Genomic DNA, 118,609 nt, shown 5'->3' on the forward strand with positions numbered 1-118,609 from the left:
CTAAGCCCGTGCGCCACAACTACTGAGTCTGCACTCTAGAGCCCGTGAGCCACAGCTACTGAGCCCACGTGCCACAACTACTGAAGCCCATGCGCCTAGAGCCCAGGCTCAGCAACGAGAAGCCATTGCAATGAGAAGCCCGTGCACCGCAACGAAGAGTAGCCCCTGCTCGCCACAACTAGAGAAAGCCCACGCACAGCAACGAAGACCCAACGCAGCCAAAAATAAATAAATTAAAAAAAAAAGAACCTTCCACTTTATGGACACCCCTGCAAGGACATCTCCACGAACACATGAAACCATTCCCCAAAGCCTCTTCCCCAAAGAGGATTCTTTAGCAGCAAAACTCAAGTTTATTAAAACAGCTATGACAAGTATAACAAAATTTACATCTGCCTGTGCTAGGCCAGTGTATTTCTGTACAAACAACAAGATAATGCTAGATAATGGCAGTTAACACTTTGAAAGCATAGCATACAAAACAACATTATCTTCATCAAAAAAATAAAACCTTCATAAAAGTGGGAAAAAAAATTCTCCCCCCCCCCCACCCACCAAAGGAGGTCTTCACAGGCTGGCCAGCTCCATCCCAACTCTGAGGTATCAAAGGAGTTCCAAGTGCAAACTGAAGGGATGAACAAGCAACTCCCCCACTCTCACATCCATTAAATGCACAATCCAGCTGATATTGTGGCAGAGTGCCTCTGCATGGAATGATTCAACAATCAGAGGTTACTACATGCAAGTGGATATTGTATCAAATACTGGATTCCTGTGCTCCCCTTTATCAAACATGGTGAAGAGAAACCAAAGTAATAGAAATGGAGCACGGATTCTTCTACGGCTCCCTCCAATGGTGCTGAAGGGCCCATGGTGTCCTTGGCGAGCATTTTCTATTTTTGTAGCTCTCCCCATTCCATGGGCCCAATTTCAAGTTGATTGAGTCATCATCTCATTCAGAATATGTATGAAAAGACATTTACCTCTGACTTGTAAACAGCTGTCATGCCAGGGCTAACAGGTGCTGAGCTATCTAGGAACAGGAATTAGTCCAGAGAGGCCAGAAGCATCAAGTAGATTTTGAAGAAAAGGCACAACACAGTGAGAAAAGCAGCACAAGATCAGGGTGTGTTGACTATTCTTTATTTCCTTTTTCAGAAATGTGACTGGTTTTATATTCTCTCTGAGTGTTATTATGCCTTGGCTGAGACCCAAAGAAAGGACCAGATAGTCATACACTTGGGGAAATCAAGACCACACTAAGAGTTCATGTTTATTTGGCAGAATGGTAGAGAGGCAGAAACTTCCCCAAGAAATGCCAGAACCATGCCTTTGATCCAAATTTACACTGATAATCTTTCATTTAGAATTTACTAGAATACTAGAACTGGAAGGAAATCAAACTAAGACACCGAAAGTGTCCTTGACTTTTGGCCCAGTGCTCTTCACAATGAAAGCTTGTGGGCTCTGACCCTGGAAATTTGGCAGTGACTCATTTGTGGGCTTGGGTGAGGGCTGGCTAGTTTGGCCTCACGGCACTCACAGAATGCCCTGACTTGTATTTGTGAGAAGACAAAAAAGAGTCTGGCACTTTTTCATATCTTCTTGAAAACCTAGAAATATTTGTACAATTTTCTGAATTTAAAGGAATGGAAGAAAGAAGAAAGCCAGATTCTCGTTTGTGAGTGCAGAATAAACTAGAAAAGAAGACAAATTAATAACCCCATTTTCCCTCCCTGTCACTATGCAGTGGTCTGAGGAAGAAGGGCCTGGTGGGCTGGGTACGTGCATGGTAAGAAGCTAGGACATCTGAGGCACAGATTCCTATATGTGAAGCTGAGAAGCTATTTTTTGGTTTCTCCTGGAATGCAGAGGATGGTGGTTTATTCTAGTTTCATATAATCTTCAATTTTCACATCCTAATGAATGGTATTCAGAATATGAGAAGATAGTTTCAGAATATACACATGTTCCTGAAACAGCCTGGCTCTCAAAAAGTTGTCAGCCAGACAGCACATCTTGGTCTCAAATTTAGTGCTGTGCCAATAGCTTTCCTTCTAAGCATGCACAAAGGCAACAGCCCACAAAGGAACCCATCCCACCAGTGAGGAGACAAGAGCCTTCTCTGCCCAAGTCTCTTGCAGAGATAGAAAATGATTCTATCTCGTCTGTCGATTCCGTTTCAGTTCAGCAGCCATTTTCCACACACAGACACAATTGGAAAGCAGTATCTCTTCCGGGAACTGAGATTCCATTTCGGGAAGAATTTCACTCTCTTTAGTCTCCATGTAACTCACCAGTGTGTCTCTCAGGCTGAAAAACCAAGGAACAAGAGACAGCGTTAAACAGTCATGTGACATAAGGAGACCATCACTGGTTGCTTTTTCAGGTCGTCAGAGAACCAAAGTGCTCATGAAGGCCAGAAATAACGAGAGTCAACCAACTGCTGAGTTACTGACCTGGCACTAGAATCCTGGGTTCAAGGTTTTAGTACATCCCTGCTGCTCCCCACACTGCAGTGCACATACCCTATGGGATGGAGCGCCCCTTGATAGGGGGCCCCGTCAGATGGTTCTAAGCACTCTAGTAATACACCTGCTTTACAAAAAAAGCCTCGCCATTCAAAAAAAGCTTATATTCCAGTTCATTTGTATTAACAAAGATCGTAAATTCTCTAGAAAAGGGATCTTCTTTCCCTACACTAAAAGTCCAGGATAGTAAAGACTTCTTGAATAAATTCAAAGAATACAAATGTAAATAGGCATATGCCATATACATAATGGAGGAAAATAGCAATTACGAAGTGTGTCGGTGAGGAAAACTGGAGTTTCACTATCTATCTATTTAGAAAAACAGTAAAGCTAAATCCCTACCTCAGGCCACACATAAAAATAATTGGTTAACAAAACAAATGTAATATATAAAACTATAAAAGCACAGGAAAAAACATGGGAGAATATTTTATAACCTTGGGATAAGACTCTTATAGGCATATTTTTCCTGAAGAGTCCTTGGAAACTTCTGTAGGAAAATTCTGCCAGATTTGGCTTCATAAAATTAAAGATAGAGCATTTGTAACAAAACAGATAAAAGATTAAGAAAAAGACAAATAGCCCAAAAGAAAAATAATCATAAGATATCAAGAGGCAATTTGGAGGAAGATATACAAATGGCTGATAAATATTTTCAGCCTCACCAGTAAGTAGGAAAATACAAGCAAAAATGAGATACCATTTTTGGGCCATTAGATTGGTAAAAATGTAAAAGACGAATAATATCCAATGTTGGGTATTCTTATACACTATACATTGGCGTAGCTTTTTCTATCAAATTTAAAATGCACATCTCTCTGACGTAGGAAGTCCACTTGTTATAATGAGAATATATGACTTTTTTGCAATTGGTAATGGTACATCAGCAGGAAACCAATTTCTGCAGTAACGTAAGAATGATTTTCACGTCTGTGGAAGATCTCGGGAGACGCGGCAGAATGTTGTGTGTGTGCCTCGCTCAGCAGGCTTACAAGCCTGTACCTCCACTCAGGGTTGAAATTCTCCGCGGTCTTGGGGTTCTTTAGCTTCAAGACCATCATTTCGTGAAGTTCCAGGAGGAAGGCATCCAGGCCAATCTGATTCAGGAAGGTGTTGAGCAGCTTAGCATTTTCAGGGCTGAGATCAACTTTGTATCTTGGACTGATTTCCCCAAATGGCTCCTGGAATGAAATAAGAACACATGACACACGGAAGCCCGGGAAGGGAGCGTGCGGCTCCTTTCGTCCAGGTGGACAGGAAGAGGCCAGACTCACTTTTCTCAGTCGAAGCAGATGTTCAGACTTGTGGGCAGAGAGGAACTGCCAGAGGGAGATGGTGTGTTTTAACTGGCATCTGTTTAAGGCCTGAAAGAGAACAGAACTCCTGAATAGGAGGTGCTCTTTTCACTTGGCCCTGCACTGATTCCACCTCCCTCACCACAGAGGCACCTCTGCTTCGTCCACTAATTCCCTGCCTCATCTCCAGAACGTCTCTGAAAGCCCTCTCCCCGCGGCAACATCTCGGGGTCCACCAGCAGCGTGCAGTATGCAGGCACGCCTCCGCATATTTGTGGCACTGAGTCTAGATCTTTAAGTTCCAAGCACATCTCCGCCTTTCCCATCAGTGTGTTCTGATTACACTGTGGGCTGGCTGCGGGAGGGGGTGTTCTTGCCTCCCCTCCTTTTCAGGGGCTGCTTAGATCAGTACTCCCTGGGTGGTGGTATCCCAGTAGGAAGTGGGGAGATGATGGAGGGGGACAATGCTGATTTCCTTTGGAGAGAGGCTGACATGAGACCCACCTTTGAAACCTGTGAGGCCTGATCACCCATCCGCAGCATGTCTTGGATATACACATTTAAGTGCATGTTTGGATCCCCCCCAGCTGTGCTCAGAAACCCCAACGTGACTTCTATGGCAGACAGAGCTTCACAGGCATCGCTGTAGGACTGCAGTTGTCCTCTGATGGCACTGATGGCCACATTGGGGAGGGGGCTCTAGGAAGTCAAAAGCAGGATAGAGTTCATGGTTGGGGCTTCCTGTGCACTGCTACTTGATAAGAGTGCTTACCTTCTTCACTGCTAAGGCCACAAAATGGGACAGACTCTCTAATTTAAACAGCAGTAAGACTTCCCTGGTGGCGCAGTGGTTAAGAATCCACCTGCCAACGCAGGGGACACGGGTTCAATCCCTGGTCTGGGAAGATCCCGCATGCCGTGGAGCAACTAAGCCCGTGCGCCACAACTACTGAGCCTGCGCACCGCAACTACTGAAGCCTACGTGCTTAGAGCCCGTGCTCCACAACAAGAGAAGCCACCGCAATGAGAAGCCCACGCACCGCAATGAAGAGTAGCCCCTGCTCACTGCAACTACAGTAAGCCTGCGCGCAGCAACAAAGACCCAAAGCAGCCAAAAAAAACAACCCCCCCCCAAAAACAGCAGTAGTTAACACTTGGTGCTTGTTAAGTGTCAGCAGTATTTAGGTATGTTACAGAAAGAGAGATGAACTCACTGAATCCTCAAATCAACTTGGTGAAGATATGCATATGGACATATACATACATACAAACCACACACATATACATCACACACACACACCCCACACACATAACACACATAAACCAGAAAAGCAGGAATAAATAAATTCTCTGAACCTTTTGCATCAGCATACACAGTCATGACATCATTGCTAAAAAACTACAAGCACAAGATTTCAATCTGTTTATACTCAACAAGAAAACTTCTGTTGATCTGCTGTCCTGCTTGCCGTCTGGCAAGAGCACTGGGCTCTGAACGTAGGGAGGCCCTGAAACTCTTTGGTGCTCATGGCAAATGCCAGGAGTGAGGGTGGAAGAGTCCTAACATGGATGGAAACACTCTGATAAGACAGGGGCACACGCAAATAAGATCGATCCTCATCACCTGTGGCATTTTGTTCTTGATGTCCATGAAGAGATGTTCATAGTTCCAGTCACGTCTGTACACCAGAGTGGGTATTCCCTAAAGTGAGAAAGAAAAAAGTCTTTGGAAATGGAATCCACTGTGGAGGTTTCCATCAAATGACAATATATGCTTGAGCAGAAACTCAAATGTAGTCCCAGGCGATTCAGTGCATCACCAGGCAAAGCAGGCAGCTCCTCGTTGCCACGTGGTGTCCGTGTTTAACCCGTAATCTATGGAAACAGTGACGTGAGGAACCCAGCCTGGCCTTTGTGGCCAAGCAGATACTGTCACATAGAATACTGTGGCCTGCAGGCCGCCGGGGGAAGTAGGTCCTGAGGACCTCCCAATGGGACACTGAGAACAGACTGAATGAGGGGGCACTCTGCTAACAGGGAGAGCAGAGTGAATTAAAAGCAGCCTTGAGCTCAAAACAGTTCACAGTTTAACTGCGGGCAGGGAAGGAGCATAAATATACTGAAGTACCATACCCTTGACTGGACCTGGAAGGAGCAAGTACAGCCCAGGTAAAGAACAGATGTGGAAGTGCAGGGTGCATTCAGGGGAGGGTGAGTGATCCAGTATGTGAGGTTATGGGGTTCAATGTGGGGAACTGGCTGGAGACAGGGTCAGGGCAAGGCCACGGGGCCTTTTGTGCCACATGTGCATCAAGGTTATCCAACAGGGTGGTGGGATGCAGATCTGGAGGTAAGAAATGTGGGCTAAAGAGCCTGAAGGCAGGGACCAGTTGGGAGCTACCGCAGCAGTGGAACTTAAGGACAGATGCTTTGAACTAGAGCAGCGGGCTCTGGTGGTGAAACGGGGGTGCCTGATGGCTATGGTGGTGAAACGGGGGCGCCAGATGACAGACTGTGTGTGCAGACTAAAGGAAAAGGGGGAAAACAATGAGGTTTTGGTGGTGCCATTAATTACGGCATAGAAATCCGGACGATGAGTCCATTGGGACCGGCAGACACCCTTGGGGTAATGAAGTGTGGATCCAGATGCATAGACAGCTCCGGAGAGCCGTCAGCCCCAGTGGCAGGGGTGGTCATGGACACTGGGGGTGTGGAAGAAGGGTCCGTTGGTCCCTCCTCACTTTGAAACCACTGTGATCAAAGCCACACTCAGGGCAACTTTTGCAAAACAGACACACCGACCACATAAATACAGCAGGTCAGCCTTGCCTTAAGGGTTAGCCTGGGCTTGCCCTGCAGGAAGCGGCTGATGATCTGGCGCTGGATCTTCTCCAGGTCAAACTCCTGCAAGGTCTCCCCGCCCTGCTCCACGTGGTACTGGCAGTTGGAGAGAATTAGTGGAATCAAGTCCCGCTCCACTTCGTAGCTGATGACGTGCAGGTCGGCGACCTCGGAGGCATCGACGGAGTAGCTGGGGGACAGATAGATAGAGCTCAGCACTCCAGCCATGGCCTGGTGATATGGAGTCAGCTCCTGTCTGATGTTGCCATGGGCTGTGCAGATGAAGGGACATGCAAATCTGTGACACTTGTGAGGGTGGCCGAAGGGTATCTGTTCGAGAAGGACCTGAAGCCTGGCTCGCTGTCCCCAGGCCTGGGGACCCTGCTTCCCTGCTTGTGCCGCCTCAGAAACGACTTCCTGGGCTGAAAGGGCGTCCCCTGCTGCGGGCCTGCACGCTCACCTGTTGTCTTCCTTGGAGAACTTGTCTACTGCGTAGACAATTTCGTTGTGCAAGTTAAGCAAGTAGCTGACTAAGGCGGTGGAGCAGAGGCCCCGGCCCTGGCGGCGCGGCAGGATGACTTCAAAGTCAGTGTCCAGATCAAGGTTGCAGCTGCAGTAGTCTTTAGGTAGTTTGATCTCACCTTTAAATGACAGAGGGGCAGTCACCTCCCTGCTGTTTCTTTCACAGCATCAGGACTGGGAGCCTACCACGGTGGGAGTGGGAGCAACGCAGAAGCCACCTCAACAGAACAGAAAAGAGCTGGGAACCAGGCGTGCTTTTGCTTCCCATCTCTATTTTATGTGCTGATAAGTTTCAAATGTTCTCAACTCCTTTTTGATACCGTATTTATAGACTCAAGAAGACTGAGGGTTTGCTCTTCCTGATATGTTATGCACTCATCTCAGACACCCCAGCAAGAGTCCTCAGATCCAGCATTAGATGCACACAGCATGGCACTGTGCAGACGTGGAACAAGAAGAGTTAGGCTGGAGAGAAAGGGCCTTCAGAGAGGTGCTCCTATAATGCTTAGTGTTAAAGGGGATTTGACACTTTACCATTGGTCTCCAGCGATCGCCTCAGCTTGTTCCACGTTGACAGAAAGATAATGATTCTGTTGTAGGATAACTGCTTCAGCCCATCTGTCAAACAAAACACTTGTTAGAACTCCAAGATAACACCTACCCCGTCTAGGTCAAACCAACAGACTTACTTGTTCTTTGACCCCTACCTTCATGCCATCACCAACACGTTCTAAATGCTGTTTAAACTAAAGCTGAGTTTGAGGAACCAGAGAGGGAGGTGTTTGTCTGTTACGGCAAAAGCCTCTAATGTGTCCCAGGGACTCACAGCACCTACTGCCTTATGCTACAAGCTTAGGGTACAGAGCACACATTAGCCCTGAACTGGAGTCTCCGAGTTGGACTGATCCTTTTGAACCACAACATGGATCGTCCTGATCCCCGATGAGAGCAGAGACCTACCTGAATTGTGACTGCTAATGAAACTTCTGATGGATCTGTATTCAACTTCTGAAACATTCTGGAATCGTTTCACTAGATTCCTTTGCAGGGCCAGAATCTCAGGCAAGAATTTCACCAGTCTCAGTTCTGCTTCCTAGAGAAGGGAAGACCGCCAGGAACACTTTTTAATGTACTGGGGAAACAGACTTCAAGGCTGGCTCAGGATGTGTATTTGTAGTTTAATCTGGTCAACGTGCCATTTTACATGATGACACATAATGATACTTGAGAATGGGGAACAGGCCACACCATTCTTTCAGCAAGTACCTAGTGACTGCTTACAACGTGTTGGCCAGTGTTCTTCTACCCTCTAGAGGTTGGGGAACAAACCCGTAGGGCCGACACATCGAATGTGTTTGCCAGAAGCTGATGAAAGAAAGCAGCCTCTTGAGCCCATGAGATGGGCTAGGTGTGGAGAGGAGCTGCTGAGACCAAGAAGACCAAGCTTTTAGGCAATGAGGCTTGGCGCTCTTCCGGTGTCATTCTGAAGACCTAGGACCTAAGCTTCTTCAGTTTAATGGACCTGTGCATATCAGTGACAGATCACAGTATTAACACAATGGCCTTCCCACTGGGAATTCATTTTCATTAACTGACCCACAGAAGTTTCTGAGTCATCTTACTTCTTCCTAGACTGCATATATTGGTCCATGGAGGGAAATGATTAGAAAATCTATTGTAGAGAATAAAAGTTCACATGGATTAAAGTTTGGAACCGTGTGTAATTCTGGTTCTAAAAGATATGACACACACTTTACTGCTCTCCTCCCCACAATCCCACCACCACCCTCACTCCGAATGGTTCAGGAACAGGGAAGATTCCTTGTTTGTTTGATTTTGGCTGTGCATTCTCAACGCGAGTTATTTTATTCAACAGACACTCATTGGTGACTAACTGCTCCAGGCACTGGGGGCAGGGGTGAAGATGAAAAGACAAAGGAAACATTTTCATTGTATTCTTTCTTGCTGAGTGATTGGGAGAGACCCTCCTGGCCCTCAAGTTCTTTACAGATACCTGCTAATTCCAACTCGTGTACATATTTCACCTGTGACTTTATGTTTCAAACAACTCATATAGATTGATGTGTCTAGAGATCTCTGCTCTATCCCTGAGTCTTCTGCCAGAGACATTCTATTCAAAAATCAAAGTAGTCTGATGGCTGTCCCATCCTCAGGACTAATCGGACTATAAATGAGAGTGGGGCCTTCACGTCTCCAAGGGACATGTAGGCAGCATTCACGGCGAGGCAGCCTCACCTTCTGTAGGAACTTCCAAAGGACGGGCACTGTTTCTTTGCCATTCTTCTGCTCCACAATGTGCTGGAGGTTCTCAATGGTGATCCTTTTCCTGCAGCTCCACATCTTAGAGCAGTGAACCACGCTATTCTGGGGCAGGTGGGGCAGGAAGGCCACCGGATCACCGTACACGATTTTGGCCACAGGGTTGGAGCTGATGCGCTCATCTTGGCTGATCCGAGTGTTCACCGCCAGGAGGGTTTTATCTAGATGCTAGGTAAGGAAAGCGACATGGGATCTGGAAATGAGATGCTACTGCAGACAGGCTGGACACCTAGTGACCTTACCAGTGGGCAGATTCAGAGACCCACCCTCCTCGTTTTAGCCCGTAATCAAATATTCATCTTTGCCATCTTTTATTATAATTTATGTGATCCTTATTTGTAGGTTTTTATCTTCCCAAACAGAACAAGTCTCACAGACCTATATTTAATTAATTAATTCATTCATTCATTCATTTATTGATTTTGCCACACAGCATGTGGGATCTTAGTTCCCCGACCAGGGATCACACCTGTGCCCCCTGCAGTGGAAGGCAAGGTCTTAACCACTGGACCGCCAGGGAAGTCCTCAGAGACCTTTATTTTATTACCATTATTTTACTTGATGACTTCTATTTCCTGATGGGCCTAGTTACTCTCAGTAACATTCTTATCTGACAGGATTTATTTCTTTGCCTCTTGCTCTCACATTCTGCTGTAAAAAGTAACGGAGAGAAAACTACTGCCTGCACTTTCCCAGTAATTCCTCAACCTGACACACTGACCAGCCTTGGGAGGGGATAGGATGGGGTGGGGGCAACAGGAGGGTGGGGTGACCGGATAGAGAAACCTAAATCTGGGGCTTAGCCTAGGGCTTCAATAAGGGACACTTCCAGAAGGGACAACAGACCGAGCACTCAGTAGAGGCCCAGGAAACACGCTCCCACACTTTCCCAAAGTAGCCCTGTAGCTATGCATCACTTACCTTTAGTTCCGGCAGAATAATAGTCTCAACAAGCTTTTCCCAGCTGTTCCTCTTTTCTCTGGTTGACAATTCTGCGTCAAAATTTAAAGACCCTACAAAGAAAAATGTGTCTGTTACCAAGAAACAAACGCAGTCTGCATAAACACTAAATAAATGTTAAATTGAAATAATGCTCCTTTTGGGGTTGGGGGCGGGTATATCTTCCTAAATTAATCTCAGCATTTAAAAATGGTTCCTGCTGCTGCCACCAACCCCATGATCTTCATGAAGAAACTTAGAACTCTAAAAACTCTAACCCACATAATTATCATCTTAAAACCATTCTGAACAAAATTACTGAAAGGACAATACTTTAAATCAGAGGCCCAGGGGCAAAATAATGGTGGCCAGTGGTAGCACCAGCTGCCTCAGCTGCAGCCACCTGGGCTTGAGAATGGAGGCGGGACCCTGTGGATGCCCGCGTGATGCAGAGTGCTGTGGAAACTGTTGGCATGCTTCTAGAATTTGATCACTTTGTCAGTATGATACTGGGTGAGCTTACCTAGTTTGTAACTGCATTAGAATGAGAGGCTTAAAATAAAATAAAGTTTTGCTAAATGGAAAATATATACTGATGTTGGCTTCTGGCAAAAAAGCTCCTGAAGTGGGAATGGATTTTCTTGTAAAGTAGCAGAACTTTTTATTGCTATTGTTATTATTTTAAATAACATTGTCGTTACAGTGGTAATTTTAAAAGATTTTTGCAGATAAGCAAAAAGAAAACAAAACTGTTCTTAATTCCACCACTCAGAGATAACCCTCTTACTAACTTGTCTTACAGACCTTTTCTTTCTGTGTGGATTTTAAATTTTAAAATAGAAAAATTAGCTTAGCGAACATAATAGATAGCCTGCTTTTTCATGTAACAAACTATGGACACGTACATATATTAAGTCAGCCCACAACGGCAGTATTTTTTAGGAAAAGCAGATGCTGCCCCCGCAAAACAGGACAGATGTACAAAGAGACCAAGCTCCAAGCGCTTATCAAACATTAGTCTCTCTGATGGTGATGTTTCTTTAACACACATCACCTGTTTGGGATGACAACAATATGTTCCCTATACAGTGGGTAAACTACAACGGAGGCTGACTTTTGAAACTTAAGCCTCCCCAATACACCGGCATTTAACACTCTGAGCACACCCAGCAGGGGATCAATGGAAAGGCCCTCCCCTCCCCCACTCTCTGGAAGGTGCATGTCTTCCCGCTTCCCCTTCCTCTCGCTCTGGGGTCAGGACGAGTGCGCTGCTTCCTCTGCTGGCCATGCCCCACGCCCCTCGGCCCCATGCCCGGCTCCTCACTGTGGCCATGCTCTCTGAGGAGGTGGCTGAGGACAAGATGCACCACGCTGGTGGTCTCATCTGCACTCCTCCCCAGCATCTTCATTAACTGCTCCAGGTCTCTCTGGATATGCTGCAGCAGAAACCCTTTTGGATCCCTCACTGGAGGCTTAATGATGTTCATCAAAGCCTGTGGGGGCAAGGGGACAAAATGTCAAGCCAGATCTTGTTTGTGGAGGAGATGGCAGGTTCAGGAGAGGTCAGGAGGGGTGAAGAACCAGCCCCGAGCCAGAGGAGAGTCTCTAGGAGGGATGTCAGTGTGATTCAAACAGCAGTGGCGAGAGAAGGCTCAGGAGCAGAAATGACCACAGGTCTGAAAACAAGTGGCTTCTATATCCTCAGTGTGAAGTAAAGAATTTTCAAAGCCTGAACTTTTTGCTATCGTGGTTAATTAACTTAGAGGAAATGCAGCCTGCTCTCTTTCTTTCCCAGAGCTGCAGCAAAGACAGGTAAAATCATGGTTATTTTAGCCTCTCCATTCCCAGGTGTGGACCGGAGACATAGAGCCGTTCATTAAAAATTGATTTTACATAATCTGACAAGTAGTTCCCCCTTACCACCATAGACCACAGTGAGAAAAATTAGGATATGTGAATTTTATATTATGTTTTGCATTAGGTAACAATGACATATTTGAAATCCACAAGAAGTGGCTAGAACTTTTTATTTTTTCAACTGTTTTAAATAATTTATTAAACATTTTAAATGTTTATTAAAATTTAAAAGTCAAAGTACAAATTATAGGAATGACAATTAAAAATTCAGACCAAAATAGTTTAAATAATGCTAAATTTTTAATTTCAATTTTGATTTTAATTAAACTTTCTGAAATATCTTCAGGGCTTCCCCAGTGGCGGAGTGGATAAGAATCTACCTGCCAATGCAGGGGACACAGGTTCGAGCCCTGGTCTGGGAAGATCCCATATGCTGCGGAGCAACTAAGCCCGTGCACCACAACTACCGAGCCTGCACTCTAGAGCCTGTGAGCCACAACTAGTGAGCCCACGCACCACAACTACTGAAGCCCACGTGCCTAGAGCCCGTGCTCCGCAACAAGAGAAGCCACCGCAATGAGAAGCCCGCGCACCACAATGGAGAGTAGCCCCCGCTCGCCGCAACTAGAGAAAGCCCTTGTGCAGCAATGAAGACCCAACACAGCCAAAAATAAATAAATAAATAAAAATTTAATAATAAATAAATAAATAATAAAGTATTTTCATATTCAGTGTTTTAATTCTAATGTTCGATATCCATCTAATTGTCAAAGTAAAGAATTGGTATCATATACAGTTAGCTTGAGGTCATATTAATATCACCCTGCTGGTTACCTTTTACAATTATTTCCTTTTTTAAACTTTCAACAAGTTACTTTTAGAATAAACCTTATGCCTTCTATGGAAAAAAGAAAAGAATTCATACCAGGCTTCAACATGTTTCATCTGGACCTACATGCACTAATAAATGTAAGCTAATAAGATTTGTTTTATATTGTAAAGCATTCCTTGTGTGTTACTATTGCCAATAATATTCTAATGAATGAGAACACCTAGAACCACAGATTGGACCTTCAAAGAGGAGTAAGAAAACAGTTACTTATTTCTACCAAGTATCCTAGCTAAGGATACTTAGTTATCAGAGAAGCAGTACATTCATACTCTCTGAAAGGACGGAGTGGACCAATTCATTAATCTCTTTTCCCTCACCCAAGCACTCTGCCACTCAGATCTTCCCCATACTTCCTAAATAGTTTCTGCCTCTGATGTCAGTAAGGGCACAACACACAAACCTCACAGCATTCAAACCTAGGAAGTAGTCTTGTGTTTCAAGGGGCAAAATCAGAGAACTCTGGAGCGGGAAAGGGGTTAGTCACAATGAAACCAAGCAGGACCCGGCAGGGCCTTCCCAAGAACTGGCTAGGACTTTTTAGACAAAAGGATTCACTGTGAAAAAAATTACTGTAGAAACTAAACACATGGTTGGGCAGTACAATGCTCTACCTGGGGACTTTGGGTGGCTCCCCAAAGCATAGCCAAGTGAGTGAGTAGCCGGATGAGAAGGAAGACCACTGGGGACAGCTCTCGGTCAGATACCATGGCCTCGCCTCTCAGTGGTGGGTTTCCCAGCACGTGGCCAGTCTGAGTTCTGTCCATCTTGTTTCTGGAAAGGACAAGAGAAGACAGGGTGAAGGCTGAAGATCACCATTTCTTCTCAGCTCTGGGGGCACACTTCCCATTCTTAGGACCTGGAGACCAGGTTCAGAGTTTTGAAGAAAACAATGTTAAATTACATATTCTACTAAGCCTAGACTACTTTCCTATATTAGAAGATTTTTTTTTCTGCGGGGGGCCACACCATGCGGCATGTGGAACTTCCCTGACAAGGGATTGAACCCATGCCCCCTGCAGTGGAAACATGGCATCTTAACCACTCGAACACAAGAGAAGTCCTAGACCACTGTCCTAAGAGTCTTCTTCTTTACAGACTGACCTTTCTGGCTGACTAAAAGCCCACAACAGTGTAAAGTGGCTGTTTGTGAAACTAGTGGTTGCCAGTGGGGAGAGGGAAGGGAGGAGGGGCAGTATAACAGTAGGGCGTCAAGAGGTACAAACTATTATGTATAAAATAAGCTACAAGGATATATTGTACAATACAGAGAAGATAGCCAATATTTTATAATAACTATAAATGGAGTATAACCTTTAAAATTGTGAATCACTAGATTGAACATCTATAACTTATATAATATTGTACATCAACTATACTTCAATTAAAAAATAATAACTTTGAAGGACTTCCCTGGTGGTGCAGTGGTTAAGAATCCGCCTGCCAATGCAGGGTACATGGGCTCAATCCCTGGTCTGGGAAGATCCCACATGCCGCGGAGCAACTAAGCCTGTGCGTCACAAATACTGAGCCCGCGCATCACAACTACTGAAGCCCGCGCACCTGGAGCCCGTGCTCCACAACAAGAGAAGCCACCGCCATGAGAAGCCCGCGCACCGCAACGAAGAGTAGCCCCCACAAGGGGGCTTCCCTGGTGGCGCAGTGGTTGAGAGTCCGCCTGCCGATGCAGGGTACATGGATTCATGCCCCAGTCCGGGAGGATCCCACATGCCGCGGAGCGGCTGGGCCCGTGAGCCGTGGCCGCTGAGCCTGCGCGTCCGGAGCCCGTGCTCCGCAACGGGAGAGGCCGCAACAGTGAGAGGCCCGCGTACCGCAAAAAAAAAAAGAGCAGCCCCCGCTCGCCACAATTAGAGAAAGTCCGCGTGCAGCAACGAAGACCCAACACAGCCCCACAAAAAAAAAAAAAAAATTTGAAAGCATAAAAAAATGGCTGTTGTGCTAGTCCTGGGGCCATGTGTCAGGATGGAGGTCTGGACCCGCTTCTTCCACTGAATCATTGTGGGGGATCGGGGGAGCAGGCGGGCAAAGGACAGTCAGAGTTTGGAATAGCTGACATTACCATGGGAATATGTACACACTGTTCTCCTTTTCCCAAATCAAAAACTGGGATCCAAGGTCTGGCAAAGGATTTGGCATCACACCCAGATGGGAGGTATAGTGTGATGGGTACATTCAGTTGCAAAGCTACTGAAGATTCTAAGACATTCTGATAGTTTATGGAGATAACAGATTAGCATATTTTAAACTGCAACAGCACTAAAAGAGCTAGAATATATGATGAACGTAGAGAGGTCACACCTCCTATTAAGGGAGCATGTATAACCATACTCATCTCATGAGCAAGTGTGGGATTATGAGATCAGATTTTTAGCTGGATTCTGAAGTATTTGATAAGATTGACTATGTCTCCTCTATCTTTCTGGGAAAAAAAAGAGTAAGCTAAGAGAGTTTATAAGTGACAGACTTAAATGTGCCTCTGAAATTGGTCACCTGTTTATGTCAAGCAATTTCTACAGGGGTTGTGCCCAAGATTCAGATGGAAGACATCTGAATTAGCAAGTATTAATAAGTATTAACGCGTGGTCTGCTTTGCATTAAGAGCCCAGTTAGCCAATGACAGATCAAATGCCTCACTACTGAATGACCACAGGGACCTTGGCGTTGATATCAACAAGACCCAGGTCCAAATGTACAATAGTAATTGATACTATATTTAGTATTGATTTATCAGCTGGAACAGAAACAGCCCCAAAGCCCATGGTTTGACTATTTAGAAAGGACATAAAATCTTACATACTCAATAACGTGAAATCCATCCTTTGGTTTGTGATTAATCCCTCCAACTGGAACACCACAGTCAATACAAATGCTCTGTTCCATCGGCAAGCCACACTAGGATAAACACAAATGCAACCCCAGCTCAGTTTGGACAAATGCCATTGTGCAAATGAGCACATACTTACCACAGGAGGCAGCGGACGCCACTACGATTGCTTCCTTTAGCATATGTGTGTGTCAGGTGGGGCTACAGGAGCCCTGGGAGACAGAGCAGGCACTCCATGCCAACTATGTTGTATGTGGGCAAATACAGACTTTTAAAAAATAGAGACAATTTAAGTTTTATTCCTAAATAGTCACTTTATAGACAAATATATAAAACTCAATCCTCCTTTCTCATATTCATCACTGTTTTCCATTCATTCCCCCACCTATCACACTGGCCTTACTGCTTCGCTATCTAACACCAGGAAAACTATAGCAGCTTCCAAACTGATTTCCCTGACGCCATTTGGACTTTTTTATTTAAAAAAAATGTAACCATATGATTCACTACTTCCAAAGGCTCATTTTTCAAAATCAGATTGTGTGCTACTATATACATTGAATAACAGTCTATCACAAACCAAACCAGTCTCAGGTTCCCAGACCACAGAATTTCAGGAGCAGTTTTAGGAAGAATCTATTTTAATCCTGTTTCACAGACAAGTAAGTGAGAAGCTCAGAAAGATAAAGTAAAATGCATATATCAGGTTTATCCTCCAGGTCACTTATTTATTTATTAAATAACATTTATCTGTGTCAATTCAATAGCCCGTTCTGAGCAAGTATGGATGACACTATGAAGGGCCCTGGCTGATGCTTTGGGATTCAGAGATGAACAATACACAGATCTTCCCCCAACGGGCGTACAAGATATGTGTCTTGTTTTCCTATCCTTTGGTATCTAGACCCTATCTCCTCCCTGGGGTAGTAATCCAGCCTACGGTCTAGTCAACACTTTGTTGTCACATAAAGACCCGTGTCACTGATCTTGTGCTGCAGTGGCCAGGAAGGATGGCCATCAGTGGTTCCTGTCCTGTAGTTTTGTCTTTCAAGGGACATTTGGCAATGTATGGAGGCAGTTTTGTTTGTCACACTGTGTGAGATGGGATACTACTGCCATCTGGTGAGTTGAAGCCAGGAATGCTTCTAAACCTCCAACGATGCCCAGGCCAGCCCCACAATAAGGCGTTATGTCCACAGGGCTGAGACTGAGAAACCCTGGCTGGAAAACCTTAGTACCATTTGGATGTTTAGTCGTAATACCTAGAATAGCCGGCAAGATGAGTCTATGTTCTCCCAAAAGGTCCAGACCCTCATTATCCATCCTCCTCCTCCACAGCTCCCCTCCTCAGACCTGGAGGAACACACATTTTGAACCCCCCAAACCCTACCCTGAATACCAAGACTCACCTCGCCTACAGAGCACGCGTGACCATTGGGACATGCTGTTAAAAGAACAAGACACATGTTGGCTGATGAGGATTCACCTAATGACCCACGGTTAAAAGGGAAAGCTAACTCCCTCTTCTCTGGTCTAACCAAATGCTGACGTGGACCTGATTTCCCAAGCACATTACCAGAAATCTTGAACTTTGCTAGATATTAGAACTCATTAGATATTTGACACATACCAGGAGCTCAACCGGTATCACTGAAAAATAATGTCTGTGTTTAATTTCACAAAGCAAAGAGAAACTAGATTACAGGTTCATACCAGGGTTTACTTTTGGAGGCAGGGTGGATAGTATTTTATACCCTCCTATTCACTCTCTTTGATTTTTTTCTTTTTGCTATGAGCAGGTTTTATAACAATTTTTAAAACTAGTTTTAAAAGATCATCTACTCAAGGCAACAGCAAAATTTACATAAAGTCATGGGTTATATTATTTTCTCCTTCAGTTCTATATTTCTAAAAGAACTATCTTTGGGTCAAGAACGCGGCTGTATTGTGAGCTGGCCCTTGACTGAGCCTCTCATGTGGTTCCCTGCACCCCCTTCTCCCCAAAGGGCATATTCCAGGGAACAGAAGTGCACCCTAAAAGACCCTCTCCCTGTGACTAAGAAAAAAATAATCTGGCTCATCCACAGTCAGCAGGGTACCAGTTCCTGCAAGCTGTTCATGTTCTGCAAAGGCAGCCACGGCAGAAGAAGGTAGGCACATAAGGACCTTCAGGGACAAACCCGTGGACCCCAATTCTATAACAATGTCTCATGTGGTTTTAGGATGCTCTTCAAAGCTCAGGAGTGGGATTCCACCTCAGGCCAACACTTACTGTACCAGTGGACTCCTTCCAGACCCCTCCACTTCCTAGCTTGAGCAAGCAAGTCTTCAGGCATCGTTGGAAGAAAGGCATTCTGAAAAGTCAAAAGAGCGGGGCTGGCTTTAGCTAAGTGAGCATATCGACGGGCTGTCACTGATCAGCAAGAGGCCTCGAGTAAGAATGTGACCTTGATTTTCTTTCTTCTTGACCTAAAAAACTCTCTATGAAGAACACAGAACAGCTCCCTGTGAGATAACAAAGGGCAAGGCAAGTTTTTCACCATCATTGTGGACTAAAGGGTCAAGTGAGACAGAGGCAGATGGAGAATCTAGAAGATAAACAGGTTCAACAGTTTCTGAGGTACCGGCTGGGTCTCTAAAGTTTTTCCTGTGAACGCGGATGCAATCATATCCCAATCTTACCGCCATGAGTTCTGGGGAGAAGGCCAAATTCTTTAGGGGTTCCAAGACTTTGCTTTGTCCACAGAGAAGGATGGTTGCAACATGAATAGCCATTTCTATTACTGTCCCTTCAAGGCTGTTGTCCCCAGGACCCGTCCTCAGCAGGGGTAGTTCATTGTTCACAAGGGATATTGCAAAACGTCTCATATCAGGAGACAAGGTCTTTCTTTCCTCAATGAATTTCTCCATAGCCTCACATTGCTGACAGGAAAGAAATTAAAATACAACAAAGCAGAATATCATGTGAACAGTGAGAGAAAACCAGAGGTTTGCTCTTATGTCACTCATACATTTTTGATAGCAAATACCTATCAAATATCAAGGTTAAGGGGAATTCCCTGGTGGTCCAGTGGATAGAACTTCATGCTGTCACTGCTGAGGGCGCAGGTTCAATCCCTGATTGGGGAACTAAGATCCCCGCAAGGCGAGTGGGGCAGCCAAAAATAAACAGATAAAGTTTTTTGCATTAAAATAACTTTGTTTTTTTTTTTTTAAATCAAGGTTAGAATGGCTAAATGGTTGCTGTTTGAAGGGAAATTATCTGGAGAAGAGAATTCTCCTCTACAAACACAGAAACCACATACCCAAGCAGTAGTTTTCATAATTTTGGAAAACGTTATCTTATGTTCTTGACTGTGTTTTAACTGTTACTCTAAAAGCTTTGGATGAAACAGAAAGTAGTTGCTCCACATAAGAAGGCTGGAAACCCCAATCCTAGAATTTTAAAAATTTGGGGCATAACTGGTCTTTGTGACTTTTACCTCTATTCAAAAAGTCCCTCCAAATTATGAGACTATGAACACAGCCCTGAAGGCTGATACTCACCTGTGGCTTAGGATGGAGGTTTGCACTGTGGGATCTGTACAAAGTCGTGACCTCTCTAAAAAGTGCTAACATTAGGTGGGCAGCCTGCTGAGTTGTGGGGCTCCTGCAGGCCTGAAAAAGTAAAGATATCAAGTGAGACTTAAAAAAATCTAGCTCAGGGCCAGAATCCCATGTGATTCGTATATGAATATGAAATGAGATCAGCCCTTAGGGCTTGGAGAGGTTGAGGGAGCCTTTCCCAAGACCCTGGGCCCCTGGGACCCTGCACCTCAAGGACCATCTTCTGGAAAAACAACTGTTCATAAACATTCTCATATTAAACTCAATGCATATTCATCAGACAGCTTACAACAGAAGTAACAGAGATCACCATCTGTTCTCTTTCTGACTACTGCACTGGTCCTAGAAACTTTTCCTGAGCAGAGATAAGATACTTATTTCCTCTTTTCCCAGCAAAATGCCAGGGTGAACAAGGAAACATGACCAGAACAATTGAAAGATTAGATTCTAAAAACCCTGTATCTATTAAAATAAACACATGCATACGCCTCTATGGGAATTATGAGGCTACACAGATACAGGTTTTGCTTCCTGTGCCATCACATGTCAGAGCAGAAGAATCTTGGAGGAAGTGACTTTTTAGCAGGGTCTCAAAGAAAGTAATGGACATAAACGAATCAGAAAGGAGGTGCCAGTGGCCTCGTGCAAACCCACCACCCCAAATCAACCACTGATGCTCCCCTGTTTGCCAGGCGAGCCCGTGAGGCCGTGAGCATAAGACTTCTGATGCAGCATGTCACCCTGTGCGGCCTCTTTCGCTGCATCATTTGACACCAACAAGACAAGACTTAGGCTCTGAGGGGCCACTGTGTACGCAGAGCAGTCCCCCAGTCCAACATACCTCCAGAGCAGTCTCAATGGCCAGGGGCTTGCACTCCAGAATGGCTTTGCCCAGTGCATCGCGGAGAGCCTTGTAGCTGTCCCCATGCACCAGATACTGATCCATCTGGCCTGTATGATCCTTCTGCAACCCCAGGAACACAGGGGTTAATCATGGTGGGGACAGTGTGAGGAATGCTTAGGAAAGAACCTTCTTGATAGGTAAAGGAACCAGGCAATCATAAGAGGTTTAAAGGCAGCTGAACCCAGTTTCCGGGTCCAGACTGAGGCATGACATCCCACTGCTGTTTGGGAAGCACCTCCTCAATAGATGAAGAGCGAGGAGTGGGTGAAAATCTGGGGGAGGTGATCTTGTGGCTGCCTTCCTTCTGCACTCAGAGTAGAGCACCAAAGGACTTCAATACGTTAGCCCTAAGCTCCAATTGGGAGCAAACAAAAAGCCAGGATCTTTAGTGCCATCTTTGTAACTCCAGGACAGTAAAAATTCATTCATTTCTGAGCACTAGGAAAGGACACTGAGCAGCCCTGAAGCCAAAATGGCTGCAACTCTGTCATCCTTAGTCCTTTCCTATCTCGCCTGCCAAGGATAAAAAGGGCTTATTCTGAAAGCTGAAGGATTTTTTAAAAAAATATTTATTTATTTATCTGGTTGTGCCGGGTCTTAGCTGTGGCATGCAGATTCTTAGTTGCGGCATGCAGACTCTCAGTTGTGGCATGCATGTAGGATCTAGTTCCCTGACTAGGGATCGAATCCGAGCCCCCTGCATTGGGAGCAGGGAGTCCTCACCACTGCATCACCAGGGAAATCCCTGGCTGAATGACTTTTAATCTGCTAAAAGCCAAAGCCACAGAATCATTCTTTTGCTTTGCCTGTGTCAAACTCTATCAGAAGTGATGCCTACATATGCTGTGCAGGTAGGTGACAAACACATCACACATACACACGTATCTTTCCCCTAGGCAGGCAGGCTAAATGTGATCACGAGCTGGGTCAATCAACTGAAGCACAGAGACAGAGGAGAAGACCAGAACAGATGCACGCATTTTCCGTGATGGGTGTGGGAGAAGGTCAGGGAGGAATGGAGAAGCAGCAGCCCTGCTCCTGGGGTTGGGGGGCGGGCAGCGGAGCTGAGACAGCACAGGGGCTGCTGGGACCACCCTTCTTACCTGCTGTGCAATGACTCCCCTGGGAAACACCCAGTGGGCCGGATGGCCCTGTCTGGAGAGGCTCTGCACAAACTCCATCCCTTGCTGGCTAGTGAGCTTCCTCACCAGGTATACTCGGTACCAGTCATTCTGGACCCGGGCACAGAAGTGCTCCACCTGCCGCAGGTAGTGACGCTTCTCCTCCGCCATCTCTGCAGAGCCAACGAGAAAGGCTGAGTGACGGCTGAGGGTACTTGTTAGTTAACTGTCTGGAACAGAGGCTAGTAAGAGCTCTGGGGCCTCCCCTTTAGGAATTCACAGTGAAAGAACTAATCTAGAAGAAAGGGGACATGGTACAGACCAGCATTACTCCAAGAACCAGCTTCCCACACTTCCTGAATTTCTAGATCATGGGGGCTCCCGGCCTGTGGTCAAGAAAGTTTGGGAAGAAGACCTGCCTGAGCCGTCCTGAAGCTCAGAGAGGATCTCAGAAGCTTTGTCAAGACAGAGGCGGATGCGGGCCATCTCCTGCAGGTACTCCACCGAGGCCTCGCCAGCGGGCTCTTGGCTGCATCCCACTGGTTGGTACGTCTTAAGGAACTGGCCTTCCTCTCTTAGGTATTTCAATTCATCCCTTATGAAGAAAGTATTATTCTTCTCATGTATTGAATCCTAGGGAACATAGAACCAGAAAGAAAGGATATTATTCTTTTTTATTTGCGAGTCTCCAACCTTCGAAATTTCCACAGTGTGGTCGTGGAGAATGCAGGAAGGATAAAGAATAGTGTTGTGGGTTTGAGTGTAAATTTTTTGAATCATGGAAAACTAATACCCCTTTTTATTTTAGGGGCAAGAAGGAGGGGAAAAAGAAAAGCTATGATGAAAAATTTTATTATCTAATATTATTTTTTCATATGCATTGTAAGATTTTTGGAAGTAACAAAAATATGAAGAGAATAAAAATTAAAAGTATTCACAATCTCACCACCTGGAGACAACTCTGGTGGCATATTCTTCTATGCTTCTTTTTTCCCCCTCATGCACACGCGCATAAATGCTAATATATACAACTGCTGAGGGCAGAAGCAACGTTTTTGAAACTTTTTTTCCCCTGCATGGAGCAGAGCATCTGTTAATGTTACCACCTAATTTATATTCTGTAAATTTTCAGAAAAACACTATTCCATAACATAAACCACATGGTTTGGAGAGTCTGAAAAAGAAATGCAGGGAGGTGATAATCAGCTTACCTCCAGGCAGCTGCTAAAGAGCACATACAATTCAGCTTTATCTTCAGCCAGGAACGGTTTCTTTTCTAACTGGGACAAATAAGCCTGAATATAATCCTTCACGTCACGGAAGCTTTGGAAGGAGAAATATTATACCTGGTTAGTTCAGGTCTGGAAACTCATTTTGCCAAAAAAAAAGAAAAAAGGTATGTATGTATGTATCGATTTGCCTGTTATCCATCCCCCCTTCCTGTATAATTATATATATATATATATATATATATATATATATATATATATATACACATACATACATGTGTATGTATAGTTTGTAACACGATTTTATGAAAAATATTCTAGCACCAACTTGGAGGAATATAAAATTCCCTATTTTAGACTAGCTGTTCTCAAACTTTTTGGCTCCAAGATTCCTTTACAGACTTAAAAATTATTGAGAACCTCAGAGAGCTTTTGTTTCTGTGGATTACATCTACTGATATTTACAGTATTCGAAATTAAAACTGAAAAAATTTGAAAATATTTATCAATTCATTAAAAATAACCATACTAAACTCATTACATATTAACATAAATAATATTTTTAAAAAGCTTTTCCAAAACAAAAATTCATTAGTAAGAAGAGGGGTACTGTTTTTCATTCCTGCAAATCTCTTTAACACCTGGCTTAACAGAAGTTCATTAGATTCTCAAATCTGCTTCTGTTTCTAATTGGTTGCACTATATTGAGTTAAATGAGGAAAAATCTGGTCTCACACATTATGTAGCTGGAAAAGGGAGAAATATTTTAGTAGCCTTTTCAGGTAACTGTGAATATTCTCCTTTGACACTACACCAAAACTTGATAAATGATAATTTCTAAAGGTTAGTTGCAATGTGCAATCTGAAACCCTATCAATGCACGTTTCATAGTCAATTACATTAAAATCAAATGGTCTGCCTTGCACTTCAAATGGATCTCTTTTTGATCAATGCAAAATTCTCTGACATCAAGCAACAGTCACTTCAAAAATACCGGTTCACTGAGCTGTGCAGATCTGGCAAATGTTGACACGTTTTAATTTTATGATATGTTTAAAAAAACCTCACATTCATTATCATCAAAAGGTCTGTAAGTATTAGAAAGCTGATAGGCTCCCAGTGGAGGATACAGGTTTTCCAAATTTTTATTTTAATTTTTTAAAAATGTATTTATTTTTTTGGCCACACTGCATGGCTTGCAGGATCTTAGTTCCCCAAGCAGGGATTGAACCCAGGCCCTTGGCAATGAAAGCGTGGAGCCCTAACCACTGGGCCACCAGGGAATTCCCGCCAAAATTTTATATTTGCTTAAAAGCTTGAATTTTATCTTTAGCAACAAAACCATCAGTTCTCTTCCTTGATGTGACAGGCTCACATCCCTTGGTTTCAAGAAAACACCTGCCAAATGCCCAAGTCTGAATAAGTGTTGTTTGTCAGTCATTCTTTCAAGTACAAGTGGTATTCCACAAAAAAAACGGCCAAGTTAGCATGTAACTCAAAAACGGCATGAGTGATTTTCCTTGAGATAATCCTGTACCTTGGTGTGCAGCTGGAGTGCTTTGTGTGTATCTCTCATTTCAACAGAATATTAAAAAGTCATATCCTCGAAGGTGGAGATTTAGTAAAATTAAGAATTTTTATAGCTTCGTCAAGGACATTAAGTGAAATTGGCATTTTAAAAAACTATATGTGGTTGGTGGTGACGGAAACAATGGCCAATACCGGGGTTTTCCTCATGCTAAGATGCTACCACATTCACCCTTCATTACTTTAGTAACATCAGTGCAAATATCAACATGTTGAAAAAGCCAGATAATATCTTAGTGTTATTTGCAGTCTCATCAATGTTGTCCCCCACACAGGTCTGCCTAAAGAATGGATGCCTACATTTCCACAAAGTATGTCTAAGTCTGGTCTGAGTCATTCTTTTTTCTTTTTGGCTGCGTTGGGTCTTCATTGCTGCACACGGGCTTTCTCCAGTTGCGGTGAGCGGGCTTCTCATTGCAGGGGCTTCTCTTGTTGCGGAGCACGGGCTCTAGGTGCGTGGGCTCAGTAGTTGTGGCTCGCAGGCTCTAGAGCCCAGGCTCAGTAGTTATTGCACACGGGCTTAGTTGCTCCGTGGCATGTGGGATCTTCCCGGACCAGGGATCGAACCCATGCCCCCTGCACTGGCAGGCGGATTCTTAACCACTGCACCACCAGGGAAGCCCCTGACTGATTCTTAATACATGAAAATACTCGAATCACAAAAGCAACGACACAAGTATTTCTCAACCCAGGGAATGACAATGCAGATTTTTAAATTGTGTTTTATGTCTCAAGATTTTTATTTCAAAATCAGTTCTGTAAATTTTACTCTCTAAATATTTCAAAACAAAGTGTTTACCTTTAAGCATTGTTTGTACTCATGTTAATGTCAAGAGGTATGCATGTTGATGATACTGTTCCCTTTCTCTAAGCAAAGAGATTCAAATGAATACAGATTTCACACATTTACCAAAATTAATAAAAATCACAGAGTATCAGAAGAGGCTCTTCTCACATCTCAAGTCAACTCTTTCCATGTATGCCTTAAAAGCCATTTTCAGGTACAGTAAGATACTAGTTCTGTAAGAAAATGTATTTTAAGAGTATTTTATTGGAAAATCCTCCAGGAATCCTGTTTGAAAAAACTATTTCACAAATAATGGGGGGAAAAAATAGAAGCAAAATAAAATGCCCGTGGACAAGGCTGCAGCAGATCCATGCTTAAATGTAAATCTAATCTCCATCCTGAGTCACCTTTCAGACATTTAAGTTAGAAACAGTTGTTTCTATTGGAACTTTTCTTACAGCATCTTGATTTTGCCATCACCTCAAGGTGTACTCTATCAAGTCAGAACACAGGCTAAGGATACTGAGTATCTTCCAAAAGAGCCTCTAAATACAGATCAGCTTTCTTTCTCTCTCTCTCTCTCTTTCTTTCAGTTTTGGCTGCGTTGGGTCTCTGTTGCTGGGCATGGGCTTTCTCTAGTTGTGGCGAGCAGGGGCTACTCTTTTTTTTTTTTTTTTTTTTTAGGGGCTACTCTTTGTTGCGGTGCGCAGGCTTCTCATTGCAGTGGCTTCTTTTGTTGTGGAGCACGGGCTCTAGGCACACGGGCTTCAGTAGTTGTGGCCCGTGGGCTCAGTGGTTGTGGCTCGCGGGCTCTAGAGCACAGGCTCAAGTAGTTGTGGTGCACGGGCTTAGCTGTTCTGCAGCATGTGGGATCTTCCTGGACCAGGGCTTGAACCCGTGTCCCCTGCACTGGCAGGCGGACTCTTAACCACTGTGCCACCAGGGAAGCCCCCTACAGATCAGCTTCCTAAGAATTTTCTAAAATAGCATAATTTGACAAGACCATTGAGCTGAAGCACCATATGGGCTTCTCTGTCCATTTATAGAATCAGAGAAACTTAAGAGCTGAAGCAAAACTTAGACAACATCAAGGGCAAGCAGGGTGAGGGGAGAGTCTAACTTACCATCCAAAAAACCACAAAACTTTGTAGCTGTGGAACTGAGATGAGAACCGCAGATTCCTGACTCCCGACTTCCCGCACGTGTTACAACACCTTGCACCCTTCCCCCAAATCTGTCTTCTTCCTAACCACGTGCTTATAGGCATGCTGAACTCATAGCCAGTATGTGAATATGTCAAGGACACAACCCATACAGATAAAGGAACAAGGGCGTCTCTTGCTGAAAAAGCTTCCCCAAATCATGAACTAGCTACAGGTTCTGCAAAGAATGCTTGGCAGCAAAGAAAAAGCCACGAGGAGAATTAAAAGTCAAGGCGTGCTAGAGGCAACTCCACGTTCGTGGTGCTCACCTGTACTTCAAAAGCAGTTTCAGTACCACTGAGCGGATGACAGGGGTCTTATCCACAACGTCATCAAAAGGAGAAAGAGATTTTGTGTGTTCACGGCGTCCTTAAACCAGAAGGAGAAAGGTAGATCATCGTTCACATCAGACAAAGAGTGAGATGAAGAACTGAATTTTTAAGTCTATAGGAAGAAATCCACTCACTTTGGGAAGCCTCTCGAAAGAGCTCCTTCTCTACAAAGAGTAAAGACAGCAGAACATTGACCACATCCTTCTGAGGTGGAGAATTGTCTTTGAAGCACATGGTAGAAACTAGGTCCACAAAGAAACTATTGCACATCTGCCGGAAGCGAGCATGTTTCTTGATGACCTCCCTTAGGAATCGTTGAAAACCACGGTCAAAAGGCTTATAGAATGTGTTCCAGAATACCTCCTTACAGAGTGCTTTGGGATTTGGACAGCATTTTTTTTTTTTTAATTAAAAGATGCAAGTATCTCCTTACATTGATTAGAACCAATCTCCAAAACTGCAGACAGCACATACACTTGGCTCTTTTGAGAAATACTTTGATCATTTGGGCCATCTAGCAATAGCCTTCATATCCCAAGAGCTTCTCAAAGATCCCATCCACTGGGCTTGCCTTGTGCTCCGCTTTCAGGAGGCATCAGAATGGAGGAAAACGGGAAGGAAAACCAACCACATAGGCTAATTTTAACTACTGCCCTGAAAGGCACTTAGCCAGATTAAGAGCTAGCTTTATCCTCAGGACATAGAACATGGATGGAATTTACATATCAAGAGGACAAACCAGTTGCATCTAAATTCTTTGGGTCTCTTGTGATGGCTTTATTTACTTTACGACTTTCTGGTTTATTTCCTCTAATTTTTCTATCTCCCTAATCTGTATACATGTATGTCTTGAGGAGAGGATAATTTTCAGACACCAGGTGTTTATAAAGGTACATAAGTAGTTAGTTGTCTTTCTTAGAACACTTCTCTGTCAGGCTTTCTAAGATTAATAATTATATTTCTGAATACTGTATTTGCAAAAAAGGAAGAAAGAAGAGGAAGCTTTCTCAAGAGGAAGGGTGTTTTACCGGTGCTCCTGGGAAACAGAAGGAGAGAAGCTGTCTGGCAAGTCAGTTAAACAATAGGGGCATCCCATCTGCCCTTGGGTGAGGTGAACTTTGACGCAGCGCTGGCAGAATACATGGTCACAGGGCAGGCAGACAGGATCCTGTGCATCTCCCAGGCAGATGGGGCACGGCTTCACCCCAAACCTAGAAGCCAAGAAGGGTGACCAATTCTGAAGCAGAGAAGCTGGCCGTGAGAAGCAAAAAATACAAAAGGTTCTGAATTCTCTCCCTTGCAGATCCCAAACCCAAGATCTCACCTGGTGAGGCTCTTGCTGACCTGGTCCTTACATTTACAAAGAGTGGTCATCACTGCGACGAAAGGCCTGTGAGTCTTGATGTCAGAGTCCTCTTGCAGGCACTGAAGGAGAAAGGCAGCGGGAGGAGGAGGGAAGCTAATTAGCAGTGAGGAAGGGCAGGAGTCAGCCGGGCAACAAAGGCAACAAAACACAACATCCCCTCTGCAGCTGGCAAAGCTGGGCAGTTAGGGCTCTGGTGTCTGCAGTGCAAGGCTTTTTTTTTTTTAGCAGTTTCTTTAACTTTGAATGCCCTTTGTGACTATGCTGCTTTGGGGAGAAGGTTGATATTCTCGGCTTCTGATTTTCCCCTCTTCCTTTTTTTCTTTTAAGGTCTATCCCCCTCCTCCCGTTATGAGGTATTTCAAGCTATAAAAGGTAATATAATGACCATCTGCGTATCCACCAAACTTTAAGTAATCATAGCATTTTTTTGGAATATGTGCTTTATCAGTTTCTAAAGAAACAAAACATTACAGGTGCAGCTTCAACTCCAAGTGTATCCTTTTCTGATCATATTTCCATCCCCCACCCCCCACCCAGCCCCAGAGAAGCACATTCCTAAATTCCCACTTCCACTAGATTTGGATGCATGCATAAAAATCTTGTTGCTTTGAATGTTGTAAACTTTCTATCAGGGGCATCACACTGTACCTAAGCTTCTGCAACTTGCTTTTTGTGTTGATACAAGTAGGTTCAGATCATTCATGTTAACTGCTGTATGGTACTTGTTGATACTGGTCACCTGTTTTCCCATTAATGGACATTTAGAACGTTCCCAATTTCCTGCAATTACAAACATTTCTGCACCCAACATTCTTCCATGTGTCTGAGTACAAATGGGAAAATTCTCTAGGATATATATTTAGACGTGGAAACACTGTTTTTTAGGAAATGCACATCTTTAATGATATAAGATAGTGAGTTTAATGGGTGTGCTTAGGGAATTTTCTGGTTAGGTATAATGTTTGCTATAGATGTTTTTCTATTAGGTATACCCCTTGGGCATTATCCGCTGAAGGAGAGTTCCTTTCTATTCCTAATTTGGCAAGAGTATCTTTGTACCAAATTATAAATTTTATCAAATGCTTTATCTGCACCTTTGGAAATAATCGTTTGGAGTTTTTCTTTTAATTTGTTATGTAACTGATGACACATCGATTTTATGCTTTTGAGCTATCCTTGAATTCCCAGGATTAATCTTACTTGGCAATGATATTAGTTTTTAATACCCTGCTAAATTTGATCTGTTAATCAAAAGATTGAAAAAAGGCCAAAGGACTTGAATAGACATTTGCCAAAGAAGATATACAAATAGGCAATAAGCACATGAAAAAATGCTCAACATCACTAGTCATTAGGGAAATACAAATCAAAAACCACAATGAGATATCACTTCATACCCATTAGGAGGGCTATTATTAAAAAATAAGGAAAATAACAAGTGTTGGCAGGGATGTGGAGAAATTGGAGCCCTGGGGCATTGCTGGTGGGGAAGTAAAATGGTGTGGCAACTGTGGAAAACAGTATGGTAAAATGTCAAACATAGAATTACCATATGAGTCAGCAATTCCACTCTTAAGTACACACCCCAAAAAATTAAAAGTAGTGACTCAAACAGATACTTGTACACCCAGGTTCAGAGCAGCATTATTTACAATCACCAAAAGGTGGAAATAACCCAAATGTCCATTAACGGACGGATGGATAAACAGAATGTGCTCTATCCATACAGTGGAATCTTATTCAGCTTTAAAAAGGAAGGAAATTCTGACACCTGCTACAATGTGGATAAACCTTGAGAACATGCTGCTTAGTGAAATAAGCCAGTCACAAAAGGACATTTCAAAGGCTGTACAGCAAAGCTGCTGGCAGCGCTTGTGTGAGGTTCCCAGTGGGCAGACACCGTCTTCCCTGAGTGGCCACTGATGCTGAAAGGACAGTCACTTTTTCTACAGAGTACTATCCTGTGTGTCACCAATTTCATAAAGGGTGTAGAGGGGCAGAGACATGGGCTTCCTGACCCCCTGGTCCCACCGACAGCACTGTGTTTGGAAGTCCACAGGCCCAGCAGCATTCTCCTACACCCCCGTCTTCCTGACCGTGGCCGTGGGAAGCAGCTCCCTCCGCGGGCCAGGCTGCTGGTCTGGTCTGGGGCCACTGGAGGCCTGGCTGGAGCCCACCTTCAGTCCTCCCAAAGGTTTCCCAAGTGTACTTGCTGCATGAATAGTTCCTTTTCCTGCAAGGAACCCTAAATGACACACCCTGACTTAACACTCAGGAGAGGGTAAATATTAAAATATTAAACACCAAAATTTTAATGGCCTATGTGATGAAATATAACTCACATAAAACTCTCAGAGCAGAAAGGGGATATACCACCAAGATGATAAAAGTCAGGTCACATTTCAATTGTCCTTTGTCTCACAAAGAGGCAGACCAGTGCTTGACAGGCCAAGCCTTCGCGCTCACCTTGTTCAGCAAGAAGACATACTCTGTCACCAGCTTGCGCAGCTCGGGAATATAGCTCTCGGTCCCCAGGAGCACATGCTCCACAAAGAGCGCGATGGAGAAAATGCGATTCCACTGGGTTCTGTCGAGAGAGGGGGTCCCTCACTCAGCTCTGACAAAAGCGCCTGAGACGAATGAAGAGGGGCAGGGAGGCAGTTCCAAGGCACAGGGATTGAAAGATAAGAAAAGGACCGGGCGTGAAGGTGGGTGAAAGAATTAGGTAGAAGCCCTTTGTGATGTGCTCCCTGACCTCCACACGCTTTGTCTCTTTCCGCCCCTCCCCTCAGACTCTCAGCTGGGACATCTCAAGTTCTACGCCTCTGCCTGTGTCCGGTGAGTCCCACCTCGCCCTTAAAGGCCAGCAGCACAGGACTTGTCCCCTGGAAAGTCTACCCTGTGTGTTCCCTCTCTGCTGCCCTGCTGGGGTCCTCTGCAGCTGCTTCTTCTCCCTCAGGATCACCATAACCTGCTCGCCTTTTTATCACCTCCATCACTCCACGCACTCCCTGAATGTACACCTCTCTAAGGTCATCATGATGCCTGGCGTTTAGTAAGGATCCAAGAGACGTTAAAGAATGAATGAGGATAGGCCCACTTCCCGTGGCAGGAGCATCTGCTCTCTCTCTCATGTGCCCGGGACTCCTGGATCTCACCTGACATCCCGGATGACGGTTACCATCCCGCTGCCCTGCAGGTACCCATCTGAGCAGAGGAGCTCCAGCGGCATGCAAAGATTCTTCACCATCTGTAACCAAGCTTGGGGACTGGGCTTCAGGAGGTTTTCTGTCAGCATTTCAGCACAGGCCACTGCTGCGAACACATCCAGACTCTGGGGGGCAGAGAACAGGCCTGTGACTGAGCAGCCTGTCCCCTGACCCCCACTGGGCTGCTCTAACCATTAAGTCGGAGGCCCTGGCTGTTAGCCCAGTGTGTTCTTGTGTTCCAGGCTTGTAGCTTCACCTTTCATTGTCTTGGGATCTAGGAAGCATGAGTTAGATGCGTTCTAACTGAGGAGCCACACTGACATGTGTGCCCCATGAAGATGTTTCCCATTTGGAATGTGGTCCATAAGCTTTCCCTTCCCAGGGCGGCAGTAGGAGCAACCGCCCAGTCGCCTGAGGAAGCCAAGCCTGGCTGCAGGCACGTGATGTCCCTAAGAGGGGCCATACCATCTCACGTCCGGCCCAGCTGTGGTTCCAGGTGCCTTTTGTAAGGCTCTGTAGAACTGGGGGGTAGATGGTCAAGATCCTGGAGAAGTTCTGCAGCCGGCTCCTGAAATGCTGGTAGGCAAGGTGCACGGACGGTAAGGAGATCTCTTCCGCTGGCCTTCCTGCCTTCAGCTGATTGATGCAGGACCCCAGAGCCATCTGCAGAACCTGGGATGAGAAACAAGCTTTTACTATATACTTGTAAATTATCCTTTTAAAAAAAGATACACCTTCCTTGTGGGAAACCAGAACTATTCGAAAATGACAAAAAAGAAAATTAAAAACCACGCATACTATTAGTATCCCTCGTTTACTTTTTGGTGTCGTCCCTTCTAGACGTTTGTGATCCACACCTCTTCTCCCTGTGGTCCCCAAATCAGGGTCACAGAGCATTCCTGATTTTTTTCCACTTTACATTACAAGCATTTCTCTATCACGAGCATGCTCGAAGACATCGTTTTTAACCAGTCAAAGGGCTGTACAAATATTTGTCCAACCTTATTTTAAGACAATTACATTGTTTCTAATTTTCTGTTTTTAGAAATAAAACTGCAAAGAACATTCCCGTGAATAAAATATTTGTCCACGTCTCCGACAACGTTCTCAGGACAGGATCGCCAGTTCAGATTTTGTGAAGTTTTTCATTCATCCCGACAGACGGTTTTCCAGAAGCACCACGCCGTTCACACCGCCACTGGCAGTGGAGGAACTCCTGGCTGTTTTAAAAACCAGTTTTGCCACAAGAGCAAGTAAAGATCGTGTCTAAAAGTTGTTCATGCCTTGTTGATTTACTAGTGAGGCTGAGCACTTTTTCCAGTGTTTTCTGGACATCTGTATAATTATTCTGTTAATAATTTCTAACTTTCACTCATTTTTAAAAATTAGGAGATTTTCTTATTGTATCCTAAGAATACTTTATTAACCCTTAATCATGTTGGCTGTTAAGTATGTTTTCCTCAAATCTGTCAGTTTCCTTCTTTAGGTACTGAAGTTTGAAATCTTCAGTATTTCCATTGAAATTTTAGTTAATATCATTATTATTACACCTTGCTGTGATCAGTTAAATATTTACCTAAGTTTCTTCAAGAAAAACTAAACATTTAAAAAGAAGGTGTCACAGGAAATCGGAGGTCTTCTTCCTGTTAATAAAAGCTCCATGTTTTAGGGGCGCTGGTCAGTGAGCTAAGCATCCAGCCCCGAGAGTTCTGAGGGTGTCAGTGGCATTTTCTCATACCACTGTCCTCTTGGACCACATTCTGTTCCACGAACACTACAGCTCCAGGAGTTGAGGAAAAGTTCCCATGCTGGCATCTTGTCCACGTTATACCAGCCTCACCCTGCCCCCTAGTCAGTACTCACGTTTAACTGTTCCCAAGTGGACACTCTCATGGTCAAGAGAAGGAAGTCCTTCAGGTAGCACTGAAGAAGTTCTTGCCGCTGGTCTACAGTGAGCTGAGCAAGAAACCTGCCCAGTGCGGTCTGCTGAAAGAGCTCCACTAACTTCTCTGCCAGTCCTGCCGGGGGTGGGTGAGGGGGGAGATGGAGAACGGCTTGGGGTGAGGATGTTGACCATGACTCCCCTTACCCGCTGAATGCAGGGACATGGACATGGTTCTAATAAGGCTGCCTTTTTAATCATCATTTTTTATCATCATTTCTGGACACTTTAGATATCTTCTCAGTGGAATAACAGAAACAAAGTCAGAAGGAATGTTCCATTCCGGTCATAAAAGCCTAGCCAGCCCCAAAGAGAACACAACCTGGGATAGATCAAGTTTATTTCTACCAAGTCATAACGTGCTTTGGGAACCCCGGACCCAAGCGAACCAGGAATGAGTGGGTTGCCCTCCAGGGGCTGGGATCATATTCTGCTCAAATCAAAAAGATCTGCCGTCTCGTGGATGGGATGCTGGCCCTCAAGTCACATGCTATTATAGAAAAGTAGGGTCAGTTAGGATATGGTATGAGAAAGAGAAATACTCTCTCTTCAGGAGAGAGACTGCTTCAGGTTTGTTCAGAAAGAGTGGCAGAATGCTTACCTAGAAAAATAAGTTCATCTTCAAGTATTTTGACCAGTATTTTTTTAAGAAATCTTTCCTTTTTTAAAAAAAATTGAAATATAGTTGATGTATCATATTATGTTAGTTTCAGTGATGTGACATCTGCCTACCTTATGAAATGATTACAAGTCTAGTAACCATCTTTGTCCTGTATTTTTAAAAAGCAGTACTATACATAAACTGTGAAAAGATTACTTCATGTATGAAAGATGACTTTCCCAAAAGTGCTATGTGACCACTGGTTTTCCTGGAATGTCTGTGGCCAGACTACTTGGCACGTGACAACAGAGCAAGGTGCCCTGTGACTCAGGAGGACACTGATGGAGGACACTCAGGAGGACACTTGGCTCAGTCTGGCCAAAGGTATTACTCTACTCTGGTCACTGGCAGTTGCTGAGAAGGGCCCAGCTGGGGACATCTTGAGTCCTGGTGCCTTAGTTGCCCAGGGAACTCAGAATGGGGGTGACCACCTATGACGGGCAGCAGGGTCTCCTCCTGCCAGAACACGTCCCCTCCCACCATCGCTGGGCTCACCTTCATCTCCCGTGATGTATTGAGTGTGGACCCACAGCTCCTCCAGATAGTCCTTGATTCTCCAGCTAAACGGGACACTGTTGGAAGTGTCCTCTGAGAGGTTCATGTAGTTCTGCACTATGATGTAGGACATCTCCCCTTTAGACCTGCAATCGGCCAAACAAGGACCAAGAATGTGGTTAGTGAGACGCTGCTCAAGACACAAGACGAGATCCACTCCTGATGCCAATTCCTCTCCATCCTTAAGAATTGGGAGGCTTAGTGGGCTACAAAGACAGTTCCCTGGTCTATTGAACAGCTCACCTTTATGTTATAAAGGAACTCAAGGATGATCTTACGTTACCTCTTGGTTTTACAGACAAAACAAAAACAAACCACGGCTGGAGGGGGTTAAGTAGGTTGCTTGAAGTCTTGGGCAGAACCAGTCTGGTGGTGTCTGAACCCACCCTTACCCTATACCTAGGCAAAGAGAATCGAAGCCCCCTGAAATCCAAACAGGAAGGTTCTGGCAGGCCAGCTGAGCTTGAGTTACACAAGATCGGGTCTAGGGATAGGCTCTGTGGTTCCCGCCATTGGCAGGAGGAGCAGGAAAATCAACACAAACGCTCTCCTACGTGCAGCTTCGCCAGTGTAGACGAGGTGGAAGCTGGCCATTTTAACTGCAAAGGGTGCTCTGAGAACAGGGAAATGAGGAAAGCCGAGAATGAAACAAGTATTTCTCAGAACTCGCGTCAACTCTTTTGTTAGTGTAATGCCATAACCCTTCAGGCTACAAAAATAGCCAACTTAAATGTGATTCTAAAACCCATAACTATATCTCATCGAACACCTGGGAGAGCCTATTAAGTTTGTTGCTATGTTATGGGTTTTTTTCCCTTCCCATGAAAAGAAAGTCTTCTATTCACCTTGTATCATTTGCCACAAGAGGAATGTTCAGAAGCTTAACGTCACTGAAAATAAACATCCAAAGATCTCTCGCCCAGGACGGAGAATGTGGGTTGGTCAGCAGCTCGAGGTTGCCATCTCTGTCCATGAAAGATATCATGCTCGCCAGGAGGGGAGTCACAGCACCCTGGACCCGCTTCCAGATGGTCTGCCTATGTTTGGGAGAGAAGCAGGCCTGCTCAGGTTTGAGGGACCACAGATCACACTGGGATGCCTGCATCCTTTTCACATTTTGTGCCTTCTTGGCAGTAACAAAACATCTGCTCTACTACTCCTACACCGTAGCTGTGTTTTTCATGTTTTTTTACATCATTTTTAAGTACTAGAAGAAAGACTTACAAATCGAAATAAGATTAGAGGCAGAATTGGAAAGGTCCTTAATTCTACCTCTAATAAACTGGAATCAGTTCATTGAAAAGGCCAAGTAGTATTTGTTTTATTTTGTTATATAGCTGTTTTCCAGAACAAGTCATCCAGGCTCTATAAATAAAGAAAAGAATAACCAAATTCATTTGAAAAAAATGTTATTTTAAGAAAAAAGAAATCAGTTGGGAATAGAATATAATAAAGAGACCAAAGTAAATTCATTCCAGGTACGTTAAACAAGAAAGCGTATCTTTATCTAGAACTTAGTTTTCATTGTTGATGGTTTTGTACATTAGATCTGAATATTTATATATACGTATATACACACATATATAAACTTGACTGCTTATATTAACTCATACACGTACAATTATATTTAGTAATAAAATATACTTTATATATTTTATTTTATAAAAATAAACTTAAGTCATTTAAAAATTCTTATGGTAAGGCCAAAGAAATCTACTACTAGGTAATTAATACTGGGGAGAAAAATGCATGTTCCATTTTGAAAAGAAAAAGAAATACTTTTTAAAAATATTGAACCAGAAATGTGCAGAAAACTGAGAGAGTGAAAGGTAAAAGCTGGCTGCAGGGAGAAACGGGGGAAGCTGTACCTGGTCACATATGCAGACTTTGGGTGCTGGAAAAACCCTAGTAAAGTCATCCCTCCATACCCATAAGGGGTTGGTTCCAGGACCCTGACAGATACAAAATCTGAGGATGCTCAAGTCCCTTATATAAAATGGTGTAGTATTTGCATATAACCTACGTACATCCTCCTTTACACTTTAAATCATCCTTAGATTACTTATAACACCTAATACAAAGTCAACACTACGTAAACTGTTGTAAATACAAGGTAAATGCTATGCAGATAGTTGCCAGCATGTGGCAAATTCAAGTTTCGCTTTTTGGAACTTTCTGGATTTTTTTTTTTCCCGAATATTTTCGGCCCGCAGTTGGTTGAATCTGTGAATTTGGAACCTGAGGATATGGAGGGCTGACTGTGTAAAGACTATCCCAATTTGGATTATTTAATGCCAAGAGGGCAAATAACTGAAATCCAAAACACATGGAGGGTGAGCAGTTAGCTTCCAAAGCCTTGTGAGAACGGGCCAGTAGGCCCCAGAGCTCCACCTGGACTCAGATGCTGGTCGGATCCCATGGCGGCCCCTGAGTGCAAGGAGACCAGTCCTCATGCAGAGCAAACAGCAGAGCAGTGACAAGTGGGGCCACCCTTGCCACTATGAACACCCTCTGAACACTGGCAAATGTGGGAAGTTCAGTAAGTGAAGGGGTGGTGTCAAGGGTACATTGAAAACACAGATTTTAAGAAGCATTTATGTAAAAACAAGCATTTAGTAAAATCCATACAGAGGAACCTAGGGAAATGAAAATAATTCTAGGTCCAAATCTAATCTTATAAAGTTCCTTCAGAAGGTACAATTAGGAAAGAAATGAAGGCTAACTACAGAAAAACAGAGAAGCAGAAAAACCCTACAGTCACAAACCCAGCATCAATAAGCTCACATGGTCCATTTAACCCTGGATGTTCCCACGTGTCCCCCCTGCCAATGGCATGAAGGCGACACACCCCTGCTGAATCCAAGCCTCCGGATGACTTAACCTTTCTCTCAGAGATGAAGAAACTGAGGGCCAGGGTGGTGAAGTCACAGGTCTAAGACGACCCTGCCGACAGGGGCGGGTGGAATCTTCCATTTGGGATCCAGAGCAAATGCCCCCTGCCTCAGCCACAAAGGTTGTCATGGGCTAGTCTTGAAAACAATGTCAAGTTTTGCAGAAAAAGGACCAGGGACAACAAATGAATACTCTGGGTCTTTTTTTTGTAGTTATCAAATAAGTTCACGCAGGAGGCCTGGGAAAACAACTTCGCTTCCCTCCCTTAATTTACTAACCTAAAAAGGCACCCATTTCTATGGTAATGGACATGCTGGTACAAGTTTACATCCAACAAGAACAAATGTTCTGGGTTGTTTTGTTTTGTTTTGTGTTATGAAAAAATTTAAACTCACACAAAAGTAGAGAAAAGAGTCTGACAAACCCCATGTAACTGCCACCCAGACCATCTTGTGCTCTGGGGAAAAAATATTGACAGCTCTGAATTTCTCAGAGGTTTGGAAAGAAGCGTCTCCTCGGCTGGAAGAGCCATGCATCCACCCCCCAGCCAGCCCTGGTTTCCCTTCACGGCAGTACCTGAACGTGCCGGCTTCCTGCAGAGCGTCCTGATTGGAGGCTTCCCTTACCACCCAGTCTTTCACATTGTAGATGTAGTTCTCTTCTTGCTTCTTTAAAAGGACAGAGAGGCGCATCTTGGTGACCCGTAAGAAAGCGGCTATGGAAAAGCAGAGCAGATGGGTACTCAGCACATCCCCGGGCACCGAGTGGTAGGCTCTGCATCCCTGACCTGCCCCAGCAGGAGGGTAAGCCCGTTTCCTTTGGGCAGGCCAGGTCTACAGAAATCCCGGAGGTGCACTTAGATTCCCAGGGGGCCAGCTGCTTCTGGGAGCCACAGAAAGCGGCAGCAGGGGGATGATTCATGGTCCAAAGAAGGAGCCCAGGCTGGGGTGCAGGCAAGAGGGGCCCCACACCTCTGTACTTGCCATCTTCATCTAGGAGGCTGAGGAGAATGGACACCCTCCGCATGCTGCGCTGACAACCCTCGTTCTGGTCTCTGAGCATGCCCACGGCGCCCTGGATACAGCTTCTCAGCAGCCTGGTGGTGTCCAGGATCTGCGTCTGTCGACAGAGACAATCAAACCTTCCGTTTCTGTCACTTACAAGTCAGGAGAAGCCAGGCGACACATGGGAGACGAGGTCTAAGCGCCTATGTGCAGGGGGCACAGTGTTCCTCCTGCCCAAGCTCCCGCCACGTGCCCTTGCCAAGTTCCCCTTAGAACCACTGTGTGGGAATTCCCTGGCGGTCCGGTGGTTAAGGCTCCGGCACTTTCACTGCTGTGGGCCTGGGTTCAATCCCTAGTCAGGGAACTAACATCCTACAACCCACGTGGTACAGCCATAAAAAGAAAAAAAAAGGAAACCACTGCAACACGATCCCGTGTGCCTGGGGACCCCGTCAGTGGTCAAGGATCGAGCAAAACTGACCAGGGGACACCAGGAAAAGCCAAGGTCAGATCTGGTACTGGTAATTCACCTGCACTTGCAGTGGCAGGTGGAGGAGTGTTGGGCTAAGCCCTGGACAGCTGAGTCCACTCCTCAGACAAGTCTAAGGAAGGGCAGCCCAACAGCACGGAGGCTCAGAGGACTAGAAAGAGCAAGAACTCACATCACTTCCTGGTCCAGGGGTCGGGTTGTCCATTGCCTCAGAACTTGCTGTCTCCATTTCCACCTCTGCCACTTCCCCTGATGTAGCCACCTCAGTTTCCATCACCTCCTCACCATCATCTTGGGCCCTGTGTTCCACCTCCACTGCATAGAAGCAAAACAATGGAGTTACTGTTCAGAGGTGGAAGGGGAGCGCTGGCAACAGCCTCTACGTGGCGTGCTGGGGCTCTAACCACCGGGATTTCCCTGGCAACAGCTCGGGGGAGGGTCCCCAAAGGACAGGCCGTCAGTCATGCAGATCAGCCTCTGTTCGCCCACTGGATGTGGTCCATCAGTGCAACCCGAACCTCCGTCCTGGGCTCGGATGGCTGATCCGGGAGCCAGGGCAGACAGAGTCTGACATGTTCCACAGGCACCTGCAAAGACCTACCTTTCCTGTGGAAATACTGTCTTCTCCTGGCCTTGGAAAGCAGTAGACAGTACCCTCGATTCATCATCACTCAGTTCAGCAAACATGTCCCGAGCTCTTGCCGAGGGGCAGGTGTTGGACCCAAGGGAATGGCAGCCTAAGGTCCCATCCTCGCAGCGCCGTACACACCTCCCTGCAGCCACTCCCACCATCCTGTCTCCCCGAGGACCCTTCCTCCACACTCACACTCAGGCTGATCTTCTGGTTTAAACAGCTGGCTGATGGCCACGTCCTGCAGTTTAGTCACGTCCGAAACCATGACTGTGGATCTCCGGAGGTCGTCGATGTGTACAGACTGCCACAGCCCTGGGAAAACAAGCCCCAGAAGCTTCCCTGTCTCCTCTGGTTTCTTCCTGTCAGTCATAAGCAGGGATACACTACCAACCCTATGTTTCAACGCACTGCGGAATGAACAATTTGTATCCTGAAGTCTAATTCCTTCAATATACACAGGAACCATATAGATGTCATGCTACAGCTGTTAGCAACTTTAGCATAAAAATCAGTTTTAAGAACTGAAATGATTACCTTGTAAAAAGGTGTTTGAAGAAGGCTTGTGATTCTTTTATAAATTTGTTATTAAACTTGCTGTATCATAATTAGTAGAGGAGTGTGAGACAATGGCAAGCTTTGCCCCCCCATTAACTATGAAATTATTAAAGTAAACTGTTGCCTATTTCTAGAATACTAATTTTCTCATACAGGGGATTCCTTGGAGATACTTTGGGATCAGGTCCAGACCATCATGAAAAAACAAATATTAAAATAAATCGAATCACACAATTTTTTTGGTTTCCCAGTGCCTATAAAAGTTATGTTTACATTATACTGTATTTTATTAAGTGTGCAATAGCATTATGTCTCAAAAAACAATGTACATGCCTTAATTAAAAAATACTGCATTGCTAAAAAATGCTAACCCTCATTGAGCCCTCAGCTAGTCGTAGTAGTAACATCAAAGGTCACTGATCCCACGTCACCGTAGAACATATGATAATGAAAATGTCTGAAATATTGCGAGAATTACCAAAATATGACACAGAGACATGAAGTGAGCAAATGCTTTCGGAAAAATGGCACCGACAGACTTGGCACAAACCTTCAATTTGTAAAAAACGCAGTATCCGTCAAGTGTAATAAAGCAAAGTGCAATTAAACGAGGTGTGCCTGTGTAATAAATATTTGGTGGCTAATTCCTCAGGGAAAAAAAGAGAGAGAGATTTAAGATAGCATTTCCCCACCCCAGAAGCAGGCATAAAGTATCCATGCATTCATAACACTGTTAGCTGGAGCTATCTCTCTGCATTATCCATATAGTAAAAGGTGAGGAACCAGAGATTAATCAAGTGTTTATCGACAAGTGATGAAAGAAGTGCTATATGTTGGAACAGCCAGTCCAAAGATGAGTGTTTTTTGCATTAATCAGCAGTAAGAAATCTCAATTGTATCTGAAAAAAATATTGTTGAGATTAATATTAATGTTCCAATGTCAGACTCTGTACATCATGGGACCAAATTAGAAACAACTTAAACATCATTAAACAAACATATTCACTAATATTTTGGTCCTACCTCCATGGGATCCTACATAGGACGTTCCACTTCCCATCCGGGACAGTTTTGTGATGAAATAGACTAAGACATAGTCCTTATTTCCTTGTATCTTGTTGATTTCATTTATAGCAGAATACCTATTTTAAAAACAAACAAGCAAAGACAAAATAAATCAAAACAAAACCCAAGAAAATAAACAAAATGGCCGTTGTAAAATGCCTGAAGGGTGTCCTCGGAGCGGTCAAGTTCCATCTCACATTTTTTCAGCTTTAAATAGATTTCATACCCGCAAGCTTGCTATCCTCTCTTACAAGAGAATGGGAGCAAGACCTCTCTAAGTAGGCTCATCTCTTTCCCCCATTCTTGCATCCCTCTGCTTTGAAATGGCTTTTTTTTTTTATTGGTCAGGAACCCTTATCTTACAATCCTTGATGGGCTTGCTCTGATGCTACTAAGGTAAGGCTGGCGGACCTTTCCATTTCAAGAAACAGAGTTCTGTGAACAATCAATGGCCAAAGACAACCAAGATATGAAATATGGTTTCCAATGCTTTAGAAGGTCCAGAAATTACTTTTACTTAAACATCAAGTAATAAGGGAACGTAGTTAATTCTAAAAGTATCAAATTTCCCCTACAAACAATATAAAGCTGCCCAACAAATACAACTGAAAGCATTTAAATACCATGACGGCCCTTAAACTTGCAATAAATTCATATCATGTAGTTTAAAATGAATAATGACCAAATTATGTCTGCTAACATATGTTCCAAGGATACTCTTTTATATCCTGCTAATATTCTGTTATTTACACTTGTTGCATTTGGCTATTTTTGTGTTGTTATGAGCCTTTTCTCTCTTTGTTTCTCTAGTCCACATTTAGAGGAATAAAAAGGGAGAATAATTTTTATTCTTATTCTTATGTTCATTCTGATACTATACAGTTTTCAGGGAAGAAATTCTTTAGGAGCTCCTGAATAAATTTGGAGTTTCCTACGTAGTTTCCGAGAAAAATAACAAAAACATACTTTGCTGAAGCGATGAGCTGAGCACTGTGAATTCCATCTTCAAAATCTGTTTGAATAATGAGGATTTTATAACTGGCTTTGTGAGCTAAGCAGTTTCTGAAAGAAAAAGGAAATTATCCAAGTGAGTTTTCTGTCCTAAAAATTGGTGATAATATTCTCCAAAGTGATGGGAAATAGAAGGGGTATATAGAAAAACTATTCAGGTGGGATTTTCCTCTGCAAGTAAGGTGGGTAGACAATCCAGTGGAGAAAGAAAAAAAGCCCCAATAAATGCCTCCCAATGAGGCATAAGGATGCTGGATTCAGAGAGGGCTGTTTTTGCAGAGGATAACAGAGATGAGAAGGACACCTGGAGAATTTAACGACATCCTTTTCAGAGTCACATGTCCTCAAGGTTCACTAACCAAAAGTGGTGAGAACACCAGTGGTTACCATAGCCATACGTATGAAATACAAAGTGATGGATCCTGAGGAGGGAAAGAAACGGGAGGGGAAGGCAGAGACCCTCACCGAACTTCCCTGAGGAAGGAGTACTCGGTGTCAAACTGCTGCAGTGACAGGATGGTGAGTTTCAGAGCCCTGTCCATTACTTCTGATTCTAAAAGTTCACAGTCATGACTGGTTAGCAGTCTGGAGAACGTTGTGATCTGCAAAGGCAGGAAATGCAAATAATTCGCTGGAATGCAAGAAAGGGTTGCACGTCCGCTAGGTTTAGATCCCAGAAACATGAGGATGTTCAGCAAATATCTTCCATGGGCTCCTCGATGTGCAGTTGGTACACAGATAGAAAAGAATACAAACCCAGTGGAGTTTTCCAAAACGAGGCAGTGCTGAGGTAAACAGAACCTACAGGATCAAACGTACTGGAGAGAAGAGTCACCCTGTCCCTAAGATGCCTTCAAGTCTTCTTCCTAGACTCCAGTGTCTTTTCCTACTTTGGATCCTACTGACGGTTCTGATGATACCTTAGGGCTCAGAACAAATGCCACTTCTCCTTTGCAATCTTACTTCATACTTTCAGATCGAGTCGGCCATTCATGTCCCCTCCCACAGCTGTTAGCAATTCTCCCCTGCCACTGGATCACACCGCACAGTGCAACAAATACACTCCTTAAGGGCATGCTGATATCCTAGGTCCTGAATTATTATCTCCGGGCTGGCCTTACCACTGAGTTTCCTATTCCTATATCCAACTGCATGATAGTCTACCTAGATGTTACAGGAACGTCAAAGCCCATCCCAAATGGAATTCACCACTGCCTCTGCCAAACTTGCTGCTCATACCTAGATTGCGATTAACCAAACTTTTGGTCATCCAAGGAAGAATCCAGGGAGTCATGTCTAGCCTCCTCCATCTCCCAGAGCCCCTATAAGGAATCAATCATTACCTCTGCCAGTCTGCATCCCTACTATGTCTCAATTCCACCCATCCATCCTCCACTTTGACTGAACTGGTACTGCAGCCTCCCTACTGGTCTATCTTTTCTGTGAGTCTTTTATCGGACTTTTTTCCTCCCTCTCTCCACACACATTTCTCCATCACTCCCCTCTATACAAGGAAGACAAAGCTCCTTGGTGCTACTGACAAGACCCTCCGTGAAGTCTCTCCGGTTATATCTCATCCCCATCTCTCAGCACTCGCAGCCTTGAACTTTAAGCTTCATCAGCCTTTAACTCCTGGTTTCCTGCACAGACTGTGTTGTTTTAAACCTTGACATCCTTGCTCAAATAAGGTCCTCTGCCTATAATGCCTTCCCAACCATACTTCACAATTAGCTTGACGGTCACCTCTTATTAAAGATGGGTTCATGCGACCTCGTATCCTGATCTGTGTTGCTCCTCTTTGCCCCTGTGGATAGCACTATCATAGGATATCAACAGTACCCGTTCATGAGTGTCCTTCCAGCTTCCACTGTATGTAGACCAAGGCCAAGCCCTGTGTTAATTCATCTTTATATCCCCAGTGTACTCGAACCTCATTTGTTGAAGTGAACACTGTGCACAGCACTGCACAAAAATGGGCACTCAAAACTTGGTTAAACTAACATGTATAAATACATAGGTCTCCTTGCACTTGCCAAGGAGAGGAACCAGAAGTCTCAACACGTTCACTTACGGTTCCTATATACTGACTTGCAAAGAATCTCGAATTCCTGATGCTAGCGAGTCAAGGACCTTGAGGTAAAAGAGAAAAAGGGTAAAATATAGAAAGATAATCACCTCTGTGAAGACGGCACGGCGCTCCGCATCCATCGTGCAAAGGTGAGCCTGGAAGAAGTCTGCAAAGGAGTTATGCTGCTGCCTGTAATAGTATACTTGCGACAGGGACTGTGCGGTGAACAGGCCTAGTGAGGAAGCGTTCAGCCGAACTACAGCATCAGGTGTGGCACAATCCAGCAGCACCAGTTTGGCCTGCTCAGATACCTTCTGGTAAAGCTCATCAGTCAAGACCTTGTGCCCCAGCCGCTCTATGACCTGGAGCACCACAGAGGCACACGTGTCTGAGTGGTAGCCCACGAAGACATCGGAAGGGCTGTACTTGGGTCTGGCTAGAAACTGCTCTGCTTTCACATCTATGAACTTCTCCACCCAGACCTTAAGCTCCTCCACGATATTCTTCTGCCATTTCTCCAAAACAGTGTTGATGTCCAGATAGTGCTTCTCTAGCCGGTTGATGAGGGGGATGGGAAAATGTTTGTAGACGACATCTTTCTCCTCAATGACTATCAAGCGGAAGTCTGGGTGAACCCGACATTTGACCCGATGGGTCCCCAGACCGAGGTCCACGTACTTCTGGCCACCGAGGTAGACGTAGTACTGATTGAGCGCATCATAGAGGCTCTCGTAGAGGTTCTGTAGATTGAGCAGCACCACCATCTTGCCGGTTTCCATGCATATCTTCACTCGGTTAATATTTCTGCAGATCTGGGTGTACTCTTGGTCCTTGGGAAAACTGGATCCAAAAATAATCTCTGGCTGGTCTGCACTGAAGAACGCCTGCTGCAGGATCTGCAGGGCCACGTAGTTTCTGGTCAGCACGAGCAGGTAGCGGGATTCGGAGCCGTCCAGCTCTCTGCCAGATGCCTTCTGAAGATCACCGTATATGTTCTGCTGGATCAAATGCATGGTGCTGATTTCTTCTGTGCACTTTGCCTCAGGTAAATTGGATGAAAAAATATCCAGGGCGTGGATGTCGTCTTTGCCACTGAAGTTCCGAAGGACAGCTTGTGCAATGTCTTGAGGGGAAGGCTCTTTATTAGAGGCTTTTGCCGCGGCAAACACCATCTTGATGAGGCTGTAGTAGTCACGAAGCCCAAAGAACTCCTTGTCCTGCCTCTTACATACTGTTTCATAGGCTTTGGCAAAGGATGCAAAGTATCCTCGGATTCTTTCTTGGACGAGGGGCTCTGAAGAGCAAATTCCGCTGGCGCTCTCAATGAGCTCTCTCTTGTTGGGGCTGCCACGTGACACAAAAATACCCCGGTTCATCTTGGCGGGGTCCAGGGCCCAGTTGGAAATGCCTATGAAGCCAACTTTTTTGTGGGGGGCGGGATCGTCTTCAATGCATCCATCTTCCAGCAGTGGGTGCAGAGCCTTCAGGGGCATTTTGGGCGAGTCTTCTGCCAGTCCAACCTCATCTAACACCACCACGGAGACGTACTGCTCCAGGTCTTTCCCCTGCTGGAAGCGGGCACACTGCTTGAAGGTGCCTATAATGCCCTGTGGGGTGGAATGAGGGCTACACTGGAACGACACCAGATGGACCTGCTTCAGGCTCCGGAATAGGTCCGAGTGCGCAGCCTGGCCTTGCATGGCATCTGCCACGATGGTCTTGGCGAGAGATTTGGAGCTGCCGGGCTTGCCCACCAGGAAGAGAGGAATCTTGAGCTCGATGCAGATGACCATCATGAAGACATTCTCCTTCAAAGCCAAGTTCTTAGCGATGGTTTTCCTCAGAGGTATGTCATTCAGAAAAAGATCCTGGGTTTGTGTTATCTCATGCAGGATAATCTTGCTATCATTATACGGTTCTGGAAAGAACCTGCAAATGGCTTTCCGATAATATTCCTTCTTCTCTAAAGAGGCGTGGTAACATACCCCGATGGCCAGCACCAAGGACCAGAGGATGGGATCTCTCTCAAAGTCATTTTGGATGACATCAGACTCGCAGAGAAAGGAATCCAGCTTAGACAAGAGCATCTTACTGTGGTCGTAAAACCATTTGAAAACTTTCACACAGCGTTCCACATCCCTGAGGCTGACAAAACTGCATTCATTTTGTCTTTTCCTCATGAAACCCTGAGAGGCAGAAAGCACTTCGGTGATCACACGAGTCTCCCTCTGCACCATCACGATGGAGTTCACCAGTCTCTGGACAATCTGCTGGATGTAGAGCTTTTCTGCTGAGTCATTCAACTGTCCGAAGTCCCACACCAGGGGGATCAGGCTCGGCGGCAGAGCGTGAACGCGGTACACCAGCTGCCTCAGGGGGATGGAGCCAAGCCTCTCCGCTGTCTCTTCTGCACTAACCCTGTATCCCAATCCAGCTGACTCCAGACGGCAGATCATCTCCTGGGTGTGCTTCCGGTAAGGGTTGCAGGCTGCTATGATATGCAAGCCAGAATCCTTAACCAGGGGCTTGCCACCCACTGTGCGGTCACACAGGATCTCTTTGATGCAGCTTATGGCCTCTGTGGTGTTGGCTTCATCAAAGAACAAGATGGTGTCTAGCTGAAATTGGTCCTTATTGAAGCAGGCGAGTGCTTCGGCCTCCCTGACCTTGGAGTAGATCATGTTGGCAGTTGTTCCTCCGTGAACCTTGACCAACTTCATGGTGTCAGCGTCAGCACCCCCACGCCGCAGGTCACTGAGGAATTTAATGAGTCTTGTTTTCCCGCAGCCGGTTTCTCCCATGATGATGACAGGGATGCCACACCGGAAACGCATCTCGATGGCAAGGATCTTAAGCATATTGTCCGTTGTAAGCTCGTATGTTTCATCAGGGTCGATGGGCCACTGGATCCCCAAGGCCAGGCACAGCTTTTCAAGTTTCTCATGTCTGGGCAGCTGGTCAAAGTCCACATTGAAGGGCACCCTCTGAAGCAACAGGCCCTTATACAGTTGCACTGTCATAACGTCCTTCTTGATTACTTCCCCACTCAAGCGGTCAATGGCGTCAACACCGCCTTTCTGATTGGGCTGGAAATGGAAGCCTATGAACGTCATGGATGTGTGGTCACTGTTGAAGAACACGTACGGGTGGGGCTCTGACTCCCACCTCTTCCGGAGAGTGAAAGGGGCAAGATCTTTTTCCTTGACCCCGTCCATGGTGACTGTGTACTTCCCTGGGCTTTGGTCGGATGTGTGAAGTGTAGGCGTGGCGAAATCTCGTGCCATGAAGATCATGAAGGTGACCACAAAGTTCTTGAAACCCACCAGAGTGTCTCCAACAAAGCTGGGATCGCAGAAGAGAGAAGCCTCACAATCTCGGAGCTGGTAGTTCAAGAACCGAGCAAAGTTCCAAAGCTCTGACCAGGATGGGTTTATCACCCCACAGTAAATCAGGAGATGTTGGATGCATTCACTGGGGCTGCCCTCAACAGAGTCTTTTTGGTACTGAAATGTGTCTAGGTTTTCTTTCTGATGGAACCGCCTTAGATATTGGTAAGGTCTCTGGAATGTTTCACTGCAGAACGTTCTCTGATCCATTCCTGGCTCTTCATAGCTCCACTGAGGATCCAGCTCCATGCTGATCACTTCTTTGGGAGGCCTGCACGTGACTTTGGGGAAGATGTCTAGAAAATTGAACTGGGGGACAAGTGTACTCTGGAAAGAAGAGACACAAATGAAATGAGTTATGGCTGAATTGCCTAAAAAATGCTTTTGTGTTTTAATCCTCCACATGGTCTAGACTGCATGGACCTTTACGAAAAGTCACTTTCCATGAAGGGATTTCTGTAGATTCCTCTTTGCATGGGGTGTTACCTTTTGCACATTCAGGCATTGTATGAGCTGCACTGTCGATCACAAAGCCCTTTCCTACCCAACCTCTTGGAACTAAATCTCTCCATCAAGTACATACGCGTGCACGTGTGTGTGTGTGTCCGCATAAAACTCCCTTTTGTTAAGAAACTGAGATGATGAAAGTCTCCTTTCCCTGTCAGCTACCATTAAGAAAGATGGTGCTCCTCCTGGCAAATGAGTTTTCTGCATTCCCAGCACCACTAGCATTTAACCCAGACATACAGCATCCATCCCGATGAGAACAAATCTAAGATACTGCTAACTAATAAAAGAATCTTTTTATTCCAGGCATTATTTAAAAATAAGTTTAAAGATCTGTCTTTACTAACACTGCACTCAGCTACTTTGCTAAGGCAAAAGTGGAGAATCACAAAAACGTATCGAAGCCCCCACCCCAACAGTAACATGAAAGTGCCCCGATACACACCAGCTTCAAAGGCCTCCGTGGCAGCGAACTCCCTTCCAGGATTTCAACGATATATAAGTGGCATGGGTTCCGAAGCCACATCTTCCCATTTACATCCATTAAGTACTGGAGAATGAGGAGTTTGAAAAGAAACACCCAAATTCCAGTCTGCACCTAAAGACAGAATGACGTGGGTCTGTAAATACTTACACAAAAGACACCAATCCTCCCAACCCTAAGGACCCTCTTATTCAGCTCTTTGATAACGATGATACTGAGTATCAATACATGTACAAAGAAGCAAGTCTTTATACTGGGAAGGGGGCAGGGCAGGATGTGGGAGCTGTGTCTTTCCCAGCACGGCCACTCAGCTAGAACCTGCGGGCACTTACTGAAGAGGTCACGTCAAAGTGGAATACAGTGGGTCTCCTCTGATACCGGGCGCCCAGGAAAGGCAGGAGGGAGCCCAGGACTTCATTCTCATCCACCTGAGGGTTGATCAATCGAATAACTTTTAGAGGCACTTTTTCTCCATTAAACTTCATTTTCAGTTGGCCGTGCAACCTCTTCACAAAGAGAGACCTTCCTGTGACGTGAACATACAAAAATTAGGCGCCAGGGCTACGGATCAAGAGTGAGAATGACCAGAAAGAGTCACTACAAATCGCTTCTCTTTGTACAAAATTCAAAACTGATGCAACCTAACATCAGGTTAAAGGACGCACGTTTGAACCCTCAGATTTCCTTACCCACCCACCATCCTTGCTGCTTCCCGGGACTAAGGATGGCAGTCTGAGCGTAAGGACAGAAACAGCAGAGTTCGCTCCCGGGGACGGGGAGCAATTTTCACTGGAAAGAAGGTAGTACCGTTAAAGGGATACAGTCAACAGAATGGAAATCGTGATGGTGACTGAAGGCAGAGGCATCCGTTTCTTCTCAAGATGGAGTAATCATACCTCAGCCCGCTCAGGACCCACATCAACCCCACCAATGGACTTAAAAAAAAAAAAAAAAGAGGAAACTGCCGAGATGCTAGTTTAAAGGGGGAAGATGGCTCAGCCAAGCTGGAAACCGTGTGAGAAACGGTGTCCCGCTCCAGTATGGGTCACGATTTACAACTTCAGGTGAGTCAATCCTCTGGAGACTCAGTTTCCCCACCTGCAAAAGGGCTCATCTGAGCTCACCCCCCACCCCATTGGACGGGAAGGGCCATCAGGTGGTCCCTGGGACTCAGGAACCCAGCAGCCATCATTACCGACACCCGCTCTCTCCGAGGCCACGATCCCAACACACATGCGGTCCCGGAACGTGGCAGCGGCTGACGGGGTCTGTTCTGGGACCCGGAAGTGGTAAGCCAGGTAGGCCTGGATGTCCTTGAGGGGCGCCTGGGGGGTGATGAGAACCTTGTGCTGGCTGAAGGCTGAGGGGAGGTAGCAGTGCTCTCGCTCATGGTCACAGACCATCACGAGCCGGTAGTGCTCCTGGTGGCGCTGCATGCACAGGCTCAGGAAGAGCTCCTCCGCCCGGCAGGCCACCTCGTAGCTCAGCTGGTCTGCGTACAGCAGGCTGTAGACCCTGAGTCCCTGGGAGCCCGGGGTCAGGCAGCGACGCAGGAGCAGCGCCACCTCCTCGAACGTGGTCTCTGGGGTGCAGAGCAGCACCTCGTCGTAGGTGGGCAGGGGCTGGTTCGGGGTCTGCATGTAGATGGCCAGGGCGGCTGGCAGCACCTCAGAGTGGCCACAGACGATGAGATTCGGCTGGCCGTCCTGCAGGCCTCTGGGGAGCTCCCGCTGCACAGGGGGCCCAGCCATCCTCGCCAGGCGAGCCAGACAGTGGCCAAGGGCCTCCAGGTCCAGGCAGTGAGGCAGGAAGACACTCATGCACGTCATCGAGTGCTTCATGATGACCCTCAGCTTGTCCACCAGTCTGGGCTCAGAGAAGAGCAACAGTGGCAATTCTTCAACCACTGTACTCTCCTGGTGTGTGATGGCCCTGCCATCGGGCCCCCGGCAGGCCTCCGAGACGTCCCTTGGGGTGCAGTTGCCTTTGATGAAGGAGAGCATGGTGAGGGCGGCACTGCTGGGCACCTGCTTCCCGAGTTCCGAGCCCAGGTAAACCAGCTGCTCGGCAGTATAGTAGTTGAGGTAAAAGTGCTCAGCTCGCTTCTCTGCCACGAATCTCTCCCACTGGTCCAGGAAGTCCTCCATCTGCCGGCAGAGGGTCTCGAGCAGCTCAGCGACTGGCCCGCTCTCCACGAGCTGGCACACGAGCTGCAGACTGAAGTCCATCCGGATGGAGGCGCCCTTCCGGGGGGAGCAGTACACCTCAGTCGTCCAGGCCCTGAACAGCATATTTCCGGCAGAGTACAGGTTTATAAAGGACTGGACAAGCCTCTGCACGTTGCAAAACACCTGTTGCAAATGGAAGCAGGAGGCAGACGTCACAGAGCTGACCGCAGAGAGAAGGACACAACAGTCTAGAATAACACAAACAGATTGATAATTTGAAGGACTGGGGTTCGTGTTTTCTCCAAGGTTCACTGTGTGATATCGAGCATGAGACTGATCACAGAAGGCCTTCCTTCCTCATTTCCATAGTCTCTTCTTTAGGAAGCAATACGTTGTAAAGATAAAGGAAACCATTTATAAAATACAAATGTACTTTAAGGACAAAACTCATAATCAAAAGGAGAGACCATTACATAAATCGATATGCCTTTATCATCATGATTACTTCGGATTTTGATGAAGGATGTCCATTTACATCTTTAAGTATTTGGGGATGCTTGCTGATTTACAGAGTAAATCGACATCTCTTTGGATCATGATTTCTGAATACATGCATTCTGCAGACCCACTGGCTCCACTCTCCATGGGTTTAAGAGCAGAGCGATTCCTATGAATTAAATACAAGCTCAGGGCTTCCCTGGTGGCGCAGTGGTTAAGAATCCGCCTGCCAGTGCAGGGGGCATGGGTTCGAGCCCTGGTCCGGGAAGATCCCACGTGCCGCGGAGCAACTAAGCCCGTGCACCACAACTACTGAGTCTGCGCTCTAGAGCCCACGAGCCACAACTACTGAAGCCCGTGCGCCTAGAGCCCGTGCTCTGTAACAAGAGAAGCCACCGCAATGAGAAGCCCGCGCACCTCAACGAAGAGTAGCCCCCGCTCACCGCAACTAGAGAAAGCCTGCGTGCAGCAACGAAGACCCAACACAGCCAAAAATAAATAAATTAAATAAATAAAATTTAAAAATAAACAAATAAATACAAACTCAAACTCTTCTGACTTTCCCAGGCACCTCAGCGGTGAGAGTCCTCAGCCCAAACAGATGGGAATAGGATACCTGCTCCAACATAGATACAAACTCTTACCTCAGAAAATACCTCTACGACTTCAACATTGTTGTGATCTTTCTTGCCAGACATCAGCATCAATTTGTTCAAAAGCTCCTTCAGCTCTTCTAAAGAGTAGTCTCGCACCTCCTCGTGGCCTCCGTGGCCCTCAGGAAGGATTAAGTGTAGAACTGTGTCTGGGGAAATCTGTGGAACAGTACACAATCAGAGGTCATTTTTGAGAGGCAGAGACGCCCCCACCCCCACCCCTGAGGACAGCAACCTGTAAGAGCCACCTGCAGCTGTGCCTGGGATGTGATGCTCACCTTTTGGCCATCCGTGGGAGCCTTGATCACATAGATGCCTCTGCTGTTGATTGCTGTCGCCAGGGACAGGGATGAGAGCTCCACAGACCCGTGACTCTCCTTCACTGTCTTCAGCCACTCCAGGTTCCGGGCAGAGTCACACTGTTGGGACAGAAGGAGAGAAAACGGGCCGCAGCTTACAGGTGATCTTCTTCCTGCCACTCTCTCCACCTCTGCCTTCCAGGGGCAAACTCCTCCTCCCCTTCTCTGGCTCAGCGTGCCATCACCCACAGGGGGGGCCTCCCTCACCCGCTGCCCACCACTGCCACGGGCTTTGGCTCTCCCTCTTGGGACACTTGTCAGGAGGTGTTGCTGCAATGGGCTGCTCCCCTGTGTTCTCACCCGGTGCCCTGGATACATGGATGGGGAGGGACAGGCATGAACCCAGCTCTCTGTGAGAAGGCAGCGTTCTGCCGGGCCCCCAGCTGGGGATAATGCTGGCTATAACAAGGCTGTGAGCTCTGCTGCTCCTTCCATTCCTCTTTTCCTCCCCCATCCCTTGTGGGGCTCCAGCCACCCTGTTACACAAGCTATGTACTGGGTTGGCCAAACAGTTCGTTCGGGTTTTTCCGAACATCTTACAGAAAAACCTGAACGAACTTTTTGGCCAACTCAATACTATGGGCCTGCTTGGGTCCTGTGCAGATGGTTTAACTTACAGTGAAATGTTTATTTTTTCTGATTAAAAATGAATCTGTACCAATTGCAGAAAGTATGGAAAATACCAAAAAGTATAGAGAATTAAGTAACAATTACCACCATTAAGAGAAAACCACTGGTAACATTTTAACATATTTCAGTCTTTTTTTCCCATTCTTTTCGCATAGTAGAAATCACTCTAATTTACATGCAGTTTTGTATCCAATTTTCTAACATAATAAGACAGAGAAAGCATTTCCATATAGGAAGAAACTGTTTTTAAACATCCTTTTAAATGACTGCATTAAAAACCTGCCATGTGAGAGTGCAACAGTTTGCAGTCCTGCCCCTAGTGTTTCTAAGCGATGCTTTATTACACTTAACCTATTTTGGAGCCAGAAATAAGACTCACCAGTTTTTGGGGCAGGTGGTGGTCATTATCCAGAGCCTTCCACAGCTCTTTCAGGTGTTGCATGAATTCATCGAAACCCGCACTCGTGTCCAGCTCATACAGCAGGGGTGCAAAGCCCTGCACAGCATCGTGGAAGCAAGCCACCCGATCCACGTCGATGTCATTCTCCCCCGCAGAGATGGAGGCCAAGTCCACGAACACCTTCAGCTCAGTGATGCCTGGGGAGGGAGAGGCAGGTGAGTGCAGGGCTACCCCGTGATGACATGAGCCTCAAATCCGGGACAATGGTCCTTACTGAAGCTATAAATGGATATTCAGTGGATTTTTAGGGGTTTTATCCACTTTTTGCTTTCAGTAAGAACCTGGGGCATTTTTTTCTTTCTTGCCATTTATTTTGATACTGCTGACCAATACCTGACCTTACTGAACAGCATCAATGTCCAGGCATTGCATGGGGCTTTTGTGTATCTTACTTCGTGTAATCACACAATATGCCATTTCGTTACGAAAAAAACAGTAACATGTTGACAGTTATCTATAAAAAATGGCTGCTCACTAATCAAAATCTGTGCATCACTGTGGCCCGAGGAGCCCATAGCTGAAAGCAGCGAGTCTGTGATGAGTTGAGCAGGCGGCCCCTCCCCTGTCCCTGCACACCAGGGCTGTCCACCTTCCCTCTTCCCTGGCTCCATCTCCCCTCCATGAATTAATTCTGCCAAAGTCACCAAAGCCACAGAGTTAAAAAAGACTGCCAAGCCCTTGCACAACGACAGGTAGAGGTGATTAAGCCAAGACAAGTTCGCCTTGGCTTCTAGTAAAAATCAACCGGAGGAAAAAGCTAAAGGGACACAATTTTAAAGAAAATGATCCCTTGCTGTTCACAGCAAGCATCCAGAGTGAGAGGGGAATAAAGTAGCCAAGGAAATAGTTTTTACACCAGAAAATGAGCTATACTGTCCTGATATAAATGCTACCTACAATCAACGAGGCACACCCTGCACATTTACCAAAGAATACAGATGAAAACTTGCTAAGAGACTAGACTTAATTATTACAATCACTAAGATGAAAGGAGAATTATAGGACGTGATAGTGGGGCTAATTATTGTTACAATGTCAATCATATTACAAGATATAAATGTATCAAATCAATGTGCCATACACCCTAACTTTACACAATGCTACATGGCAAATACATTTCAATTAAAATATTTTAATTTTAAAAATGCAGATGGCATCTCATGGTCCTTTACTTAGAACATGATCAAGGGGAGGGGCTGCCCATACGTTTAGGAAGACCACCCTATGAACCATCTAAATATGCTCCAGACTTCCGGCCACCACAGTGATGGACTGTACCTCCGAGAGCCTCCCGGACCCAGCTGATGAACTCCTTCCTCCGGGACAGCTCCTTCAGACACTGACACCGGGTCTCATTGACGTCCTGCAGCAGCTTTTTGGCACGGATAAGCTGCTGGTTGATCCGGTCCAGTTTTTCATGGCGAAAGTTGTCCAAGACAGTCTAAAAAAGTCATCAAAGCAAGTTGTCAAAGAGAGTCTGCAAGAGAAGGTTGTATGTGCACTGGAACTGGCTCCTGGACCCCCCAAACCAACAATGTTGACCATCCCAACAGTCCTTCCCACCAAACTTCCAGGATTGGCAGGTGCATAAAGCTCTTATCCCAGATTGGACACTGTAGCTGCTCTTCTGTCCCGCCTCGATCCATAGTAACTACAGTTCCTCCGCACCTGGCATTCTGCTAAGCAAACCTACACAAGAACCCTGCCGGGTGCACCTTGTAATTTTTTCTATTTTCTAGGTAAAGAATAGAAGGACCAGGACAGTGACCTACTCAAAAACACGCTGCTGGGCTTCAAGCTTACATGTGCCAAATTCCAAATTTTGTGCTAAATTTTAGTCCCCATCATACCTGTCTATACAATAATATAGGTCACCATATACCTTATAAATGCTCACCTAAAAAATCAGAAAGCAAAAGACTCACTTCTTAACTGTAACAGATAATGTACCACGCGCCGCTCCCAGGTAAGCACTAGATGTGCAAAGCTGACAAAACAAATGGCTTTTAGAATCTAAAGAGCTCAGGTGACTCTTTACAAATATCTGATGACTAAAAGAGGATCATTGCCTGTTCCTAAATTCACGATCCTCCTGCCGATCCAAGGAAACCCTCACTAGCCGAAACAGTCGCACTATTGGTAAACAAAGGTAAGAACGAAGCCCTTGGCATATTCAGGCACTGAATAAAATACAAATAACATTGAAGGAAGCTGCGGAATCATCTTGCCCGGTTTTTAAGAGCTCGAGAGCAGCATCTCCGCCACCCCCACCCTCAGTAGTCCCCAGTAAATAACTTACAAAGCTTAGTAAGATGTGGAGAACACCAAAGTCGCCGGTCAGGGCCAAATTCTCTTTGACCTTCAAGATGACCTTGGCTGAGTTGACAGCCTGATGCAGGTGATGGTATTCCTCGATCTGCCGGACTCGCTCCTTGATCCAATCTTTTTGGTCACTGGGGTCCAGAGCACACATGGTCTGGAGGTCTTTAGTTAGGTCGCTGTATTTATTCACAAAGTTTTTGAAGATGTCATCGATTTCCCCAAAGGTGACTTCCCCTGACTTCAGATCCTGATACAGTTTCGTAAACCTTTTGAAACAAGGGCCATATAAACATTGATACATCTCTTCAGGGTGGAATAGTTTCCTTTCCAGCTCCTCCTCTGGCTCACTCAGCTCCTGGGCGGCTTCTGTCCAGAAGACCTGGAAGACGTGGCTGTCCTTCAGCAAGTCTGCATTTCTGGCCATTTCTTGGACTGCAGGGCTCAGGTTGTAATGTGTTGTCCACGTTGAGTCGAGGGAGGTGGCTGACAAGTTCACCATCACGACTTGGTTTAATCTTTTCCCGCTGAGGTCTTCCGAATGTCTTTCAGCAATCTCTCCAAAATCCACTTTTGAAACCATAAGAGAATGTCCAAAGTGAAACCTCTATTCATGATATCATTTCATTTTACTTTCCCAGTTTTTACTCCCCTCGCTGCTCTTAAGGAAATGCAAGTGAGCACACTTGCTGGCATTGTTCTCAATAAGAATCCCTAAGTCTCCACCCTCACCTAGCTCGTCAATTTTCATGACAAAGAAAGCTTTGCAACTTCTGGGAGAAGATGACAGTCTGACATCTGCACACGCTTCCACTCCCTCCCCATATTCTGTTCCAATGATAGAAAAGAGATTGTTTTTCAAAAGCCATAAAGCAACAGGGCTGGGAAGGACAGAAAAGGAGATCACAGCAACAAAATTTTGGAACTTGAAAAGCAGATGTGCTGGGGGTAAATGACGTCTTAAGCCTCAGAACGTGGGGTCCTAGCCCATGGTGGGGAAACCTGAGTCTGCCAGGTGTCTGGTGTCACAGACTTCCCCCAATGCACAGACACTGGCTGCACAGGTAACTGAAATTTGGGAGGTGGTGATAAAATAAGGAGGACTGGGCTGAAAGTCTGCTTAAGAAGTCATCAAATAGCCTCATTTTCATCCCCACCCATTCCATACGGCAGGTTGATGGCACCTCCTCCACCTTGGCAAGCAATGGGCGGTTTATATTTTAGAGAGGATAACACGGAGGGCTCTCTGGATTGGGGGGTCTCAGGTATATGGCAGAATAAAGGCATTTCCAGGCACGTATGCTTTGTCAGGAAGCTAACAGACGGTATGTACCATTAAATTTAAGAAGAAAGGAGAACAGAGGACACAGGAAGAAGGAAGGCAGTAAGACTAGATGTGCATATTGGATGCTGAGAACCCTCCAGACCTCATTTCTCTCTTGACTCCCAGAAACCTGGCAGCGGGGCCTATACCTTCCAAGCAAGAGACTGGCAATCTAAGCAGCCCAAGAGAGAGGAGCTAAAGATACAGGCTATTTCAAAGCCTAGCCACGCCACCCTCAGAATCCTCCATTAGCATGTTAGGCACCTCTCTTAATATAAACAGATAAACAAGCATTTCTAGACAGATGGGGAAAGTCTTTAACATGAAAAATAGATATTAAAACATACCAAGAGATAAAAGCAACTCGGAGGATACAGGAAACTATTTAAGATAAAGAAGAAGAAAACCTCTAAATCAAAAATATCAATAATCTCAGAAAGATATGATACTGCAACCATGAACAAGAACAGGATAGCAGAGAAAAAGGATCACTCAGAGGAAAAAAAGAGTTCTTATAAATTAAATACATAAGAAGAGAGATTTAAAAATTTACTGGAAACGTTAGAAGGTCAAATTAAGGAAACTGCTCAGAAAGCAGAACAAAACACAAAGAGATGGAAAACAGGAGAGAAAATGTATGGAAGTCAGATGACCATTCCAGGAGGTCACATATCCAACTGTGAATTCCAGCAAGGGAAAAAATAACCACTTAACTAACACAAGAAGTTTCCCCAGAACTCAAGGACTTGGATTTCCAGATAAGAAAGACCCACTTAATTATGCCCAGTACAACAGATGGGAAACAGACCCATTCCAAGGCACATCATTAGGAAATTTCAGAATAAGGGGGACAAAAAGATATGAAGAGCTTCCTGAGAGAGAAAATATGTCATCCACAAAGGATAAGAATCACATCTGACTCTCAACAGCGACCCTGCAGAGACCATGGAGCCACAAATCCCAAATCCTGAAGGAAAACGTTTCCAGTCTGTACCTCTGCACCAAACAACAGATCTCATGTACGGGCAGACATTTTCAGACAGGCAAGGACTCCTGTGCCCCCTTCTCAGGAGGGACCAGAGGGTGTGTTTCACTAAAACACAGGTGTGAAAGCAGGGAGCCATGGGACCCAGGACACAGATCCAGCCGAGGACAGAAGCAGGACATCCCTAGGACTGCATCCCTCCAGTCTGGGGAGAGTCCTTCTGAAAAATCAAACTGATTGCCTTGTGAGGAAATTCAAATGGTTGGTAAAGAGTCTGGGATTGAATTTAAAAACAAATACATTGAAAACAAAGCATAGGACAAGACAAGAATTTTAAATCTAGAGAAAACAGTTTGCACAGAAATGGAAGAGAATCATGGTATGTTTCATGGCTCGGGTATGAACCAGTCCATTTACACAGTCGTGACTATTTAAACCCTGAGGACTGATCTAATTAAAATTATGATAAAACTGGAGGAAAGGGAGGTTGAAAAGGTTATGTGTATAAGGCAGAAATTGGAAAAACAAGGAGATTTAACATTTAACATGGATAATGCTTAAACCTGAAAAATCAAGGAGATATTTAAGCATGCTATTTAGAGATATGGCAGTAATCACCAAAAAATTTTAACTTTGTTAAAAATTAACACATTTAAAAAAGCCTCCCGGGGCTTCCCTGGTGGCGCAGTGGTTGAGAGTCCGCCTGCCGATGCAGGGGACATGGGTTCGTGCCCCGGTCCGGGAGGATCCCACGTGCCGCGGAGCGGCTGGGCCCGTGAGCCATGGCCGCTGAGCCTGTGTGTCCGGAGCCTGTGCTCCGCAACGGGAGAGGCCACAGCAGTGAGAGGCCCGCGTACCGCAAAAAAAAAAAAAAAAAAAAAAAGCCTCCCGTCCAAGATAAAAGGTTGCTACTGGGATACATTTTTATCATATTCTCTTTTGACCCTTCTCCCCTGGGGACCCCTCAATTTTGTTTATTTTAATGCTTAAGAATATCACCTTTAATCAGGTCTTTTACCCTCCCATACAACTTCAGGAGAGAGTCAACATATGTTTTCTCATTCTTTAGAGTGACTAGTTCATTCTTTCTGAGACTCAGCACTTCCTTCATAGCGTGTTTTTTCTCGTGGGCTGGAAGACTTGTACTCTCTGAAAAAAAAGAAAAGGAAACCAATAGAACACACAAACATTCGCTTGTGGCAAGACATTTCTTCCACCCACATGAACATGCCCCACGTGCTGAGCTATGTGGAGGGTGACGCAGGGGGCTGCGTGCAGGGCCACTCCAAGACGTCCCCGTGTCAGCAGCATGGAATAAAAACAGCCAGTGCTCTGACAAAGTCAGTATTTTATCACTTTCCCATTATTTTCCTAAGGATTAGAAGCCATCGCCTGTCAACTTCCTGGTGAGAAGAGCCACTAATCATAAAGACGACAAAGACCGCCCCTCTACAAGACACACAGGCAAACACAGACGCTTCTTATCGTCTAACCCCTCATGAGCCTGAAGTCCACATCTCAACTTACTTAACTGCCAGATGTCAAGGAACTGATTCGTGTGTTTTATGATCAGCTCCAGTTGTCCAACTAAAATCGCTCCACTGATGAGGTCATTAGTAACTTTTGTGAACACAGAGTCAGCAGTGGCCATCAACTTCTTCCCTTCATCAGTAATATTTTCTAATATTTTCTCATTGATTCCTGATCAAGTTAAGAACAGAGTTAAAACGGTGGGCACCCCACTTCCTTCCCATGTTATTGAATTCCCAGTAACTTCCTCATTGCTCTGACCCAACTTCCATACAATAAAGCAGAGTCATTCCGTGTTTCCAGATGTGCTTCTCACATCCCTCGATTCTGCTTTGCCCAGGAGGTTTACATCTCACCCAAATTCATCTCCCAAAGGACTTCCTTCTTCATGAAGACGATTCCTCAAATGACCCAAGTCAGTCAGGAGAACCACGTTTCTCAGTTATTTTAAACCTGTGCCCTCTTCAGTATACTGAATATCTTTCTTAAACTAGACATCACCACCTTTAAAATCTCCCATTCTGAGAACACTTAGAGAAAAATAAACTGCACTAGGGATGCACTGACACCCCGTGAGGGTTATCTACGTGGTCTTAAGGAGGCATCTTCACAGCACATGGAAACAAGATAAACATCGGTGTAATGGCTATACTCTACACATCTTGGCTATCTTGCAAAATTTTGAATGTGAATTTTAGGATCAATTTAGAGGGCAAAATTTTCAAACATACTTAACCACCAGAAGGTTTCTCTCCCAGTCATACTAGGGTCATACAGTTGCGTCATGCCATTAAAAGCAAATAAAAAAGCTTTATTCACAATTGCAAAATCTTGGAAGTATCCAAGATGTTCTTCAGTAGGTGAATGGACAAACTGTGGTCCATTCACATAATGGAACATTATTCAGTGGTAAAAAGAAGTGAGGTATGAAAAGGAACCTTCAATGCATGTTGCTAGGCAAAGAAGCCAATCTGAAAAGGTTACAGAGTGTGTGATTCCAACCATATCACTTTCTGCAAAAGGCACAACTGCAGAAGAGGGGAGAGGGGAGGAATGAACAGGTGGAACACAAGGTTTTAGGGCAGTGAAACTATTCGGTATGATACGGTAATAGTGGATGCACATCATTAAACATTTGTCAAAACCCGCAGAAAGTACCAGAGTAAACCCAATGTAAACACTGGTCGTTAGTTATTAATAACATATCAATACTGGCTCATCAGTTATTACAATTGTACCACACTGAAGCAAGACATTAATAATAGAGGAAACTCTGTGTGTGGAGGGGCTAAATATGGGAAATCTCTGTACTTCCTGCTCAATTTTTCTATCAACTTAAAACTGCTCTAAAATATAAGGTCTATTAATTTAAAAGACACAAATGTAATATTTTCAAATGAGTAGTTTTTAATCATTACATAGGAATTCCACATCAATCTTCTTATTTTATCGCTACAACAACCCTGCCATTGAAGAAACTTAGCTTTTTGTTTTAAGGCTGTCCCAGTAATTTGATGAAACTGAGACGCAAAATAATCTAACTGTGGTGCTTTTCCACTAGATTTGAATCTAACGACTCACACATAAACCTGAATATAATGTTTTTAGAGAAATACACATCTCCCCCTCTTTGGTCACAAACGCTTGGGTCATGGAATGTACGGGTGGAAAAATCAGGCAGTACTTAGTTTTTGCTAAGGTCACCAGTATTGGATCGGACATTTATATGGATCTCAGAACAACAAAGAGAGGGTTTTAGACTCAGACACACTTGGGTTTTGATTTCAGTTCTTAACACTTATTCTTGGCAAGACCTTGGGTAAGTCCTATTACATTCTCCACCTCAGTTTCTTTGTCTGAGGACCCTCAGGACCACTTCAAGTATAAGACATCAGCATGGTAGCTGGTGTTCAGCAGCTCTTCTATGAATGGTGGCTTTCAGTGTTAGCTCTCAATTACAATACAAGATACTATGAACCTTCCTGGGTCCTTCCATCCAAGCTGCTTCTTTTGGCAAACATCAACCCATTCGAACTGACTCACAGGTCAAATACTCTGCCCTACCCTTGGGTCAGGAGGCACCACTGGACAGAGCACATGTTCCCAGCACCCTCTGTGAACATACCATACAACTTGAAGAGATGATTGATTTCTGGCCAAGTGAGCAGGTGATTCAAAACCTCACCTAAGTCATCTACAAATTCCCCTCTACTTCTCGGCCAGGACTTAGTGATCACAGCAGACACAAGGATGCCACATTTCCTCAAGTCTTTATAAGAGATTTTCTCAAGGATACTGGTCTGAGACTACAAGAAAATGAATAAAGAGAGGGATATTTAGAAGGTTTTTCTGGTTGGTTTGTTTTTGAATAACAGAAGTAAATTACCCACCCAACAGCATTTCAGAAATCCCTCATAACTAGTTTTACAAAGCCTCAAAAAAACCAATTGTAAATAAAATGCTTAACTTTTCTTAGGGCATGTCCATTTTCCTGTGCACTGTCTCCGTAAGTGATGAACACTGGGGATGCGGAAACAGGTACCGACAGACACAACCCACAAGTCACCCCTCTTTCCTCTGGTTCAATGCCAGTTTCTACATTTTTCCTGGGACTTTCACATTATGAAAAACATCAAACATAATACAAGTAAACCATTAATACTGGTATCCTTTGTATTCCTAACTGTAATTCTTGTAAAGCTGCCTACAAACAACACATAAATTTTAATTCTCTTTCTAAGTGAATTGATAAAATCTTTTCAACTTCATACATTTTTCTTCCATAATGCTTTGCTAACCTTTGGGGTCTTCTACTGCATGCTAAGCAAGTGTTATTAGCAAGCAATAAAACAAAGGCTGGGTAGGTGGCAATGATAATAATGGGGCATTTAGGAGCAGCCTGTGAGATTTCTGGAGGTCACCCATGAACTGCTATGATACCATGCAGTAGCAGGAAGCTGAGTGGCATTTCAAGGAGTGGGTACAGGGTACTGGATTTCAGGCTGGGGAGGGGGATGCCCAGAGCCCATTCTTTGTATCGGTGCAGGGTCTCAGAACCAGCGGCACTTAATAGCCTTTAGTTGATGAAGACAGAAGGCAGGTGTGAACCCAAACGCAATTCCTGAGTGGGAAAGGTTGTTCACCTGGCAGATCGAGCTCACGGCTTCAATGGCACACATCTCAAAGCGTTTCGACACACTGTCTTCTGCACCTGCAGCATCCCAGTTAGTGTTACAGAAGGCAGAGATCTGGGAGAGAGGCTTCTCCTGCAAGACGTGAAGATGAGGGTGTGATAGGTTTGGGGTGCTGCCCTCTCAGACACTATGGAATGAAAACACCCTAGTAATTTTCACTTTCCTACTACTGTATCAGCTCCCCATTATTTTGACCTTCTTCCCATCCCATGCTAAGCATGTCCTCCCTGCCTCTAACCATTAGACCAACAAGGCAAAAATTCAAACAAGACCAAGAAGGCTAAAATTCCCACTTTGCAGGAAAAGCATCCGGCACAGCAGCTTGCAAAAGCAGGTAAATTTGAAAAAAAAAAAAAAGGGCTTCCCTGGTGGCGCAGTGGCTGTCAATCTGCCTGCCAGTATGGGGGACATGGATTCAAGCTCTGGTCCGGGAAGATTCCCACATGCTGCAGAGCAACTGAGCCCATGCACCACAACTACTGAGCCTGCACTCTAGATCTTGCAAGCCACATCTAGTGAGCCTGCGTGCCACATCTACCGAGACTGCGTGCCACAACTACTGAAGCCCGCACGCCTAGAGGCTGTGCTCTGCAACAAGAGAAGCCAGCGCAATAAGAAGCTCGCACATCGCAACGAAGAGTAGTCCCCGCTCGCTGCAACTAGAGAAGGCCTGCGCAGCAATGAAGACCCAACGCAGCCAAAAATAAATAAAATAAATGTATAACAAAAATATAAATTTTTAAAATTAATTAATTAAAAGAGGTTTCTTCTTTGCTTCTCTTTTCCTAAAAAGATCCATTTAACAGTTATGTAGAAAACCCTCATATCCTGTTTTTTAAAACCCGAATTTTCTAGGGTCACAGGCCTTAATTAAAAATGAGGAGCAATTTTGTGTTGTCCCCACTTGTCACTGGGTTTAATAAGGCTCTTGTCACCAACAGGCCACTTAGAGCCACAGCATATAGGGTTAGTGCCAATTAGAACCCCATGCATGCTGAGGGTTCCCCTGGTGCCCAGACCTTGTGCCCTTATTCTTTGGAATACCATCTGCGGTCAAACTGTTAAGGCTGACTCAGAAATCATATGACAGAGTCATATGAACCCCATGCCCTGTCCATTCAAATGCAGTCATCACGTGTCTCGGTTGCTTCTCACGGTCTGGTTTTACCGACTTCCAAAAAGAACATCCCCCGACTTTCAGTACCTGTTTGAACCTCCCTTCCATGTCCCCCAGCAAGGATTCCTTCCAGCCATGCTCTGCAGGGAAGTTTATTTCCACCAGTCGCCTCCAGACCTGCAAAACCCACAGGTAAGGGACAGCCACTAAGACACCTATAGATGCCACAGTGGAATTCTATGAAGGAAGATGATTACGCACAGAGCTTCAGAGACACCTGGGTTCTGACTCATCTTTGTCAATGGTCTGCTGTGTCACTGGTGTGTCAGGGCAACCCACCTTAGCCTTATATAAAAAACGAAGGGTCCTGACTGGGACAGGTCATCTCTACAGTCTCTTCCACTGTGTAACTGGTTTTTAACCTGAAAGGATTTCCCTCCATTGTTTTATTTCAAAAAATTTCAAACTTAACAGAAAGTTGCAATGACAGCACAAGGACACTCATATACCTTCAGCTAGACTCCCCAGTGTTTAAAGCGACTGCTTTATCTCTTTCTCTTTTGTGCTCCCTTTAGTCTCTCTAGAAATAGGCATTTTCTCTGCTGAACCATCGGAAGGAAGTTGCAGACGTCATGTCCCTTGGCCCATAAGTCCTGGGCAGGCATCCCCAACACCATGTCCCTTCTGCTACACATGGTAGTACAGGTGTCACTCTGAGGCCAGTTCACGTGGGTGTGACCTTTCTCGAGGAAGGGTCCATGTCCACATTTCTCTCATTGTCCACAGGTGTCCTTCCTGTTTGGGTCATGGATCCAACTGACGGACACAGACTGCATTTAGTTACCATGTCTCTTTTCTAGAAGAGTTCTCTGGCCTTTTCTGTTTTCCTTTCTGTTATGATGATGACAAAGTTTTTTTCTTTTCCATTATGGTTTACTACAGGATATTGAACATAGTTCCCTGTGCTATACAGTTGGGCCTTGTTGTTTACCTATTTTATATATTAGTAGTTTATATCTGTTAATCCCAAACTCCTAATTTATCCCTCCCAGACCCCCTTTCCCTTTCGGTAACCACAAGTCTGTTCTCTATGTCTGTGAGTCTGTCTCTGTTTAGTAAATAAGTTCGTTTGTGTTGTATTTTAGATCCCACATGGAAGTGACAGCATATGGTATTTGTCTTTCTCTGTCTGATTTACTCCACCTGATACGATAATCTCTAATACGATAATCCTCTTCTGCTCATTACTCATTGTGATACTCCAATTGCCTCAGATTTGGATAGTGGGAACCCCTGCAAGCTAGCTTCTGTCTCTTTTTTTAAAAAATCTAATAATTTTAGATGTACAGAAATACTGCAGAGATAGTATGGAGAGTTTCAGATACTCTCAGCCCAATTTCCCCTAGTGCTAACACGTTACGTAGCCATAGTACGTAATGCTAAGTAATTAGCATTGCTAGATTACCACGAACAAAACCACTGGCTTTATTTGGATTTCACCACTGTTTTCCCATGAACATCCTTTTACCATCCAGGATCTAACCTAGGATATCACCTTGGATCTAGTCCTGTCTCCTTGTGACATGTCACCACTCGACTTCAAGCACTTCTACTTTCTGGCAATACAAGGCATTTCAGGCTGGCCTTTCACTTCTTCAGCCCCACCTCTAGAATCTGCTGTTCCTTCCAGAAGCACAGGTTTGGGGGGTTTTGGTTTTGGTTTTGGTTTGTTTTTTAGGGGAAATGACATTTAGAAGCCATGACTAGGGCCCTGGGTGTGCTCACGGACCTCGGTGTCACAATCTCGAGGCCCTTTCGGTGGATGAAGTCAGGAACTGTTGTTGCTTTTTATTTTTTTAATTTTTAAAATATTTATTTATTTATTTATGGCTGCGATGGGTCTTCGTTGCCGTGCACGGGCTTTCTCTAGTTGCGGCGAGCAGGAGCTACACTTTGTTGCAGTGCACAGCTTCTCATTGTGGTGACTTCTCTTGTTGCGGAGCACGGGCTCTAGACACGTGGGCTTCAATAGTGTAGCTCGCGGGCTCTAGAGTGCAGGCTCAGTAGCTGTGGTGCAGGGACTCAGCTGCTGCGGATGTAGGATCTTCCTGGACCAGGGCTCGAACCCGTGTCCCCTGCATTGGCAGGCGGACTCCCAACCACTGTGCTACCAGGGAAGCCCCTGTTGTTGCTATTTATTTATTATACAGCAGGTTCTTATTCGTTATCTACTTTATACATATTAGTGTATATATCTCAATACCAATCTCCCAATTCATACCACCACCACCACCACCACCCCACCCCCGCTTCCCCCCTTGGTGTCCATACGTTTGTTCTCTACATCTGTGTCTACTTCTGCCTTGCAAACCAGTTCATCTGTACCATTTTTCTAGATTCCACATATATGTGTTAATATACGATATTTGTTTTTCTCTTTCTGACTTACTTCACTCTGTATGACAGCCTCTATGTCCATCCATGTCTTTACAAATGACCCAATTTCATTCCTTTTTATGGCAGAGTAATATTCCATCGTATATATGCACCACATCTTCTTTATCCATTTGTCTGTCGATGGGCATTTAGGTTGCTTCCATGACCTGGCTATTGTAACTAGTGCTGCAATGAACATTGGGATGCATGTGTATTTTTGAATTATGGTTTTCTCTGGGTATATGCCCAGTAGTGGGATTGCTGGGTCATATGATAATTCTGTTTTTAGTTCTTTAAGGAAGATCCATACTGTTCTCCATAGTGGCTGTATCAACTTACATTTCCACCAACAGCGCAAGAGGGTTCCCTTTTCTCCACACCCTCTCCAGCATTTGTTGTTTGTAGATTTTCTGATGATGCCCATTCTAACTGGTGTGAGGTGATACTCATTGTAGTTTTGATTTGCATTTCTCTAATCATTAGTGATGTTGAGCAGCTATTCATGTGCTTCTTGGCTATCTGTATGTCTTCTTTGGAGAAATGTCTATTTAGGTCTTGTGCCCATTTTTTGATTGGGTTGTTTGTTTTTTTTAATATTGAGCTGCATGAGCTGTTTATGTATCTTGGAGATTAATCCTTTGTCCATTGACTTGTTTGCAAATATTTTCTCCCATTCTGAGGGTTGTCTTTTCCTCTTGTTTATAGTTTCCTTCGCTGTGCAAAAGCTTTTAAGTTTCATTAGGTCCTATTTGTTTATTTTTCTTTTTATTTCCATTACTCTAGGAGGTGGGTCAAAAAAGATCTTGCTGTGATTTATGTCAAACAGTGTTCTTCCTATGTTTTCCTCTAAGAGTTTTATAGTGTCCGGTCTTACATTTAGGTCTCGAATCCATTTTGAGTTTATTTTTGTGTATGGTGTTAGGGAGTATTCTAATTTCATTCTTTTACATGTAGCTGTCCAGTTTTCCCAGCACCACTTATTGAAGAGACTGTCTTTTCTCCATTGTATATCCTTGCAACCTGTGTCATGGATTAGTTGACCATAGTTGCATGGGCTTATCTCTGGGCTTTCTATCCTGTTCCATTGATCTATATTTCTGTTTTTGTGCCAGTACCATATTGTCTTGATTACTGGAGCTTTGTAGTACGGTTTGAAGTCGGGGAGTCTGATTCCTCCAGCTCCATTTTTTTTCCTCAAGATTGATTTGGCTATTCGGGGCCTTTTGTGTCTCCATACAAATTTTAAGATTTTTTGTTCTAGTTCTGTAAAAAATGCCATTGGTAATTTGATAGGGATTGCATTGAATCTGTAGACTGCTTTGGGTAGTATAGTCATTTTCACAATATTGATTCTTCCAATCCAAAAACATGGTATATTTCTCCATCTGTGTGTGTCATTTTTGATTTCTTTCATCAGTGTCTCATAGTTTTATTAGTACAGGTCTTTACCCTGTTGTTGCTTTTTAAATCATGAGTTCACGCTATACCTCTAGCCCCTTCCAAACCACAGACCCCCTCCTCTCTCCCCTGGTCCACATATCCCTCCTCCAGTAAGAAGGAACCTGGGCTTCCAACAGCAGCAACCCTGTGTCCATCTGCTCAGCCTTAGAGTACACACAACATAGCTCCAGACTTGCTACACCCATTCCACTGCCAACAACAAAACTTCTAAACGAAGTTCAAGATGTATGTATGTTTTCCTTGTTTTGACCTTAGACTCTGTCCCGGTGAGGGTGAGGGTGAGTGGTCAGAGTTCTGGGCTCTGGATTAATGATCTTCTCCCCTCTGTGTAGATAGGTAATAAGTTTGAAGAAGTCTGAGATGGAGTGAGAGTCATTTGTCTCTGTTCACGCACAGTCTCAGCTATGTGATTTTATAATGACTCCATTAAGGTATCCCTGGAAGGCAACAGCCTATTGAAGTCTGGTTTGATGATGTCAGAGGGCCATTTGGTTGGTTTGCTTATATCACTTTCTAGAACTTTGTCCTGGAGCCAACAGTCTTTAGGCCCTCCCTCTTCCTCCTCAGTGGCACAAGATTCTGTCCACACCTCTGTTTCTGGAAGCCCTCCCTGCCTCCCAACATTTTGGAACTGATTTCCAGTTTCCTCACATTCAGACGCCACTCTGCCCAGTTTCCCTTTCAAGTAGGTCTTGCTTCCATCTTATTCTTCTACTTTCAACATCATAAACCTGACTCATAACCTCAGCACTGGATCAGACTCGAATGCCCCTCCCCACCAGCCCAACAAGGTCTGTCCTCACCATTCAGCAGTCTCACCATCGGTGTGGGGACCATGGCCCACCCACCAGGGTGCCCGTGCCCTTGGGTCCTGTTAGGGGAGCAGCTGCCCATTCTGCAAACAAGACCCACTGGGTTCCCTGCACTCGGCAGGGCTTACCTTAATCTCCTCGCAGTAAGTGAAGGCGACGGAAAACGCATACTCGGTCCGGAACACGCCCTTTTGAAAAATTCTCTGAAGCCAAGATCTTGTAGCGGCGAGAGTCCCCTGGAAGACTGTTTTTACTGAATTCTTCTTTCCAGTTTCATTTCCCTGTCCTCCTGCTGAATCCTGTCACCACAAGTGAGAGACAGAGAGTTTGATTGTCCCTGCGCTGTGGACCCAAAGGATCGTCCAGATGCCACTCCCTTCCCCCCTGTACGCCCGACACCACCTGTGCGCTCAGACTCACCGGCCCGGCCAGAGCCTGCGCATTCATAGCACTTTCATTTCCCCAGAGCATTTCGGCTTCACTCTGGGTGGGCAGTATGGGGGGACGAGGCAGGAGAAGGAGTGGCATGGATGCCCCATCAAATGACCCCAGGCAACTGTTAACAGAGGCAACTCTGCCTCGCCAATGCACAGACTTCCTGGACTCCGAGACGAGGAAGAGCTGACAAGCTTCCTCTGGAGAGGGTGTGAAGGAGGCACCCAGGGCTCAGAGCTTCCAGCAGTTCAGAGAAGCCGAGCTAGTGTAAACCCTGCCCCTCAGTGACATGTTTGGTCTGCGGGCCAGGAGGTAAACCCACGTCCCCAACCACTGGTGCTCTTTCCTTGAGGTTCTCCCTTCATTCCCTCTCCCTGAAAAGCCCCTTTTCCCCGGGGTCAAGGGCTCTAAGGATGCCTCCCTCCCTCTCTCCCTCTCCTTCTCACCAGAAGCACCTTTACCACAAAGCAGATACAGCCCAGCCATCAGTCCCACTTAGAGGACTCTCCCAGTTCTGTGTGTGTTTCCTTTTGCTTCAACTGAGACCCTCAAATTGTGTAAGTGTCAGGACCCCCCAAAACTGGATCTGTTGGTGTCACTCCCTCCCTCCAGAGATGCCTGGCCCAAGGGCTAAAGACGCGGTGGCGAGGCAGCTGCCCAAGGAGCTGACAGCATGGTCAGTAACCAGGGCAAGTGCCAAGATGAGAAAGCACAAGCTATTTTCAAGGCACATAAAGGGTGCTGTACCCCGCCTCGTGGGAGCAGTTCTTCCCTGAAAGATTCGGGGAGCTCTGGGCAGCATGGGAGTGGTGGGCTGGGGTACAGGTGTGACGGGAGCATAGCACTCAGGATGTGGGTGGCAAGGGCCAGCGACAGTTCTGAGCTGAAAGCAGGACATGCTGATCCATGTGGAACATCCCCGCATGGTGCAGCAGCTTCTAGAATAATCTGGAAGTTTTAGCAGGGTGTGCATGCCATCTGTGATCTGGCATTGCCTAGATCTCAGCTCCATCTCCAGCCACACTAGGCTACCTGTGGGTCCTCCGGAGCGGCATGTTCCTCTCCTCCCTGACACTGCACGGGCTGCTCTCTCGCCTTGTGGGAACGTCAGCCCCTCCAAAGGCCCTTTGTTCCCAGGGCACCTGATCAACACTCCAGCTTAGCATTAAGCCACTGTGCTGCAATTATGTGCTCACAGGATGGTCCCCCTCCTACGCAACCCTGCTGCCAGGGACCCGTCTTCTCCATCTGGGTATCCCCTGCACCCAGCACAGATGATGGACGTAAGTGAATAACCCAAGTCTGAAAATCTACTCTAGAACCTTCAGCTTTGCTCCTTGTTTTTCTCGATCTGATGTCCTATCAATCCTATCAACTCTTTATGTCAGCATGCAACCAAAAGCTTTGCGAAAACTCTTCATATACTTTGGTTTTATTTAATTTCAGTTCTGCAAAGCTTTCTGCTTTTATGGCACAGGTAGAGTATTTGGATCAGACCGTGGATTACACTAATCTGAGATCCCAACCAACATTTAAGATAGTTATTTCTACAGGAACATATACCCTAAATAACTGACAAATTTCAAATTTCTTGAACACAGTTTATCTAGACGTTGGCACCTGCCTATGATGGTTTAAATAATACCCACTTCAGGAGAAAGCAATCATCTTACCAACAGTGTTTATTTTTAAATGTATCCTTGGTATTTTAAAGAAGAAAAACGAAAAGGAACAAGTTAAAACATATACTTAATTATTTTATATCACTAACGTCCCAGTTCTGATGTGTCAAATGCTTAACCAATAAATGGTCGATCTAAATATGAAATCATCTATCACCTTCATGTGGAAGCTCAAACTCAAGCTGGTGAAGATCACACAACAATGGGAAAATATAAGCTGCGCACAACAAGCAACGTCATGGATGGAACTCAGAGATGTCACGTCAAGTGAAGAAAGCCAGACACAAAAAGGAAAGAGTTCAAAGATGGGCAAAACTAACCCGTGGTGGTAGAGATCAGGAGAGTGGTTACCTCTGGGAGGTGTGGAGCGAGGGGGGACAGAGCTCTGGGATGTCCCTACAGCTTGATGAGGGAGATGGAGCCTGTGTGGAAAGGCTCTAAGGTGGGCACTTAGGTGTGTGGACCTCGCTACTGTATTTGAGTTTCAGTGAACAGGAATAAAGCTCAATAAATATGCATTTAGGTGGGGAGGTCCTTGCCTGAAGTAAGTCCCAGCCACTTGCAGAGCTCTTGGATTAACCCAGTCACAGCTGATACTCTACACTTGAGATCCTGCACTGCCTCCTTCCCTCCAACGCAAGCCCCGGAGAGCAAGCACGCAGACCCTAGTTCACCAAAATAGCCTCGATGCACAGAACAAAACCTGGCATCACGTAGGTACTGACAAATATCTGATGACACAATCAGCCACTCTGTGTCATTCCAGCAACCCTAGAATTAGCCTATCTCCTTTTTGAACGGAGGATGCTTCAGGTTCCATAGCTCTCCTGGGTACAACATTACGTGTACGTGTTCCACTTACCACTAGAAGTTTAAGTATAATAATTCTGCAAACAATCTCAGCAGATAAGGCAGGCATCTCATAAAACGTGTATTCTTTTGTTATTCTGCAGGTAGTTTCGTGAAGTTTCAGGCACACAGTCAAGTAGGACTGTATCAAGGGCTCCTCAAGAATCCTACCCCACAAAGAGTTGAAAGAAATCAATGAAGTAATTTAGGAGGAATGAGAAAACAGTACCCCTTATCCATGACGAGTTCCTTCCCTTTAAAACACCTACAAGGAAGGCGTGTACTTGATCCCATATAGGTTAACATCCAGGACATTTCCATCTATCTTGAACTTGGGATTAAGATAAAAAGGAAACAAAGTCCTTTTGGTTTGCCTCCATGGTATGAACTATTTTAACAAAAGCAAGTTAAACTATTTCCAAGTGTATTCCTTTGTTTGAAAAAAATCTTAGGGATGCATATTACCAAAGATTCAAATACCATATAAATTTTTTTAAAAATCAGGAAGATACAGGGAGGGAGAAAGAGAAAGAAATGCTAGAAGAATATATCCTGGGATATCCTGTGCATGAAATCTCTTCCCGCTCTGCATGGACTTGCTTACTGGTTGACACATGACCAGAGCTGAGAGTTAGGGAGTTGATCAGAGTGGGGTTTAGAAGGCAGCATGAGAAAGGAATTAACTGGGGCAATTCTGTAATACACAGAATTAGGTGGGGTCCCTGAAGCCCCAGGTGCTTGATGTTAATGAAGACCTGACACCCCCACCTCCATCCTGAACACCCTACTAATTCAGATGAGGTGATCCTGGCAGTGCTCCAAGAATCTCAGAAAATACCTTCTCTCCCACAGGTACATTTCTATTGTTCTGCATTCGGTACACTGTGCCTTCTGGGTATCAGAGGTCACACAAATTTGCAGGAGCAAATAATCTCAGATGATTATGGAAAGCTAACTTTGATTGTTATTTTCAACTTCCCTGACTTGTAAAAAAAATCTGAAGACTAAATGCTGATGAAATGCAGGATGCAAGCATGAATATGTAATATGATGGTGATCACTTAAAAATAAATGACAAAAATGCACAGGAAAAAAGACCAGATGGAAATAAACCAAAATCTTAGCAGCTGATTTCTATGCTTTTCCCTTTTTTAAAAAGTAGGATGATTACATTAATACCTTGAAAAAAGTAGTGGGATATATATTAATTTATGACCTTCCACTAATGACAGCAAATATGGGATACAGCCAATCAGTAGGCGATAACCGTGTGCGGGAGAGAGACTACACTTTACTTTTCTACTTACTTTTCCCGAAACATATCCAGGAGGTGCAACAGCATTTCAAAAGTACTCTTAATGCTCTAGGGTGGCGAAGAAAAGAAAAAAAAGAGAGGATTTAATCATGATGCCACCATCTTTGCTAAAACAGACCCCCCAAAATCCAACATAAATAGGGCATAATAATTATTTTCTTTCTATAAACAAATTTTAAGGGGTTCAAATACTAATCTTATACCTTCTACAAATAAAACTCAGGATTTAAAATTATACCATTTTGGGGACTTCCCTGGTGTCCAGTGGTTAAGAATCCACCTCCCAATGCAAGGGATGGAGGTTCGATCCCTGGTTGGGGAACTAAGATCCCACATGCCACAGGGCAACTAAGTCCACGCCACAACTACTGAGCTCACGTGCCACAACTAGGGAGAAGCCTGTGCGCTGCAACAAAGAGCCCGCACGCAGCAACAAAATATCCTGCATGCCGCAACTAAGACCCAAAGTAGCCAAAAATAAATAAATATTTTTTTTAAATAAAATAATACCATTTTATCCACCCCCAAAATGGGAAAGGACAGAGAGCAATTAGGAAGTGGACCAATACTCAGAATAACTTCTAGCCCTGCCCTGCACAATCACACATACCCAAAGGCTACTGTTTTATTGAGTTCTATTTACTGAAACAGAGTAACTCAAGGAAACCAACACTTTACCCTATGAAATATTGACCCCTCCTGGTTCTCTTTTTTCTAAATGCTTTACCCTGTCAGGTTTTCAGAAAAGGAGAATCACACATTCTGACTGATTCGGTTTTGATCTGCTTTTGCTAAGCAAGGACTCAAGAGCCGATTCCAGACAACAAACCTGGGAATTTCTGTTGGAGATTTCCTCAAGTCCTTCAAGCCGGTACCAAGTCCCTAGAAGACAGTCCAGGATATGAGCAGGTGAGTAACTCAGGTAGTCGGTGAGGTCTTCCATGTAATGAACCAAGTTACTCAGAGGGAGCAAACTGAACCAGGATCGGAACAGATACTCATCCACATTTAGCAAATGCCTGTTCTTTCCCATTAGCTGGAGTAATTGTTTCCTATATAAGGGAAAATTGGAACAGAAAAAAAGGGCAACAGTGAGATCAGTAAAACAGACCAAGTTAGTTAAAATTATGTTAGAAAGGACCTGAAAAGTTCTGATTTCAAAAATGATTTAAATGCTAAGAACTCAATCAAATGAGAAGTAAACAATAATACATTAAGGATTCAGCAACATGGATGAACTCTGAGGACATGATGCTCAGTTAAATCAGCCACTTACAAAAGGACAAATACTCTGATTCCACTTATGTGAGGTCCCTAGAGGAGCCCGATTCATAGAGACAGACAGTAGAGTGGTGGGTGCCAGGGGCTGGTGGTGAGGGAGGGAGTAGACAGTTGTTGTTTAATGGGGACACAGTTTCAGTTTTACAAGATGAAAAGTTCTGGAGACGGATGGGGGTGACAGTTGCATAACAATGTGAATGTACTTAATGCCACTGAAGCGTACACTTAAAATGATTAAAATGGTAAATTGTAGGTTAGGTATATTTTATCACAATAATAAAAGAATCCACCCCAAATTAAGCACTTTCCAGCTTTACTGAGATACAACTGGCATATGACGCTGTGTTACGGTTAAGGTTAAATGTGTTGATTTGATACTCTTTCTTATTGCAAAACGATTACCACCATAGCATTACTTGATAGCTACACCCATTGTGTCATATAGTTACCATTTCTTTTCTGTGGTGAAAACATTTTCTGCGGTGCAAACATTTAAAAGTTGCTACTCTCTTAGCTTACTGTAAGTAAACAATACAGTATTGTTAACTATAGTTACCATGCTGTACGTTAGCTCCCCAGAACTAATTTCTCTTCAGAGTACTGAAGTCTGTACTCTTTGACCAACATCTCCCCTTTTCCCCACCTCCCAGCCCCTGGTAATCACCATTCTACTCTCTGCTTCTGTGAGTTTGACTTTTTTACATTTCACATATAAGTGATATCGTACAGTATTTGCCTTTATCTATCTGACTTATCTCACTAAGCATAATGCCCTCAAGGTCCATCCATGTGTTGCAAGTGGCAGGATTCCCTTTTTTTTGTGGCTGAATAATACTGCATCATATATACATATATATGACGATATACACAAGTATATATACATCATATATATGTATACACACACACATATACACACCACTGCTTCTTTATTTGTTCATTTGTTGATGGACACGTAGGTTGCTTCCACATCTTGCCTATTGTGAATAATGCTGCAATGAACACAGGGGTACAGATATCTCTTCGAGATACTTACTTCATTTCCTTGGGCTACATACCCACAAGTAGGACTGCTGGCAATCCTATGGCAATCCTATGGCAGTTCTTTTTTTAACTTTTGATACTGTCTTCCATTGTGGGTGCAATAATTTATGAACTAAGCATGTTGATGCGTGAATAAGCAAGTGCCCTGGATCAAACAGTCTATGCAAACCCAGTCCGGGGAAGGTCTTTAAATTATGCTGTTCTGTAACACTGTCCTGGAGACCCGAAAAGATGACAATGGGAAAGTAAATACAGCCAAGTGCCACAGAAGCGACAGAGGCTACGCGAAACATATGGATGGATAAAGCTTCACTATATACTAAAGGCCACTTTTGCCTAAAAGACACGATCTTTAAGACCAATGCTAATGTTTGTCATTCTCCAGCTAAATTTCTTCTAGATAGTCAGTCTTCAAGATAAATGCCCCTTGAAGGGCAATTTAAAATATATATAATTATATAAATAATCTTAATTTGGCTTTAATTTCAAAACATTCCAATAATAGTGAAGAAGAAATAATTCAGCTCACTCACTATTTCAATCCCTAAAAACCTATAGGCTAGATCCTATTGGATTAGGGGCGGGGAGGGCAGATGAGAGACTTAGAATAGTTTCTTTGACAAAAAACAAAGTAAATGGGGAATGTTATCTGTGCTTGGAAATAAGTGTTAGTATTAATTTTTTTGTACTGAATTTGTATTTTTTATTTAGCTTTTGTACTTAAATTTGATTTACCATTTTTCTTTTATGGATTGTGCTTTCTGTGTCTTCTCTAAGAAATCTTTCCTTGCCTCAAAATAGTACTTCACTACCTCAAGATGTGCACCTACAATGTGCAAAGCCTCTGACCTGTGAAATTCTACTTTCAGGAATTTATCTTGAGGAAATAATTGGACAGGGAAAATTACAAAGAAGTGCATCAAAGCATGCTTACAAAGCGAAAGTGCAGAAATAATCCAAGTGTCCAGGCAGAGAGAACCGGCTAAATCAAATTTGCAACACTAAGCAGTCATTACAAAAGTAGGTATATATTTACTGGCAAAAAAAATCGTTCACAATATACTGTTAAATGAAAAAAAGAAGGTTGGAAAACAGGATAAAACAGAATCAATAATCTATCATAGAGGCGGGGCAGGGGGGAATTGCATGAAACCAGACAAAAGGTGCAAACTTCCAGATATAAGATAAATAAATGCTATGGATATAACATACAACATGATAAATATAATGAACACTGCTCTGTGTTATATATGAAAGCTGTTCAGAGAGGAAATCCTAAGAGTTCTCATCGCAAGGGAGAAACTTTTATTCTCTTTCTTTAATTTTGCACCTATGAGATAATAATAGATGTTCACTAAACTTATCGTTGGTCATCATTTTGCGATGTAAGTCAAATCATTATGCTGTACACCTTAAACTTATACAGTGCTATAGGTCAATTATATCTCAATAAAACTGTAAGAAAAATAAAGAAAAATACATAATCTATCTTTTGTGGTTGATTTTTTTTTTTTTTTTTTGCAGTACGCAGGCCTCTCACTGTTGTGGCCTCTCCCGTTGCGGAGCACAGGCTCCGGACGCGCAGGCTCAGCGGCCATGGCTCACGGGCCCAGCTGCTCCGCAGCATGTGGGGTCTTCCCGGACCGGGACATGAACCCGTGTCCCCTGCATCGGCAGGCGGACTCAACCACTGCGCCACCAGTGGCTCATGGGCTCTAGAGCATAGCCTCAGTAGTTGTGGTGCACGGGCTTAGTTGCTCCAAGGCATGTATCTTCCCAGACCAGGGTTCAAACCCGTGTCCCCTGCACTGGCAGGCGGATTCTTAACCACTGAGCCACCAGGGAAATCCCCTAAAATCTTTAAAGAAGTAATTTAAAAAGAAGTGATATATTACTTCCATTACTAAAAGCAGGAATGAGTGGGTACTAAAAGTCCATTGGAGATCTTGGAAGCACAGTTATGATTCCAAGATTTACATACGTAAGTGCAGGTCTGTAACTTACTCATCTGCTCTTTTTTCCCGAAACTCAGAGAAGGAGATGCCTTCAAGGGCTGCCCAGGTGTCCTCGGGCTGCACGCCTGAGTCCTGGGCTGGTGAGGACAGGTCCATGCAGTGGTGCAGCACAGGCAGGGCACACACCCAGTGGTCAACCTTTCTGTCCATGCACATTTGGCACAGGTTTACCATGGATGCTCGCCAGCTAGAAAGGGAACAGAGATCCCATGTGAGCCCAGCACGGCCAGTGTCAGGCCAGCCCCGGGGGTCCGACATCCACCAGCGAAGGGACAGCTCCTCGCACAGAGCATAAGATAAGAGCGCTCCGGGTGTCTGAGCACAGAGTGACCAGATCAGGGAGAAACCTCAGGGGCCCCCTCGGCACCCCCAAAAAGCATCAGGCACTGAACTGGCCCTTTCGAAGCCCCAGAGCAAACTCCTGGTGGCATCTTTCCATCCTCCTTGACAGTGGAGGAGACAGAGGTTCAGAGAGGCATGTGATCTATGCAAGGCCCCCTGTGCCAGAGCGGGGGCTTGAACCCAGGTCATCTGGCAACAGTAAATCTACATATAAAGCAACTTTTTACATGTAAGGAAGGAGCCTATAAATAATACACGGCATGTTCCCTACAATCACAAAACACGGATGTTTCTTAAGACCTGGAAACACTTGTACATTTGCCAGCATTTCTTCTCTCTTTCAAAATGAACGGGGTTTAACTGGGTGTTTTAAATTTGTAAAACCACAAGGCAGGTGTTCCATAAGACTGACTGCTCAGAGAAGGCTGCCCAATATCACCCTGAAGTTCAATTCAAACAGCTCCAGAAAAAAGACCTTGGGACCATCAGAGGGTTCTGGGGCGGCGCCTCCACCCAACGAAACATGAGTGCCTTCAGGACAGGCCGCGGCCTCCACACCACGAGTGCTCCGGGCCCAGCGCAGTGACGCTCTGGCTCGTGAACTGGGCACAGCAACTGCAGAGGCCACGGGGAGGGCACCCACAGTACTTCCACAAACATCCTCAAGTCCGGCTTCGTTGTCTTACCATGACCCCCCCGCCAAATACACGCACGTGGGGCTGAGTCATGATACACCTTAAAACTGCTCAAAAGCAGGGTACTCAGGAGAACGTGAATAAGATGAAAACTAGCACATCGGCTAGAAAATGCTAGCGGGACACACACTGACGTGACAACAGTGAGCAGTAAAGTTACGGCTAGTTTTTATTCCTTGCATGTCTTCATCCATTCTCTGACAAGCACTTATTTTTATCATCAGATAAAAACCATTAGAGAGCTAGAAAATCTTTACACACACACACACACACACACACACACACACACACACACACACACACACTACCTCTGAGATGTTTCAAGGATGTGGATCAGATCCTTGCGAATGGCATCCGGTGAACTGGCATTCGAGCAAAGGAGGTAACAGAGTGAGCCCAGGTCACTTTCCGATAAGACAAAGTGAAATTTTTCCACTGAGAAAAGGACAATCAGGCCCATTCTCAATTTACTCCTCACTGGGCAGTCTTCAGGCAGAGGGTCCCCACTCATTTCCAGAAATGGTGCCATTTTCTTTGTCAAACATTCCCACAGGTGCTTTCTCACCTGCTCCCAGGAGAAAAGGGAGATACAGAACCATGGCATTGAACCCACCAGAGGTGTCAAGAGCTGCCCATCACTATGCTTACTTCCCCATCAGCTGGGCAGGGAGGCCTCTGTGGAGGGGTCACCCACTGCCTGCCTCCCCACTAAACCCTGAGCATCCCCCTCGCCCTGGGTCTTTGGGAGGTGCCACCACTGGTACGTCCAAAGGCCTCAGCATGATGGAGGGGCTATCAAGTGGGGGGTCCTGAGCCTTGTAAGGATATACTGGTCATCTCAGGTGTGGCTCCAGGTCTGTCTCAAAAATGCCTAAGCCATACCACAGAGAAGGTGGAGATGCAGTGAAGGGCACCAGCCTTCTTGTGGTGGAGGGGAAGGGCAGGTGAGGGGGTGGGACCAGTGGTGGAGGGGGGCAGGTGAGGAGGTGGGACCAGTGTGGGGGGCAGGTGAGGAGGTGAGACCAGTGGGGGAGGGGGGCAGGTGAGGAGGTGGAACCAGTGGGGGAGGGGGGCAGGTGAGGAGGTGGGACCAGTGCGGGGGGCAGGTGAGGAGGTGGGAGGAGGAAGAAAATGGGGAGGACAAAGAATTCCCTAGAGGTGGCACTAGGAGAAAAGGGACTGAAATATCCTGCCCCCATCCACCTGGTCCACTGATTCTCGGGGTCATCTGGCCACTAGGAGGTGGAGTGATGCTGAGTGCCCAGGAGGAAGAGAAGGGAGCTGTTGCTGACACCCCTGAGACCTGGTACCTCCTTCTCTTCGTACTGCAGAGTGCTCCACAGCTGTTCTTCTCCTTCATAGATCATGGGCACCCGAATGACAGAATAAAACTGCTGGAACTGGGTGAAAAAGTTCTTTAAATTGATGGCATTCCAGGTCTCAAGGATGCTGAAGATGTGGTCCAGCATGACCGCAGCCGCGATCTGCTTCCCTTTCACCAACTTTTTCCTTGTACCATCTGTTAGATAATCCACGAATTTCTGCCACTTCCCAGAGGGCCTCCTACAAATTATATCATCGTACTGGTGCCAGTCTAAGATTAAAAGAGCAATGTTATACTTAGGAGCATCAAAACCCACTAGACCTGGACACTCCACCCTGGAAGGCTGATCTTGACCAGAAGAAATAGGATGAAGGAGCCAAGGAAAGGAAGAAAGACAGGAACGTCACAGAACGTGGTAAACGGAAGGCAGCCAACACTTGCTCCATCCAGGTATCCATCCACAGATAAACAACAGGGGGCCTGGCCCCTGGGTGGAGCACGGCTGTTTAGGACAAGTAACCTGGACACCCTACAGTGAATTGAGTGAGACACACGATTCAGCTGCCCTGAAAATACTTGAAACATGTCTTTGTCGAACTAGATGGTTCAGCACAATTGGTACATGAGTTCCTTAGAAAATGACCACACAGAGGTCAAAAATTTCGTACTGAAACTGCATCCCTCACTAGCACTTGTGCACCATTTTGGTATGTTACTTGGTGCAAGTGCCCATTTCCTCTGTCCTGGGAACCATGGTGCCCACTCCATGAAGGACGGTACAGGTCACATGGCAGACAAAACAGCCCTTGACATGGGGCAAGGGCTGAACCCATGGCTGCTCTTATAACCAGCTGAAATGATATGAGTACAGACCCAGAAAACCCAGGAAAATCAATTGTCAAATAATTAGAAGGCAAAGAGGTCAGTAAGGCACCAGAGGCAACACAAGTGCATAAAAACAGCCATGAAAATCAGGAAGTCCAGCCTCTGAACAGGCCTCCTTCTCCTCACTGTGCAGTCTGCTCTTTGCTGGAAGTCCCCACTCAGCCATCCCTGCCCCATCCTGGCCCTTCCCAGCGATAACTTGGAATCACTGTTTGGATCTGACCTCAGGCATCACCTCCTGTGGAAGCTTTTCCTGCTCCATATGGTATGGGACACAGTGGCTCTCTCTCGGTTTTATAAAAACGCTCTCCCAGACAAAAGGTGAGTGAGAGCTGCTGGCCTGGGATGGCCAGTGCTATGGAGGTGAAGGGAGTGCCAGTCAACGTCCTGGGCATGGGATACCCTCGACGCCGGGACAGTGGGACAGGGAGGGACATTAATGGTCTTGGTCTTGAAGAATCTACTAGCAGAAATAAAATATTTAAGTTCCAAACCCCCAGAGAAAAGAGAAAGAAAATCCAAAAGTTAGAAAAAGTACAAAAAAGAACAAGGAAACAAGGTAGAGAGAAAAGACATGATTATTTGCCAAAAGTTGAGTCTTCCACTGACAGTCTCAATTCATGCCAATGGGCTAAATTCACCCATTAAAGATGATTAGATTGGGAATTCCCTGGTGGTCCAGTGGTTAGGACTCCACGTTTCCACTGCATGGGGCACAGGTTCGATTACCAGTCTGGGAACTAAGATCCAGCAAGCCATGTGGCACGGACAAAAGAAAAAAAAAAATGATGATCACATTGAATGGATGGAAAGAAAAAAAAAACAAACCAACAACAGTCCAGCGAAACAGAGACGGGGCTGCAAGAGTTGAACTTGAGAGCAAACAGCAAGAGTTGGGACAAAAGCAGAGAGGCTAAGAGGGTAGGCAAGGAATGCAGACACAGCAGAATCAGTTTCAGGCAAAACACAGCACAAGGAAAGAGGCACTGGAAGGGATAGAGCGCTCGTGATGGCTGTTTCTGCCACCAGCACACATATCTGCCGTCTGGGTCTCCCCCATGTCACAGAGCTGGAGCCCAGAACCTCCATTCTGCCCGTCTTGCCACAGTGGGTTCTACCAATGAGAGCACTCACAGGAGGCTTAGAAGGAGGGAGAGAGGACGGAAGTCATCTCTCTCTCTGTTTATTGGGACTGATGAAAACTACATTTATTTAAGATAAACCACCACCACACCAAATAAAACAAAGCATAAAACTTCTCTCAATCAACAAGAGTGACTTCCAGACACTCCTCCCAAATCACCTGCATTGATGATGTCAGGGGCTGGGGCACTTCCCCACCTGGGCTCAAGTAGTGACCTCCAGACCCTCGGAAGCCAACAAAGGCCCTCCCTGGCACTCCCATTAGGCCTTCCATTGGTTACTATGACTGACCTCCTTACTGCTTAAAACTCCTGATTTAACCCAACTCACCAGGGTACCATCTCCCAGGGAGCTCCAATGTCAACCTACCAACAGGGCCTCTAAATAGAACGGCCCACACCAAGAAGTAGGCAGTTTAAGTGCCCGTGCAACAATAAGGAAAAAGCTTTAACACTCATTTTTTAAAAAAGCTTGCAAAGTATAATTATTGAAAAACACTAGAACAATATCACGATTAAGAAAAAAGCATCTGAAAATAATCTGGCAATTCTGAGTTACTCTACAACCTAAAAATCTGTTTAATGATAAACAGCTCATACAACTCAATATCAAAAAACAAACAACCCAATCAAAAAATGGGCAGAAGACCTAAACAGACATTTATCCAAAGAAGACATACAGATGGCCAACAGGCACATGAAAAGATGCTCAACAGCACTAATTATTAGAGAAATGCAAATCGAAACCACAATAAGGTATCACCTCACACTGGTCAGAATGGCCATCATCAAAAAGTCTACAAATAAATGCTGGAGAGGGTGTAGAGAAAAGGGAACCCTCCTACACTGCTGACAGGAATGTAAATTGGTACAGCCACTATGGAAAATGGTATGGAGGATCCTTAAAAAACTAAAAATAGAGCTACCGTATGATCCAGCAATCCCACTCCTGGGCACATATCCAGAAAAGATGAAAACTCTATTTCGAAAAGATACATGCACACCAATGTTCACTGCAGCATTATTTACAATAGCCAAGACATGAAAGTAACCTAAGTGTCCATCAACAGATGAATGGATAAAGAAAACATTATGTGTGTGTGTGTGTGTGTGTGTGTGTGTGTGTGTGTGTGTGTGTGATGGAATATTACTCAGCCATTAAAAAAGAACGAAATATTGCCATATGCAGCAAGTGGATGGACCTAGAGAATATCATATTAAGTGAAGTAAGTCAGACAGAGAAAGGAGAATATTATACGATATCACTTGTATGTGGAATCGAAAAGATAATACAAATGAATTTATTTACAAAACAGAAACAGACTCACAGACAAAGTAAACAAACATGGTTACCAAAGGAGAAAGTGAGGGGGAAAAGGATAAGTTAGGAGTATAGAATTAAGAGATATACACTACTGCATATAAAATAGATAAGCAACAAGGATTTACTGTATAGCACAGGAAACTATATTCAATATCTTATAATAAGCTATAATGGAAAATAATCTGAAAAAATATATATACATAACTGAATCACTTTGCTGTACACCTGAAACTAACACAACAACTAACTATACTTCAATGAAAGAGAGAGAGACAGAGAGACAGAGAGAAAGAAAGGAAGGAAGGAAGAAAGGGAAAGAAAATCTTTTTAATGGATTTTAAAATGATTGTCTCTGTGTTGAAAAGCGCATCTCTATCTGGTTTGACAGCTTAAGTACCAGGACCCAGCCAGATAAAATCTGAAGTGACTAAGGCAGTGCTTCTTAAATAAGAGCAAATGGGACCTGCTATCCCAAATCACTACCACCTCCTCCGGCAAGATTAGATCAGCATCAGCTCTTGTCTGATGAGGGGTCACCTCAAGCATGGAAACAGCCAGTTTGGATCATCCAGCAAGTACAGGGCAAAACCAGAAAGTATCGCAGGGCTCTGTTCTTTGGTCAGCCCATACAGAATAGAGTCTTCTGGAGGCGATCGAGTCAACACTTGGGCACATTTAAGAAGAGAGCATGACGCTAGTTTCTTCTCTGTCTCTTTGGGCCAGTTCAAAATGACCAAGCACCTGCCCCACTGACCTCAATCGCTGTCAGCCCAACAGAGGTCCCAGCCACGGGCAGCATCAACTGCAAAGACCCCTCCAGATGATTCCAAAGCCCAGCCAGCAAATCACTCCCAGCTTTCAGGCCTTCCTAGCTGAGGTCCCAGACGTCAGAGAGCAGAAACCAGCCAGCCCTGCTGTGCTCCATCCAAACTCCTAACCCACACAAGTCATGAGTATAATTTAAAAAATAAATAAATAAACAAAGCACCTGGTCTTGGTGACAGACTGGAACATCTCTCTCAAAAGCTGACAGATGGATCTTTTTAAACAAGGACTTTAATATTAAACAGGCTTTATCTAATAGATATACATACAGCTTTTGAGTCACAAAATTGATTATCCATTCCTTCTGAGCATACATGGAATATTTATGACAGACCAAGAAGTCAGCCACAAAGAAGATCTAAGCAAGTTCCTAAAAGTAGAACCCATATAGACTCTCTATATAGAACACATGCACATGTACACACACACACAAATACACACGCACACTGGACACACACACCTAACACCACACACACTGAATACAGCGAGTAGAAAACAGAGCACAGAAAAAAGAATCAGATAACAGACAAGAGAAAGAAAGAGAAACAATAAAGTGAAAAAAAGAAAATAGAAGAGTGACACTTACGACAGACAGCAGGGGGCAGTGGATCCAGCCCTTGATGGCTTCTGCTGGATGTCTTATTCACAGTCGCCATTTGGAAATCTGGGAAGGTCTTGTGGTCCTGGCAGCCCTGTTTCCCTTGCCCTTGCCCCTGCTCACTGCTGCCCCTCTAGGCCCCAGTCCCTTTACTTCCCAGCGGCTCTATCTTCTCTCCTTTCCCTTAGTAAAAACCCTTTCCCTTGTTTACTCTTGTGAGTGGTTAAGCCAACCTGATCAGAAACATGTTTCCAAGCTCAGGTTTATGAAACATAGAGCTGGGGGGTAGGGCAGAGCCAACGCCAAGCAAAGAGGACCCACACGGGCCAAGGAAAGCCTTTGATCCCCAGGAGTAACGTCCAGCCTTCTGAGCTCCGATCAGGAGCCCAGCCTGAGGCTTACCTCCCGAGCCCAGAAGGGAAGATTTCACATGGAGACAGCGGTTCACGTGCTCGCCTTCCTTCTGCTGAGATTTGTAGATGAACTCATACTCCACAGGGCCCTTGCCTCGCCAGAGGACGTACTTGTATGGAATGGGCTTATCCAGGTGCTGCTTAGAAATGATGGTGCTGCCTTCAACAAGGGACCCGTTCTCATGTAGGTCTCTGTGAATAAACAGGACACCAGCCTGTTATCCAAAAATCCTCTCCCAGAAATCTTCATTCTTCTCAAACACAGCACGGAGTGCAGACCCAGAGCTATAAATCGATGCTGACCGAGAAGATGTTTCCGGAACAAGGCATGGTTTTCATGCAGAGACAGAAAACGGGCCAAGGTGAAGTATGACAAAGAAGTGCATTATAGGGAAGAGTTGTTTGAAATATTCATCTTCCCAAAGTTCTAAGGATTAATCAACTTGATAAAAATTATGATTTCAATATATTTCAAAGACTGGATGTTCTGTACATTTCCTTACAGGCCTACTGGGATATACTCACTTGGTGTAGTACATCTCGCAGACATCATGATTCCATCCGGGCTTCCCAAATTCTTCTCCACCCCTAACAAACACTTTGTGTTGCCCGGGGTTGAACTGGAAATGTTCTGAAATGATTGCATGGAAGTACACCGTGATTCCTTCCAAGGAGCTCAGTGGGCTGGGGGAAAGTCACGGAGGAAAACACCGATTATATCTGGATCAGTCTACCTCTCTGCACACACACACAGGCACACGTGTGCACACAGGATCCTTGTTTCTTGGCTGTGCACTAAGACACACCCCAACAAAGTACAAGAGCATCCACACTTCAGACAGGCTGTCTGCTGTGTGGGTGCCCTCGGCTCTCCCTCTACAGTGGAGGAGGACAGTGGGCGCGGTGGGGGTGGGGGTGATCTCTGCCCAGCTCCGAGGGGCTGAGGGCTGTGGCAGGAGGGGGTGGCTGAGTACTCTGGGACGTGACAGCCTCTCTCCTGACTTCTGTAAGGCCCGTGCTGCCTCAGGGACCCCAGGGACCATATTACAGAGCATTTCACCTGAGCAAGGAATTGGGACAGGTGCCCCTCCACTGCCTACCTCCTGAGTGTTCCCCTTTCCCCCAAGACTCAACAAGAGGGCAAGGTGGGAATCTCCTCTGGGGTGACATGGCCCCTTCCAGCCCCCGCTCAGGGTGGGGACCAGGCCTGTGCCGCCCGAGCCGGGTCACACCCACCATTCCTTAGCTCTGTGTGCGCTCTCCCTCTGGCTCTTTTGCTCCCTCTCATTTTTCACAGTGGCTGCATTATTTCTGTTATTCCCCTCTGGCTTCTTCGGGTCCTTCGGCTTGGCCTTCTCATTTTCACCTGCTTTTCCTCCAGAAACACCCATCTGGTCCTTGGTTGCAGCTTCCTGGAACAAGCACCCAAACCCCAATCTTGATGACCAGCCTCCACGTTTGCCCCCAACAGGGGATGCTTCTCATAGCCGCCAGAGTGGTCACATTCCTTCCCTGCTCAGAACCTTCGAATGCCTTCTGGGCCACCTACCACAGCCTCCCAGGACTCCTCTCCGCACCGCTGTCAACGGCCCCTCTTTCCTGCTGCTCCCTGAACAGGTCCACCACACTCTACCTGGGGGCCTTTGCACGTCCCCAGACAGCCATGCGACTCGCCTGTCACTCTTTCAGATCTCCTTGGAAGGCCTTGCCTGTCACCCACCTCCAACACCCCAGCCCCTCGCCCTACTTCTCTCCGCAGCACTTCTCACAACCTGACCTCACTTTCTCTTTCTCCCCACTAGAATGTGAGCTCCAAAAGGCAGGAGCTGGTCTCATTTCAAATGTTAGGCTGCACCCCCAGCACCTAATACATATTCACCAAATGATTAAATTGAGCTGTGGAAGGAATGGGGCCAAAAGGAGCAGTCCATGGGACAGACAGCAAGGACAGGGACGGCCTCCTGGAAAGCCGACCAGGTCGGAACGAGACGCTTTACCTGGTGGTTGTCTTGGGAAGCAGGGACACTTGTGGGAGGCTGTTTCATTTTCTCAGTCTGATTTTTAACTTCTTTCCCAACTCTTTTCCCTGCACCAGCTGGCTCAGCTGCAGCAACACTTGCCTGGAAGAAATAAAGACCCCAAAACATCAGGGCCAACAGAACAAAATGGACAGGGAAACTCTGACTCAGTGGCATAAGGGTAAGTATATGCCACCAGCCCAGTGACAGGGGTCAGCAGCTCGGGGTGGAAGGGCAGCCCCTTCCACAGCCCCCCTTCCCAGGGAGCAAGTGCCAGTGGACACCCTTCCCAGACAGTGAAGTACTGTCAGAACCGCACTGCACAGCAAGGTGTCGAGACATAGCAGGCCAACCCCGGTCGTCACTCCCCTAACAACTCACCCCAGAGGCAGGGGCCCTGGCCTGCTGCCCAGTGGCCCGTGGCTCTTTCCCGGGCCTGGAGTGGTCCCCCTTTGGCTCAGGCAGTGGGAGCTCCTGAGCAGCATCTCTCTCCCTAGGAGGGCCTTCACTGGCAGAAGTGGGGAGGCCTTTGCCCTTGGAGGGGTTCGGGGAGTGGTGGTCCTTCCCTTCCGGGAAGGCTCCTTCCAGAGTCTGGTCCTGGGGTACCGGGCTGCTCAAAGACTCGGTGTCCGTAGCTGCTTCTACTCCTCTCACAACCTGGCCCTGCAGAGGGCGGCCCACAGCCTCCAGCGGCGTCTTGCCCACACTTGGGGGCTGGCTTGTCTGGTGGGTGGGACCACCCTGCTGAGCTGGGCTTTGGGGTGGGGCTGTGTCCGGGAGCTCAGGGTCTGCAAGCGAACTCAGACTACAGGGGCCCAAGAGGGATGAGGACAAGGAATCCAACTCTGCAGACATGGAAGCATTCCGATTCCTTTTCTTCCTTTTTCTCCTTTTTCTCCCTTTCCTCTAAACAGAAAAAGAGACACTCATGTTATTTCTCAGGTTTACTATACTCTCACCAATGTTTTCCTCCAATTTCCTTTCAATTTCTGAAGTACGTCAAGTGTAGCTCGACCAAACCACCTTACATCTGTTAAATCTACCATTTCTTTACCTTGGAAAGAATGAAATTGAGACACAAAGTGAATGGGAGTGGTGAATAGAGGGGAGGGACAAGTGGGGAGCAGTGATGGTCACATGCTTCGTTCTGTCCAATCCAAGCTGAGATCCTCACATGGAATTCCTTCCCATGGGACATCCTTTAAGGATGGCTTTCAAATGTTAGAAAGCAGGTACAGGTCCCCACACATTATACTCCATATACGTATTATGTACAAAATAGAGACGGAAAAATGAAGTCTAAGTAGTTCCTTCCTGCACCTGCACGGGCAAGTTAAGCCTCTGCCTGAGATCCTTGCTCAAAGGGAAGAATCCTCAACTTCAGAATCAGAGATGGAGCCTGTGAGAAGCAGGTGTGGCAGGATCCTTTGAGGACCCCATGGGGCTGGATGCCCTGCACGCTTGGGGACCCTGCTCTGGAGCAAGTATTCATTGGTTCATTAAGTGCCAGTAATCATGCCTGGGCTGAGTCCCCGGGAGAGGGAGACGGAAGGCCTCGGGGTTTCTCTGCACGTGGAGTGGGGCAGCCTTGCTCTGGGTCAGCTTCCAGATTTTCTCCAAGAATCCCGACCAAACTTCGTGCCCACCTGCTCGAAACAAGCAACACGACACACAGGCCACCCTGGATGGCAATTTCCCAGCCTGACACTGACCCCTGCTAACATCGCAGTAGAAAGAGGCTTAAGAAAGGTCATTCGAGGCAGTCACTTCCCCAGCTTCCAGGGCGTACAGATCTCTGAAGATTTTGCCAACATACTGATGGTGACTCAGCACGTCTGGAGGACCCAAGGTTCTACATTTCCATGGTGCTGCTGCCAGACCAGGCCTGCTCTGTGAGCACGAGGACCAAGCAGCTCCCTACCCCAGGCGCCCGACTGATCTGACTGGCCTCGGGGCACAGGCACCAGCATCTCCATTAGCTTTCCTGGTGGTCCTGACATAAAACCTCACTGGGAACCACAGGTCAGACCAGCAGAAAGCTGTGTGCAGACCCCACAGCCCCAAGCCCTTTGCAGAATCTCCTCCTTTTTCAGCGTGAGGCTGGCTTAAATCAAGTCGCTTAGTTCTACACTGATTTACCAAGGAACCTGGAACGTTGTCCTAAGTGCATGGAACAAGAAAGTAAGACACGTTCCTCCCCTATGAAGCTGATGGTTTAGTAGGAGAGAAAGACTAAAAACAAATGGTTTTAGCATGTTGGAAGGACTCGCAGGCTTCCCAGGGAAGAGGCACAGGTTGAGTCTGAAAGCCACCAAAGGCCGAGGAGCCAGTTTCATCCATTCGGCAAAGATTCCCAGGTCCTACATGTCTGAAGGTGGCCAAAGCCACAGACTGCCTCATATGCTGACTTGCCCATCCAGAATCAAAGCGTACGTGTGGCCGGAAGACCCTGCAGGACTGGCCCTCACTGCCTGCTAACCTCATCCCCTGGCCTCCAGTATTAATCCTGTTTTTTACTTTCTTTATTTTAGGATGCTCTGGCATTTGCGGGGGCCTTGCTAATCCTGGAGAGACTGCCCCTCCCAGGGCTAGCTAATTCCCAGAGAGAGGGATCTCTCTGAGCAGATGAAAGATCTGAGCACATCTTTCATCTGCAAACCAACTAACACGGAGCCCTGCCGCCCACCTCCTTTATCAAACTCTCCCTCCAAGCCAACATTCCCTGCCCTAAATCACCGCAGGGCCAAGTACAGGACAGCTAGACAACCCTATAACCCAGAGCCCACAAAGAGTATTCAAACCAGCCAAACCTAAACCTGCTCGAACCTGCCTGCCTTTCCCCACAAGGCAGACTCTGGGCCACGTTCCCCCCTTGCTCCTTCTCCCTCCCGTGGGGCCCTGTGGACGTGGCCCCCCTCCTGGAACCCGTAAGTACCACTGACCTCTCGTGTCATCACCAGTTATACGAGCAGGGCGCCTCCTGCCTCAGGTTCTGTCTTTCCCCAGACACCTCCTTCACTTAGTCCTCTGCCCCACACCCCTCAGCAGACCACCCAGACACCCTCAGTAGGAAAGCAAACCTTCACAGCCCCGCATCTGCTTATTTCCCTCCTCAGCCACTGTCAACTAAATATGTCTTTATTTTCTCTCCCCTCCAGGAAGGAAGTCCTTATTTTCTTCACTGCTGCCTCCACAGTGTCCAGAACAATCCTTGACCCCCTATAGGTGCCTAATCACTTCTGTCTCATTAAATAAATTCCTTGGAAAGTCCCGTGTTTCCCTGTAGCACCAGCACGTTTCCTCTCTCCCTGGGACCCCACACCCCTCAGTCGGCTCTGTGATCAGATCCAAGAACAAAAGGTTTTGACTTCTGATTTCCAATTTGCCTTTCTCCCCTTTACCTTGCTTTCTCCTTTTCTTATCCTTATTTAACTGTTCTTTATATAAGCTGCTTCAAAACCCTTAGAATGAGACTTAGATTTTGCACAGGTGACTTAGAGTTCTCTCAACACACGTCTACGGGGGCACGTGAGTGCCCGGCCCCCTCATGGGTCTATAGACAGGACTGGGATGTTGGCAGATCTCAGGCTGCTGGCACGCCTGCCATACAGCAAGGCTCGAGGCTAAAGCCTAAAATTTTCCTTGACAAAAATCAAGTTTATATGTATGATACTTGTTACAAATTTACGTATTCCTAATTCTTGTGGTCTGTCATTCTGACCACATTAGTCAGGAATATGCACACTAAAACTAAACACTGCTGATCGGGAATGCATGCACGGACCCGGGCCACAACCTCTGGATGTTGGCGGCGGATGGGGGCGGTTGGGAGGAGACCCCAATAGTTGCCCATGTTTACAATGGATGGTAGGGGGTGAGTATTCACTTCGTTAATCCTGCATTTATGTTATACATACCCTTTATAGTGGGCATAATATTTAATTAAAACATTTTTTAAATGAAGAGTTTATTGACTTGGAAGGGATGCTACCGAGCTTTCTGGGGGACTGCAATGTCCTGTCTCTGGATCTGGTGGGGGTGACGAAGCTGTACACACAGCAGAACATCTAGGGGGCTCCGCCCTGAAGACCTGTGCATTTCACTCAATACCAATTATACCTCAGTTCAAAAGCTATGCTGCGGGAGCTTCCCTGGTGATACAGTGGTTAAGAAATCTGCCTGCCAATGCAGGGGACATAGGTTCGAGCCCTGGTCTGGGAAGATCCCACATGCCGTGGAGCAACTAAGCCCATGGGCCACAACTACTGAAGCCTGCGTGCCTAGAGCCCATGCTCCACAATAAGAGAAGCACTACAAGGAGAAGACTGTGCACCGCAACAGAGTAGCCCCCGCTCACCACAACTAGAGAAAGCCCGCGCGCAGCAACAATGCAGCCATAAATAAATAAATTTATAAAAAAAGAATGTACAACATTATAAAAAAAAAAAAGCTACACTGCGCCAGCTCTATATGCATACATAAAGGCTATTCCTATTCCTGCCCAAAGAGAATTAATTAGAAAAAAAACAACAGTTTGCTACTTCTTGAGGGTGGGGGGGGGGGTTGGTCAGAATACACCTCTGATTTTATAATGAGCATCAGTTTGTTTTTCCATCAAAAGAACAAAGGCCTCCCATACAGGGAGAGCAGAGAGGAGACCCCAGTCTGGGGGAAGGCAGGCCAGCCTCATTCACTCACCTGAGTGCTGGGTCAGGAGCACACAGAAGGGTGGTGCTGCGGACCCTGAAATGGTACCTATAGCAGGATGTGGGGGTGACAGGTGGGAACACTGACTTGTTGGACAGAAAGTCAGTGAAACCGCTTGACAAAAGCTGACGTGTTGGAGGCTAAGTGGGCCCACTAGCTCTGCCCCAATTCCCAGGGGTCCTCTGCCTTCACCTGCACTGATAGTGACAGGGAGAGAGTAGAATAATTAAAGTTAGTTTAGAAATCCCACTAGGGCATTAAAGACAGAAAAGGAATTTTAAGGGAGCTTGGGAAGCTGTTGCAGGCCAATGACCACGCAAGAAAAGAATCCAGCAACCTAGCAATAATCTGCGCTACCTTGAAGGAAAACCAGGCACATCCAAGCACCAGGCACACTCAAGCCACAGGTTCTGATAGTTAAAACACAAGACAATAGATATGGGGTCTTGGTCTTGTTACTTGAAGTCAGGGAGTTAATGGTCCCCAAAGAGTAGCATTTCTGAATGTAGTCAAGACGGGAGCATAGGTGAGGGGGGGAAAGAAACTAGGTGAAAGAGGACACTATACTGAAACCTTAGATGAATTACAATATTTTAGTGTATGTTACCATCCTTTTGCTAACACATATGTGATTTAAATAGTGCCATGATTGTCCCTGTTAGACCATATATAGGGTCAAAGGAGGAACTAATGATGTAAGCCTTGATGTCTACCCAAAAATGAGGAAGAAGGTGGTCTTCTCCCCTCCCCACTTTTTCTTTGGTTATAAAAATGTAGCCCTCTTTGTTCTTGGGGCTGCACTCCCTTGCCTGCCCACTTGTATCTGTCACAAGTGTCCTATGCTAACAAACTCACTCTTTGTCTATCGCTTTGCCTCATGCTGAATTATCTCTGTGATGAGACAAAAGAACCTGAGTTTCATTAAGCCCCGAGACCAGGTGAGCAGTTTCAATTAAAAGACAGTGGGTCCGAGTCCAATCCGAGAAGGAGTGTGGTTCCAACAGCAAGTGCTTTGCCGACTCAGGGAGAACGGCAGGGCTGAGGACAGTGTCACCTTTCCACCTGGCATCTGATCAAGCACTTTCTTCTAGTAAACAGGCACTGCCCAAGCTCCCGCTCTGCAGCCTTCCTTCCCACCGTTTCCAGACCCAAGTAACCTTTCTCAGCTTCAGTTTCCACTTTTGTAGAACTGGGATGACACACGTGGGCAGTGCTTTAGCGGGGGGAGCGGGGTGGGGGGTCTGTCTACAAACATAAGGTGGGCTTTGCAGAATCAGCAAGAGAAAAGAAACTGGGATGAGAACTAGAAAGATCAGGTTGACCCCCAGCCTGACCTATCCCAACCAGTGGTATCATTAGGACCAGGGCTGGCCTCTCAATTAGACGCTAGCCCTGCAAAAGGGAACTAAGACTCCATAGTAGGGAATGCCGAGGACGAAGTGAGGGTCCATCAGGAAAAAGTCCAACAAGAATCTCTACTAAGGGAACAACACGATTCCTGGATGTGCTGAGGAAGCCTGACTGGACCAGTTCTGGAGCCTTGGAGAGGTGCTTGGACCATCCCTGCCCCGCCAGCTGCGTGGCGTCCTGCTCCCACTCCCCCACTCCAGGAAATGGTCCCCTGAACCTCCCATTCTCAGCCAAGTGGCTCAAGGATTAACTCTACTCCAGCTGCAGGGTCAGCATACCACCCTGGCCACAGTGACTGCTTCAGGGATGGGTATGTATTCCAATCACAGCCACTGAGGTTTGAGGAGAGCTTCCCCTGGGAAAGAGACGCTTCCTCTTCCTTCTCTGGAAGCCCCCGAAGGAGGCATTCTCTTGTCCCCTGAATGATGCAGTGGGAAGTAGATAACTGTGGAAGGGTCCACAGTGGTGGAAACTGCTTCTGAGAGGCCAAGGAGCTAACTGACATGAGAAAGGCAGTGCAAAGACACAGAGAGATACCCGGACTTTGGGAATATCATCTAGGTGCCCAGATTAAACCTCGCATGCAGCTAGGTCTACCTGAGGATTTCTCAGTTACATGAGTGACAGATTCCCTTTATTGTATTAATTAACCAGAGCTGGGTTTCAATTATTTGCAACCAAAAGATTTCTAATGGTTAAAATACTCAAACTTCCGAGTAGGGTGTTTCCTTTTTACAGAAGCCCCAAATAAGTCTAGGTAATCATGTTCTAACAGCTTTGGTGCATAAGATGTCAGGCTCTGGTAGATATGCTTGGGCCACAGCATCCTCAGGGCTCCTGTATCATTCATGGCACAGTACAGGAGGATCCCTCTGTGACACGTGTGTGACCAGATGCCTTCTGGGCATCACAGAAGTTGGTGGGAGGTTTCTGACCTCATGAACAGGTGCCAGCCGCCCTCCCCAGGGAACATGGGTCAGGTATGCCTTCTAGAAGGAAGGGCGCTGTCAGCAGGGAAAGAACAAGGAAGCACACACCACAGTGAGCTAGGCGACCCCGCAGAACCAGGAGGGCCTGGGAGGTGCAACTGTGTAAAGATGGCAGTAAATGCAAGACGGACCCCTGGAGGGACGTGACCCAGTTCCTGGAAGACAACCATTGGGAGAAAGGGTGACACGATAACAGCCCATCACACGGACCCCAGACCACACCCCAGCCCCCAAGAGCAGACTGGTGGATGTCACCACACCTGTGGTGGCAGCCACCAGCCCAAACCCTCTTTTTAATATAACCAAAACCCTGGAATCTAAAAACATGATACCAATGAACTTATTTACAAAACAGAAATAGACTCACAGACATAAAAACAAATATGGTTATCAAAGGGGAAATGTGGGGGAGGGATAAATTAGGAATTTGGGATTAACAGATACACACTACTATATATAAAATAGATAAACAACAAGGACCTATTATACAGCAAAGGGAATACAGTCAATACCTTGTAATAACCTATAATGGAAAAGATTCTTAAAAAGAATCTATATATGTAATATATACATAACTGAATCACTTTGCTGTACACCTGAAACACTGCAAATCAACTATACTTCAATCTGAAAAATAATAATAAAATATGTAAATAAATAAAACCAAACCCCACCCATCTGAGAGGCAACAGGGCAGCCTCTGGGCAGCGGGCATGTGCTCTCCTCTGATCACCCCTCCAGGAGAACTATCCCACATTTGCTGCCCACTTACCTCTTTCTCCTGGGAACTGCCTTTTATGTCCTTCACCCATTGTTCTGTTAGTGCGTGGATGTCTTATTTCTTTGAGAGAATTGATTAGGTATTCCAGTCGTGAACCCTTTGTCACATGTTGCAAATGTTTTCTAGCCATCTGCTTTTCCACGTTATTGCTGAATGGTCCCCTCTAACTCAGAATCTGGAATATTTTTGTGCCCCTATCAGCATTTAAGGGGTTGTTTTGGTGAGCCTTAGGAATATCTATATAATTTTATAAATAGTCACCTATATTTACAAGAACTTTTAGGGTGTATTTTACTTTAACATGGTCAACCAAGCTGGTATATATTTTAGTGTTTAGTATAAGTAAAGAACCATTTTTTCCAAATGGTGAGCCACGGTTCAAACACCCCTTACTTAACACAACTTTACTCTCTGATACATGAGTCCTTTATCACGTACTCAACTGCCATAAATGCTCACATCTGTGTCTGGATGTTCTACGTCAACCCTCCCTGATGGGTCTCTGTTACTCCATTAGGATGTTATATTGCTATGTTTATAGCTTATGATACATTTTGATGTCAAATCTCCCATTTATTGTTCTACTTTTCTACATTCTTCATAGGAACTCTTGCCAATTTATACTCTAGATGGACTTTAGAGTCTTTTATCTATTTCAAAACAAAAACAAAAGCAAAAACAGACCCACTGGGAACAATACTACTTTTACACATTAATTGGCTAATTGGATGTATACATCTGAGGAGAGAACTGACATCTTTACGATATTAAACCTTCCTTCTGGGAAAATCTATTTGCAGTTTGGTTTTCCTGTTTGTGTAGATCATGAAGGGGTTCTCCACCCACCCACCTCCATTTTCTGTTAGTGCTCGCACCCTGATGTCCGCTGTATTTACAAGGTGCTTTTTTTTTTTTTTTTTTTTTTTTTGCTGTACGTGGGCCTCTCACTGTTGTGGCCTCTCCCGTGCTCCGGATGCGCAGGCTCAGCGGCCATGGCTCACGGGCCCAGCCGCTCTGCAGCATGTGGGATCCTCCCAGACCGGGGCACGAACCCATGTCCCTTGCATCGGCAGGCGGACTCTCAACCACTGCGCCACCAGGGAAGCCCTACAAGGTGCTTTTGCTTTTTTTGTTTTTGTTTTTGGCTGTGCCACATGGCTTGTGGGATCTTAGTTCCCCAACCAGGGACTGAAGTCCGGCCCCAGGAGGTGAAAGCACCAAGTCCTAACCACTAGATGGCCAGGGAATTCCCAAGGTGCTTCTGTTCTCAACTAACCAACAGATCCAAGCCCAGAGGCAAGACCACACCTGGTTTACATGCTTCCCCCTCACACCGAGCACCCAGTGCCCCACAGGCAGCAGCTGCTCAAATAAATCTTTGTTAAATGAATCAATGGCCATCTTACTCACGAAAAATGTCACCACTCTGTAAAAGACTGATAGTTAAACACCACAAACATCACTCTTCAATGTCTGAAGCCTCACTGCTTTTCCTCAAAAGCAAATATACTTCCATTATATATATTAGCTAGTTTCACTTTTGATATTATTCGTGAAATCTGCAAGACTCACAAATGCCATAGAAAATGAAAGAAGTCAGGATTTGAACTTCCAGAAACCAGAGACTAAATTTAGCGGCTTCCTCTGCACAGCTGGGGTTCAGAACACGAGCCCAGAACCTCAGGCGCTGGCAGTTGCAGAGACTGGGGGTTTTCTCTAAGCCCCAGCAGAGGCTCGGCCTTTGACTCCCACCAGACTGGTCCCAGCTCCCACGGAAAACCCAGGCCCCCGCTGCTCTTTTCCATGAAGAGAATCTGTATGGCCTGTGGGGCTTTCGGGGTAAGTTTTCCCAGGAACCAAAGAAGATAGCTGCACAAGAAATTAAAAGATGGATGGAAAAGTGGGGTAGGGCGCCACATACAATAAAGCTGAAATTCAGTGTTAGCAGAACATCCTCAGAGTCACAAGAGCTGACACCTAAAGGCATGGCTCCTTCCTAGACCAGCCCAGGTAGGAGTGAAAAGCACCTCCCCACCAGCCATCCTCAGCATCAGAGAAGGTGTGGGGCTCAGTTTCATGCAAGCCTCGGAGGGAGGCATTGTGTACCACTATTTATGCAAACTACCTGCTCAGAGTCTGAAGAGCACGCGTCAGGGACCTCAAACGGGGTTGCATCCTCTTTTCTTCTTTTGCAGGCAGAGTAACTAGCAGCCTCCAGCTCATCGGATGTGGATGCGCCGCCTGCCGCATCTACAACACCCTCTGACGCAACTTCCTGTTGAAACATGACCCCCTTCAGACAGGACAGGGTGACCACAGGCCCCGCTCCATCAGGACCTAAGGGACCCCTAACTCAGGCCCAGGCAGAGAGATGCTCTCGAGTGAGGACTAAACCAGCCCCCCAGCCCCCGGGGCGTCCAGGCTCAGCAGGCACAGGGTCCCGGGTGTAGGGAACCCAAGAAAGGGTCCTGCAGGTGGCAGGCAGAGCAAATCCATGCAGGCAAGCTGCCCCATGCTAGAGCTGGTGCCTGTAAGCCTTGGCACACCGGACCTCCCATGCAAGCAGGCCCAGGCCCTGGTTCCCTAAGCTCCATCACAATGCCTAGGCCGGTGCTTCCACACAGATGCAGCTGTGGGGACACTCCTGGAGGAGCAGGCAGCCCAGCACCTGAGGCCAGGCCTCGAGGGGGCTCTCGGGGACGGGGGGCACGCAGGGCAGTGCCCAACCCCTCTGGATGGCACACCCCAGGGAGCACAGAGCCAGTCCTGCGCCATTCCCCTTGGGTGCAGGTCAGGGGAGGGTACCTGGGCCTCCCACATGGGGGCCTCATGGCTGGCACTGCCCTCAGGGACGGACAAGGGGAAAGACCATGAGCCTCTGACCGAGTGTTGGGGAGGGCAGGCAGTCAGCGTGGAAAGGGAAGGGGAGTTCTCCGAGGGGTACTTGCAAAGGCCCAGTGGGTGAGACGGGTCAGAGCACATGGGTGGCCCAGGCGCAAAGCCCACCCCAGTCAGCGCCAGGTACCCAGGCTGGCTCCATCCCCTCCCAGAAGGAAGCCGACGATGGGGACCGAGGTGACACTGGAAGGAACCACAGGGTCAGTAGGCGCCTTCAACCCAACTCTCTGGGCTCCATCCTGTGCCCCTCTTCCTCACAGGGCGGGGGAAGCTGTCCCAGGGGGAGAAAGAATCCATTTGGAAGCAAGAACCACCAAAGCCGCCCTGTCAGTCAGCACCAAAGGGCCACCACAGGAAGGGCAGGTAGGGACAGGTGCTCCCCACGGCCCGTAACCCCAACACCCTTGCACCCACCGCACGACAGCCGGGTGAAGGGCTCACTCACTCAACGGCTGGGGATGAGGCCAAGTGGTCCGGGTCCTGGTTCTGGCCTTTTCCCTTGGTCCCCCGCATGTCATCCCACCACTGTTAGAACATCACGGCCTCGCCCACAGGCCCTTCCGACCACACACACGCCACTGCCTACTAGGATTATATAAGGTCACTGCAGGGACTGGCAACAGTCACAGAAGCCCTCAGGAGCTAATCACCAGACAACCCCCCAGCGTTCCTGTGTTCACTGCATCTGGCTTCTCCTGTGTGGGTAAGTGTGCATTCAGGCTTTTGTTTTTAAATCCCCTTCTATGACAATATTACACAGTTTTCTTATATCGAGGTGAAGATCATAACATAACCTAAAGTTAACCACTTTAAAGTGCACAACTCAGTGGCATTTAGTACTGTATGACCATCACTTCCATGTAACTCCATCATTCTCGTCCCACCAGGAGGAACCCCGTACCCAGCCCCTGGGTGAGCTCCGGGCACCTGCGTGGCTTTCTCCAGATTCCTCACCAATCCTGGTAGCTGTTTCAAAATCTTATTCCCCAGAGGAACCTTCTTCTCAGGCTTTTCACCCCAGGCTTCCAGCACATCTGCTGGTGACCCCAGCTGGAACCTTCCACCCGGGGTGGGGGGAGCGCAGGTAGCACCTTTCCATCTGCCTTCAGTGTTTTTGAGGAACACCCTCTGCACAGCTGCTTTTCCACCCTTAGAGAGTTAATTCCGAGTCAGGTGTAAAAAAGGCAAGTGCCCTGTGTTATTCCTTCTGGGAACTCCCAGACAGGTCACAACATACTTCCTTGGGGACAGGTCTGCTCGGCCCCCTCCGGAACGGGGAGCCCACAGCAGAACATCAGAACGAGGCTGTCATCCTCAGACCACCAGCACGCAGGAGAGGAGGGCACGGCTGAGTTAAGGTTGAGCTACGGCACCACAAAGCTCTCCTACCAGGTTAAGCCCCTTTTTCTTGATTCTGCGCTCACTTGGTTACTGCAAACCTCAGACTACTTTCCAGAGTTCCAGTAAAGTTTATTCTTACAGTTCTCACTTACTGGGGTGTTTCTCTGAGGGGACAGGCCCTCGGAGTTCCCTTCTCTGCCATTTTTGCTGATATCACTCTACTATTCATTGTCCTTTATCTTTTTATTTATCTATCTGATTTGATTACAAGAATTCCTTCATATCTTTAATCTTTGACAGAAATAACAGTTGGAAGCCACAGTACTTTCTGCCATAAGGATGATACAAATGACACTCCCCAGGGTGGAATATTCAGGTGGACTCCAACATTTGGCCATGAAACACTAAGGCTGTGATAAAATCTTCAAATGAAATCTCACATGCCTGAGGTTATTTTCTGACAATGACAGTAGAGAAGCAGAAGAGCAGGGGGCACCTGCCTCACAGGGGGTCCCACCACATTACTCTCACCTGCAGGGAGAAAACTGCCCCATCGCTGCAAATGCTGACTTTTACTCAATTTGTTCGTTTGATAGGTTTAATATAAAACCTTGCAGCTCTTTTGAGTGTTTGATTCAGAGGTAGGACAGTTAAACGTTTAATGGCCATTTCTATCTTCTCTATTGTGGACTATATCTATTGTTGGCCCATCTTTCTATTGGGTTGGTTACTGTTTTCTACTTGATTTCGAAGAGCTTTTGACATATTGAGGCAACTCACTCTTTGCTAAAAAAAAATGTTATGTAAATACAAATCTTTTTATGTACATACAAATACGTATTTTTCCTAAACTGTTTGCCCTTCATTTGTACTCATGATATGAGGTTTTTAATTCTTTTAAGACTTTTTCTGGAGTCACATATACCAATCTTTTATTTGTATTTTTCACCTTTGCTTTAATTACTAGAAAATCTTTCCCCATCCATGGGTCAGATAAATATTTATGTATATTTTCTCCAACTGTTTTTATACACATTAGGGTTTGTTTCTGGATTAGCTATTCGGGTACATTGACTCCTCCCAAGATTCACTGTTTTGTTTTTTTTTTTTGCGGTACGCGGGCCTCTCACTGTTGTGGTCTCTCCCATTGCGGAGCACAGGCTCCGGATGCCATGGCTCACGGGCGCAGCTGCTCCAGGGCATGTGGGATCTTCCCGAACTGGGGCACGAACCCGTGTCCCCTGCATCGGCAGGCGGACTCTCAACCACTGTGCCACAAGGGAAGCCCCAAGATTCGCTGTTTTAATTGGCTTTGAAACATGTTTTTGTTCATCTAATACATCAAGTCCCACTCAAGGCTTTTCTTTTTAAAATTTTTCTTGGTTATTCCTGCTCATTTTTTCTTCCAAGAGAAGCTTAAACTTACTCAGTCAAGGTTAAAAAAAAAAAGCCCTAATCCTGCTGGGCTCAATACCATTTTCAATCACAGTGTCATACACTTACTTCCTAATGGTGTGTGTTTCTTGATACTCACTTTAAGAGTGTACCCAAGGGACTTCCCTGGTGGCACAGTGGTTAAGAATACACCTGCCAATGCAGGGGACACAGGTTCGAACCCTGATCTGGGAAGACCCCACATGCCATGGAGCAACTAAGTCCGTGCACCACAACTGCTGAGCCTGCACTCTAGAGCCCACATGCCACAACACTGAGCCTGTGTGCCACAACTACTGAGCCCACACACCACAACTACTGAAGCCCCATGCCTAGAGCCCGTGCTCCACAAGAGAAACCACTGCAATGAGAAGCCTGCGCACCGCAACAAAGAGTAGCCCCCGATCACTGCAACTAGAGAACGTCTGCACACAGCAACGAAGACCCAACGCAGCCAAAAATAAATAAATAAATTTATTAAAAAAAAAAAACAAAACGTTTACCCCAAATTTCAGTGTCTGACGGGGCCCAGGATGGGAGCTGGCCACCCTGCTTTGGACAGGATTACTGTCCAAGGGGAAGGACACTCACATATACACATCACAACTACCCCACACACTCACACACACACATATACCACACATGCATTCTCATACGAGTGCACACACATTTACTATGTACACACATTTGCTCACACATGCATGCGCACACACACTCACAAAGGGCTGCAACACTGCCAGCTGCAGTACCTCCCACACTGTCTGACCACAAAGAACAACTGAGGACCAGACAAGAAACCAGCCCCTACCAGGCAGAGAGACAATGTCCCGCCCAGTCCTGTAAGAAACCAGGGAACAGACCCGGCTGTCTGCATCTGGACAGGCTAGACTTCAGTGTGGGGAGCTCTCCCCCATCATTCTCCCTGAATTTGCCCAGGTAACTCTCTGCAAGCCTCGCCTGGGCTCCAGCCTGGTCACTTACTCAGGAGACGCTCTCTCGGGGTCTGACACTTACAAGGAGAGCAGACAGCTTGGCTTCCCCTTCAAGGAAGAACATCTGGGTAACTGGTGGCATTTCCCGAGCACCCCCCTTTCCTCAGAGCCTGGAGGCACCTTATGGACTGCATGGTCCATGCAAAACGCCCAGAGAAGAGCCAGATACCCACGTGGCAGAAGCTCAGGCACCCAGCCCCAGCCCAAGCACAGCATCTGGGAGACACGATGTGCTGGGTATATGGTGGGAGGAAAAGGAAGGGGGATGGGAAACCAGAGACCCTGCGATGAATCAGGCACAGAAGGGGCGGCTCTGGCACAGCCCAGCATGCAGGGGCCAACGGGCTGCACATCACAGAGTAATAACGTTTTCCCAGAGAAGATGCTGTGGGGACATGCGGGACCTTGTTCAGCCACTGATGAAACCACAGCAAGAAACAGCATCCTTGCAGAGCAGGTGGACGGGCAGAACCATTCCTCCCAGACCCACTTCCCCAGGGGCCAGGCACTCACTCTCTGCATTTGCCAGGAGACGTCCGAACAGGGCTCATCTAGGTTTTCTTGCAAATCACCTGAGCCCAGCGAAAAGAAAGGGCTGCTGTCCGCCCTCAGCTCTTGTCCACACTCCATTTCTCCCTCCGGGGCCGATGTCGCCTCGAGGCTGTTCTCAGAATCTACAAAGGCAGACGCACAGGGGTCACATCTCGGAAAAACAAGTGAACGTCACGAAGGAAAACTTGGACTCCTCCCACGAGCGTTGTCCAAGATTAGCCCTCTCCCCACTCGAGATCCCGCCCTGCGTGTGGTGAGGCAAGCCTGGTACAATTTCTGCTGTCTGGTGGGCAAGAGGGACCCAGGACCCTGGCTCCAGCCCAGCAAGAGAGCACAGTCCAGCGCCTCCTTGTGTCTGCATCAGCACAGCCCCAGACCCTGATGTCTCAGCGACACCTCAAACTCTACAGAGCTCCAAACCGGGACTGCCGCCCAGCCCTCCCTCTCAAAAGCAGCCCCCCTCTCTCCCCAGGGGCAGGCTCCCCCTTCCCAGCCCGTCTCCCAGCAGGGCCCAGGGGTCTCCCAACACCTCCCTGTACTCATCCATCCGTGTGTCCTGGGGGTTGGTCTGTCTCCAAATTCACACCCATTTAGAGCTGACACCCACAGCACCAAGAGCCTGATACAGTGACCCCACACACACACTGAATCCTTCAGGGGACCTATTTTCAAACCTGGGTCTCGACGGCCCCCCCAGAGACACACACACTCCAGATGGTTTTCTGCCAGGAAGCCTCCCTTAGACTGATCCCCAAGGCCCCAGGCCCACGCGGGGAGGAGGGTGAACTTCCAAAAGCGCCTTCCACTCCCCTCTCCCGGTGCCCAGTCGTATCACCGCCCTCCTCTGTAAGTTCTGGAAGGCAGGGACCAGTGGCCTCGTTCTTGGAGTCTCCAGCGCCTGGAACATAAAGCCCCTCAGGAGGCTTCGCTGGATGATTTCAATTAACAGGAATCAGAATTTCTAACAAATACATTAAATAACTACAAACACACTTTGAACCTTAAGGCCAAAGAACTAAATAAAGCTGGGAGAGTATTTTTAACACACGACAGCCCGGGGCCACTGTCCTTTGATGATAAACTGTGGGCATCCTGACCTCCTCTCTCTTCCCCCAGCCTCCACTGTGGGGAGGTGGCCCCCCATTAGCCTGATTCAATCAGAACCTGGCATTTCCGTGGCCCCAGTGATTGGCAGAAGTATAGCAGGGGTCCAGGGCTGGTTACTGGGGTTTCGAACTCATCAACTCCTTCTTCCCAGTCAGACAAACAGACCCTATGCTTGAAAACGACCAGTCTGCCTCCATGAGGGCAGCAGCATAAGGACAAAGCAGGGCTGTCGGGACCTGAGAAAGATGCAGAGCTGTGCGTAGACCTGACCCCCTCGGTCTGGACACAGCGTGTGTGGCCCAGTGTACTCCTCCTGCCGAGGAAGCAGGGAGCTGGGTTTCCAGTTGCCTCCAATATAAACAGCCCCAGTGACTGTGAAAATCAGTAAGAATAACCTAAAAAAGGAAGAAAAGGATCTTCCCAAAAGAAAAGAGGCAGTTCAAAGAAAAAGAATTATAAGTGAGCTCTTAACCCTTAGTTTCCCTACCAATGAAGGAAGTGACAGTGGAACCCAAGAGGTACCCGTTTCTACCCATCTGACTGGCCCAAACCTAGACAGGGTATAGCTGGAAATGAAACCTTGAAGACCCTGCAGACAAGAGGGGCCGGAAGAAGCCTTGTGTGGGGGAGGTTTTGAAGGTCTCCATTGTAAATGCACCGGCCCTTGGGGGCCAGCAGGCCACTCCTTGGAGCTTGTCCTCCAGACAGACTGGCCTCAAGGGCAGATCCCGTGCAAGGATCCAGCCCAGCCCTGTGCACCTGTGGCAAAAGAACAGGAGTCCAGGACGGGGCTGGCTGCCGTGTGGCAGAGCTGAGACCGGTCTCAACTAGAGGCCACGGAGCGGTGCCACATGAGGGAAGCAGAGTGCACCAGCTTATAGAAACGCATGTGCGTGTGTGCATGTTTCCACGCGGAGGAAACATCTGGAAGGCGACACACCAAACAGTTAATGGTGTGTTAATGGGGGATGTGAAGGGCCTGGGCTGGGGGTAAGCTGAGGGGGCTTTACCATTTTTTATATCCTCCTGTAACATGCAGGTCATTTGCACCAGCAGGTACTTGGTCTACAATCATCAAAATAAAAAAGAAACTAGCTGGACTCAGTAGGAGCAAAACTTAACTAGCACCTACTTGATACTCTGTGTGCTAACCCGTCAAGTACTCACGCCACACTGTGACTTGCTCAGGCCCCCAGCTGGCAAGGGGGCAGGCAGGGCTTGAATCCAGGCTCAGAGGCCAGGATAGGCCCCGGGGACAGCGCTAGGGCCACGGTCCTTCCCCCAGGACTGTGGCTGAATCAGAGCAAATTCCTGTCCCTGCCCCATGAAGCATGGGCTCACCAGGTACATGCACGCTGGGCAGCATGACCTCCTATTGCAGCGCCCCTGCAGACAGGTGTGCCTGCAGGTAACAGACACACAGGTATCCAGAAAGGGCTAAGAGGGTCTGAGCTCCCCTTCAGACAGATTCCCAAATCCAGTCAATGGCTGATTACCACATGAATAGGGGAGAAGGGCAGGGACCTCACAGGCAACCCCAAATCACTGCTACAAAATTAGTTCAACCTCAATCAGTCAGCTGCACAGACTCCATGCCTAGGCTCCCAAATGAGCCCCGACAGCAGCTCTGGGTCTGCCACCCTCAGCAATCCCCACCCCTCCCTCAGCTGGAAAACAGAGGCTGCAGCTGCCTTGTCCTGAAGGCTAAAGAAAGTACTGCATGCCTCAAGCTTTTATATGAGGTCCCTAGAGCAGCAGAAGTCACAGAGACAGAAAGTAGGATGCCAGATGCCAAGGGTTGGGGGAGGAGGAGGGGCAGTTAGTGTCTAATAGGGACAGAGTTTCAGTTTGAAAAGAGGAAGAAGTTCTGGAGATGATGGTGGTGATGGCTGTGCAACATTGTGAATGTGCCTGATGCCACTGAACTGTCCACGTAAACGTGGTTAAAATGGTAAATTCTGTGTGTCCGTGCAAATGATCAATCTATAATAAGAAACAGAAGAGAGTTTTATTTGACCAAAACTGAGGACTATAGCCCAGGACAGCCTCTCAGTAGTTCTGAGGAACTGCTCCATCGAAGCATGGTTTTCAGCAGTTTTATATCTTGTCAGAACAAAGAACACACACCAAACATGACAGGGATACATCCCTTCAAAGTTTCAGATGAAGTAGGTTAGCACGTACACTGCAAGGCAGTATGACCCCGGTGTCTAGGAAGTGAATCTTAAATATGGGGATGGGGGTGCTGATGTGGACGCCACAGCAAGGGAGGCATTTATCCTTATCTTCAAAGTGGAGTCGCTAATGGTTAAAGCACATGTGTGAGGTATGTTTGACAGGCCATGAGTCAGGCTGTTCCAGTTCACACAAAGTTCAGGCTAAATCATGTATAAGCCCAAACGACTTCCCCATACTTCAGTTTGTGAAAATCCCTTCCATCATCGTTTTAAATCTTTTATCACAATTAAAAAAAATTAAAACCACCACATAGAAAAACGCAACTCTCTCAGCCCATGCACTCCTCTCACCACCAGGCAGCTCCTGGGTCAGGTGCGGTGGGCATTGAAGGGGAGCAGAATTTCCCACCCCAAATATGTCACTTTGGCACGAGGATTATTTTGTGCTAAAGACAATTAAAACTAAGCAGATTCAAGAAAAACTCTTGGCCTCCCCCTCAACGGCCTAAATTTACAAAAAAATTTAGGTCTATACCTAAATTAGGTCTATACCAGGAAGAGAGCCATTACTATAGTTACCATTTACCAAAAAACTTATCTGCATAATAGAGCAACCTCTATTTTCCAAACTTCTCCTCTGCCTTGCTGTGAAAAGCCCTCCTCTTTGCAGCCCCAGATCCTACCCCTCTCCTTAAGTAAGGGTGTTACAGACGCTTCAATTACCTGGCTGCCTTTTGGGTCTCCTATTTTTATGGGCTCCCATACACATGAAATGTTAATCTGTCTCTTATGAATTTAAGTGTTAGACCAGCCAAAGAATTTAGGAGGGAAGAGGGAAATGTTACCCTTCCCTGCAGCACAAACTCAAAGGCCAGTGCAGGCAGCCACAGAAATCAAGTGGCCGCATCAGTGGACCCACAAGCGCTGGCAGGCGGGCAGCTCTTTCCCTGAGCAGTGAGGCCTCCACAGCTACATGCAAACCCTGGGGCCACCCCTCGCCCACCGCAGCTGCCTCCAGAGCTCCCCCAGCGGCCCCCAGTCCCTCCTGGACTCCTAAGGGGTCTCAGCCTGCTTATCTTACTTTTTTCCATTATAAAAACAGCGACAGGGCTTCCCTGGTGGTGCAGTGGTTAAGAATCCACCTGCCAATGCAGGGGACACACGTTCAAGCCCTGGTCCGGGAAGATCCCACATGCCACGGAGCAACTAAGCCCGTGCGCCACAGCTACTAAGCCCGCGTGCCTAGAGCCCGTGCTCCGCAACAAGAGCAGCCACTGCAATGAGAAGCCCGTGCACCGTAACAAAGAGTAGCCCCCATTGGCTGCAACTAGAGAAAGCCCGCGCGTAGCAATGAAGACCCAACACAGCCAAAAATAAATAAATAAAATTTAAAAATTGAAAAAAAAAACCATCGACAAGAAAAACTTGGAAATGCGGAAAATAAAAGAAAAAATGCATTTCCCAGAACTTCCCCTGCCCCTGCAAAAATAACCTTCTAGCACTCAAGGAGGAAGTCCCACCTGGATTCCCTGGGGCACCTACCAGAACAGGGGTGACTTGGGGTGGGGGAAGGGCTCCTGACCACACCCTACCCCCTGCCCCGCTGAACCTACTGGCATTGGAAGCCCTCCACCATCGGACCAGATGAACATCACCCCTGCTCTACCATCAGACTGCACCAACATCACCCCTGGCAAAGCCAGCCGCCCTCCACCTATGCCCAGGGTGGCCTGGAACTCTCCACACACTTCCCTTCCACGCCTTTATCTGCGTGGCCTCCCCCCCCCCCCCCCCCCCCCACCGCCCAGACCCAGGTGTCCTGGCGACTCTGGCACCTGCACTGCAGCCTCTCCTGACTCCATGGATCCCAACCTTGCTCAAGTTCCAGAGGAACGGGCCCCACCTGCAGCACCAGAGGGAGCCCAGCGTCCAGGATGCCCAGGGCTCACAGGCTGGGTGGCCTGGCAGACCTACAAGTGGCTGAAAGGTGGAAATAACTCCTGCAGCTCACCCAAGCCTCCCAACATTTTGGTTTCAGTTTCCATTCCTGTAAATAGTAAGCAGAGAAGTCCATAGGCAGGAAGTGGGTGTGGGTCGGAGGCAGGACTCACCATTCAACACCTGGGTCCTCAGCCCTATTGTGTGACCCACTCTGAGTGACCAGGGCCTGGTCCCTAACCCCCACCCCCAGTGACGGGTAAGGGACCGCCTCCAGCAAGCCAGCCCTAAGGACAATGGCCCTGTCCAGCACTCACTGTGCTCGCAGAGGATAAGCAGGCAGCCCAGAAGACAGCAAACCCCCAACAGCTCTCAAAGCCTTTGCCCCTGGAGCTGGCAGAGACGCCAAGCATCGAGGTGTGGGCTGTCCATCTTGGTAGTGACCATGCCCTGCTAATGGTTGGGGGCCCTGGAGTGACCTCTGACTGGGCCGAGGTGGACAGCTGCCTTGCCTGCTCTCCCTACCTGCCTGGACAGGCAGGACACTAGAAGGTGACCAGGGTTCTCAGACAAGGCTTTTTCCCCTGTTCTGTTGGAAAACACATCAGTTGCTCTCAGCAGCCCTGGGAAAGCCCCTCACACAAAATTAAAGGGTGGCAGGGGACAGCAAGCTTTCCTGGAGGCCTTCCCAAAGGGATCAGTCTCAGGAGATGCCAGGCACAGGACATGAGACTCAAATGAAGTTCTGATTTTCTCCCATTAATCTGTCTCATGTCAATTTAATTCTTAGACAAACCAGAAGGACCTAGAAGGGTAGAGGAAAACTTCCTCCCCGACCATGCTAGGCCAGTAAGACCTCAACCACAGCTTCCTTCCAGGGTACTGGTTCTGGCTCCTGAGTTCAAAAATCCCTTCTCTGCCAGTTGCTAGCTGTGTAACTCTGGGCAAGTTACTTAGCCTCTCTGTGCTTCAGTCTTGACATCTCTAAAATGGGGATTGATGATAGCTCCTCCCTCAATATTTAGCACAGGATCGGGCAAATCACAGGTTAGCTGATTGGTTTTATTTGTGTTTTTAGTCTCTGAGGTCCCAAAGACCCCTCCTCCCAAGGCCCCCTAGTCAGGCAGATGTTCTAGTGACCAGGGTGGGGAGTCCTGGCAGGTGGGAAATTCTGCCTGGACACCAAGAGTTCAGCCATGCTATGATTCATTATCTGGACCAGGAATCAATGATAAGAGTGGACACTCAGCTGCCCACCAAGCTCCTCCCAAAGGGTTAGAAGCAAAAGAAAATCAATAAAAAACTGACAACAAAAAGCGGCCACCTCTCCATACCTCTTACAGTCCAAAGAAAGCATCTGTAACATGAGCACTTTGTACAAATACAGCAGAAACAGGATCAATCAAAGAACTGGGGGTGTCCATCTCATCCCTGCCTCAAAGTGCACCTTCTTTGGTTCATTCAGCAATTATTTATTGAGCACCTATTGTGCTCCAGGGAGCATACAAGAGACTTGGGATAAAGCAGTGAACAAGAGAGCAAATGTCTCTGAAGCCCCACCCTGGTATGGTCCAAGTGCTATCAGGACAAAGAGCCTGGGGAAGTGCAATTCAGAGTGAAGGGGAGGGGCGAGCACAGTTTTCAACTGGGTGGTCAGAGTGGGCCTCCAGAAGAAAGGAGACAGTTGAGCAAAGACTGGAAGGAGGGTATGGGGGAGATGTGCTGCCCTCTGAGGAAACGTGTGTTCCAGGCAGAGCGAAAAGGCAGTACAAAAGTCCTGCGCTCAGAGCACGCCTAGTATGTACTAGGAAGGGCAGGGAGACAGTCCAAGGCCAAGGACACCGAGAGAATCAAGGACCGACCAGAGTCCACAGGTGAGGCCCACCTGACACACGGTTCTACCTTCATGCACCTACCGGCTGCCCCTCACCAGGAAGGGGCCTATGCAAGCTGTGGGGACCCCTCCCCCACCAAGTTGGCCTAGGATACCGCTACTATGCAGCATCCTCTGAAATCCTCTAGGACTCCTCAGCTCAGCCCAACACTTCCCACTCCCAAGGGAGAAGGAAAACCCCAAGTTCTCTCCAAGAAATGAAACTGAAATTCTTTAAAAAGTGACAGATGCCTCCAGCAAAGGGGCAGATAAAACTGTATTTCTAAGAATAGTGCCTCTTCTAGAAAGAGTTCTTTAGCCATAGAAGACGTCACTGCTGGCCTGGGTTGTCTGCTGGCTAAGGTCTCCATTTCTAGGGAGGGAGGTGGGACTTAGCTGACTGCCCCACTACCACCAGCTCCACTGGGCTCCCAGCCGCATCAGGGCCTTACCTGGTACAGGGGCGACAGGAAGCAGCTTCTGTCCACACTGGCTGCAGAACTTCGGGGCTTCCTCTTTGGAGATATGCCGGCAGGAAGGACACTCCATACCTCCAGGGAGGGTAATTCCTGAGGCTGGCACACCTCTGCAGATCTGGAAGCAAGAGTCCCGAGGCAGCCAGTTTTATACCCCACCACCTGTCATATGACCACAGCCTTGCTTCAGTTTCATTTTCTGGGAAAGTGAAATTGGCAGCAGCCTAGAAGTTCTCCTTGCTCAACTGAAAACCAGCCTGATCACTGCCCCTGAGGCGCTCCAGCCTGCCTCATCCCAACCTCCCCCTCCAACTCCCTCCTTGTCTGAGCCCTGAGTGGCGCCAGCACCCACTTCCTTTTCTGCTGCCCCCACCAGGCTTGCCCCTCCCAGCTTCCTGAAATCTCCATCACTCAGTGAGTCTAAAAATTTCCCCACCCAGCTGAGACTGGGAGCCAGGTCAGCTGAGCCAAGTGAGTGGAGACTGGGGGTAGTGGCGGAGCAAGCAGAGACACAGCTTGTGCAAAACCCAGAGATAAGACATGGGGTGGGGATACCTGCTGCGTGCCCCAGGCAAGGGACTCAGACTCTCTGTGGCTCACTGCAGAAATGCTGGCAGCAAATGGCTGAGTCAGAGCCTGCCAAAGGAACCAGCCCGCACAGGGCAGCCCAGGGCTATAAGGCTGGCAGTCAGGATTCCTAATAACGGGGCCAGTGGTCAAGATTTCTAATAACGGGGAGTGCCATCTGCTAAGCCTGCACTCTTCTCATTGACCATTTGGCCCTCAGAACACCTTCTGTGGGAGTGGCAGCAAACCAAGGTCAGGGTCATGCCAAGGCCAGGACTCAGGCCGAGAACATCCAGCCTCCAGGGACAACTTAGTGCATCCATGGTGAGAGTGGAGACAGGCGTCTTGGCTCTTGGGGAACAAAGATCCACTGGCCACCCATTTCTGCTGGCTTCAGATCCAAGAACTTTGCTGGAGCAGTGGTCAAGTCAGCTCCTTCCCCAGCTGGGAGGGCACCCAAAGGGCCCTCATCAAGCAGCGACTCCCTGCCTCAGCCCTTCTACCCGCCCGTGCATCCCATTCTCATTTTCACTTCATCTGCGGCATGGGTGCCCCTCTGCCACCACCAGCTTGGTCTCCCTGATGGTGGGCTCTTGGTGGTGGGGGTGGGGGCGAGGGCTGGGCAGGGCCTGACCAAAAGCACTCAGTGTGAGCAGTTATCCTCGGGGCCCTGGTTCCCACCTCCCCTCTCCCCTCTCCCCTTTCCCCTCCATACGCCCCTCCCCCAAATCAACCACCCTAAAGCAACCACCACTGTCGTCTGGGTACTCTCTCACTAAAATACTCTCAATGACTCCCCTGGGCCCAGGCCTCTGTCCGAAGGTGTATTCCCTCTCCCCAAAGCTCTGCTTCCCCACAGACCAGAAAACTCACAGCAAGGATCAGAATTCCTCACTCAAGTGTCCTGTTGTTTCTCGCCAGCACCAGGGGCCTAAGGGCAAACGCGAGGGCCGGCACCAACAGATCTCTATTCAATCAGTTTCCGGACTTTTCCCTTCCCCTTTTTTCCATACACATTCCGCCAACCATCACCAAAGAAAACCAGGTGGTGGCCCCCACCATCCTCACACTCCCCCATTCTCAGCCCTCCCCGGCTTCCCCCAGGGCCGCGTCCCAGTCGCGGCTCTCAAGGCCAAAACCCGCGAGGTGGCAACCTGGCCTTTAGCCCCTGACCACAGGCAGCCCCTGCTAAGTCGGGAGAACCCTGCGCTCTGGGCGGCTCGGTGATGTAGGCAGTGATTCCGTTCTCCTAAAAGTTACCATGAAATAAAGATACGGGCATTTTTCGCAACATCACTTTTCCGTTGTTGCAATTAATGAAAGCGAAGGATTCCGTTCCCGGGTAGAGGTCCCCAGGTCTGCCCGTCCCGGTCCGCTATTATGCGCCGCCGCGCCCCCGCCCCCGGGCAGCGCTCTCGGGTTCAAAGCCCGACCGGCGCTTCCTCGCACGGGGTCCTTCGCACTCGAGGCTGGGCCCCCGGGAATGTAGCTGGGGCCCGGGGAAAGCGCGCTGCCTCCACCTGCTGCGCGCGGCCGGAGAACAGGGTACGCACGGTGCCGCGCGGCGGGGCTGGACAGGGAACCTGCGGCGAAACCGAAACTCAGCGCCGCAGGAAGGGGCGGCCCGGCGCGGACGGCGGCCGGACGCGGCGCATCAGGACGCAAGCGGCGCTCCTCGGCAACGCCTCGGGCCGGGCCTCCGCGACCGTGGCCCAGACCGGCGGGGACCCTGATCCGTGGGACCCTCTCGCACCCAGGGGACCCGCACTCCGACCCGTGAGACAGCCCGTACCCACGGGAACTTGCGCCCCGCACTCACGGGACCCGGCATCCCTCCCTGTAAATCCGCACTCCGCCCGCCAAGACCCGCGTCCGGTGTCGCTGCGCCCGGGCCTCGCGACTGCGAATCCCCGCCCCGCCCGCCACCTCGCACCTGCGCCGCTCCCGCGCCCACGCCGCCGCCAGTCCGCGCGGTTTCGTTTCTCGCGTCCTGGGTCCCGCCCCTCCGCCCGCTTCGGCCGGCGCAGCGGGGTTCGCTCGGGTGTGGCCGTCGAGTGGCGCCCCCCAGTGGACCCGGCGCCAGGCCAGGTCGTCCGCCGCAGAGGAGGCGCCTCCTGCCGCTGCGCGCCAGGGGCGGGAGGCGGAGGGGCCTTGGTTCCGGCCGGACAGAGGCTGGGGTTCGCACGTGGGTCTACCCCAGCCGCCCCCACGCCGCGGGCCGAGCCCGGGCGCGCGCATCCCCAGTCCAGCCCCAGCCCCTTGGACAATGTCCAGGACCTTGCGAGCCAGCGGCCAGCCTGGGAGGGGACCCGAGGACACGAGGCTGGTCACTCAGCCGAGCTTCAAGCCACTCAGATGCAAGGTGGAGGTCACCTGCCGCATCGCATCGGGGTTTTGTGTGGATTAAGTGACCACAGCGGCCCACGCTCAGCCTTGTGTTGGTCACTGATAACCTAGAGGCCACCGCCCCGGCCTGCCTCTGCACCTCAGTTTTCTCATCTGTCAGGCTCGTAATCCGGCCCTAGGGCTGTTGGAGAACTACTATTACAGTGAAAGCTGGTGTTCCAGGCCCCGGGCAAAAAGTGCTTGATGTACATCAGCTTATTTACTCCTCACTGCCCTCTCCGCTCCCAACCAGCACCTGCCTGAGAGCATTTGTGAGGAGCCTAGCTCAGGCCCATGAGGTGCTACAAATGCCAGGATGAGCATCATTGTTACATTAAAAGGGCCCAGGGGGCTTCCCTGGTGGCGCAGTGGTTGGGAGTCCGCCTGCTGATGCAGGGGACACGGGTTCGTGCCCTGGTCCGGGAGGATCCCGCGTGCCGCGGAGCGTCTGGGCCCGTGAGCCGTGGCCGCTGGGCCTGCGCGTCTGGAGCCTGTGCTCCGCGGCGGGAGAGGCCGCAGCGGTAAGAGGCCCGCAAACCGCAAAAAAAAAAAAAAAAGGGCCCAGGGCTCCCACCCACCTCTCCAACCATTTCCTCTTTTCCCACACCCTCCAGTCACACTGTCCTTGCTCTGGGCTGGGAACAGCAAGCTCTGTCCTTCTTTCTTGGGGTTCCCCTCCTGCAGTGCCTGCCCCTTGCAGGGCTGGCTTCTCCCAGCCATTCAACCCCAGCATCTTTGCGCTCAGGCAGTGCTTAGGGTTTGGGGGGATGCCAGCAGAGCTTGGCTGGGCCCGGCAGAGTGGGGACCTGTGGACCCTGCTGGTGTGCCTATCAGAATTCTGGGCCAGCCCCAAGGTGACAGGAAGTCGCTAAAGACCAACAGAGTACGTACCACTGTCAGAATACCGCGCTGGGTGGGGTCATCACACGGCCTGAGAAAACACATTTACCTGCCAGGTGCAATATCTTTCATTTTAAAACCCAACACAGGGACTTCCCTGGTGGTCCAGTGGTTAGGACCCCATGCTTCCACTGCAGGGGACACGGGTTCAATCCCTGGATGGGAAACTAAGATCCTACATGCCGCGCAGAGTGGCCAAAAAAAATAACAAAGAAAACCCAACACAGCCTTAAGGAATTAGAATTCTTCCAGTGAGAGACTGAGCCCTGCAAAGGGAGGTGACTTTAGGCCATTTTAATGCCACCAGGGGATCTTCCCTCCAGCCTCTTCTCCGTGTCCTTGTCCACTCCTTAGAGGAATCATGAAACAGTAAAGGGATTTTTAAAATCCAGCCTTAGAGAGATGGTGGGGTGTGGGGGGGATCCGCTGTCCTGCCTTCAATTTAGTTTGTGGTTCAAGATAAACGTGGAACAATCCAGCAGGATTATCAGGTCACCTCCTCTTCCAAGTCTTCCTTCAGCCTGTACAGTCCAGTATAACCTGGCTGCCCAGAGCCATGGCTGTAGCATGCACTCCCAGGAGTGGAGTTTGGAGTGACACCAGCACACTCACACCTCCAGAGGAGGAAGCTGCTTATAGCAGGAGGCCTCAGCTTCCTACTTTGAGAAGTCAGTATGTGGCATGGTCAGTGTGGTCATCCTGTTTTGACAGGTGTTCCAAAGTAGACAGAGGTTCTGGACACTGTCCACTTCCAGGTGCTGAGGACCTATTTGTAAGTGACCCTGTCAACATGTCACCTAAACCAGAAAGATGGTTAACAACCCAAAGAACCAAGTCAAAACACACATACCACATCCAATAAAGACCAAGAAAAGATGGAAAAGCCAGTATTAGGAGCCCATCCTGAATACTCACAGAGAAATCCCCTCACATTCCCTAGTCTATATCAATGCAATAAATGTATGCATTGAAACATGCACACAATTTTTAAAAATAAAAAAATAGTATAACATTAAATAGTATATAAATGTAATATATGATCTAACGTAATTAGAAAATACAAAGACAGTGGTAGATGCAGTTTACTTTGCAGGGCTGAGCCAGGCGCAGAGAGGAGGGTGGAGGAGGATGGTGGGGTGGTGGGATGAAGGAAGGAGGGGACGAGGAAGCCAGAGGACTTGACAAAAGGTTTCAGATGGCATCACCTCCAGCTTTGTCCCTAAAAAGATGGTGCTGTGGACACTGTGGGCTTGAATCTGGACATCCTCTCTTCCTGGCCCGTTGTTCACAAAGGGCCCGGGCTCCTCCACGTAGAAGATCTGCTTGGGAAAAGCCTGCCTGGTCATTATTCCCCAGGTCAGCCGCATGACACAGCAGGGGAGCCCCTGGACTTAGCCCCACTGCCCGTCCAGCCAAACCCAGCATAGAATATCTTCCTGGTCCCTTGGATATTGGAGCACTTGAAATTTCCTCAATCTCATGCATTTGTAGAATGGATTCATTTGGGCCCCAAACACACGTTTTGGACAGTCTTGCTCCTTGCCCGCCTAACTTGATAATCCTGGGGTCGTCGGCAGAAAGGACGCTCTCCGAGGCACACTTTGCTGGGAGGATAAGTGTGGTGAGAGGCTGGAACGAAGGGCCTTGTGTGGGTTGCTAGGGCAGGGACGTGGTTCTGCTCCGGACGAGAGCATCCAGCCGTCTCAAAGCAGGGCCTGTGTGACTAGGCAAGCTGAATAGAATGCTCACATTAACTCCAGAGCCGTGCAGAACAAGAGGAGCTTGTAGTTCTGGGCTTCGTTCATATCTACTTCCCAGCCTGCCTCCAGATCTTCATTTCAGCTGTTTTCCCCACGGAAAGACAGGAGTGAGACTCAGCAGTTAAGTGTCTCACTAACGGGGCTTTGGGTTCTATGTGGTCGGGGCAAAGTTTGGCTGGTAGGAGTCAGGTTTCTGGGCCTGGGTATTCTTGACTGAAGATCATGCTCTTTGGACCCTGTGGAGTAGCTGTTCCCGAGTCAGATGGCCCCCAAGTTAAAACACTGGGGGCCAAAAATTCAGTCCTCTGTCAGCACCGAGTGAATTCATCCACCTTGGGCTGCAGGCCTGTCCAGACAGAAGGAAGAGCAGCCGTTAAGGAGCTGTTTCCTTTCTTGTTTAGGGAGGCAGGAGGGGCAGAAGTGAGAAGAAGAACGTAGGGGATTAACTTCATGGCTCCCACAACAGCACCTCCCTGTATGTGTGTCTCTGTCTGCTCTTCTTATAAGGACACCACCCAAGTCTATTATGATATCATTTGAACTTAGCTAATTACATCTGCAAAGACCCTATTTCCAAATGAGGTCACAGTCACAGGTGCCTAGGATCAAGAATGTAACTCTTTTAGGGAACACAGTTCAACCCCCTACAGGCACCAGCTCCATGGGCTTTGCCAGAAGTCCTCTGAAAGATTCAGCTGTCGGCACTGCACAAAGATTCGTATGATTTGGATGAACTTGGGTCCTCCCAGGGGATTAAAATTATTTTAAAAGTGGGGAGCGGAGAAACAGGCTTTTTGCCAGCATCAGCAGCTAAATTTACAAAGGGTAGATAGATCTACCCAAAACAGATTTTATACAAATAATCACACTTCAGGCAGCAAAGGGTTTGCTAATTCACTCCCCGGTTAGCCCAGGTTAGACCTGCTCCAGGTAGGCTTTATCTTTTTTTTTTTTTTTTTTTTTTTTTTTTTGCCACACAGCTTGCGGGATCCCAGTTCCCTGACCAGGGATTCAACCTGGACCACAGCAGTGAAAGCACTGAGTCCTAACCACTGGACCGCCAGGGAATACCCAAGTAGACTTTATCTTAAAGAAGGATGGAGGTCACTGCCCCACTCCAGCACTAATGGGAAAGCCCACCACTCCCCCCCCGCATTAGCTCACAGAGCACCCTCAGCTCCCCTGCCCACTGGGTGTGGGGTCTGCAGGGACGTGGCTGCAGAGCCCACAGCTGCTGCCGTTTGGAGCTGGTGGCACCGAGAGCACTGCTCCAGGATGACTTCAGGCTGTAGAGCGGGCATGACAGAGCAGTCACACCAGATCTCCTGCCCTCTTTCATTTTCAAGTAAATGGATTACTGGAGCGTGGGTGGGACGTGATGCTGGCATTGCAGCCTGAGTCCTAAATCCTTCCCCTTCCGCCTCCCATCCAACCTCTCTGTCTCCATTATCAGGGTTCTGCATCAAGCGGCTTCCTCCAGGGCCACTTCCCCAAAGACATGATTTTTATTGAAGCCGCACCTTGAGGGGGAGCTGCCTGAACTGCATTAGACATTCAGTTCATGTGGAAGAGAGGGTGAGAACAGGGGAGGGTAGGACAAATAGAATTTGAGGAGGTTCAATTCATGACAGCAGCAACTACTTCTTAAATGCCTGCTACACATACACCCCAGGCCTCCACTCTTCTCTTCAATTTAATCTGTGCAGTGACCCTTTGGAAGATGTGGAAAATAAGGGTCAGAGAGAGTAGACAATTTACTCATCATGCGTTATGAAATCAGAACAACCTGGACTCAAACTCAGTTCTCTCTGAGCCCGGCGCACCATGCTGCCTCCTTGTCCGTGACTTTCAGAGTTTCTTGCAATTATCTCCAGAGTTCCAGTGGAGACAAACACAGGCCCAGGGGCTTCCCTGGTGGCGCAGTGGTTGAGAATCTGCCTGCTAACGCAGGGGACACAGGTTCGAGCCCTGGTCTGGGAAGATCCCACATGCCGCGGAGCAACTAGGCCCATGAGCCACAACTACCGAGCCTGCGCGTCTGGAGCCTGTGCTCCGCAACAAGAGAGGCTGCGATAGTGAGAGGTCCGTGCACCGTGATGAAGAGTGGCCTCCGCTTGCCACATCTAGAGAAAGCCCTCGCACAGAAATGAAGACCCAACACAGCAAAAATAAATTAATTAATTAACTCCTACCCCCAACATCTAAAAAAAAAACAAAAACACAGGCCCAGGCTCTGAACAACATGAGGCTTCCTAACCATTTTAGATTTGAACATTCTAAACCTACATCATCTGACAACAGCAGCCACGAGACACAGGTGGCATCGAGCACTCCACGTGTGGCTGGTCCAAGCTGAGATGTGCTGTGAGTGTACAGTTCCCACTGGGTTTCAAAGACTTAGTATGAGAAAAGTAATGTAAAATATTTCATTGGTAAGTTTTATATAAATTTCATGTTGAAAATATTTACTTTAGATGTTATCAGTTAAAAGATATGTTAATTTCACCTGTTTCTTGTTACTTTTTTTTTACATCTTTATTGGATCTTGTTACTTTTTTTAGTAAAGCTACTTGAAATGTTAAAATGACCCATGTGGCTCACACTGGGGCTTGCATTGTATTGCTGTTATTGCATTGTCTGTTGGACAGTGCTGTTCTACATCACCACCACCATCAACATCATCTGTGTAGTCAGGGCTCCACCAGCTGCTGTAACAAGGGGTCTTCAGAGCTTACTTCTGGCCCATGTAACGGTGCTGGCCAGGGCACAGCCCAGTAGGTGGCCTCCTTCACTCCAGCTGACCAAAACTCTGTCCCTTATGATATGTGGCATCACCAGGTCCCCCAGAAGCTCATCGCCATGCCAGCCAGCCAGAAACGGGGAAAGCGCTCGGAGGAGGGAGCACGGAAGGCTTCTATTGGCCAGGTAGGAAATGGCATGCACACTCCCCACGTACTGTATTAGTCTACTAGGGCTGCTGTGACGAAGTACCACAAATGGGGTAGCTTACACAACAGAAATTTACTGTCTCACAGTTCTGGGGGTTAGAAGTCTGAGATCAATGTGTCAGCAGGGTTGGTTCCTTCTGAGGCTCTGAAGGAGCATCTGTTCCAGGCCTGCCTCCTGGATTCTGGTGGTTTTCTGGTGATGGCTGGCATTCTTTGGCTTGTAGAAGCATCACCCCAATCTCTGCCTTCATGTTCACATCATGGTCTCCCTGTATATGCATATCTGTACCAAACCTGCCCCAGACCGTTTTTTTTTTTGACTGCGTGGTGCAGCTTGCAGGATCTCAGTTCCCGGACCAGGGACTGAACCCGGGCCATGGCAGTGAAAGCCCAGAAGCCTAACCACTAGGCAACCCTCCCCTTTTTATAAGGACACAGCCATATTGGATTAGGGCCCACCCTACTGCAAGTATGCACTTAACTAATTACATCTGCAATGACCCTAGCTCCAAATAAGGTCCCATTCTGGGTACTGCGGGTTAGGACTCAACATATGAACTCTGTGGGGCCGGTACACAATTGAACGCA

General features: G+C 46.9%; 1 protein-coding gene across 10 annotated transcripts; it reads right to left on the reverse strand.

Annotated features, from left to right (window-relative positions):
- Positions 1 to 1,121: 1,121 nt before the first annotated feature.
- Positions 1,122 to 112,053, reverse strand: RNF213 (ring finger protein 213). 10 transcript variants are annotated; one of them, XM_032615142.1, is made up of 69 exons: positions 111,962 to 112,053; positions 109,438 to 109,579; positions 101,852 to 102,012; positions 96,799 to 96,948; positions 87,168 to 87,692; positions 86,766 to 86,888; positions 86,005 to 86,180; positions 85,294 to 85,452; positions 84,758 to 84,960; positions 79,568 to 79,851; positions 78,566 to 78,822; positions 77,210 to 77,407; positions 73,713 to 73,935; positions 72,876 to 72,931; positions 71,582 to 71,735; positions 68,731 to 68,901; positions 63,981 to 64,070; positions 62,726 to 62,848; positions 61,708 to 61,888; positions 59,580 to 59,753; positions 59,052 to 59,201; positions 55,724 to 56,313; positions 54,703 to 54,865; positions 53,344 to 53,561; positions 52,254 to 52,394; positions 51,967 to 52,134; positions 49,852 to 51,007; positions 48,989 to 49,182; positions 48,618 to 48,770; positions 44,387 to 47,992; positions 42,677 to 42,813; positions 42,167 to 42,262; positions 41,159 to 41,277; positions 39,773 to 39,892; positions 39,119 to 39,261; positions 38,424 to 38,571; positions 38,029 to 38,167; positions 35,406 to 35,597; positions 34,501 to 34,646; positions 33,266 to 33,420; positions 31,868 to 32,074; positions 31,352 to 31,527; positions 30,660 to 30,780; positions 28,152 to 28,252; positions 27,856 to 28,038; positions 26,962 to 27,131; positions 26,765 to 26,864; positions 22,902 to 23,013; positions 22,110 to 22,323; positions 21,673 to 21,863; positions 20,507 to 20,629; positions 19,606 to 19,716; positions 18,742 to 18,981; positions 18,332 to 18,413; positions 17,469 to 17,503; positions 16,033 to 16,127; positions 13,829 to 13,988; positions 11,793 to 11,961; positions 10,451 to 10,542; positions 9,446 to 9,697; positions 8,150 to 8,282; positions 7,724 to 7,807; positions 7,128 to 7,308; positions 6,656 to 6,857; positions 5,451 to 5,528; positions 4,331 to 4,525; positions 3,806 to 3,895; positions 3,534 to 3,712; positions 1,122 to 2,313 (listed from the first exon to the last, which is right to left on the reverse strand). In XM_032615142.1, exons 2-69 carry the CDS (start codon positions 109,532 to 109,534, stop codon positions 2,160 to 2,162), a joined length of 15,669 nt encoding a protein of 5,222 aa, XP_032471033.1. In that variant the 5' UTR covers positions 109,535 to 109,579; positions 111,962 to 112,053; the 3' UTR covers positions 1,122 to 2,159. The 10 variants fall into 10 exon arrangements, with proteins under 10 accessions (XP_032471033.1, XP_032471030.1, XP_032471028.1 ...); XM_032615139.1 differs by having other exon boundaries at positions 109,438 to 109,623; positions 111,962 to 112,020; XM_032615137.1 differs by lacking the exon at positions 111,962 to 112,053 and adding an exon at positions 111,848 to 111,938.
- Between the last annotated feature and the right edge of the window lie 6,556 nt (positions 112,054 to 118,609).

Source organism: Phocoena sinus, chromosome 20 (assembly GCF_008692025.1).
Source record: "Phocoena sinus isolate mPhoSin1 chromosome 20, mPhoSin1.pri, whole genome shotgun sequence".
Taxonomy (NCBI): Eukaryota; Metazoa; Chordata; class Mammalia; order Artiodactyla; family Phocoenidae; genus Phocoena; species Phocoena sinus.

Excerpts from the sequence above, each read along its gene's own strand:
- RNF213 (XM_032615137.1), bottom strand. Across the intron at positions 18,982-19,605 it reads ACCTCCATCCTAAGCCACAG|CAATGTGAGGCTATGGAGAA; the intron begins GTGAGTATCAGC and ends CTTTCCTGTCAG. Across the intron at positions 7,309-7,723 it reads GCGATCGCTGGAGACCAATG|GTGAGATCAAACTACCTAAA; the intron begins GTAAAGTGTCAA and ends TGTCATTTAAAG.